The sequence below is a fragment of the Liolophura sinensis genome, chromosome 8 (assembly GCF_032854445.1).
Source record: "Liolophura sinensis isolate JHLJ2023 chromosome 8, CUHK_Ljap_v2, whole genome shotgun sequence".
Lineage (NCBI taxonomy): Eukaryota > Metazoa > Mollusca > Polyplacophora > Chitonida > Chitonidae > Liolophura > Liolophura sinensis.
The window spans coordinates 11966793-12077955 of NC_088302.1; the positions used below are offsets into that span (position 1 = coordinate 11966793).

Below are 111163 nucleotides of genomic sequence, written 5' to 3' on the forward strand. Positions count from 1 at the left end.
TGCGCGAACCCCTTACTCACTGAGGGTTGCAGTTCGTAAAAAAAAACCTGCCATCATCTGCAAAGTCCCAAATATCCTTTCATAGCATATAAAAATATTTGCTAGATTTAGAGAAAAACTCTGCAAGGTTAAGTTTAACAGGAAAAAAGACATCAGGAGAATTCAGAGCCAGCTTCTTCATTCCCTTTCACACCAACATGAGCTGGAGCCCAGGCTAGGCATACCTTCGTACCAATTGAAAATAAATTTGTGATTAAGATTAAGATTCTAATACCAGCGCAGAAGACTTTTGCCACACGAAACATTTAATAGCTTGCAGAGCATTTAACGAGTCGGAGAAAATAACTGCCCTTATCGGTCGAAGGTCATACATTCTGCGCGATAACCTGCAGAAACGGATGTTAAACTTTATGAATAAACAACAAGAAGTCCGGACCTTCGGATTCAGCCAATCATCAGCGTCTCCGGATTCCTTCGATAGCCCTGTTGTATTGGAGTCATTGTCCCACAGTCCGGTAGGAAGTGACGTGAATAGCCATGATTTACATGGTGAGTAGATTCACCTGTTTTTAATATACGACCAGAGTTTAGTATAAAAGATAGACAGCTGCCCATTTCAACACAGAAACTGGCAAATGACCACACTGTAAAGGACACCCAGGACGAAGATCACGTTACAGGATTGCAGCTTGTAGGATTTCAAATCCCGATCTTGGAAAGAAGGCAATCTCTCTGTGTATATAGTGCGTGATTGACAGCTACGAGAGTTAACACTGCATATTATATTTGACCACTCAACCGTAATACGTTGCCTATTTGTTTTGACTGGGGCCCTTCTCAAAAATACAAAATGGTAAGTATTGCCGAATATGCCTATGCCAATTTCTATTTTTTTAAATTTTTAAAAAATATTCCACAACTGGGACTTTTGTTTAAAAGAGTCTTGTCGTTAGTCTTAAAGCAGCCTTTGTCATGCATTTGTACAAGTTCTGGTTCATGTATGTCAGTTTGTGCTTAATGATCCACTCCACAAATTTTACCTGAAACGCGCTTAATACAACAGCTGTTTCATGGAAAATCAATGCAAAATTCATATATTTATATATATAATTTATATTTGATGTAATAGAGTTCCAGTCACCAGCCAATTAAAAAAATAAATGTTCAAAGGAAGTACAGGCAGTATGTATAGACAGTTTTCTTGTAAAGTTTCAAAGTTTTTAACATACTTACATAACATACGAGAAAATAAGAAAGTCACGCATTTATTTTATCAAGCCAAACTTAGAATATTATGATCACCTCTTTAATATATTGCTATTATTTTTTCTTTTTTATAGAGCACAGCATCAGTATCTGTTGGTAAAGGAAACCTCCGCAAGGTGGCGCTGTCATATTTCCAGGACGTGCTCTTAAACCTGTACAATGTGAAGACAAAAATGGAGTGCCGCACCAAACCGTTCAGATCTGACCGGGAACTGCCCTCCACGACATCCTTAGAACTTTCTAAAACAAAGTCTCAAGCCATCGAACGGCTAAGGCTCATCTTTCCTGCGGATAGCACACATTTTCAAAATTTCGTGAACGTCTGTGAAAGTATTACGAACGAGGGTAATGTATCTTCCCTATTCACCGCGCTGGTGAAAGTGAGTTCCGAATCAGGTGAGATAATCCGCGAGTTGGGAGCAGATTCAGAACTGTTTGTGGGCACTCTACCTACGCCTTCAGAGGAAAGCTATGTAAACGTGGAGACTAAAGATGTTGCCAACAAAATAGTCCTTTCGTGGGATGAAAATATCCTTGCTAAAGACACGATGACCGCTATTTCTAGGCTAGCCAGTCGACTGAGAGATGACAAAAGACAACCTACACCTGCCGAGTATCTCCTATTACAGATTGGTTATTTTAACATTGGTCGGGGTAAATTCATGAACCACGAGGGGTTCCGCAGCCTGGGCACCCCGGGATTCCGACCTCACACCCAGACCTACATGTCCCTCACAGATCCCGGAGACGGCCATGTTCTGGGCACCACCAGGTTCGAGGATTGGATGAAAGGCGCCATCGTCCACGTGGAGCATCTAGAGAGACCCAACCACCTGCCCAGAGAGAACATCGAGTCTTACAGAATTCCCTCCCTTTACGACTTCACCAAGGTCAGGTTACACGTCGGTTCCACCGCCCCAACCACCTATTTCGTCGGACGCAGGGTCAAAGATTCCGGATCCTTCGACGAAGACTTCCTGAAACTCGTCAACATCACGGCTGCATCAGCGTCTGCTGCTTTTAACCAAGGAGCTGCGGAGTGTAAAGTCGCCATGGAAGGTTTGTCCACGTCACAGGCCGTAAGATACATGCAGGCCCTTCGGGGACAGGTCCAGAGATCCCGGAAACAGTTCTTGTCTGCAGCATGGAACCTCAATCAAACAGTCCTTGACGATTACAAACAGGAAGCGCCCATCAACTTGGAGGAGAGAATGGATATAGCAACGAGAGCCATCGAGATCACGTCGATCGGAGGTTTTGACAAAGTGACCTGGGACGGCGCCAGCGACACCTATCCCTCCAAGTGTATCATGTACCAGTTGAGCTTTGAGGAAGCCTTGACTCTGGTTCACGAGGCTCACCTCCGAGGGCTGGTCACCTATTTCTCAGCAGGTTTCAAGTTTGGCGAGATCAAACACGCCGTGTACGCCGGTGTCGACGGCATTGGAATTGGTGGCGCTCAGGTTCTGCGCTTCATGGACAGCGAGACGGGCATGCACGGGCCGTACACGGAAGAGAACATCCCGCGGATCTTGGCCAACCGAGACGAAGCGGCCAGTTCTGTTCGTGGACGTGGTGTTCACTTGTTGGCTCGTCTAGATACCATGTTCTTTGAAGGTTCCATCACCTCAGATCAGAACATCCTCAGGTATGAACTTTTCACTGCTCTTCTCACCAGAAACGAGCGGAGGATAGAAGAGCTGATTCAGCAACTTGTAGACATCGTCAACCTTCCTGAAGAAGGAAACCTTCCTTGGTTGAACTGTGCCAAGAGAATCCTAAACTCCCCGTCACCTTTGTTAAAGGAACGAGCTGAGAAAGTCGAGGCATGGGAATTGTTTGCGGAGTCCCTGAAGGCAATTGTGGAATCTGGAGACGAAGAGAGTGTTGGGGAAGAGTACGAGAACGAGCCATGGATGTCTTTCCGTAAAAACTACCGTGACTGGCAACTGAACAACCACAAGCTAGTTACAAGGCAAACGTCCTTCACCGTCCCGTTCAAATGTTACAGCGGGTAACTTCTACTCACCAACATTAGACAATGATCTGTAAAGATACTCTTCAGAGATTTTCCTCATTTACTCATTTTATTTGTGAAAGCAGAGAGAGACATTTTGAGTTGGTGGAAGTCCGTTTTAATATTTGTACCTTTACATCATTTTTACTTATTTAATTCAATTCAGATTTTTAAATATTTAATTTTTTTATTACCATTATGCCATTAGTCTTTCATTTGAATCTGGTCATGTGGCTATAATATTTTCAGATCTTAAGGTCTCAGGGTTGTACAGTGAAATAACTTCACTCGAGTCGAAATTCCATTTGCTTTATAGTTAAGTTACACTGTTCATAAATTTGTAAATATCCTTTATGTGTAATGTAACTAATTTATGACACGTGGTTAGTATATACATACCACACATTCCAAATATCATTTCTAGAATAATCTTTTATTGCAGGGTTAGCAAAGTGTATATATTTCTTGCAGTTTTTGTATTGTATTTTCCCTCTTATGTAAATGTTTACGTTGAGTGAAACCTGTTATTTTTAGTGAATGAAAGCCAAAGACATTTCGAATGCAGTTTGGAAGGCACATTATAAGCATATTAATACTATTTATATTTACTCTCAACACGGCAACAATATTTATGGATGCTACATCATTTATTTTCATTTTGCAATGAATTCCAAAGACTGAAACGTGGCTAAAGTTAATGTACTACATGTAATAATACTGCAATGTATCCATTGTGCGCACTCTAGTTTTGACTGTACATGTGTGTATACGTACAGTATATACGCGAAAGCCATTTTTGTTTTGTGTTTTACACACGAAACCCTTCACCCTCGGGCTCCTCATATGAAACCAGAGTCGAGTCAAACTAAACAATAAAACTAAACTGCATATCACAATCAATTTGAGTTACTTGATCTTTTTTTTTTCATTCTTTTTTTCTGCTCGTTGCTCTCGGAACAATGTACCAGCTTCATAGAGGTTGGACACTTTTAGAGCGCTATCGGCGCCGACAAACGCCATTGTCAGGAGATGTGTTATCTGTAAGAGTTCTGTAAAATTATTCTGTGTCGTTTGTCGTTAATTATTTTCTTCATTCTGCTACAAATTTATTCATTTGCCTATTGAATAGTTTTTTTTGTACTTGATTTATGTTTGATACAAAAGTATTGCAGAATATTTCAAAATACGCGACGGCAGTAAGGTCAACGTTTGAAGGACATGGTGAACAGTTCGTGACCTTGACATCACTGCATTGTATCATGTGAGCTGCATGTAAGGTAGATGTTCATCAAAAGCATCTCATTGGTTGGTTGATCGCCTGGTTTACGGTACTGAAACTTCTGGTCCGTGCGTCGATGAGCTTCTTCACCGTACATTACTTCCAGTATTCAGGGCAAAGCATCAGCAATTCTCGTCGGTTAAAGTGAACATAAAGGATGAGAGACAAAGACACTGTCATTCGAAGGAGCAGGCAAAACTGCTCTCCACAAAACTATTTTGATTTCTTTTAATTCAAATACTACTGTGAGACAAAAAATCATTTGAAACAGGATAAAATACGAAGGCCTTTTACGGCGATATCTAAATGACGTGACGTCAGATCATTTTTTAAGGGTGTCAAATGTATTTTCAGGCGTTGAAAATAGTACAATAGTAAATCTTTTGAAAATATAGTCTAAAAAAATGCCTTAGAAAAATATTTTGATTGATAATATAAAGATTAAAATGTTAGTCTAAGTATTTTAAGTGTGTATGTATTTTTATTTGTGCGTGTGTTACCATGAATTTCTTTCGGTTACAAGTTTAACATCTATATAGGCTGTGGCGTTTAAATCCTGTTTTAAAGGATTAGCGACGCGGACCACAGGAATGCGCCTGCACGCAAGTGGCCTAGATACACTAAACATATATCTGCATCAGATAATAAACGTGCTTAACAAATTAATGCCTTTAAGTAAATATCAGACTTATATCTATACTATTTAGAGACTTAAAATGATTTTAAAAACCTATGCTTGTTCCGTTTTATGTATTTTAAGTAATTCATAAAGTATTTTGAACGGTAACACGTGCACACACTATAATGAATGCTTACTTTTGACATGTTCAAGGTGTGTTTATTTTTCAAATACACGCGTATGTTTTACAAATATATTGATTTATTTTATACATACATGCAGTATTTTATAAATACACACATTTATAGTACAAATGCAATAATTTATAATAAAAATGCAATAATTTATAGTATAAATGCAATAATTTATGTTTTAAATTGAATGGGTTTATTACTTAAACGGAGTAATTTAAAGTTTTCAATTTATATGGTCAACATTATAAAACGGTCTATCAGTTGTTGGATAAACATGGTTTAGTGTTTAAGTATTAAACATGTTTCAATTAAACATTAAGCACGTTTATTATCTGTTGCAAAGAGATGTTTAAATGTTAAGCATTTATATTTCCAGCGTGGTTGAATAAATGCTTGGGGTATAAACTTGGCACTTAACAATTTTTCAATCAAATGACGACCAACCAGTTTAATTGCTCTAACCTCTCAGTGCTGAGCGACAAGCGAGGCAGTAGGATGTACCATTTTTAGTATGACTCTCCACCCTCCACACACACACACACCACACAGGCCTGGGAAGTTGAAGCAAATACAAACAGTGTTCAGCTGTTTACGGATATGGAGTTACACATAATTTTCCTTTAATCATATCCTCCAAACCATTTAGTATCTTGCGACATACTGGAAAATGATTAGTATCGTAAGTAATGAGCTCATTAATTAGTTTTTATACAGTATTGATCGGGGTCTGACAGCAACCACGCCCATATACTAGCCCAAATAACCTACTCTTAGGATAACACTGCTATTGTAGTTACTGCAGGTAATATAATGCCAACACTACGCCACTGTTGCAGTTGCTTAACCGTATACTGCAAACATTACGCCTCTCTTGTAGCTACTAGACCGGATACTGCCCGGATTACGTCGCTGTTGTGGTTATTAACCCATATAGTGTACGGATTACACCGGTATTTGTAACCATCAACACATGAACTATTATAGAGGAATACATTGATATTGCCCGTTACTACAGCCTTTTTCTTTTAGCCGCTAAAACTCAGCTGTCTGTAAAATTAGTGACAAGTAACAACACAAGCTGTACACATTGGTATGTTATACGTCTATATTATTGCACGGAACTGAATGAAGCAAGAATAATTTTTTTTAATTCATCATGTTAAACTCCATAAGCTTGGTTTCAACACCAAGAACTCATTGCCTCGGCTGAGGTCATAATTATCCAGTATCAAGTGGCCTGCTGGGGAATGGGCGTTGTATTTTGTTTTACAATACCTGCACCTACATGCGGTAAGAACAAATTCGACGCAGTAACACAGCTACACTAGTGTTTTTGGTCACACAATTTCCTGACATCCAACTCTAAAACCATACTGCTTTGAGATTATATACTGCAAGAGGTAAACAAAAAATCATTTATGTAGGTTATGTTATACTGAAATGTGAGAACAATGTAAAATATGGCAGTTTACGTAACTGCTATCGCCCTTCGTCAAAACATATTCAACTCCGTAAAATATCCAGCATGCCACTTGTTTCTAAATAATTATGAAGTCACCCAAGGCAATGATTTCTTGGTGTTGAATCAAAGCTTATGTCACTGCTCTAGTTTTACTCGCTTTGTTGTTATACTTTGAATTAAACCCACATGAATAAATATACGTGTTACTTGTTGGAGTTATTTCCCTTTTATCTGTACACTAGAAAATTTGAATGGTTGTTTTAGTGGACGATCTTCATAAGATTTGAGCACGACGTTAAACCCCAAGCACTCACTCACACTTAAAATTTGCGAGATAATGTCAGTAATTTTTTTGAATGTGTGTCTGTTATTTAATGTAATATGATGGAGAAATTTTGTTGTTTATTTACGCAAACAGTTGTCTAGATCTAATTGACTATTCTTTTGATTTAACTACTTATTATATAGTACAGGTGCGTGTGATGTGCATTTGATTTAATTCCGTGTCACTGTTTTGATATACTGTATTTCTGCATTTCACAGAACTGATACCCAGCTGCCGAACTGATTAACAAACACTCTGTCACGTCGTGCACGCTGCATAAACTGTTCCTGAAATATTCTCTCCTATTGGGCATTCTATATCAGTCAGGATTACCCGTCTCAACCAATACTATTTGGTGGGGGGGGGGAGGAGGAGGGGGTGCATGGGATGGGGATGTAGAGTAATTCAAAACATCTTTATCTTCGAACAACTAGCCTTCAGTAACAGTAACAGTTAAATTAACATAAAGTCTGTTGTTTGAGTGATGCTAGAACGTATTCTGCAGCAGACTGTTCTGTTAAATATAAGATGCATATTCTATTAATTCAACATAACGATTCCATTAAGCTAACGGAACATTTTATTGAATACAACACAGAATTACGTTATAATAATATAATAAATTCTAGCGTCACTCGGACAACAGACTTTCTGTTAGAATTTAAAGATTAAATTTTTGGGTGTAATGTAAACTATTAAAGCGATCTTGCTAAAAATATTGTCCAACAAATACACAATACTTTGATAACTTTGTTTGTATGCCTGTCACACTATAAATATGCCCTTAGTTTGTGCATTATTGTTATATATGTTCATTTAACTGTACTTTTAGATGGGAAACATCTATAGAACTCAGAACTAGTGTCAATATTTTAATATTACCTTTTTCTTTAAATCGGCCAGATATCTCAACGAAAAACAAAACGTGTATTTTGTACACAGTCTCAATTCCAAGGCCTTGTTTCATGACTTCACAAACTGGTTCTTATATATACAATTATCTAGGTAACTGACATTTGTCTGATAATTCGAAAACTACTTAAATGTCAAAAATACAGGCAGCAGAAAACTGTAAGTATACGCTAACCTCCAAACGTACAAATTCTTACTACTTATTTCAAACATATTTTTTTTAACTCATGCCTTTTTCTCATACTCCACTCCCCGTTTTTTTTTTTACTAATATTCATGTCCAGAAAGCCGGTACCAATAACAGCAGTCTTTAAGCCTAAAGTAAGAAACAGGATGCTTTCACAAGACAGGATAAACTCAATAAGAATCTTACACAGTTTACGTCACCATCACGTGACCTCGGTATTCGGGGAAAACGGATTCCTTAATTCAGGCGCTTAATTGTTTCAATTACCGGTGTCTGACGACACATATACCATTAATACGCGCCTATAGGTGAAATACCATGATCCGGTATACTGCCCGGAATCTCATCACTTTACATGGGTTAAGTTTCGTCCATACATCCTTCCCTGATTCATCACGCCTTCTGTTGTCAGCTCGGAAGTATATACATATATATAGGTCTGTACATAGTGTGTATATATATACATGTATATATACAGCAAACAAATCTGTATAAATCGAGAATCGGATAAGACTGTTTAATTTGTAAATGCAGTGGACACAGACCGAACGGAGTTACAGCGTTAAATATCTGCGATTGGATTCAAGAAATATTTGGCTAAGTCTATAGAGATGGTGAGTATTTGTATTAATCTATCTGTTTATATCTCACATGCTTTACCCCATGCCGACGCCCCGGTTTCCTCCACACATAAATTCGCCGTCATCAAAAGACTGAAAATTTTTTGAGTCATCTTAACTGAAGACGTTAACAAATAAATAAATGAATACAAATTTCCTGAAACTTAATGTGTAAAGTGTTTTCTGTAGTTGACAGTTTCATGCTAATTGCGGTACTATTTCAGTTACAACCCTAGGGCAACTATACCGGCAGCGTCTAATCAGCTTATAGAATGATTTTTTCAACAGGCCTGGGGTCAATATCGTACGCAAGTAATATAAGTTGTTTTTATCAATTTTGTCAAAGAAATAACTTAAAACGAATGACTGGGGTGTAACGGGAGGGTGTTGGTGGATGTGAATATGTATTTTAATAAAAAGATAGTGTGTACGATTGGTACAAAGTATTGTGGAAAAATATAGATCCACACAGTTTTGTGTACCAGCACAATTTGTGTATTTTGTGTAACACATCCACAACTACATGTGTACATCAGTAGAACACAAGTTGTGTACCACTGATTTTCAATAGTCGAGAGAGTAAGGTGCTTGGGGCCCTGAACACCCAGCTTATAGATATATTTGGATCCCGGATGCTGAAATAAAAGTCACATTATTTGTTTCTTCAAGTTTCAAGTTTCAGGATGTACTGTCTCCGTGTGCTCTTCAAGCGCCAGTGGATACATTATATAGCAATAGGTATATGTGATTTGTCGGCCTGAGCCCGGTTCCCTCCCACCGTGATACTTCCACTGCCGTATAAGTGAAATATTCTTGAGCACGGCGTGAAAGACTAATCAAATAAATACATATACAATTTATTATAGAAGTCTATATAACGTTAAAAAATCGTTGTTTTTACATTCTACGGTTGCATCCAAACTATATATACGCTTTAACCGCTACTGTATATCAATACGTACTACTCTAATTGCTATGACAACTAATTGCTATGGAGTTGGCCAAAAAAAAAAAACCCCAAAAATGTAATTAATCAAAATGTACCACACGTGTAAGACTTTGGCTTGTCACACATATTATGGATTTTAAACAACTTTCAAGAAAATTTCACTTCAGTTGTGTGGGGTAGTATTAGAATAGCAATAACTTTAACCTGGAACTCATATATCTGTTATATTTGTCCTATCCTTAATAGACATGTACTGTCCTGAATATGTATGCATTGTAAAATGCCATTCAAAATACGATTTGCCAAGCGTATATATATATATATATATATATATATATATATATATATATATATATATATATATATATAGTACACAAATTGTGTAATTCATGTCACACGACCACAACGAGTTGTGTATGTATGTGTGTACCACTGATACACCTGTCTGTGTGGATATGCCAATTTGTACAGAATCCTATTTACAGAGTAGCCGCGTTGTCTGGTCATAAATGTACATATAGGTGTCAGCAGAGAGAGGTGGGATCAGGTATCCGGGAAGTCAGTATCCTGGAGGGACCAGTCACGCTGAGTCAAAGGCTGTGTTTCGTGGTGTATGGGGCCTAAGTAGAGTCCGTCATGGTAGCTCTACAAAACACGGCTTCATGTCATCGCCGATTAACAGGCCTATAGGAAAATCCCGAAACAGACCATATTTAACTCGAACTATCCACAAAGATTTATAACGTATATGTATTCGAGCCTTTGGTTAGATTCGTCACCTTTCGTGTGCTTTTTTACTACGACATGTATTTATGTGATGCACATACACCCCTGTACATCCTCGTAAGCCTACACCTAATACACCTCTCTATAGGCTTCAAGATACACCTGTCTATATTCAAGTCCCTCTGTAACACTGAGGTCTCACCTGACTGAGCCTTACACTAACTTCACACTGCTTACTTACTTACATGTACTTTACATGTATACGCTCCCAAATACAGCTGTGTACGCTGAGTAGAACAAGAAGCCTGCATGACTATAATGCAGCGAACGAGCGCTTTTATTTACTTACCGTTACTTTACTTTGTTTTGTTGCCAGAGACATGTTATTCTGTTGCTGCTCTAGCAACAACCTGAAAATTTCTCTGTGCGTGGAAAACATATACAGACAAAATTTACTGACTCCCCCAAACAAAATTGAAATATTTTACATAGCTTTTCCCCTGATTCCTGTAAAGCAAAATGAACAATTCTTAGACGTTTGTGACTTGTCACTCTTAACAACCATCGGTTGAAAATTCAATTGGAGGGACAAATGGTTTTCGGTTATTGCTCTATGCTAGCAAGAAATAGATTATGTTTTTATCCACACATAAAAAAAACTTTAGTGACATTTCGACATTAGGCATTACGGAAAGTCTGTCTGCCCACTATTAAATTCCAAACCGATTTAAAACATCAAGATCACAAAGTGTGATATATCAAAAATTACAATGAAAATCAAAAGCAGTATTGACAACCTCTTACTTTAAAACGTACATTAAGCAATCTGATCACGGAAATATTTTTAAAAAGTCTGAAGTAAAAAATAACAAAAAAGCGAAAGCGGATACTGATTGTCTTGAAGTCGGAAGCTTCGAGTGTTTTTTTGGCGACGTGTATAATTCCATTTTGTGCCATACGTACTGTTGTTGATTGATTGATTGATTGTTGAACCATATTCAGGAATGTCTGACTTATACAATGACGGGTAGTCTTAGGGTGGATGGAAATGTACAGCATATAAACCACAGACCTTTGGCAAGTTACTGACGAACTTTCACATGGATTAAGTCAGTCACTGACATTGTTTATCAATATACACTAACATCATTTTCATATTTTTATCTACAGGACACACGCAAACATTCTCTGGGACTGGGAAATTTGCGCAAGATATGCGTATCTTACTTTCAAGACGTCCTTATTGGCCTGTACAATGTTAGAGTGAAAGTGGATTGCAAAACGAAGCCGTTCAAATCCGATCGAGAGCTGCCGGCTGTCAGCAGCGTGAAGGTATCTGAAACAACGACTCAGGTCATCGAAAGACTCAAGCTCACCTTTCCAGTGGTGAGTCCGCACTTCAAGAACTTGTTGAGCATTTGCAATGAGCTCACCAAAGCTGACAAACCGTCTGAGCTGTTGTACGCCTTGAGACAAACAACTAAAGAAGCTCGCAGTGTCCTCAATGAGCTGGAAGTGGAAGATGAGCTCTTCATTGGAACTGTCCCACTGGACATTCAGAAACCATATATCAGACTGAAAGCACAGGACAACAACAATAGAGTGATATTTGAATGGGACCCGGAAGCATTAGTTGAGGATTTCATGTCCTCGGTTTCCGCATTGGCGCAAAAGCTCCGAGAAGACAAGCGCAGCCCAAGCACCGAGGAGTATCTGGCATTCCAGCTTGCATACTTTAATCTCGGTCGGGGTAAATTCATGAACCACGAGGGGTTCCACGGCCTGGGCACCCCGGGATTCCGACCTCACACCCAGACCTACATGTCCCTCACAGATCCCGGAGACGGCCATGTTCTGGGCACCACCAGGTTCGAGGAATGGATGAAAGGCGCCATCGTCCACGTGGAACATCTGGAGAGACCCAACCACCTGCCCAGAGAGAACATCGAGTCTTACAGAATTCCCTCCCTTTACGACTTCACCAAGGTCAGGCTACACGTCGGTTCCACCGCCCCAACCACCTATTTCGTCGGCCGCAGGGTCAAAGATTCCGGATCCTTCGATGAAGACTTCCTGAAACTAGTCAACATTACGGCTGCATCAGCGTCTGCTGCTTTTTTCCAAGGAGCTGCGGAGTGTAAAGTCGCCATGGAAGGATTGTCCACGTCACAGGCCGTAAGATACATGCAGGCCCTTCGGGGACAGGTCCAGAGATCCCGGAAACAGTTCTTGTCTGCAGCATGGAACCTCAACCAAACAGTCCTTGACGATTACAAACAGGAAGCGCCCATCAACTTGGAGGAGAGAATGAATATAGCAACGAGAGCTATCGAGATCACGTCGATTGGAGGTTTTGACAAAGTGACCTGGGACGGCGCCAGCGACACCTATCCCTCCAAGTGTATCATGTACCAGCTGAGCTTTGAGGAAGCCTTGACTCTGGTTCACGAGGCTCACCTCCGAGGGCTGGTCACCTATTTCTCAGCAGGTTTCAAGTTTGACGAAATCAAACACGCCGTGTACGCCGGTGTTGACGGCATTGGAATTGGTGGCGCTCAGGTTCTGCGCTTCATGGACAGCGAGACGGGCATGCACGGACCGTACACGGAAGAGAACATCCCACGGATCTTGGCCAACCGAGACGAAGCGGCCAAGTCTATTCGTGGACGTGGTGTTCACTTGTTGGCTCGTTTGGATACCATGTTCTTTGAAGGTTCCATCACCTCAGATCAGAACATCCTCAGGTATGAACTTTTCACTGCTCTTCTCACCAGAAACGAGCGGAGGATAGAAGAGCTGATTCAGCAACTTGTAGACATCGTCAACCTCCCTGAAGAAGGAAACCTTCCTTGGTTGAACTGTGCCAAGAGAATTCTGAACTCCCCGGCACCTTTGCTGCGCGAGCGCTGCGAAAGCCCTGAGATTTGGAAAAGTTTCTTGGAGAATTTAGAATTTCTGGTCTTTGACGAAGACGACGAAGACGGCGTTGCGGAGGAATATGAGAATGAGCCTTGGCTCGGTTTTCGGAAGGTTTACAGGGAATGGCAGACAAATAACCATAAGGTTGTGACACGGCAGGCCTCGTTTACTGTTCCCTACAAGGCCTATAGCTGAAAGAATAAGTATTACCCGTGAATGTAACGACAGAAAACTTACAGAAAATTAAACTGTGTACGCGCATTAAGTTTCAAATGATATAAAGGTTCATTGTTTGTGTCTTACACAGGCATGGGGCTGTCGGAATGATACAACTAAACCTGCATAATGTGCGGTTTCGATTATAACTTAAATATAAAAATATCGCATCCAAAAACCATCAGGTGGGCAAAAGTCCAACATTCGTATACCAGTTGTAAGCGTATTTTTGAGTTTTACCATGACAACAGAATACTTTTTTCTTGGTGTACAAGAAAAATATCGGGCGTTAAGACAAAATCAATCATGCGTTCATTTCTGGTGTTTCGGCAAACACGTCGTTTTGTTTTACGAGGATCTTTGTCATAAAATGCGGATTTCCATCGTCTACGCCAAAATATTTAACACTCTTCAGAGAATTCTGTAAAATGAAGTATTCATGCAGAAATAAAATCTATATCAAAAACTGGCAATGGCCTTATATGCCTTTTGAAGCATGTTTTATATTTCCGAATCAAACCCTGAAAGGAGTGTCGTTTTCAATTGTTGGTAGAACGCGTGCATTTGTAACCACATGGAATCCAAAAAAAATCATTCACCTCTTTCGCACTTAAGGTGCAGAACAGTCTAATAATCTTTTTGTACACTTAAATGCGACCATCACCCCTCATTTCGTCCCATAATTCTACGCACGCACAACATCGTTGGACGTTAGTGTTTGGAATAGAAATAAAAATGGGAAGGGATGACCGTTGTGCTGAAGGTCCATTATTCCCTGTAGATACGAAAGTCAAGAGAAGGTCTAACAAATACAGGAAGAAGTAGCGTAACATTTCTTACGCATGCTTTTTCATTGGATTCTATGTAATCACATGACAGTAAGATTTTCCGGAAAAAAAAACAATAAAAAAAAAACAGGTTGATTCGAAGCAGTAACTTATATGATATAAATAAGGCCAGCAAGAAGGTAAGAAATACTGAAATATGTCAAACTCGATAAACCTTTTTCTAACAATACAGCCGTTGAAAATTTCGAATTGGGAAGTTGGGAAAGACAATTGGGAAGACAAAATGCGCCAAATGCCTTGCCCAAGGTATGAATATAGGAACCATGGCGGACGTTAGACTTTTCGATTTCAAAAGTTTCAGCAAGTGTATTATTGTTAAAAGGTTTGCCGGTGCGGACATCTGTAAACCCCGATGACTGTACAACGAGCATGAGTTATATAAGTACCATAAGTGAAATTTTCTCGCTGTAATACATGGGAACATGTGTCTTGCTGAATGTAGTAAGCATCAGTACAGTCCGACTCGATCGGCTAACGGCGAAAAGCAGACAGAGGCCGCACGTCGTCAGACACATCTGACAGCGAGAATTGGTAGTTATATGACAATTCGGACAACAAGGAGCTTCCCTTAGCCAATTCCTTCTCCTGTTACTCGTACTCCGATTTCTAAAATGCCCTGATTGGCTCATTTATTATAGGCTAAGTGTTGTTCCTTCCAAAGGTCAATGAGGCTACGGGTTCAAATCCAACTCCTGCTGGCAAAACTGCAGGATTAAGTCAGCAGGTTTGTCAAGTATGTGACAATGGGTCATAGCTCACTCCGAAGACTCCGCTTTCCTCTGCTCAGAAACATGATCGTCGCTGTATGTTCATTGAAAAATGGAATAAACACTAATCAAAGATATAAATAAATGCAACTTTTAAATTCAACTCAAGACCAAAACACCATTTTAACAATTTTGACCAATAAGTATTAAAAGCAAGCATTTATTGTTGGTACAAAAATATCGTCATCAGATTGTCATGATCATCACCTCAGTGAGCTCTAGAGACAAGACTTGACATATAATCATCACAATTTTGTAACATCAAAGCATGCTGATTTCTCGCAACAAACTATAGAAGTCAGGAGTGAATCGCATGCTTTCTTCACTAGGAGCAAACATAACTGATAAGGTCAGTCATGGAGAATATGAGTAATGGCCTGTAATTTATCAGAAAGGCAAATCGCCACAAGAGCAAAATAAAAGAGCAAATTTTAGATTTTGTTAACAAGTCAGACAGGCAACATTTCTTACAATACCAGCACCCATTGCAGTGTTTATTTATTTTATATGATTAATGGCAAAATACATGAGGCATGTGCAGAACCTTCAAAATCTCCAGAGGCGTGCTAATTTTGAGGTGGAGGAAAGTCTTTTGGGTCCATACTTTGACAAGTGGTCAGAAGACTTTTATTTGTTTATTGAAAACATCCTAAATATTAACCTGAATAAATGCACAGAAAATAAAAATTTAATAATAGCAGAATTTTGGATCAACACTGTTTTATACATCAACTCAACTAGGTTCCCCAGGGTAGCAGGTTTCATAAACGTCAACCTATGTTAACATAAGTTTCCAGTGGTGGTTTGGCACATGCTGTGCATCAATATTCCTCTATCATAATTTGAAGTATCTATACTTTTGGCAATTTATGCACATTCTTGATTTGTGTTTTTAGACAAAACAACACTGGTTGGATTGGTCATTGTCAGGGCTTCACAAACTGTATAATTTCGTTAGTCGACACACAATAATGCCTCCAGCATATGCTTGAATAAACACCCTGCAAACAGGCGAAAAGATTGAAGAATACTACTGTATATATGTATATCTGAATCTGGCCTCTTATGATACAGAATGCAGATGTTATGTTCCCATTGTCTTCCAGATTTAAATTACAAAATAACAAAAAGTTCAAAGCAGTGTCTGTGTAGACAATTGTGAGAGATTGGAACACTAACACAACTCAAACAATGAAACTAAAATTCAAACTAAGCATTCAATTTGCAGAACCTGTTAATTACTGATTTGGCAAAATGCAACAAAGATTAAATACACTATGGTGGTGTGAAAAAGATGTTAAATAACATCCTTACATACATAAGTGCATTTGTACCTAAGGTGTAGTGTTTATGCATAGATTACGGACACTTACTGGCAACCTACAGTTTGTTTTCGGCCAAGTTGTGACACATACACACATACAAAAGCATAAACTTGGATTTCAATCTCTTAGGCGAATCACAAGATTTCTTTTTTCCTGTCACCCACCCACATGTCATTTTATCATGTGCATAAGAACTCATTATTTCAATATTTGACATTACCAGAAAATAATGATAACGAAAAATGTAAATTATTCTGCCGTCTGCACCAATGTTCCATAATGATTTGATGGGAAACAAGGAATCAAGTGTTATCGGCCTCATAACTAACAACCATACACACATGGACAATACATTATATAAAATTTGGAAGACATATTGCATTTTAGAGAGCAAGAGAGAGTGGCAAAATATAACTATTAACACTGAGCATAACACAACATTTTGAGACAGAACAAATTGTTGAACAAATTTATTTATTTAAGTTTTACGCTGCACTCAAGAATATTTCACTTATATGACGGCGGCTAGCATTATGGTGGGAGAAAGAAATAATTTGTACACATATTTTTTTAACATGAAAACATACACAAATAAAGCTATTCAGATTGCATTTTTTAGGAGTTCTTAAGTACTCTTGGAGACCATGTATAACATTGCTGAATGCTGAAAGACCAGACAAAATCACATATAAAAAAATAAATAAAAAAATAGAGAAATATTTGGTGATTACAGAAGCATCCCTGTTTCCTGCTTTCCTGGAGTGTTGATAATAACTCTGACAACCTTTCTCAGCAGACATTACATTTTGATATACTATTCATAATTTAACTGAAACTTAATAAAAAAAATCATGGAAAGAAAATTCATGAACAGAAATATCAAACATCTTTCAGAAACTAAAAATCATGACAGGATTACTTTTACAGACATGCAAACTTTTTACAGACAACTTGAAAAATATTTACACAACTTTGAAAAAAAAGGCAAACTTGTGAAACAATTTTTAAACATAATTATTCCCGTAAGCACAGAACTATTATGGGGCGGAAGGGTGAGGGTGTGGTGCACACAGAGGGAGGAGAGGGTGGTCATTGATTGGTGTAAGTACAAAACAATAAATCTGGATCCAAAATCGTATAATGGACTTAAACATTCTCTGTACATAGAAATGCAGAGTCCCGACCAAAGTATGTAAGTGGTGATGCTTCCGAGTGAGGAGAATATCCATATAACCCACCACAAGAACTCCTTATATGGAATACAAGTTGCTCAAGTAAAACATCATAGGGTCTATAAACCCACGTCAGGATGGCATTATATGTGGTAAGAATACTGCACAGTTTTGTAACATGGGGCCAGGTTTATTGTGGCATACATTTGTCACAATGCAATTGCAATTCATTGCGATGCACGGAATGCTCAGCAATATTAGCTGCCAGAATGGTTGCAGGTAAGTCGATCAATTCCAATACCATTGTAGATGTGACCATGAGTAAGAGTACTTTCAGCCACCACCATTTGACAAATGCCATTGTAAGATCGTGTGACAATCAATGCTGATTAAGCTGACATGGTGGATGAAAATCCCAGATTACCAGCATACATAATTTATGAGCAGCCCCTATGTACGAGACACAAAGATGTGGAATGTTCTATTTAACCCACCCTCAGAATGCTCAACAGCAGCCACTCAATGATGCTTAATTTACCTTACAACTGCTTACACATTCAAACTCATGACCTCACCAATTTTTAATTGTTGTTTTATGGGCAGAATAAAACCTTTTTCAATGTTGTGAGAAGGTATAAAAATAAAAACTTGAAATCATCCAATTTGTGGAAAATCTGGACTATCGATTTTCCCTGTCAAAGAAATATTTACATGATAGGAAAGCCTAAAATAACAGGAAATTCATCAATACTTGGAGATCGGACAAAATAAATAGGTGGATTTTCAGTTTCAATTCTTTCCATTATTTATATTTTCTAGAGTCGGCTCGCCCTTAAAACACAAAATAAAACTTGTGTCACCTTACCTATTTTCTGTTTTTCTCACCATACATCTTGAAGTTTGGTACTACTTCAGATATATCAGTTTTGGACTGAAAGAAATTAAAACTGAATCTTAAATAAGTATGTATCCAATGATGAACTGTAAAGGAATATGACAATGGCTCCCTTACCATACCATTCAGTTTTAAGGACATACAAGCCTTCTGCTGTAGTCGACTTAAACTTTTATAATTGTAACATTTCTGCTTAAAATAAAAGAATTTCACTGGATCTAAAGTTGGAAAAAAATATTCTGCCGGAGCTAAATAGACGCCTCCAGGATCTAATGGTTCTTTCACAGATTTTATGTAGGAACGATAGAGAAGTGTGATGAAGTGAGGACCAGTGCTGTCTAATACATTCCACATATGGGCAAAATTTGGGAGATTTTCCATCACAAATTTCATGAATGGATGTTTCTTGTTGCAACCCATGATGGCGTTTATGGCCAAACCTTCAAAGTTTGAGTCCAGTATGGGATGTTCCCATGGCTCCTGACCAATAAAACAGGAATATTTCCGTGTCATAGGCTCCAAAGACTGAAGGTTTTCTAAGTCCAAATCAGAATACACACCACCATATTCGTACAGAACAAAATACCGCAAGGCATCAGCTCTCCTGATTCCCTCGGTGTATGAATCAAACATGGACAGGTACTCCGGGAACTTGTCAGCGATGAGCTCTCTAGCAGAATCATCTGTCCAAAACCAGTATTCCCAGTCAGGATGATGTGATGTCCAAGAATTGATGAACGGCACCAGGGAGTTGGGGATTTTGGTATTTGCCCAAGTCTGGTGAATGATCTTAGGAATTTGGCTTTTCCCACTCTTTGGAAATTCTTCTAATGGTGTTAGAGAGCGTGGTAAAGCTAAGTTCTCCCCAGGAAAATCTAAATTGCTGAGATCTTCTTGAGAATCTTGCTCAAACTGAATCACAACATGGAGGAGGGCAATGATGATGACCACAACTGCCAATGTGATGAGGTTACTCTTGGTTAGTCGGGGCAGTTTACACCGTACAGTCTTCATCTAGATGGGTTTCTGAAAAATTATAAAACTTGAAAAGTGAAAAAACCAATCAAAGCAATTTATGACTATTAGTGGGATTTCTTCTGTTTATGGTGACTTCTTCTTGCTTTTGTTGAGGGGGAGGGAGCGCTCCTTCTATATACAGGGTGAAGGACCTAAAATTTCCTTCATGACAAAGGCGTTCATTTTGCCTAATTCTGGGAGTTTGTTAGATCTTAGAAAGGTGTTTGGGGGATAGTTTGGAAAGTACAGATAGGATGATATCCAACTGGTAAAAGAACTGGTGGATAGCAAAAATAAGGTTGGGTTCGAGCCAGTTTTTTTTTTTTAGCGAAATTGTCCGCGTGGAAATTGTCTATATGACCGAAGCTGGGCGTTTCGGTAGGAACGCTGGCTTTGGGCTAACATCCATGGCATTCCTTATGTCACATGAACAGCACAGATGTACAGTACATGTAACATATATCCGATTTCCAGCTAGAACTAATTGTCTGGGTAGTCTGAAGATCTCTCGTTTCCCTTTATCTCGCCTGCAAACAATTAAGAATCAAGAAATTCGAATGCTTATCGGCTATAACCAGCTGAATAGGTGTCGGCACGAAAAAATTGTTATGTTACGATGTTGTTGTTGTTGTTACGCATCCGACTGAGAGATGCGAGATAATCACTAGCCTCCTTTCTCTGACACGGGGTACATCTCCACACACAGGATATAGTCAGTTTATAATGCTAGATTGCAATCCTTACCATCAAGACCTACAATTTCTTTTTACAAGTTTTCATGAGATTCGTCCGCTTCGTTTGATGTCCGTGTTTTTTTTTTTATTCAGACTGGTTAAGTTGCTTATCCTATGCCAAGGGAGGCAACCGTTTTCATCTACCGAAGACATGCGAAGGACGAGCGTTGTTTTGATAAGGTTATTTTGGTATTGAAAATTTTCACAGGTTTTCTTGTGGCTTACTGCTTGTCTACTGTAGACATTTACCACAAGTGTGGCTTATTCCTCCAAAATACATTTCCTCGTAGTTTCATTGAAATTTGAAGGGAGGTAACTATCTCATTGATCGTGAGGGAAACACCATGGGTCTATAATTGAATGAGCTGATTCATCTCACTCCTTATTTAACCTTCTGACATGTTGAGATAGGTCCGACCGAATGACTGTCAGAAATATAAAATATGGGAGTAGCATATTTAACGTTGTCGAATTAGTGGTCTGTACATCCTGTAGATTAGTACTTACAGTAGGTCTGTGCTGTGATGTCTATAGTCCAGTGGCTATACCATATTATTAAGATCGTCGTCATATGACTGAAAAATTGTTGAGTACGACGTTAAACCCCAAGCACTCACTCACTCATATTATTAAGACAGCACCATAGTAATGAATATTCTTGTGTTTGGGTATTAAAACTAAAGCTGCATGGAATTAGATTTTTCATTATCCAAAGCAAGTATGGGGAACATATAAATTTCAATGTTTCACACACCAGTGTTAGACTGCCCACGAAGTATAAAAGTGACACCTGTTGGGAGACATTGCTTCAAAATATCCCATCTACTCAGCACTTAAAAGGTATAAAGCCTGTAGGCCTACTGTAATATAAACTCCATACAAGTAGGCCTGAAACTGTTCTTCCAAACCAAGCATATACGCCTAGCTGAGTGATACTGTGCTGGTACAAAAAGAAGAGACTTTTTTTTTCTTTCTTGGACAATCATTCCTTAATTGGTCATCTAACGCTGGCAATACTCATAATCGCTTACAGCCATGCAGACATAATTGCCCAGTATGCATGTAAGTATAGCTGCAAGTGCCCATGTATAGCAGTAAGTATTCATGAATGGTCCCCAAGATAATTATAAATGCCCAAGAATAATTGCAAGTGCCCAAGGATAAGTACAACTGCATAAATGTTATACCAAGTGACCAGAAATAATTACAAGTCCCCAAGAAAGCCAAAGTCCCACACCAAAACAACTGGATATTAGCATGGATTAGAAAAGCAGCACTAATCCAGTAACTTATGTAGATGTTGTCCGAAGCAAATGCCCCAACTCCATCAATACAATATGATCTCAATACATTATTTCAAACACAGACAACCAGGTAACACAGGTGATAGATTTGGAAAGTGACTTTAATGATATTTACGAAAGTATAAATGTTGAATAATGACACTCCTCCAGCCTAACCCATATCACTTCAGCGATGAAAGTAAATTGTTTGTAGTCCCGTATTTCTCTCACATAAGAACACGTAAAACCCTTCACTGAAGGCATATTGTAAGCATATGTAATCATATATAATTTTGAACTCCGTTGTCATAAAGTCGTATATTAACACATAATAAATCCTCAAGTCAAACTGTTGAAACACTGATGCAACCAACTTTTACCATGGAAGCACACGATGATATATATATTCATATATACCTGTATACGTATAAGATATTATGTACGTATACATATATATATATTTACTAGTATGTGTATTGAAAGTTTGCATAATTTCATTAATAGATAAAAGCACTATACATAAACGTTTACAGGTATGGCCTATACAACATCTTGAGTACCATACATCCAAACCTACAGGTGGTCTATACAGGCAATGGTGACGTATGCAAGACTGAAAAACTTATGACATTAAAACAATTCAACCAAATTTTGACAATGGTTTTCAATGACAATTGAGCAACATCCTGTCTAACTGAACTTTGTTTTAATAACTGCAGAAAACAAAATAGAAAAAAGAATTGTAACTGTTTACATTACTTCTGTCAAACCAATAATCTGGGATTGTCAAGTCATCTCCGTACAATTAAGTTTATATTCTGCTTTCTTGAAAAGATTATACGGCACAAACATATCACCGTAGGTGCACAATACAACTTACTACATAAGTACAGTCCTTATAGTGTGAACAGCGTTGACAATGTCAGTGTGAGATACCAGTATTTAACTCTTGTTGGCCTTTTTATACCCAGAGCAGCCCTTTCACTGCTTCTTTTCTTTTCTTTGTAAATCATTTCTATGTAATCTGATTTCCTTTGTATCCCTGCATACACTGCTATGCATTCTCTTTTTTTTTTTTTTTTTTTTTTTTTCCCCTCAAATTGTCTGTACAGAAAATTTGTTGCTGGAATTCTTGTCATTTCACTTTTCAGCTCTTCTGAAAAATAAGACTGGTTGGAGGGTGGACAAAGCAATTTTTTAAGCTGTTGGAATAGATTCAAAATATGAACCACCTGCAAGTACTCTGAGCACAATTTGAGCTTTCCAGTTACAGTACATCCTGGGACTCTTTTGCACCAGTGAATGAGGGCTATCAAGATATGAATCTGACTTTCGTATGTCAGCAGTAAGGAAAACGTTGCAGGGCATACACATGGTTGTGGTTACAGGGCATACAAATGTAGAGTGAAAGCCAAGGCTTTAAAACCTGCCTTGGCAAAATAACTATCTGCTTAATTTGACCTTAATTTAAAAATCTTACCACAGGTGAACAGTTGTGGTCCAATGGGTGAAAATACAGCCTAATATGATAAACACTGATATGGACAAATATGACAACAATGTTGTAATTCTGCTTTTGTCCAATTAAGAAGACCACAATAATGAGCTCATGTTCTTTGAATTTGTTAAATGAGAGGCAGATTTGAAGATGAATATACAGGTACTGAAAGAAGGCATTTCCTTCTAATTCAAAATGCACTCCATCTTTGTTTCAACATACCAATACTTAACACTGAATATGGTAAAAGATATGGACTGGGTTTTTCTTTTTTCCATATATCATAAAAAACATTAACACCTTGCATCAAGAATATAGAGATACTGACATACCATTTCGCACAGGGGGTACAGAAAGATGTACTTACAAACCTGGTTCGCATACAAATTTAATAAATACAAATGACAGAAATGGTTTTTATATGAATACACTGTACACAAATATCACATAATATGCTCACAGCAAAGCATGTCCATGGTTATTTCTAGACATCAAAGTGTACCCATGAACACAAAGGCTGGCCTTACTTAAACCACAACTCTCTTATTTCCATCAACTCTGGGCCTTGGGTTCATTTCCATGATACCTGATTTTGTTTTTTATTTATTTTATTTTTTGTTAATTTTACAATATTCATATACACATACCTTTGTGTACAGCTAAAACGTCTTAAAATGCCAATCAAAACACTGGTCCATCATAATGACTATTTCGCTTCTACAATGAGCAAGGCCATAATTTATTTACTAATTCGCAAAAGTGTTTCTTCACCCACTTTAATGTTATTTCACTTTGAAATTTTTCCTCTCCTCTGTTAGGAAACTTGTTTTAAGGATTTTGCTCTCCTTGTTGCTGACCTCAAGGATGCATACTTTTAATACTTAGAATTCACTTAAACCTTCATGACAAAAATTACAATAAGCATTTGAATGCAAATCTAAGTTCATCAGTAATACTACAAGTTACAACCCAGTCTGGTTTAAGTCTCAGACAGCTACATGTAGGTGATCTTGGGGCCTGGCTGGGTTGGTTTCAGTTGGGAACAATTTTTGGCTGCTATTGATATGTTAACTCTGTAATTCCATTACTAGTAAAGGCTTTAAACGAACAGAGTTATGGTGGGAAGATCTACACCTATCACCGTAAACGCACTTTAGCAATTTACATCATGATCTGGAAACTTTCACATGGTTTGGGTCTCCAGGAACATTTTGATCTGAGCGATATACATGGCAGTTGGTGGCAAGTGCAATGGTAACTATTGAAATTTAGATATTATGTTTTTTTGGGGTTTTTTTTCACCACATTTTAACATAGAAACACTTTTTAACACTCAACAGAAATACGTGTTAAACATCTAAGTTGGGGGTTTTTTTGTGCGTATTATGTTTATCAGAATTACATATTTTAAAATGGATATCTTTTTAGTTTGTAAATGTACATGTGCTTTGGTGATAGAAAGAAGTTCTCCTTAACGATAGGCTGTAATGACTTGTCAATGTTTTGATTGGCAGATTACCTACAGTAGCTGGACATATTCACTCAGTTACTCTTGCCAGACTACATTAAGATTGCAAGCCCCAAAAAAGTGTTACAGTTTGCAGGACACCTGTTTGATACATTTTCAGTAAACATTCTGTAACATTTTGTGATCCAACTCCAATAAAGCAATGCACCATGTAAGTTTAATAGTCTGAAAATCTAGTTTACATTCCACATTTGCTGTTCACAGTAAAAAAAAATTAGTACATCAAGCTAATGTAAGCGAAGTGGCTGTTATCAGTGATCAAAAATTTAAAAGATGTAGCAATGTAGCAATAATTAACTTCAGAGAGAATGTGAGCTGTATCCATGCAAGGGCCATTATGACTAAGCAAGTTCAAATATGATTTAAAACCATTGGCACTAAAAGTGGGATTAGTGGGATTATCCAACATTATTACGTCTTAATCATCTGTAATAATTTCAGCTTCTGTGGTTTGAACTAAGAATATGTTGGGATTTAAAATTAGAATGAACAAGTGAAAATCACTTTACAAAATCGATCTGATTTTGCAAAATGCACAAAAGGGTTTATGTAGAATTTAACATTCCTACCAAGTCATTCATACAAGTGTTACAAAAATATAGAATCTTCAGTACATTACAAGCAAATCTACCTAGACTTTAGAGGACCACTGAATTACACAAGTAGTTCAAAATACACCCACCCACACACACTTAAGTTCCAGGTTGATCTATAAAATACGTCTTCTGATGAAAAAAAAATGCAAACATACTTGTTCATGTCTTAACAAACGAATCATAACAAAACGTAAAATGTACTACGGACTGGTCAAGCAAAACCTATTGATCTACCACTTGCATATAGATTTAATTATAGATAGAACCTATATAAAAGCTATCAGAAACAAAAGCAAGTTAAATCAATATTTATCAATACCAATTCTTAAAATAAAATCTAGTAACAGTTTTAGCACTTGCAAGATTGCCAGAAACTCATTCCCTGCCTCCCAACTCCCAACCTTGCCCCTTGTTTCATGTACAGAAAACAGTGTATAAGAAAGAGACATTTAACCAATCACAGCACAGTAGCAGACTTCCCATAAGGGAAGCATATATGAAGCACAAAAGTGGGAAAACAAACCAAGGGATTAAAGCTCCTCTTAGACATCTCAAAATGGTAAGGTCAGCTGTCAAAAACTTTAGTCAATTTATCAAAAAATCTAAATGTTATACGCTTATTTCTCAAGTGATACAATTAGTTCTCATCAGATCTCAAAGGATACCTCAATTCCTCATGTTTTCGCATGTGAAAGAGGAACTTTCAGTGCAATTCATGCACATTTATAATTAGATTTTGGAAACAAAACTACACTGGTGGTATTGGCCAGATTCAGGGCTTCACAGAAAGTATAATTTTATCAGTCTGCTTGAATAAACACCTTGCAACCATGCAGAATTACAGTATGCCATGTATTATTTTCACAGAATAACACTGACTGAACCAAGACAAGATTTCTTCTCAAAGGATATAATAGTCTTTACCAGGATAAGGTCAGTTGTAACAGGATAAAGTCAGCCGTAACATAATAAGTTGCTTTGACAAAATAATATCAGCGTTAACTGGTTAATCAAGGTTTTACAAAAAATGCTATTCTCACAAGACAAAGTTCAAAGGTAGTAAAAAACACTGGTTGGATTAGACCATGAGTCCCAGAATAAGCCTTCTAAGCTTAAACTGAAACCATCAGCCATACATGTACACAACTCAAAGTTGAATTGCCACGAACCATGTTGTCAACAGATTGAAAAGCAGCCTCTAAACACTGCAAAATATTACAAATGGTATAAAGGAAGCATGTTTCACTGAAGCCAGGTGTAGGTCAGCTTGCTATCCCAACTGGATCTAACTCGACCAAGATGTCAAAAAGTTTGATAAAACCTTGCAATCCTGACCAATTGGGCGCAAGCATGCGTAGATCAATGGAATTGCGTACAAATGGATGCTCTGAGTTGCAGAAAAGTACAACATGTTCAACTCCAAGCAACTGAGTCAGCAGTTGTTGGTGATCGCAAGGCTGCGTTCACTGACGAGTGCATGATCAAATGCTCCTTGTGTCTTCCAGTGGCCAAAAACTCAGTTGTTCCCAGTCACAGGGTCAGTCTATGCCCGGCTTAACACTTAATCATCACGTTTCCATCACACTTGTTAAACTGCCTGTCAGAATTTCGAGTTAACAATTTACATGTACATCAACAGCCTGGGGAGAACAGTTGCACATAAGTTTTTATCTATATCATGAAGGAGGTTGTCTAATCTCTAACAGCAAGACTAGTAGACACTTATACACATATACAAAATTCATGTATGATGACACGAACATGAATAACAAGATAAAGGTGTCTCATAACTATTTTCTATACATGTATACCTAGTACAAAAGGAAATTTAAACATATTATAAAAGACTTGCTTGCAACTTAATTGAGACAACATCAAAAATATTATCAGTTTGCATACTACTTGAGTGTACAATTAATAACCGGTGATTAAAGTTGCATATCTTAAAAAAAAAGGGTCTAAGTTTATAAGCTGGTTAGTTCAGTTGGACACTGCTTTTCCCATAACACAAGTTATGTGCCAAATTCACAAAAATGTACACTAATCAAATATCAAAGACATTACAAGCATTGATCAGCACAAGATGTGTGCTAATGAAGCAAGTATCTGCCACTGCCAGGGGTTACATAAGACTTGGAAAAAGCAAAGTGCATTTTGATTATCTGAACAAATGAAAATACATGCACATTTTATTGTGACCTCATAAAGCTTGAATGTTGGTCTTTTTGGAGAGAGAATCATGTATATCAATAGTACTGCTTTACAGATGCTTAGATGGCCATGCCTGAATACAGTCCGTGTTTTCTGAACAGATAGAAAAGCTTAAGTTCCGTCTATGTGATGACAACAGAGTGATGTCCTTTAAGGAATATTTTGGTTACTTGTGTACATGTATTCTTTAAAGTAAAAAAAAAAAAAAAACCCTCAAAATTAACATAAAGACCAATGAATACTACATGTTCTGGTGTATCTGAAACTACTTTTCCCACTGAATAAAATGTAGCCGAATGTTTGAATTCTAAGGTGGGTTTTATTTATACCTTGAACATTGTGATATCCAGTTAATGAGCATGAGAAAATGTACCAGGAGAAAACTTGGCCAAAGTGTCTTCAAAGAAAAGTACATGTGAAAAAGCTTGGTGTTTTGAGGAAGGATAGTAATGGTGTCCTGGCTGTCATCCTGATTTTTGAATTTCAACTCATTTTGCCTGCGGACTGTAAGTTAAGGACTAATACATGTAACAATGGGAATTTATTGTTTACAAAAATTTCACTGTGTTTAATAATGCGTTACGACTGAAAAGCAATGATTTTGAGTGTCAAAGTTCGAAGTGAACACCGCAAGACTTCAAGAATGTCGTTGAAACTTCTTATGGACCTTTCATTTTTTTTTTATGTGGAAAAACAAGGTGTCAATAACACTAAGCCTGGCAACTCTGAAGCAAGTGGTGCATGTATATGGCAACATGACAAAAAGTCCACCATGCCATCTTGGTCCCACTTCTATACTGCCATCTCTATCAAGAAGTCCAGAGCTCTTTTTCGTTCCCAGATCAACAGGACATGAAAATCCAATAAACAAAAAGTGCTACTCAAAATGTACACACGATAAAAGTACATGTACACCAGCCACTGATTTTTTTTTTCAATCTTTTTTTCCAAGATGCAAACCAGTTGCCAAACCTAAAAGTTTAAAGGGTTTTAATTTTATCTCATCAAAGTCCAGAGCTCTTTTTTGGTCCCAGACCATCAGGCCATGAAAATCCAAAAACAAAAAAGTGCTGATCACTATAAAAATACATGTATATGTGTACACCAGTTCTTGTTTTTTCTCTCTTAATTCCTTCAAAATGCAAACAATTTACCGAACCTTAAAGTTTAAGGGGTTTCAATTGTATCAACTGCTTCATGATTTTAACTGATAGTCCTACCTTGTTCATTTTTTCGACACGTTTCTAATATAATAGATTGTTAACCAACTACAATGACTACTGACTTTCTCATTTCCCAGATACACATAGCTTTGATGTAGCCATCAAAATAGTTATGATACTAATGAAATAATTAGTATAATATAAAGGTGGAACGGCTGTTGCTCACAAATCTGACAAGAGAGCCTGTAAACTACTTCACATATTCCCACAAAAGACAAAGGACTGTGAAGCCTTGCTATGTTTAGTTATTCCCAGAGAAACAGAAACTATTGTTGTTTCCACTTCATCACAAGGTAGAAGTCTAAGCACTTTGGAGACATAAAGATGACACAGAAAGTTTGTTTTTGTATATGTGATCACAGCATAAACTCCTTTTTATCTTCAATGAGAGGAGAAATAAGTATTACCATTAATGTACATTTGACATGGGTGGAGTATGGACTTCGCATGAAGTGACCAGGGTACTGGTCAAAACTAGAAACTGACCGTCCAAATCTGCTGAAAGCAGAGGATTCTGGGCCATCTCTTTCTTACTAATCCACACACTACTAGCACTGTGACATGGTAGTCACCTTGAGAGCTGGAATTTCACACAGTCTGGTGCAATGCGTTCATTTCACACAGGTGCAACAGAAACACCTGAGAAACTGACGCCTGCACCTATTCACAAGTGTTGACAGAGATCTTTTGCTTCATACACCTCAGTGGTAATTACAACTTAATATCTGCACAGCAAACACTTGACATTAAACAACCCCTCATTCATAGGCCATAAGAAAACGTACCACATTGCAACTGTCTGCCATGCACGTATTCCTGTGCTTTTCTGAAGGAGACATCTAGCTTTTACAAGCTGCAGATAGCGTCAGAATGTTGTTCTGTAGAATCTAAATGCACATTCCACATTGCCATTCATGATGACTTTCTTTCACTGACACGTCTAGTGATATCAGAAATGAATATCGGCTTTCAGAATGATTTCTCACATCATTAACATGTCTCCATTTCCTAAAACACTCTTGCATATCTACAACTTATTACTGGGATTGTGGATTCCTCAACATCATACCGACGCAACTTTTCCAAAACTCATAAGCCGTACTTCTTGTAACTTTTGCCTTGATTATAGTGCCATAATTAAGGCGACATTATTTTTTGAACAAGTTACAAAAAAATCAATTTACGAAGTTTTGTGATAAGGGCCAGATTATTCCATATTTGAGTCTCCATTGACATGACTGGGGAGAGAAGACAGTGGCACAATTCCCACGTTTTGTGTTGTTGTTGCATGGCAGATATCATCAATGTACAGGAACTATACCCCACATGCAAATCTTCTTGTCCTGCAGATCCTCAAGACTTTTTACATCAATCCTAACACACGGTAGCTCCCCATGATTATCACAGGATCTTATTAAGCACTCTTTTTATAAAATTTTAGGCCACCATTTTCTTCTGTGCTGGGTGTAATAAGACTTTCCTTCTCTTCAAACTATCACTGAAGTGGCAGCCATCATTTTGGGTGAAAATGATCGCTATCTCTCTTTCTCTCTCCTTAATCAGCAGTATTTCCCAATACGTTTATCTTTCTCCAGTTCATGACCCCATTGTGTGTTCGATCATCAACATGATACATCTCTGTCAGCATTCTGAGAAATCCCATAACATGTTTGCACTGTTTGCACCTTTTCATGCTCAGCCACCATTTTGTTGCCATGGCAACTGATCATATGCACCATCACATGAGATGTGAAGTTGATCACATGACTATGACCTGACCTGTGAAGTGCCAGGAATCCTCCATATATGTATTACATGGTTCACACTACTGTCTGTGATTGCTCGCATTCAACTTCCCTTGGTCCCAACAATGGTCAGTGGACTCCTTGGGCACATTGGACTCCCTCTGCTGTCACTGGTCCCAATCAGTGCACTAAGTCCACATATTGGTCACTGTTCCTGTTGAAAAATCCAAGTCTCAACACATGGTCACACAAGGCAAGGTTAGCCCCAAACAGTCACTGGTCCCATCAGGTACACTCATGTCCGCATGCTGGTCACTGTTCTTGTTGGACACCTGAGTCTGAATACAGGGTCAAACTAAGCATGCTTAGCCCCTAGCACTCACTAGTCCCAACAGGTGCACTCAAGCCCTCATGCTGGATACTGTTCGCGTTGGACACATCCAAATCTCAATACAGGTTCATACCAGTCAAGCTTAGTCCCAATCCCTATAGGTACACTCAAGCTCATATACTGGTTGCTGTTCTTGTTGTACACAACCTGGTCTCAACACAGGTTCATACCAGGCAAGCTTAGTCCCAATCCCTATAGGTACACTCAAGCTCATATACTGGTGGCTGTTCTTGTTGTACACAACCTGGTCTCAATACAGGCTCATACCAGGCAAGCTTAGTCCCAATCCCTATAGGTACACTCAAGCTCATATACTGGTCGCTGTTCTTGTTGTACACAACCTGGTCTCAACACAGGTTCATACTAGGCAAGCTTAGCCCCAAGCACTCACTGGTCCCAATAAGTACACTCAAATCCACATACTGGTCGCTATTCTTGTTGGACACATCCGCATCTCCATACGGGTTTATATCAGGCAAGCTTAGTCCCAAACAGTCACTGGTCCCATTCGGTGCACTCGTACCACAGTGGTAAAACACTGGTTCAAATCTGGGCGCTCCTTGGTCCCGACAGCATTCACTGGTTTATTCTATGTAAGGCATCTGGGGATATCCACGAATTTTAAGTCAGTATGAGAAGGGTCCTACCTGATGAGCAGAGACTAATTAGACTTGTGAGAACTAACTCATCTTGTACACCTTACTGCTCATTAAATATGTAAATTATCAGATGAGTCCCTTGTGATAAATATATGACTTATGTATTCATATGTTCTCCCGCACGAACACATCTTGTTCATCTTTCTCGCTCCTTCACGTTCCCTACATCCATTACACAGTGACAGGAAAATAAAACGACTTTTAGAGATGCTGTCCTCTGTAGCTGCCCTTTCTTCAATTCTCATTCATGCAACATACATCCAATTGGTCAAAATCACGTAGTGTCACCCATGTATTGTCTTTTGTGATTGGTCAACATATCAGTTATTGCCACCAGCTTCTTCAGTGCAGAAGAATTCTGAAACAGAAAAGGACTGATCTAAAAGTGATGTCATTCACCTAAAAAAGGAGTGAAAGTTCTTTCTGCTGATGTACTAGTGAAAAAAGTACCGTTAGTGGATATTCTAGTAGATAAATAGGCCATAGCTATTAATACAGGTACAGGTACCTTTAATTAGATAAACTGTTCATCTACAACACTGGGATATTTGATGAAAGAAACAATATACGGACAAGTTTTTCAGTCACAATTTAATCACTCAACTTGATGAAACTGAAACTTTGAAATGAACCTTACAAGTTTCAGGTGCATGTCATGCAAAACATTTGCACAAAAATGGTGCTTTTATGATTATCACAACAATGTCACGAAAAACCTAAGTGTATTCCTTATTCACAAATAATCCTTGTCTTGTATTACGCCTCTTGTGTGCGGCCATATTTGTAGCCCTGTCTCGCAACAGATTTGTACTACAGAAACAAGACTTTACCTATCAATCTGAAAGCTGTGTTCCACCTAACATTTGATATGTAAAAATGCACTTTCAGAAGAATATAAAGGCATTAAAATGACACTTTATATCAACACTCAAGTTTTTCTCATAGTTCATCAAACCTCACATAAAACTCTTAATTGGCTATACAAGATGGATGAATCAATCAGAATTCAGCAAAAATTTGCCATTTGAAAAATACAACATTAGGTGAGATGCCATAATTCAGCATATCCTAAGGAAATGTAAGGAAACTGGGCTACAAAATTCCACTGCTGGGGGCTGATCTGTTGCATGCAATTTCCTAAAATTGACTTCACTACCCTAATTCCTCAATCAATAATTCCTCAAGACTACGAAGAATAATATTTTCAGAATATGCTTGAATAAAATACCTTGCAAACATGCGAAAAGGCTGAAGAATTACAGTATACACCGACAACTATGGGGAGTTTGAGACCAATTTCTGCATGTATTACCGGTGTATCGCTGAGTTTCCTGAGTTCGTCTACGTGTGAGGCACATATCTGATGGATGCTGGCAAGGTCACGACCTTGTTCCCCCGACACTCTTTCTCGTCTGTTAGGACAATCTGGCACATTCTACAGTTAAGAAAAAACAACGGCTACCAACAACAATACATTTTCTGTTTAATAAGAACATCGCTAAAATAAAGAAATCTGTGATCACACTGCAAACATAGGCATTTACATGGATGGAACTTTTTGGCTATTCTTCTGATACAGATCAAATCTACAAGTGCACGAGATACATGTATATGTAAACTGTTAACAACTATGACACAACTTAAACCGGAAGTATCTACTATTAACAACAAAAATCTACATGGAAACAAACAAACATTTGGTAACTGCTGCAACAACCTGCAAATAACCCATGCCATCTTGTACTCCGGGATCTTAGTTCATATTAAATGAATGGTCCATGTTAAAAAGCAGGATATCACAAAATTGTCAGACCTACCAAGTGACACATTGACTGAGTTGTGCAGCTACTGGTAAGAAGTTAAAGGTTATTTCCCATAATATAAAATCTGTCATATCAGTTTGTACAGAACCGAATATTCGAGGTCACGGACATCTGAGCATTTGGCATTTCACTTGTGCCAAAACGCTTTATTTGCGCAGACACAGTGGTGAAAATATTGCCTAAATAACATGGGAGGTAAAAGAAAACTCTCAGCTCAATAAGTCCAAAATCACATCTTGTTGACAACCAGAATGTATATATGCTGTGTAGATTCTTCTGTTGTCAAATATATCATCCGTAGTTATGAGAATATCGTCTAATGTTTTTCATTTCTCTTTACCTTTCCCATGTTACAATTTACCTCATCGTCTAACCCCTACCTCATTCGATGTGCGAGGCTTCGAATGCATGCATGCCATTAGCTGATGAAATCAAAACTTACTGAAAGTTCATCTAGAAACATTACCATCCTTTGTTTGTTTCTTTTTATAAAAAGATTGTTGACCGTCATGAAAGACTCCTGGAGAAAAGAAATATAAAATAACAAACAATCAAAACACTGACTGACATAAAACAAACTGTGTTTAGTCTGAACAGAAAACACATGTGGTCACATTCATGTAAGTCAAGGTTGTAACACATGCATTTCACTTCTTTTTGGTTTTATAATAGCTGGTAGATGTTTTATTGGCTGCACAAATGAGACTTGCTACACATTTTGAATTTATACACACATACATCTTTGTCTTAAAGTTCATTTTTCATAGCAAAATTGACAAAATTAACATTCCACAGATGACAACATTTTCTGACTCTCTTTAACTTTCTACAATGACATTGCTGAAGAAAACCAGTAACAAGGGAAACTGACCTTGGCACCAAACTCAACAAGATTGGCCAAGTTTTGTAGTGATTTGGCTACCAGCTTTAAGGCCCTGTATGCCATTTCTGAGGGAGTTTCTACAACAAAAAAACAAAACAAAAGTGGTACCAAATTCGATTCTAAGTAACTTATCTTATATTTTCCAAATCAACATGAAATTAACTTTTCAAAATTAAATCCCGACAAAATTAAATTTCAAAACTAAATTATCGATTTGATTGGTGTTATTATTGTTATTTGGGCTTAAATTTTTGAGTACAGGCAGCTCATTAATCTGTATGAGGATCCCTAAGCAATTTCTTATCCTCTGTACAAAAAAGCTAGTTTTAAATCGATCAAAATTAATCATCTCTTATCCTCTGTACAAAAAAGCTAGTTTTAAATCGATCAAAATTAATCATCTCTTATCCTCTGTACAAAGTAGCTGTCTTTAAATCAGTCAAAATTAATGATCTCTTATCCTCTGTACAAAAAAGCTGTCTTTAAATCGATCAAAATTAATGATCTCTTATCCTCTGTACAAAGTATCTGGCTTTAAATCGATCAAAATTAATGATCTCTTATCCTCTGCACAAAGTAGCTGATTTTAAATCAATCAAAATTAATGACCTCTGATCTGTACAAAGTAGCTGGTTTTAAATCAGTCAAAATTAATGATCTCTCATCCTCTGTACAAAGTAGCTGGTTTTAAATCAATCAAAATTAATGATCTCTCATCCTCTGTACAAGGAAGCTGGTTTTAAACCAATCAGAATCACCTGTGATTAATAGCAATATCACACTTACCTCCTACTAAATTAAAGCCCTTAGGATTAAGAATTGCTGGCACCAAAAGCCGGAGGAAAATGAAACAGCTGCAAATCAAAATTATGAATTTAATTTAAAAATTTGACACTCAAAACAGAATACCAGTTACTTTTACCGTGCCAAGTAAATTTCAGCCAAAACAACTGAAATTCTCTAAGTATTAAAATGCCAAACTTATCTATTCAGAGGGTATGTAAATCCTTAAAACATTCACTGACTGCAAGAAGTAAGCCTAGTATTTATTTATTTATCTGATTGGTGTTTTACGCCATACTCAAGAATATTTCACTTACACGACGCTGGCCAGCATTATGGTGGGAGGAAACCGGGCAGAGCCCAGGGGAAACCCATGACCAGCCGCAGGTTGCTGTCAGACCTTCCCACGTACGGCCTGAGAGCAAGCCAGCATGAGCTGGACTTGAACTCACAGCATTGGTGAGAGACTCCTGGGTCATTAGCGACAGAGGCCCCCAAGTAAGTAAGCCTGGTAAAACCAGTACATATCTTATTGGCTTGTAACAGGAAAGACCAGCTACAGATGATATCATAGAATAGTACCCAAACAATCACCAACATTTTTAATGCTTAGCATGTTTAAAAAGACACTTAAATAAAAATACTTGGTGTTGCTTGCATTTGTGCTGCTTTAATACATGTAAGTCAAACTGCTCTGTTACCATAGTAACCAGGAAAAAAAGACAGGAATAACACCTACCTAACAACCCTGGTTTTGACAGTGGGGTCATTTGGCCATTTTGCCTGGACATTCTTCTGTAGACATCCACATATATATCGTAGCACTCTGAAAGTGTGTAAAGCGGTCACGTGAGCGAGACATGGCATTCAACGTATGTACCTTCACAAATCCTTGTTAATCAATTCGTCATAACCCAAACAATAACATGTATAAAAAAACAAATTACAAGAATTTTTAATTTACCCTAAATGACCATAAATTTCATCCATGACTAACTGGTCGATTTTTTTTGATTCTTAGAGTACTATTGATATTAGAAAGGTGTTTTAAGGTTTGCTTGGAACGTGGAATGATATTGTACTGGAATATCCCTCTTCAATAGTAAATGTAATTATTTTGTTAACACTTACAGAGGACAGTGATCTGTTGACTTAAAGATGTGTTCAACAAGATCATTCATAAGGTTAAGGAAGTGTTCTTTGTTGGCTTCTAGCTCTTGAGCGTTGTCCATCATCTCTGGATTTAACTGTAAACAGAGCGGAAAAAAAATAGGTAAATAAATGTGCAAACATGTTTCCATATCATATACATGCAGAAAAAGGAGAACCATATTCCTGTGAGTCGAGGGAACACTTTGCTTGTGAATGAATGACTCGACTGATCAAAGGTATTTGACACCATACTCAAGAATATTTCACTTATACGATGGCGGCCTGCACTATGGTGGGAGGAAACATGGCAGAGCCCGGGGGAAACCCATGACCATCCACAGGTTTCTAAGAGCCCTTCACATTTACGGCTCGAGAGAAAATCAGCCTGAGCTGGACCTGAACTCACTGTGACCGCATTTGGTGAGAGGCTCCTTGGTCATAATGCTGCGCTAGTGCGCTAACCAAATGAGCCACGGAGGTTCCCTTTAAGATTTAAGCTAGATCACATAATTAAACCATTCACTAATATTTTGTCTCAGGATCTTCCTGGCCTTCAAAGCTTTTCAACGTTTCCACTGGCACCCTGATAACTGGGTCACTGTTAACAGAGAATGTGACTGTATTTATCAGCGGGCAAAATCAGTAAAATGTAATAAGAAATCCCCGCTGATATAAGGGTCTTACACCCAATTTTCTTTCTTGTGGTCACATGACAACCTGGTCTCACCTCACATGAGTGTTTGTGTCACATGACAACCTGGCCTCACCTCACACGAGTGTTTGCTCTCCACTATTTTGACCACAGCATCCTTGAGAGCTTCATGTATAAATGGTATGGCAGTCATTTTCATATGTTGGTCCATCAAAGTCGTTGCTAAGGAAGTCCCTCTGAACAATGTTGATACTAATTCTGAAACCAAACATAACAAAACTGTAACATATCTTATTGAAGACATTAAATGCACACAATACAATATAGGTAACTTTTCAAAAAGTTTCACAAAGCTGGATATTCTTATAAATATACTGGATTGATACATCTTGGTCTTACCTTCTTTTTCTATTTCCTTCTCATTAACAGTCCTCAATAACATTGCCTCCTGCTGCTCCCGACGGAATATCCGCAACAACGCTTTAGCAAAGGCGGCATCGTTGCCCCCGACAACACTGGAGATGGCCATCACATTCTTTAGATCAGGACTAAGGATGAGCTGAAAACAACAAGGGGAGATTACTCAGAGAACTTTAAAGCAACCAGTAATATTTCATTATTTACTTGATTGATGTTTTGCAGAGTACTCAAGAATATTTCACTTTTTCGATGGTGGCCCTCATTATGGTGAGACGAAAAACTGTTTTACGCTGTACTCAAGAATATTTCACTTATATGACGGCAGACAGCATTATGGTGGGAGGAAACCGGCCAGTGCCCGGGGGAAACCCACGACCATCCGCAGGTTGCTGACAGACCTTCCCACTTACTGAGGCTCCTTGGTCATTAGGCTGCGCTAGCGCGCTAACCGACTGAGTCATGGAGGCCCCCTGGTGTCATTATGCTATGTTACCAAACTAACCACTGGGCCATGAAGACCCCCCATAACTGAAACGTAATGTATAATGTGACAGCAGCAATTTACAATGGAACAACTTTCACAAAACTTTACTGGCCAACAAACAATATCATGTCTCTAATACAAACTGCTTAAAAGGCATTTATGGAAAAAAATCTCCATAAAAATGTTTATGAAAGTGGCCAGAGACCACAAAGTCAATGTGCCGGTCTCAGCTGAACAGGACTTTTGATCGCTTACCTCTTTTAGACTAGTGTACTCCTTGACAGGCATAATGACTTCGTGCAGGTAACGTAAGCGCACCCGGATTGCCCCGCCTTCTCGACACGTCAGCTGGATAGGGTGTAGGTCAAACCATTCATCATACATCTCCCCACTTGTTAAACTACACAGCTGTTTTGTCATTTGAACTGTAAAACAGCAGCAAAATAAATATCACAAATTTTATTTATTTATTTGATTGGAGTTTTACGCCATACTCAAGAATATTTTACTTATACAACATCAACCATCATTAAGGTGGGATGAAACTGGGCAGAACCCCAGGGGGAGCACAAGAAAATCCGCAGGTTACTGGCAGACCTTCCCGCGTACAAACTAAGAGGAGGCCAGTACGAGCGAGACCTGAACTGACAGCACTCGAACTGGTGAGAGGCTCTTCGGTAATTACGCTGCTCACATCCTGTCTTGACAGCTTTTACCGTATTTTGTATGGAAACACCAAATTTTAGTGAAAAGTCCAACATAAACCATGAAATCTCCCGAAAAAAGTTAATTTTTTATACACAAAGTTTCAGGGAAATTGGTGCAATAGTTTAGTTGCATGGACAAAATCTGTGTACATGAAAATCCATTCTTGCATTAAGTGCCTGAACAAGAACAATTATGAAATTAATTACTTGACTGTATTTGAAGTAGAGCATGCAAAAGTATAGATGATAGGGAAGATGTATACTAAGTTTCATGGAAATAGGTTCAGTACTTCAGCAGGAGTGGCATGGACAAAATCGGAATACATGGAAAAGCACTATTACACAAAGACCTAAATGAGGGTAGTTATGAAAATAATTATCTGATTGCCATTAAACTTTTGTGCACATTTTCGTATGATATGCAAGATGTATGGTAAGGTTCTTCAAAATTCAGAGGAGATGCATGGACAAAATTGTGTCTACCGACAGACAGGCAGGGTCATCCCTAACCCTAACTCCCCCCCACTGAATAATTTGTATACAAGTCTTGGTAAGGTGCCTAAATACACAACTGCATTAGCTCACACTCAAGAATATATGGAAGCAGCAACCTAGTATTTCACAACATTCCTGACAGTAAGACAAAGAATTGAACACCCAACCTTGTTGGTCAACAGATCCTTTTGTTCATCGAGATGTCTTATCCATCAGAGGTAGCTTGTTTGCTAGTATCATGATAATATGCTTGGATTTTATCAAATACTCACATAATTCTGTGTCTTTTGATCTTTTTGAATAGTTGTAAATTGCCACTGAAACACTGTCAATATCAGCAGGAATGTCACTACAAGAAAGTAATATAAACAATACACATCAGAACTGATAAAAGCACATTTCAGTGCTAAGTTAGTACTTAAATATAATCATCACCCAGAATATTTGTCCATAAAACAGTAAAAAACAGTAACTGAAAGAATTACTTATCATACAGATCTTGATTTTGTTTATTTTTTTGCGCAAGACACCACTTTCTTCTCCAAATTCATCCATGAACATATCAATCGAAGAAGAAGAAAAAAACTTATATCAAGTGAAATTCTTGTTCCACAATTCTTATGTTCCCTGACATTTGTTCAATTATTTGGTTTTGTTCCCTGACATTTAGTTCCGCGATTATTGTACTCACTCTAAAATAAACTCCTCTGACCAGATGGGATCCGTGCCCTCCCCAACCTGTGTGCGCCCCACCTTGACGTTATTTAAGGATAGCACACAGTAGGGGTGGGGCACTTGTCGGAGGGGTAGGCGGTGGGCGTCACAGATGTAAATCAACAAACTCCGTTGTTCTTTCAATGCTGATGAGATGCTGGGGTGCTTCTTTGCCTGTGTATTCTGACAATATGGCTTCAGAGAATGCACCCAGTCCTGGAGAGGAAAAAAAACAGCAGTGACTTCAGCCCAAAATTAAAAAAAAAAAAAAAAAAAAAAGATGGCTGGCAGCAGTGTCTACAGCATACTCCTTACATCACATGTGCCTCTCTACGCTCTCTTTACACCACTAGCAAATTTTATACAGAAATCTTGAACAGTGCCAAGGTCACTGGGATCACTGTGATGAGGCAGGAAGTGATGTCAGAAAACACAACTTCTGTCTCAAGCTTTATTTCTAATAACACTTACATGCACATGCATTATAGAGTATGCAAAACATGATTCTAAACAACATGTGAGACAGTTTTCATGCTGAATGCTGATTGGATAGTTCCACGTGAGGACACAAGCCTATGTGGGACACACAGGTCAAACCTTGAATGCATCCTCTTTTCACTTCATATGAAGTTCTACAGGCGTGGACTAATCACTGAAGATGTAACGTGCCCTAGGCTACAACTGACAACAACAACAACACACATACCTGGGCAATGTCAGCATTCTCTGCGCAGAGGTAGTACACAGAATAGGTGTTCAGCCCATTCATCACCAGCTGGAAACAGTTTGGTCTGAAATACACATTAAAGACACTTGTGACAAGTGAGCCAGTTTATACAGTAAATTTACTAAATTCTTAAAAAGCTTTGTAAGTTAATTTTATCTCTTTACTGTCGCTCATGAGCAATTGTAAAGCCCTAAAATGTACCAAACCAATGTGGGTGCATGATCTCTGCCTGAACCTCATTTTTTACGTACAAAACAGTTGAAGTATGTCTTTTCACCATATAAAATTGTGACTACTGTAAATCTTCAACCTTTTCAACCACTGACAATTATTACGAAAATGATGCTGAAAATAATTTGTTTGTATCATTAAAAATGCAAGCTTCAAAAAAACCATACAAATTATTTCTCTACACCCCATGCTTCTTTCAGAATGTTTCAGAATATTGGCTGCGAACACAGAGGAAAAAGTTGAAAAATTATGTTCTGTCAAACTGACTTTGATTTATATATGCTATGCTGACTATCCTTTTATACACGCTACGCTATCCTTTTATATACACTACGCTGACTATCCTTTTATATACGCTACGCTGACTATCCTTTTATATACACTACGCTGACAATCCTTTTATACACGCTACGCTATCCTTTTATATACGCTATGCTGACTATCCTTTTATACACGCTATGCTATCCCTTTATACACGCTATGCTGACTATCCTTTTATATACGCTATGTTGACTATCCTTTTATACACGCTATGCTGACTATCCTTTTATACACACTATGCTGACTATCCTTTTATACACGCTATGCTATCCTTTTATATACGATACGCTGACTATCCTTTGATATACGCTATGCTGACAATCCTTTTATACACGCTATGTTGACTATCCTTTTATATATGCTATGCTGACTATCCTTTTATACACGCTATGCTGACCATCCTTTTATACACGCTATGCTGACTATCCTTTTATACACGCTATGCTATCCTTTTATATACCCTATGCTGACTATCCTTTTATATACACTATGCTGACTATCCTTTTATACACGCTATGCTGACTATCCTTTTATACACGCTATGCTGACTATCCTTTTATACACACTATGCTGACTATCCTTTTATACACGCTATGCTGACTATCCTTTTATATACGCTATGCTGACTATCCTTTTATACATGCTATGCTGACAATCCTTTTACATACGCTATGCTGACTATCCTTTATACACGCTATGCTGACTATCCTTTTATACACGCTATGCTGACTATCCTTTTATACACGCTATGCTATCCTTTTATATACGCTATGCTATCCTTTTATATACGCTATGCTGACTATCCTTTTATACACGCTATGCTGACTATCCTTTTATACACGCTATGCTGACTATCCTTTTATACATGCTATGCTGACTATCCTTTTATACACACTATGCTGACTATCCTTTTATACACGCTATGCTATCCTTTTATATACGATACGCTATGCTATCCTTTTATATACGCTATGCTGACTATCCTTTTATACACGCTATGCTGACTATCCTTTTATACACGCTATGCTGACTATCCTTTTATATAAACTATGCTGACTATCCTTTTATACACGCTACGCTGACTATCCTTTCTCTCTTCAAATACATGTGTGAGGATACAACTTCAGATGTGATTCATGTCTGCATTCATATTATAGCCATGCACAGCTTGTAAAGTTCAGTTCTGGACAATGTCTGGTTTTACAAGTTTGCACAATACAACAAAAGGCATAAATTTTCAACAGGACAAAATTTCACCAGTACAGAAGTTGAAGAATCATCTCAAAGATTTTATATTCAGAGAAGACAAACTCACCTTCCAAACAGGCTATCATGAACGGGGTACAAGGAACTGTAGCTTAAATCTATAAGGCCTTTTGGTTTGGACCTCTGTTAAAAAAAAACAAAAGAAATAAAATAATCTTTATTGCCATGTCATTTATTCGTTAAAGTTTTAAATATTTTAAGACGTTCTAGCTTCATAAATAGGAAGGCTGTACTGGGGCAGGTGCAAAAGTTTTACTGTAGTTAATATGTATGTCACGGAAAATATTTGTTGTCTTTTCAATAACACGAATTTTCAACCTAAATGGCTGGTGAGCCATGAGCCTGGAATTCACATAGTGTACAGCTAATCACATAACGCCTTATTTTTCTGAGTGGTGTAACTATTGAAGATATAGAGATGGAAGACAGTAAAGATTAAAACCTCAGGAAAAATGTCCACAGTACCAACACTATTGCAATATTATCCTACCTTCTCATTCTCAAAAAAATACAACTGAAGTTCAGTGCCGTTGAGAACAAAGAAGAAATGTTTCCATTTCTTTGTTTTCTGACCTGCAAGAAGAAATGATTTTTAATTCATTTATTCATTTTTTTTTTCAGCGTTCATTGGGGGAGAAAACCAAATTGATTGTAATAAAACTACAAGGCTTCTGGCAAGTAACTGACACATACACATACATGTGACACCCACACGTTTACCTCCAGATTGAGCCCAAAGAGCATGCCATTTAGGTGGATGGCAAGTGACTAAACAAATGTCATTTAAGACCATACAAACAGATGCTATCAACCACTCCTCACCACTATAAGGTCTCTTGTACAGATAAAAGAGGGGAATTCCCTGTATAAGTCTGTGACTGAACTAAGTAACAGCTTGCGTTTGGAGAAATGACAAAAATATATGTGTATGTATGCTTGGGGTTTAATGTCATACTTAATTTGTCATATGACAATGAGGAGTCATTAGGTGTGTGTACATATATTGTGTCTTGTGGCAGGGCAAGTTCATCCCCTGTAAGTGCTGGCTCCACTGAAAAAAAAGATACCAAACATGACACCCCACCCAGTCATGTTTCTTTGCTTTAAAGGAGAAGAAAACTTTAAAAAATGATACTACAGGCTGAAAAGAGCACGTTTTTTTTCCTATTGGATGGTGCCTACTGCATAATTTTGTAATTTTTCTTCGCCATACAAGTAAAGCCTGAAAACGCCAAAGCTGGCATAAATCACAGAGTCCATCGCGTCCCCCATCTTTAACACCCTGTAATTTATGGGTGTGTTGCCTTTCAGCCAATGAGAGTCATCAAAACTGCCGGCTTTTTCATGTAAACTCGGAACCTACGTCCAACATTCCGGTTTGCCGATCGTCAAGAAAACGAACTGTACTATTCTCTTCCTTCTGGGAAGAGGAGTTCTACTGGAAATGTACGAACTGCACTTCAGTGGTTTCCGACGGCAATTCTCCTCCCAACACAGAAGACTTCAGGACTAGTTCTTAGGCAAAATGGAGTTGCCCACAGAGGATTTTGGCACTTCCCTTTTAATAATTTATCAACTTGAGGTACATATTAGAATTTTATTTTATGGCATGCACCTGCCGTGGTATTCGATTGATATTTAAATTATTTAAATTTTCTTCTCCTTTAAACTCTCATTTCTAAGCACCAAGCGAGGCAACAGCAAGTACCATTTTAAAAGTCTTTGGTATGACCTGACCCATGTTTGATCCCACCGAAGTCGTGACAATGAAAGGTATGTAAACATGTCAATGCAAACATATGCCTAAGCTGCATACACCTACATGTATGTTCATCAAATGATTCATCTTAGATTCAGCTTTTGTTCTGTTTCATGTAAGTAATAAACCCTTTATATTGTCTTTACACTATATGTTATGATGGCCAGTAACTCACTCATCGCTAAGAACTACACTAAAAAAAAAAAAAAAAAAAAAAAGGGGGGGGGGGGAATTACTTTCTAAATACATGTACATTTGAATTTGACAAAATGCACTAAAGCTGAGACCACAGAAAACAAAAAAACCAGTCCCTATCCATAAACTGACCGAGTCATTTCAACCTGTAATACCAAAATAAAATAAGCTGGACTTAGCCATATATTGGCACTACCTACATCTGTTCAATGGAACAATGTCATTTTTCTCTACAGAAACAGACATATAAATTGCCAATTTTGTGTTAATCCAACTTACTTTTCTTGCTGAGCCATCCCCTCATGATGATCTTGTCATTCCTATTAGTGACTAGACTAGGACCAGACATGTGTCGAATTGTTTCATAGATGGATTTACTACGTTTGTAATCCTGGGCAACACTCTTCTCTGATTCACTGTCAAATATCTCCTGTGACATAACGAAGAAAAAAAATACGGTTACATTACTGTGCTTTCTTAATCAACGCCACATATCAGAACTCTTTAATATTTTTTTTTCCTACAAAGTAACAGCTTTTAAACATGTCATAATGACATATTACAGCCGCTGTACTTTTTACAGAATGTCATAATTTTTATATCAAAAACCATACTATGTCCTGATTTCAACATGTCGCCGACATGATATGGCTAAAATAGTGCCGATGATGAATAAAGCCATAATCAATCATTCACTTATTCTAAAATGGTGATACAAACAGTGAGTAAGATTTGACTCTGAATGTTCGCGAAAATTATAACCAGCAGAATGCCCTACCCTAATTACAGGCGTTGCTAGAGTGTAGCCCTCCATGATTTGCTCCTTAGTGTAGCGCTGAATGATAGCATCCAGGGTGTCAAAGTAGCGACCCCCCATGTAGTACTGCCGACCCTGTTTCTCTATTCGGAACCGCTGTACTGTCTTGTTACAGAGGAAGAACAAGGAATAGTCGCCTGGAGAGTGGTCACTGGGCCGCACAAGGAAACTTCCCTGACCCGCTGAAAACAGACGCAGATTTTATACCCATAATACATCACCCAACCAGAAAGCTCTCCTCAACTGCAGAAATTGGAGCAGAAGGTAGTTTGTAATTCAGCAGCAATGATGGGAAGAAAACCATTCCGACAACTAGTAAAAACAGAAACTGGACTACAACAACAACAAACCTTGAACTCCCAGACTGATGGCATAGCAGAATAGAGGAATGTCTGTTCAACTTTTATATTCTTTCATCATGACACCAATAAGGAAAAAAATTCTGCCTTAGACGTCTTACCTTGCCCAAGCCTTTGCACTGCATCCTCTTTTGTTATGTTTGGATGAAAATACGACAAACTTTCCACAGGGTCAATGTTTCCATTCTGAGGGAAGAAGAAACATAACTTCCACTCACAAAACAAACTTCATTATTCCTTCCAGCATTCATGCAGATGTGTGTCATTTGGATGTTGATTTTTTACATTTTCAACTGTCTCCCCTTTTACTAGAACGAATAACAATCACATCCATCACAAAATGCAACATTCGTTTCATACTGAAATTTAGATTCGTGTGTGATTAATTCAGGCCTTTTCATTAAATGGGCAGAATTTATTTACTGATTTTTGGACTGATGTTTTACACTGTACTTGAGAATCTTTCATGTACACAACATGGGCAGCAATATGGTGGGAGGAAATTGGACAGAGCCCAGGGAAACTTGACATCCGTAGGTTGCTGGTGGAGCTTTCCAGATATGACCTAAGAGGAAGCCAGCAAGAGCTCTTGAACTCAACAAGAGCAGTTTGGCAGAAAACTATATTTACGTACTAATGCACATGAACACACAGTTGATCTGCCATCATTTCTCAAAAAGGCAAAAAAAAAAAAAAAAAAAAAAAAACACTGATGAAATACGTAAATGTACTCACTAAATCTTCGACTAGTTCTTCAAAGACGAGGCCGTCCTCGCGTGTCCTTTGGGATGTGACCCACAACCAGCCATCCCCCCAGTTCGTTGTGAACTGTGAACACATCCCCCTTATCAAAGCTGAGAGAAAGACAGAGAAATGAAATCATAGTGTGATGCTGGATGTTAATTGTAAGCCTGACCATCTGGCCATAGTTTTTACTAAATAATCACATGATAATCAAGCTTCTCAGTGCAACGAGTGAACAAAATTTGGAGGTCATCTCCAATGAAAGTTTTGGAAGTATGTACAAATGTGTACAGCCCACAGAAATTTGAAAAAAAACTAGGGGCCACACGTGTAACAATGTTATACCAAACTGTGTGCTGTACTGAAGAGTGTTATAACAAGGGAGAGGTGTATTTTATATCAACTGATAAACGTTTGTAGGTCTGACAGACATTCCCATATTAAATCACAATCAACTGATGCAAATAAGCCAGCGTTGTAAGTGTACAATGAAACTACGAACTAATGACACTTTTAAATGCAATCAAAAAAATTCCATGTACTAGCATTTAACGTAATTTGAATATCCTGTACAGAAGTATAAATATATATTACTTTTGCATTATAATATAACCCACCAAGTCTTCATTTACAAGATACACCCAAAATCAAGGTAAAAACCAATATTTGAAATAAATTATTCTGTTAAAAAGTTCAACAAAATAACGAAAAATAGTTCACATGCTATTGCAGGTGATGCGTATATAGACATTCCACTACATATGTATCTGTCCCTGTCTGATGAGGCCAGTAAACATGGTAACTTACTTAGTTGTCAAAGAGGGCAGTACTAAACTGGTAACTTACTTGAGTTCATCTGTCTCTGGCATCCCGCGATAAGGCAGAATTGCTTTGACTTTCCCGTCTGTCATCAACAGGCTAAAAACAGCATGATGTCACCAAAAATAATCATATTTCACCATAAAGCAATATTTAAAGACATTTACACAAAGAGAATTCAAGCCATGAAACTTTCAATAAACTGGTCAAACTAAAACAACTCTTAAATTTTTTTTTTTTAGAATTAGACACTTCTATCATTCCTCAAATTGACCAATAGGTTGGTTACACACCCTGTTTGATTTACCTATGTTCTCAGTTATCTCACCACCTCAAGTCCAAATACATTTTGTTCTTTTCATGTGGTACACAAATAACCAAGTTTTAGGCTGAAGGAAAGATGACATCACATATCCGCTAGGCTGAAGCATGCAATCTTTGCACAAATTCAGCGATGATGTCATCTTTGAACTATAACACAGCTGGACTAAAACTGGCTACATTGGCCAGAGCTGGCATGGTAACAGATGACGGATTGTGAGTCACCTAACTCAGCCACCTAACTACAGTACATACTTACTCGCACATTTTGTTCTATCTTTAAGATGCTGTTAGTGATTAAAAAACTGATGACACCAATTTGTGAAGCTTAATTTATCCATCTTTTCACCTTTATAGTGCCAGGAAGCATGCTTTGGGAATCTTAAAAATCAAATCATTTTCACACATAAAATGTATGCTTCAGTGTCAAAAAAACAGACAACTTTCTGTCAGCTGTGACCTGAATTTTCTGATTGTTCTTTTTTATTTTTTGTATATTTCATCAGAAAAGTCCTGTTTTTATTCATAAAAATGTAGATTTTTATCAAAACTACTCCGTTGAAGACCGTTTTATTCCTAAAGAACAACTTAATGCTTACCTCTGGTGGCGGCACTGGATACTGAAGTCGTTCATCTTTGAGTAAATATGACACCCCTGTGTAGTAGCCGATCAAATCAGAGAGCGAGTCAAACTGACGACCACCAATGTAGTAATCTCCACACATGGCTGTTATCCTGGAAACGTAAGTACAGGCGAAGTGGTTAACAATGGTACACAATCCAGTCTCTGTTCAAACTTGTCTGTAGTCTTCTAAATGTTAATGTGGAAGAGAATCATTTAAAGAATATCCATGAAGGTCCTAGTGAAATATGTCACACATCTTGTCACCCGAATAAACCTATCATCAGCTCTGTTTCATGTCTATAACACCATGTTACCAAAACAAGGTAAATGCAACCTATGTCTTAAGGCTGGGACACATAAGGCAATTTTTTTTGCTCGTATAGGTGTATTTGTTAAATGTCTACAAATTTGCCCGGTATGTCCATGCCAGCCATGGCATGTTTTGTGGGCGACCTTATCAAACATGTCAGACACCAGCAAAATACGCTGGCGATATCATTCTGTCACCGTTGTGTGTTCACTCCACCAAATTTTGCGATCAAGACAACAAAGCTGACCAATCAAACAGCAATGAATTATTATACCCATGATTTTTTGTTTGTTTCGATTTATTTATTATGTCACATGATATACCTTCCTGACCACGACTGATGGAAAAATCCGCCCAGTGTGTCTGCAACTATGATGATTTCACCACCGGAAAAGTTTGACGCTACAAGCAAATATATCTGTTTAATGTGCCCCTCGCTTTATGTCATTTACGTCATACTAGCAAGACCTAATCAAAAGCTCTGTCTCACATCAACCACTCTCTCATATCACTACCAAATTCAACAAAGACAAACTTATCGATAAATCCATCTGATGCTATGAGCGTTATTTCGTCAAAATAATTAAACTAATCAAGAGCTATAAACCGTTAAGATGTCATAATGCTGTGATGCTGGAAGAAAATATGTCCTATAAAGAAACGTTTACAAAGTGACTCAACTGAACAAACCCAAATTTGCAACAGTTGAGACATCTAGCCAGAATTCCTTACCATCTTGTACTCAAGCCCCTTGTTAAGTGAATGGTCCTGAATCCATGTTAAAAGAGCAATTTATGGCACTGCTGGCTGCAGCTAAAACTTTAGTGCTTGTGGCACATTACGTTTTTACTACATGATGCTTATCTTGTTTAATACACATTGATGTATTTTTTGATTGGACTGTAAAGTATTTGTTTCCTATATATTGTTTTTTCTGTGAAGGCCTTGAGGGAAGAACAGTTTCATTGCAAATTGATCAAGCTAACTTTGATAAATAAAGATATTTATAATATTATTATAAAATAAATAGGGACAGTAAATTCTTATCTCATCTATTCCTACTTATTTCCAAAAATAGATGTATAACTGAAATTCTCAGAAAATGAAAAGAGATAATGGAAAAATAGCACATCTGTTTCATCTTTCAGATCAAATGAACCGATTCACCACACAGATGTATCATCAATATAGGTATGTACATTCTGATTCAAATGCATATTGATTTTCACTTGGGTTCAGACAGTGCATTTTTTGCGAGATATTCTGTGAATACAAGACATGATGAAACTTCAGTGAAACAGGTACCAAAATTCTGCAATTCCTGCTCTGTTTACTGTAGGAAAAGTAATGTTTCATTGGTGTTTCATGCCATACTAACAAAGGAAATACAATCTTTATGAGGGCAGGTAAGGTTGTGGTTGAAGGAAACTATGCAAGGGCCCGGTGATACCACAACAATGTACCATGTATTAAACGAACCAGCAGCCTTAGATACAGCACTCCAAGTAGCGACAGTTTGATCCAAACAGTCATACACGCAAACGGCTTGTAAGGCCATTCTCAGACAAATCACACTTGATTTCTTGCTTCCCGTCACTGCCCACATCAAGACACTTTATTTCATTTTTTGTCAGAAATTGTCACAAAAGGTGAGATCATCACATTTATTTATTTATTTGGTTGGTGTTTTGCACTGTACTCAAGAAATACTACGGCAACCAGCATTATGGTGGGACGAAACCGGACAGAACCTGGGGAACCCACAACCATCCACAGGTTGCTGACCTTCCCATGTTTGGCTGGAGAGGAAGCCAGCTTGAACTGGACTTGAACTGACAGCGACCAAATTGGTGGGAGGCACCTGGGTCATTGCGCCTCGCTTGTAAACCCCTTGGCCACTGAAACCCCCCAGATTATCATAACATCTACCCAAATAATGATAATGATAATGATAATGAAAATTGTTCCGCAGCCTGAAATAATTTCCCAAAATAGGGTTTAATAGGAAACTAGGAATTAGATGCCACTGTACTTAGATCTCCTTATAATAGCCATAAACCACTGACATGACAGAGCCAGGGAGTGTCCCTTCCACGATTAGTGAGTCACATTTGGGTAATGGACAGGTAAAAGCCAACGCAAGCCTAATACAATGTATATTCAAACCATATTTTGGTCAATCATGTTGAAATAAGATTTGAACAACAGATTTTTTTTTTTTTTTTTTTTTTGATGTTTGGCGAATTGACAGTATGTGGACACAGACCCCCATTACAACTTCTGTTTTTCAGGAGGGACGAATGTAATACGGAGTATTTTAGGGTGTAAAGTCTTTTTTTGTTGCCAGCCTTTTTTGGTGTACAGGTGCATGCTTGGTATCAAAATGATGGAAAATGTCCAAGCTTTGGGCAGGTATGAGTCTTAATGATGAAAGTTTGAAATTCTGGGCGAGGGGACACAGGGAGACAGGTGGTGATGAGGCTGCGAGTGACGTCCCCTTGGCGTTGCTAGGCACCCCTCCCAGCTGCCGGCATAGAAAGGTCCAGATTTTGAAGGTCAACCTATGTCAAGATTTTAATGGCTTCTTTCTCATGTATACCCCAAAGCTTATTGGCCGCAGAATGTTTGGGCCTGAGTTACAACGCTAAACGTTTACATTGTTGCTTATGGAAAGTTAATGGGGGCTTGTCAACCAGGCCCTGGCCAGTTATGTCAGTCTAAAGTAACCTACCCAATTCAGAAGGCCATACATGTAAATATATTCATGCACCGAAAACACCAGAACAAATGGGTGAGTAAGTACACATACATTTATACATACTGGTATACATGTACAAATATACATGATACCAAGTACTGCCTATCAATTTGTATGCTGCGCTCTGCAAATATAACAAGCTTAGACTGTTAATACCCGTCCAGGATCATACAGCTTTTGTATCCTGAATGGCTGAAAGTTTTCACCTTTGTAACACTTTCTCTTCCACATTGCTGAATTATTTTGACACTTCTAGCGTAACAGTGAAATCTGCCCAAGGGCTCAAAATAGATCTGACTAATACTATTGATCTGAGGTGTTGTTGGATCCCACAATAAAACTAAGCTATTTGGGTTAATGGGTCAGATGGTACTGATTTCCCAACCGACCGTACGAACCTCACACAGTACGTATAATTACATGTTACTGTTTAATTATACATACCAGCTTCACAAATACCACACGTTTATTGTGCTGATTGTATAGATCCTTCTTATGTGACTATCTTCACATATACTGCACACTTCTATAGACAAATACATGCACAGTACATGTATAGTCACATTTCCTGTGCGTAGTGTTTATCATCACACTTTTACACATTTCCTGTGCGTAGTGTTTATCATCACACTTTTACACATTTCCTGTGTGTAGTGTTTATCATCACACTTTTACACATTTCCTGCATCTCTATATATTTTACTACATTTTCACATTTCCTACTTCTTGCTATTTTGCCTCATTTGTGACTTGTTCTTGCTCTTAAAAACACTTCCTTCATGCTGAATGGGCTAAACATTTCATTACATGTCAAAATCATCTCATTTCTTACATAGTGCTATACAAATAAAATTTTTTAAGAATTATTTTATTCATTTCATTGGTGTTGTACTCCATACTCAAGAATATTTCACTTAAATGATGGCAACCCGCATTACATTTCTTGCATGTTACTATAAACTGTACGTGCATTTTCATAATTCTTTTTATCTATTTATTTATTTATTTCATTGCTGCTTAATGCCATTCTTAATAATTTTTCACTTATACCATGGCAGTCAATTTTATGGGTGGAGGAAACTGGACTGCATGAAGAACCATCCACATTTGGCAGGTAACTGACAAACTTTTCCCCACATGTGACGTACAGATATGACCACCATATTGGTAGAAGACAGGTGGTCTTCAGCGAAGCTGTGAGAGTGGGGCAAATCCCAGTCTAAAGCCAGGTTCACATGTTTTTTTGTATTTACAGTATCTGAGTACATCTAGTTGTTCTTGCTACATAAGTACACTTGTGGCCGTGATGAGCAACATACAGGATTATGTGGTAAGTTTCATTCCTTAACATCCAATTAATTAATTCTTTGTTGAAGGAATTAAAAGATATGGCCGCAACACTAAGTGTTTTTCTGCAAATCTTTTTTTGAGGGTGGGGAGAGGAGATACAGATTTAAGACATCTTAGTTTAAAAACGAAATGTGTAAGAGTTCAGATGTACTTTTAAAAATGAAGAGATTCAACATTTACATGAGCAGAGAGAAGAAAAGTGAACTACAGGCGCACATTCCCAAGACATGTCTACTTATAACTGAAAAGGGTTTCTCTTTTTTCTTTCTTCAAGTAAAAAGTGCACTAAAGAACTGCTATCGCTGACTACCAGTTTTGGAACAATGTTTCTAGTTGTGACTTACACAGTTCACCTTGGATGAGCTAAATTAACTTTTGATTCTGCCAACAATACCACCTTTCATATACTATTGTGGCTACTGGGTCAAACATCCTGTTTGTCTGCTTTGATTAAGTACAGCTTTCAACCTCAACTCTCTCTCTTTCATACAGGTCTAAATGACAATCATAAAAGAACAAAACATCATTTTAAATTAAATTCAACATATACATGTACCCAAAATTCGAGGTAGACCAGAAGTATTTTCCATTCAAATCAACTCAAAGCTAACAGTTACTTTTACATTGTCTTGCAACTATTATTAAAAGCAAATGAAGTAAGCATAAGTACATGCTAAAACACCACTGAAAACTGTATACATGTTATTTAAAAAAAAATACCTTTTTTCACACAGAATTAAATACAGTCCACTGTTTTTATCGAGAGGCGGACTTTACAGATCACATTCATAATGCATGTCACTGATGACGCCACACACACTTTGATGTCAAACATTTAACTTTATTTAAAACAATGAAAAAAAAAAAAAATAAACAAGTAATTCAGATAAAGATTTCACTGATCTTTCTCCTGCTCCCTTCATTTGCATATGGCCTATATGTATTAAAATAAACCATAATCTGAATTGAAGAAAAACAAAATGTATTGCCAAAAATAAGCTCTAAAAACATAAAATGCATAACATTTACCATCAAATGAAACACTATGTCCGCATGTACGTTTTATTCTACTTTCATGGATTGAAAAATTATACTGCAATGTGTATATACGTATAATTATTATTATACCACAATTTTCTGAAAATTATCTGTATGGGATAAGTGCCATATCATATGAGTCATATTGTGAGATTAAAGATTTCTGTGCACTTGCGTATAGATATGATCAGAACACATTGTTTTGATAAACAAATTGAAATTTCTGGGAAAGTCTCCTCATCAACAGCAAAGATGTCTTGAACTACCTGTATGCACTACTCTGTTCTTTCCTTTAGTACTTTGCAATGTCTGTGTGTTCCTGCTTGCAGATAAAGCAAGCCGGAAGTCATTTATCAACAATATTATCAGTACTTTGGTACAAATCTTAATCGCTAGCTTGCTTAGTTGTAGGTGCCTAGGTAATTTCTTGATTCAATGCAACAGCTTTATGCTAGCATGAGCCACTGGATTGATGCGAGACATCAGTTCTTATTCCTGGGTTTCCCCCACAAATAGTCACACCTTCTATATTTCATTTTCATTTTGTTAAATGAGCAGTGGCAAGAGTGCTTTTTTCTGCAGAAATGTCTCATTCCATCTTCCCAAGATTAGGTCTGAAAAGTACTGGAATACAATACTATCGTCACACCAGCTCTCCCAGATTACAACTGTAATTACTAGAGCACTTGTACTTCCCCAGAAATAAATCATTCCGTCTATCTCAGCTTAAATCTGCCATTGTCACAGCACTTGCCCGAAAATGAAGTACTTCAAAAATCCAAGATTGAATAAGCAACTGCCGCAGTATGTGTACTTCCCTGTAAATAACTGTAAGCAACTCCAAAACCCAACAGTATTATCGTTAATAGGGAATACACTTTCTGAATATAACGATAACAATAACAATATTAACGATAATACTGTTACTTAATCCACTTTCTAAATGACATCTATACCTATCCAAAACCCAAGTTCAGATCAACCAACTGCCAGGGTAAATGTACTTCTCCAGAAATAAATCTCACCAAATATCCAAGGTCACATCAGCAATTAAGAGTACATGGACTTGTCCAGAAATAAGACACTCCAAAAAGGCAAGGTCAGATCAGCAATTGTCAGAGTACATGCACTTCCCCAGAAAAAAGTCACTCCAAAAACCCAAGGTCAGATCAGCAATTGTCAGAGTACATGCACTTCTCCAGAAATCAGTCACTCCACAAAGCCAAGGTCAGCTCAGCAATTGTCAGAGTGCATGTTCTTCTCCAGAAACCAGTCACTCCACAAAGCCAAGGTCAGATCAGCAATTGTCAGAGTACATGCACTTCTCCAAAAATAGGTCACCCCAAAAACCCAAGGTCAGATCAGCAATTGTCAGAGTACATCCACTGCTCCAGAAAAAAGTCACTCCAAAAACCCAAGGTCAGATCAGCAATTGTCAGAGTACATGCACTTCTCCAGAAATCAGTCACTCCACAAAGCCAAGGTCAGCTCAGCAATTGTCAGAGTGCATGTTCTTCTCCAGAAACCAGTCACTCCACAAAGCCAAGGTCAGATCAGCAATTGTCAGAGTACATGCACTTCTCCAGAAATCAGTCACTCCAAAAACTCAAGGTCAGATCAGCAATTGCAAGAGAAGCATCTGTCAGTGTCCACAAAGGTTTAACGATGCTATTACAAGACAAAAACAATGTCTCATAATTTCTCATGTCTCTCCGATCATGTTTATATCTGTATGTACTTGGGCTATATACCTAAGATTATGCACACAAATTCACATCACAGTCAAATTATTATTGCAGTTTCATTAGTGTTTACATACACACATATAATCAAAACCATAAAACGTGTCAATGTTTACATAGATCCCTGTACTGGTTGTTCCAAAGTTTAGTAAAACCTCAATCAGACTTTAATCTTATTGTTTCACGTCACAAAGTATCAAAGCCGATCGCAACTTTAGTCCACCACAGACTTAACAGCTCACTCTAAGCATTGAAAACATATTTGAACAATAGTTTCAGCAAAACACATATGAAAAACATGACAAAAGGACAAAAACTTAAATCCATTTCTTGGTCAATGTTGTACACCATCAACTCACCTGAAATGGTTAAATCCTGTTTTGCCCAGGTAAGAGAGTACATACGAACCCGGCTTTCTGTCACTTTCTCGTATGAGGTAACTGCCAGGCTGTCCCGCCACACGTAACCTGTCCTCCGTTGTTGTTCTGTCCAGTCGGCCATGGTACCACCTGTACATCACAAATAACACTTAACTGGTAAACTTCATGTTAGAATACACGGCATCGAATCACAATACTGCAATTATGCAATTCAACCAAACAAATGGCACACTAAGACTAATCCTAGAGTATAGTATCATTCAGATGCCTTGGAATCTTTACGGAGGTACAGAAAAATGTGAGAAGAGATTCAACTACTGTAAACAGTATTCATTTACTAATACAAACAGTTACACCATTCCCTCCAGGTCAGGCAAAATTAAATTTATTTATTTATTTATTTATTTATCTGATTGGTGTTTTACGCCATCTCAAGAATATTTCACTTATACGACAGTGGCCAGCATTATGGTGGGAGGAAACCGGGCATAGCCCGCAAAATTAAATACAAAGCAAAATCAGTTCATCAAAGTGAGGGGAAAACAGAAAATTTTATGTTACTCCATTAGGCAACACCAATTTTATTTTGTGTATTACGAGCAGGAAAACACTAAAAAAATCAAAAAATGAAATATCTACATGCTTTTATGATTTTCCTGTATTTATCTGATAACTATCCGACCATGTAAATATGTTTTCAACAGGAAAATTTGTCGAGACAATCCATATATTCCAAAAATTGGATGTAAAGTTTTATTTTTACACCCTCCTGTGACATCGAAAAAGATTTATTCTGCCAATATCACAAGAATTTAACTTGGTGTGGCCTTATAGCACAACAAAACAAAGATTAATTTTAGTCCTCACATGAAGACCACAGGTCTGCACTTTGTCTTGAGCTGAACTAATTCACTTGTGACTTATATGTATAAGAACCAAAGTTCAATTTCGCTGTTTTTCTTCTTCAACGTCTTTCCTTTGTAATTTACAAAGCTGTCATCTGTACCTCTGCCTCTCCACATAATACCATAATACCTGGCCTGATACTAGGCAACTAAATCTTAGCCCAGATGACATTTGTAGATGCGCTGCAAGTCAGAAAGGTGACTTTGTTATGCAACTGCCGTGTTGCATGTCACCACAAAGCCATCCTGTCACATCCTTGAGGCCAACTTAAGTCATCAACTTCTTACACACATGCATGAGTAAGTCTACAACAGGATATCAGACCACAGCTTAATACTATTTCCAACAGCTGTCTACCTTTGTTTAGTAAGAGTAATGTATGAAAAAGGAAGCTGAAGTTTAGAGAATGTTTAGTGAATAACATTATCATGTTCCAGTCACTTCACATATAAACAAGTGAACACATGTGACGTGCGTATGGTGATTTCACTGGAACCTTCTCACTGAAAGTTGATGGAGCATTGCTTTACAGGGGCACAGTTTGATGAGCATTACACCGTAACATGTATAATCATGCTAACACATGTGACGTGCGTATGGTGATTTCATTGGAACCTTCTCACTGAAAGTTGATGGAGCATTGCTTTACAGCGGCACAGTTTGATGAGCATTACACCGTAACATGTATAATCATGCTAGCAAATATTGCTTCCTTCCATTAACTTCGACTTACATTGTAAATTGACACCCTGACTTGGCTTATAACATATGATGGTATAATAAAAATAAGGGTATTTGAAGTTTCAGGCCATATTATTATTATGTTAATGTAACTCTTTGCCAAAGGGTGTCCAGTACACTAGCAGTACATGTAACCCCCAAATTCCCTGCACTTTTAACTATTCTGATATTTCCATCCACAATCATAGCAAAACAGAGTAATTAATCCTGTAATTAACTGATCCAGCCATGCACTGCTCATGTTTATTGCTCAGGCGGAAACTGTAACCTTTCACATTTAACCTCTGACCCAACTCCTAACAAGCCATAGGTGACCTTTAACAGGAAATGTACATGTACACTGACGTACGTGTTCACATATATGTATAAGTTTGAACACATGTCTGTAAAAACTGTAAATGTATTTCCCGTGCTTTGTCAGAAATTAGATATACATGTATGCTATGATTAACTCTTCAGTCACCTCACTGGTCTGTTCACATTTATACATAGCCCTATTACATTTGAATAAAATGAGGACTCACACTGCCAAATGTGTGTCTTCAAGGTAAAAGGTTGAAAACAAAATCAAACTGATGACAGCTCTTGAAAGCTTCAATGATTTCACAAACACAAAAACTTTCAGTGGATAGTTTATAGCACGTGGTATGGTTAATTCAGGGAATTTCTTCTATCATCTCCCCTGAAAATGTTGCAGTCATTTTGCATAATAATGCACATTTCTTACCTGAAGACTGCCCCTGAAACTGGCAAATGAATGCCATAGTATATAAAAGACTTGCTCCAAGATAAAATTACTTTCATCCAAAACTGTATGACAATTCTGTATAATTGGCCTAAGGAAAAATGTTTATCCATTGATGCTTTTATCCACATACCCGGCTGAAGTAAATGTACACTTATTATTTTACATTGGAGATAGACATCAGTGTGAGTAAATTGTTTCAAGATGTAATTTTTTCATTCATTTTCATCCTAACTCTCAAAACTGTCCATACTGAGATGTCATATTTACATTTATGCTAATGACTGCCCTTACTGTGATGTTATGCTTGCTTTAACTCTCATGGCTGCCCTTACTGTTATGTCATGGTTATACTGACTGTCATAAATGTCCTTACTCCGATGTCATGCTTACATTTACTCTTGTGACTGTCATAACTGTGATGTCATGGTTGCATTCTCTCCACAACATCCTTACTGTGATGTCATGCTTACACGGCCTCTCATGACTACCCTTACTGTGAGGAGGTGAAAGAAAACATGGGAAGGTGTATGGAAATGAACAACTTTGGATGAGAATTACTGCTGATAATAACCGGAAATTACAGAGCGTTAAACAGAGCAATGTGTAAATTGTGAATGTGAACAAAATCTGATGGTTGTGGGTTTCCCCCAGGTTCTGCCCTGTTCCCTCCCACCATAATACTGGCTGTCGTATAAGTGAAATATTCTTGAGTACGGCGTAAAACACCAATCAAATAAATAAATAAATACATCAAAATCTGGTTATATACTTATGAGGCCGTCCGCAGTTTGTGTTAGCTTCCATGTCACTGAGACAATGTTTTCACCACTGTGTCGTCAAACATGTGGCTACAGTCCAAATTAATGCCTCCAAGTCAGGAAGGATGAATGTAATGCTGTTTTTCTCTGATATGTTTTCATTTGCTCCTTTGGGCTATCTTTTTTTTTTGGCTTGTAAAGTGGTATCATTTTGCAGCAGAGGTTTCAAAGTTTCGATATAGGTATACATTTGTGTGTTTTTTACGACGTGGTGTCAGATACACACTAGACAAAAGTAGTCAAAAATCCTGTTTCACCAGCCTCTGACTCAGTGAGTTTGACTCCTATCAGCTGCAAGCCAATTTCATGAAAAATTTCATCACTCAACCCCATTCAGGAATTTAAAATGAGTTATCTCAGGCTATGAGGATTATCAGGCTCAGAGATTAAAGGACAGTGCTATGAGTAAGTAAATAGAAAATTAATTGTTCAGTGTGGCCATGTTGACACAAATAAAACGGTAAATGCCCGAATGTCTGGGGTTTCAACTGTGAATATCCTTCTTCAGCCTAATCAGAATAATTTCTAATCAGAGAGAGATCTTTATGGAGAATAACCATCGTAAGACCAGCACTTAACTCATAAGCGATCTCATCAGCTAGCCACATCTACAAAGTACGTTCATCAGCCAAGCATCTAGCATCACTGAGTAAAACAAACAGCACTGTAGTCATTCAGGAACATAAATGAATGTATTTTTATTTATGTTATTAAAAATATGTTACAAGAACAGGATAATACAGCCAAATCAGGTTCTGTCAAATCAGCTGTCAGTACCTTTACAACCAGATTATTTTACAAGGAAAGCCTTTTTTTCTCCTGTGGGAGCATGATGTAGCTCAGTGAGTAGGGTGCATGACTCTTGATTATGAGACACATGAGGTATGGGTTCAATCCCGGCCTTAGAAAGAGAATTTGTAGATTTCACGATCTCATTGTTTATATGAGCCTTAATTTGGGGGTTAAAAAGCAGTTGACCTGTTTCTGTGGTTTTATCTTCCTTGAAGACAAACGTAGCTTGTTTTCAACTACTGAAGTCAGTGGTTTACCCAGCCATAAAACTAACCACCAACAAGTAAGTAAATAATTCTGAAGCATGCCATTAAGTAATAATCAATCAATCTGCCATGCTTAAACCTGACCTTGTATAAATGTTTCAACTGACGGCACCTACAAGGTCACACATGAATTGGGAGGTAGTCACAAGATGTTAAGTGAATCAGTCAGTGAATTAACCAAGATTGTTCCAAGCCATGCATGATGAATATGCATGGTTCTCGAGATTCAAATGTAATTGATTTATTTGTCTAACATATCACTTACGTGCTGAAATGCAATATTCAAATGGTATCACTAAAGGTAATTAAGAATTGCACGGCGACGTGGTACATAAATGGTGTGATTCAGTGAATGACATTTCAGACCAATGTCATTGCAATGAACAGTCACAAATTCGCATAACAACTTTTCACATATGCCTTCAACGTGGAGAAGATTTACACAAAATATACCTGGGATGACTTTTGAATTAATTAATTTAATCAAACTGAAATTAGGGAGAAGCAAATGTTTATGCCATCGATATATAGACCAGTGTGCAGGATGCAATCAGCTAAGATCAGTGGCCAGCTGGTCGCAATCCCATACCTACTTCTGCATACCATCGTTTTTTCAACAAGCTCATTTACAAATTGTAACGAATACTCACTGGTTTTCTGGGGGTGCATTCAGATCAATACCTTCGTGCTCTTCAATACATAATTCATAAAACCCAGGGAAAGGATCAAATTCATCCCCTCCCTCCATCGCTCCTTCTTCGGCCGAGCTCCCCGACTTGTTGTGGTCGGCCATTTTCTTCTAGTGGTAGCAGACCGCAGTTCTCGAAAATTCTGCAAGCCCATTGGTCAATTTCTTGAAAGCGCCACCTACAGACAAAAATTAGCAGGTGTACGCATCGTGCGAAGAAGAAAACAACATTAGTTGTTTAGTTAAGTACAATAAGAAAACCAGCGTTAACGTTATCTGATGTATATATCTGATATCACCCACATATCTAAGGTTTATATCGCTTGCCCAGTCTTTTACAACCCGCTTAAAGATGGAGTAAATTCGAATACAGAAGTTATCCATTTGTAGGCCTAACCTAGAAAAACGACATAAGGCCCTATTACGTTATTCATGTACCTTTCCGACTGCGTGTCAGACTCCGTTAAAATGTAAAATATGTTCAAATCCATTTTTACTGTAAAAAAAAAAAAAAAAAAAAACCTACACGTAAATTGCCTCGAGTCCGGCATATGTGCCTATATCGTCCCGCGGGAGAAATTCACTTGTGAGGTTTTTCAAGGCACCCGACTAAGTTCTTTGGCATGCTACACAGGTGGAGCCAAAGTTAGAACAAAACAAAGAAACAAATGTAAATATTTTTTTTAAGCTGCACCGAGTTCTTCGACTTGCAGCCACGCGCAAACACGGTCTATAGACCACTATACGACGAATCGTCACTGGCCTGCACTGTGTTTTAGGCACTGTTGATTCTTCGCGGCCCACACCCCCAAAGGGCCGTTAAGGTTGAACAAGAGCCACCTAACGACCGCGAGAGTACCTATAGCCAACACTAATGGTTAGATTTCACACCTTTTCCAGAGACATTTATTGCTTACCCATGCAGTAACAATCAAATATTTTGGATTATATTATATGTACACCAACAGATTCCATAGAGGACCAACTATGAGAGCAAAGAACCACGGGGTTCTCTGAAAAGAACGTGAAGAAACAAGATTTCAGAGAGTATATGTTGGCCCTGCCGGTAGGCCTACATACCCACACATCTTATTCTTGTGAGTGATCAGATAAAACGGAATTATGGATAGATACTGTTGGTTTGACATTGCAATCTTCATAGATCTATGAACACTACCCGATGAAATTCCATGACAGCCATGGCTAAATGTTTTTTGTTTTTTTTTGTGTGTGTGCGACGAAAAAGGACTTTCATGTATAAACCCCAGAACTCCAGTCACTTGGTCAGAGAGTCCGGGGTCAAGTACCGACATTTGGCAAAACTCGAACTTTCCAATGTGTGACGCATGGTACATGGACACCACATTGGTGCAAGACAAGTGGTCTTAAACTAACTTAAATCTAGCCTCAAATATTCCCAAGAAATTTTCACTTGTATATGATGGCGGTCATATTTAAGGGTGGAGGAAGCCGTAGTGCCCGGTATAAATGACCGAGAGTCGGAAAGTTACGGACGAATTTTCCCACATGGGAAGTAAACACCAAATCGCTGGAAGACAGGTGCATGGCCTTCAACGAATGTTGTAAGTAATATTCTGACGCTGATTTTATGTGTAAAAGTTCCATTGTAGTGGTCTTTCCGTATTATTTTAGTTGAACAGTTCTGAAATTATCGAGTTTTGCTGTCTTTTCTATGGATTTGTCTGGGTTTACAAGTTTCGAATTGTCGAGTGATTAGGATTTGGAATTGTTTACTTTTACCGTCTTGGAATTTTGCACTTTTTGGATTTGTCAGGTCATACTGCTTTGAAATTGTAGGGTGTTGAAGTTTTGGATTTATCGAGTCACGTGTGATTTTGGAATTTTCCGGATTTACAGATTTGGAAGGGTTTAACTCTTTCACAGTTTTGTAATTACCGGGTTTTGGATTTGTCGGGTTTTACTGTTTTGTTATTGTCGGGATTCGCAGTTCTCGAGGTCTTTTGGATTTACCCGATATACTGCAGTTATGGAATTGTGGGGTTTTGTTGTTTTGGTATTGTGGGGTTTTGCTGTTTTGATATTGTTGGGTTTTGCTTTTTGATATTGTCTAGTTTGGTGTTTTGGTATTGTCGGGTATAACAGTTTTGTGATTGTCGGGTTCTGCTGTTTTGGTATTGTCGAGCTTTGCTGTTTTGGTATTGTCGGGTTTTGCTGTTTATAGTATAGTTGGGTTTTTCTGTTTTGGTGTCGTCGGGTTTTGCTGTTTTGGAATTGTTGGGTTGTCTGTTTTAGAACTGTCGTTTTTTGCAGGTTTGGAAATACCATATGTTAACTTCACGCACATTTGGAATTTTCAGATTTTGGAGTTGGGAATTGGCCGTTTTTGCAGTTTGGAATTTGCTGTTTTTGCAGTTTGAAATTGTTCGATTTTGCAGTTTGGAACTGTCGGGTATGGCTGAATGATTTGGAGTTATCTGCTTTTGCAATTGTTGGTTTTAATACGAATGCGTCCCAGTTTCTTACTGTATATATTCTCAGTTCTTTTGGTGACATGTTTGGACATTGTTTTGAAAATTGACCCTGTGATTTGCCGATCCGAAACGTTCATTACAGATGGCGACTAGTATACCTATATCTGTTTCGACGCCTAGATTTGCAGTCTTGAAATCGTTGAAGTTTGCAGTTTTCGAATTATCGACTTTCGCACTCTTCACTTGAGAGTGACCCGATTCTTTTTGCGGCATGGAGATGATAATGACAAAATGGTGGTATAAAGGTATACTATGCACAGTCTCCTACCAGAGACTCTGGCGGTGGTTCCGGGTATGTACGCTGAGATAGTCTCTGAAGTGAGTGTCTTTGGGACGTTTGCACAGTTTAATTAAGGATTGAGTGTAATATTTTGGTTTACTGGGATATAAATGAAAACAAAAACAAAAACACTATATGCAGCTGTCGGATTACCTGATTAAAACTTGGGATTCAAAACCAGAACCATTTTCATATAACATGCGCCGAAAGTTAAGGTGCATATGTTCTCCTTCCCCCCCCACCCCCCCACCCCCCTGCCCAACACTCACACACACACAACCCCTCAACTCCCAACCCCTACTTTTCAACCAGCGATTTAAAAAAAAAATATTATTGAAAATTGGTATCTGAAATTTTGTAAAATCGAGCAATATAACTCAACTTTCAAACGGACCGAAAACATGTACGTCTGTTCCTCTGAATAACCTGTATCAGCCAGCCGCCAGCGAAACTGCAGTATTTGCCACTTTTTATGGAATATTTTCAGCATGACGATAATACTTGCTAAGCCTATGTTTTCTGAAGTCATGCGTACATGTTTTCTATCGCGAAGAATGTTACACTGTAAATATTAACTTCGCATGATCTGTATTTATTAAAACACACGCATTAGTGCGCAAACGCCTTACTGTTTTATTTGAACGCAGACGTCTTATCCATAAACGCGTTTCATGGTGGGACGATACCACGCATACGTTTTGTTAAAACATATGCTCTATCCTTTTTATAACGTTGATGTTTTCAGTAAATTATTTTCATCGTTTTCCCCAGGACATTGCTGTTTAAAAGAAAAAATGTGACATGTCTACTAGAGTGGTCAACTGGTCGTTTTTATTTTAACATGTATATGCCTATCAGTTTTTGCTGTGTAGAATATCGAGATTACCTAGATTTTTATCATGATGAACTCCATCTTTGCACAAGAATGTTCAATATTTTTAAAATTAAAGGCTCCGTACATTATAATTTGCATTTACTTGGATCGGTTGAAAAGTCGTTTAGAACGTGCCCTTGAACGTCTGGAATCCCAGGGCTTCCGCGGCCTGGGCGGGCTCTGGACCCTCGCATATTTAGGTGGGATGGTCGTTGCACTAGCCACCACCTCTCCACCCCGCTGGATACGGGCTTGCATGGTTTCTCTGAACATTGTTCAGTTTGTCCGCATGTTCTATTTGAATAAATATTTTACGACTCACATAGCGCGTGTTTCAACGGAAAGTAGACACATGTTTTTGCAGGATACTTAAAAACAATCTTGAGGAAGGATATAGTTAGATATGCGGCTGTATACGATCATAGTTTCCGGGGCCTTGGCGGCCCATGCATGGACCCTCACCTGATTGCTTGGGATAATGAACCCCACACAACCCCACTTTTCATTTGCTTCTTACGCCTCTGGATAAGTTTTCTGGCGTTTAAATATGGGCATGATTAGTCGAATTAAATGAATGAATGAATGAATGATTATGACTTAACGCCACTTAGGCAGTGTTGCAGCCATATCGTGCCAGGAAACACAAAAATGTGGTTTTCCATGCGAATTTCGATCTAATAAAACAGACGTACATTTTTAAAACCAGCTAAAACAACTTAAACATTAATTCTAGACATTATAATCCTTTAATTGCAGAGAGGTCTACTGACCAGGCACGTTTGCCTTTTCCTCACCAGAACACACGCGTTATAGGCGCAGGTTCAATCCCGGTCTTGGCCAGAGTCGCGAGTCGTGGGTTGTAGATGCGCCTTCGGAACAATGTGGGGTGATTTTGTTTTGTATTATGTTTGTATATGTATGTATATATGCTTGCTTTTGGTTTTACGTCGTACTTCAATATTTTTTTCAGTGATATGACGACGAGGAGTCATTAGGTGTGTGTACATATAGTGTATGCCGCCAAAGTGCTGCACCCCTGAAGTACCATGCCAAAGACACCCGACATGACATCCCATTCAGTCACATTATACTGATACCAGGTCTCTTCTTTCTTTGTTATATCCTCCTCAATGCTGAAGGCCAAACGAGGCAGCAACCAATACCATTTTTTAAGTCTTTGCTATGATCCGTCGAAGGTCTCTCGACTTCGGCGCCCTAAGTCATTCGGCCAACGAAGCGGTCAATTTTATTTTGTATAAGGTATATACATATACAGTTAACATTAGCAAGGATCTTGTCTTTTAGAGCTTCTTACAGGCATTATAAAAGATTTGACTGATGCTTGCTTGACAGCCTTAATTTCGCATTTCAGCTATATGTTGGCGGTCATCATTATGCATGAATGGGTGATGGCAACTGCTGTGCCCGTATATAGCCTTCGGCAAACATAACCCACATGTGACATATATGTAACATATGTGTGCATTTTATATTCATTATATCCAATTTGCTTAAATTTACGGAAGGCTGCTATAATTGTAACGGTAAAAAAATAATTGGGAGGAAAACCGTAAATGTGGATTTAAATCTGAATTTCCATTATCAATGTTGTTTAAAATGCGTGATTTTTGGTGTACTTTATAGTATAGTAATGCCGATTGCACTATATTAACCGTGTTCATATAAGATCTTGGTGTAGGCATATGCCTGTTAAATTTGCCTGGTTTCCTGGCAGCAGTGCACTCAGAATGTCATTCATCAATCACAGAAAACGGCCCAAGTATACGACTCAAATTAATTAACAAATAATCGATTAATTCTGGTGGTGATCCGAATCGATTCTTTTTAGTGAATATGCAAAAAAATGAAGGTATTTATTTACAAAACATACATTTTTTTTTTAATTTGTTTCAATTTCTATGCTCTTTAAGCAGAACTTGCGTTTTTCACCCTTTTCGTACAATGATCCAGAAACTGGCTCCATATTTTAGCACTACCTTATTTTAGGCCAGGACGTTGTCGGTAGCCCAGTTATACAGGGGTAGTTTAGCACTGTTCGATTGATGGGCTAGTTGTTCAGCGCAATTTGCAAAACTGGTTAACGCCATAAATAGCGTTTTGTATTTTGTTGACATACTCCTGACCTTGTGTGTTGACATAGGTTATTAAGCATACTTCTGAAGGGCAAAAAAGGATGTCTATTTGAAAATGATATTCGGTAGAACCTGGGACTATTATATACAATAGTCCCAGATAGAACAAATCAAATCCAAAATTTGTGACGAAGGCATGAATGAAACAAGGGGACATAACCTTCGAATGAAAAAAAAAAGTTACTTGCCTCCCTTTCTCGTATGTGTTTTGAGTGTGCTCTCACAACTGATATCTTCGTACAGTGAACGGTAACGGTATTTTTCCACAAAATATTATCCCCATTAAAATATTTTTTTCATGAATGTCAGATTTTAGACAATTTATTATTGCTTAAATTCATTTACTTTAGTGAAAGTAACTGAGGGCAAAATTAAATGACAATTAATTAATATGCATTTTATGCCAAATACATAAACTTAATAACAATAATGCATTTGAGCCCAGTGCTGTCTGCATATATTTTCTTATTTTCAAATGCATATTTATGTGATGTGATTATCATCACAATCAGTTAATTTTCATTTTGGTAACTATTTTACATGACACTTAATATAATTAATTATAGGTACGTAAATATATGAATAAAATATTTCAGTTCATTTACCGGGAAATCCTATATGTATATACACAAATATATCTATATAGTTTGCTATTAAATACAAGCTTCCTTTATTACTGTACTTCAGTTGCGTTGCATAGGTAAAATCTAATTATACATATGTAGATACCGGCAATAGTAATTTGACGTCAAGTAAGCTACCATATTAATCATCACGCGAGATCCGCTTGGCGTGTATATGACTCCATTGGGTGTGAATGGTGTGAACAGTATAGTATTGCCGGATTCAGAGTGGATGTGTCAGGAGTACAAAATTAGAAGTTCATAACATCCGTAAATAAGAGAAAGGTACGTTTTGCTGCGTACTGTTATGTGAAAGTTGCTAACAATAAATATAGTCACCCATAGTCAAACACATGTATTTCAATTTGTCCAGATATGTTTTAAGCCAATTAAAGCATGGTACTGATCGATCATCGGCACTTATCAGTTGCTCACTATGTGAATGACACCTAAATCTCATGCTCGTTGTGAAGGACACGTTACCGTTTCGGTTTGGAAAGAATTCAACATTTAGAATATTATCCCAGGACTACTTTTACTCCTTACATGAGCTGTGTCACAACTACTGTATATGGCGCGAGAATGTATGTATATGAGTGATGCTACCGGATCTATAGAGACTAGAGTAGAAGATTTTACTGTAAACAAATGTTAAACGTGTTCTCTGGCAACATCTAACTATACCTCATGATTCACTTGCACGTGGTTGTATGGGTTTACCAGCCCACCTTTAACCTTGGCATTTCAGCCAATACCGTTAAGCCATTGTATTTTGACCGGGATAGTCATGTGACGTCAACTAGCTCAAAAATATGGCTTCATAGCATTCGCGTAGGACGCTGTGTACGCTCTGCTCAACAACCGTAACTGCCTTCCAGTCTAGATGTTTCTTGAAAAGACATGCCCGAAGTTCACTACCCCAAACGTAAGTTTTACTTATATTTTAGCTTCTAAGTGTATTTTTACACAGATTGGAGAGGGTGGGTCTAACACGTTTCACGGTTCGCGTCGATTTTTAATACATATAGGCAGGTATGTTTGGTGGATGAAGTCTGTTCAGACCTTACAGCAGAAGTATGTGAAAATTGTCTTTGACCTACAGCGGACCACGTTGAAATTTGTATGAACGAACGGCTGAAATTTACTTGCCTTGGCGTAATGATCGTTACCAGCTGAATTAAACTGAACACAGTGGTTAAAAAAAAAATCCTCTTTACCCCCAATCATCCTGTGAGCCGGGACGACTTTAAACCTTAGCAACCTAATCTTCTTGTTTCACTTATATCCATGCACCTAGTCATTCTCTCCTTGTCCACATTTAGTTTTTGCCAGGTAAGTCCATTTTGAGCTGTATTTTGATGGACGAAATCTTCGATACCTCCTTTGTTTGAAGTTTCGTGTTTGACTTACACCTGCCATTGTGTGTGTACAGTCTGCTTACATCACATGCATCATACACACTGAAACTGTTAATAATTTGAAATGCAGCAACTTCTGACTAGAACTGCAGCAACTTCTGACTAGAACTGCAGCAAGCAGTCAGACTTATCACAATGGCTGCTGCAAGTTCTAGCCAGAAAATTCTGACAATCTGCGGATGGTCATGGGTTTCCCTTGGCATGCTTGGGCTCTGCCCATTTTCCTCACACCATAATGTCGCAGAAGTGAAATATTCTTGAGTACGGCGTAAAACACCAATCAAGTAAAGAAATAAATCAATAAAAACCTAGATGAAATTATACATTACAGAGACATGCAGACGACATGCAGTCTGTACTGTTAATCTGAGTCACATGATCATGTGTGTATCTTGTTACAGGTTTGAGTACAGTCTTTTGATAATGAAATTGGAACCCTGCTATTAATTCTCACATTCCTACATTACGAATGCCCTTACAAATGTGATGTGTAATTCTAAATTTATAGCTGTACAGGTTTGTGTGTACATCTTCCTGCAGTAGAGAAATGCATTCAATCATGTCAGTTATATGTACATGGGCGTGTACTGTACTACTGCATGTGTAGTCACATTTAGTGTCCAGACATGTCTGATGTAAGGCGTTTTTGTTTTTTTTTCAATTTTTCAGGAATATTGATCAGCAGCAGAATTGCTATCAATTTTGTAAAAAGTTAATTTTATGTTGTAAATAAAGGTAGGTTGCGAATGGGGCAGCGGTACAGTGTTTCAGTTTATTTGTGGACCAGTCCACTGTCACATATTGCAAATGTATGTTTATATTGATTCATTGTATCACTAGATAGTTTGAACATATTGCTTGAATTTGTGCTACAAAGAATAATTTGGGTATTTTAAAGTGCCATCAACAGTTTACTTGCTACAGGTGTTTTAAGAGCATCATCCTGTTTTAGAAAAAGAAATTCAAGACCATTCATTTAATGTAGACTTAGCGGGTAAGAAGACAAATTTGTTTGTTTATTTATTTGCTTGGTATTTACCTCGTATTCAAGAATATTTCACTTACAAAGACGGCCAGCATGAAGGTGGGAGGAAACGCCGCAGAGCCCGTTGGGGGGGGGGGGAACCCATGACCATCCCCAGGTTTGGGACGATTTTATGGTCTTTACCTGCTAATTAACTACTGTCCATAATTTCTCAGAATGTGCTATAACTGTATCTTAATATGTTAGCATCCGGGTGTTTCTGATACACCGTGATGATCACATTTTTTGACTTCATAACTGCTCTGTGCTGAAACAGAAGTTGAAAACCATTTCAAGACTGCTTGAAAGCAGCTAAACTACATGCAGTTCTAGTTCAATTTCTGTTCACTAATAAGAGACCTGTGTGCAAAAACAGACTAACTTGTTAGAATAAGAGTGCCAATTAATCAGTTAGGACCTGGTTATCAAATTACATGTACATACAGCTGATCTTATGCATGTTTCAATGATGTATTTAAAATAAGAAAGTGTTATGCACTGTTTTTTAATTGGAATATTATAATTCATCCACCTTTTAGCATATTCTTCAAGCATATTCTGAGGGTGTTATTCTGGTTAAACTGATAAAGTAATACTTCTTATGAAGCCAGGAAATTGCCCAACCTAACAATTTGAGTTTTGTCATCAAAACTAGTTCCAGAAATTGCATAAGCAGCACTGTCATACATGAAATGGATGAGATACCAGAGAGTGTTGCATTAAAATGAAAAAGATGTGAAGCCTGATAAACTGTACTTACCTGTATTGGCTGAAATATTTTACAAAGCGTAGATTATCATAGTCTTAAACTTGAGGAACATGGGCTGATTCCACATAACCATTTCTGACTTCAGTCAAACTTTAAAACCTTCCACAATTAGATTTTGGTACTGTTAGTTGAAATTTGGATACATTTGTCTTTTGGATATTATTGATGAGATGGACAAAATTTTGATTTCTAAAATCGAAAAGTAAGCTTTAACTTCGAATTTCAAAGTTTGACTAAAGCCCGAATAAATGGCTTTGTGCAATCGGCCACAGATCAGTTAAGATGGGTGATGTTCAGTGTTTAAAAAAATTAATGTTTTTCTGCTTGCAGTAACTGCACACTTCACATGCTTCTGCAGTGTCTTAGCATATGTACATGTATGTGGGGCTGACGGGCTGTAAACGACATGGGTTGCTAAGGAACCATAACAGTCAGCTGATCAATATTGATTGCTGTAATTGTCTGACCAGGTTGAATGGCAGGCGGGGTATTGATCTGACCTGCAGCACATGGCTGTAGAGAGCTCTGAATGATCGGTGTGATCTATGAATCCAAATCAGATGTGCAGCCAGCGCTGTATGAGAAGCGGGAAGCAGATACCTGAACAGCTGTTGCAGATATATAGTACTATCACATAAAACAGGAAACTTCAAAATGCTATACAACCCTGGAAATAAGCTATAGGACAAAGACAATGTCCAGCAGTGTTATGAAAAGGGCCAGGTGTTTTGGTATAGCACAAAACAGCCATGTAAATAAAATTGTAACACGGTTAATAATGTGGGTAGCTGAAAAAATTGCCAATCGTGTCCTCCTCCAATTTATATAGCAAGCCTATATATGTATAGGCTTGCTGTACATATGTGCATTTGCACTTCACTGTCTTTACTCATCAACACCTTGAATTATAAGTTACATGTAATTGTACATGCATAGCTTCCCTTAGTCTTCCAGCTCCTGCATTTTGTACAACTTAGTTTGCCTTTTTTCTTATCTGTGACAAGCAGTTCCGTGAAAAGTCGTTGTGAGTGTTAGTTGGCTTCTATGTGAGTCTTTCAAACCACGTACATGTACATTATGGGCCCTTCACTTTACGAGTGTTGTATTGCATTTTCATGTGTGATGTTGCAGCTATTGTAAATTTGCCCATGTTTAACATTGTAACAGCGTGTAAAGTCATGATGTTGAAGACTGAAATATATTTGACATTTTTCAACGTGACAATGTCATGTCCTCTCTTTCCCCATCTTGTGATTGTAACTAATGAACTCTGTGTATTGCATTTTAATGTAAGTGAAAAATGTCACATTCACACGGTCAGACATCTGGATTTGTGACGTTTGGATACTACTGTTCAATGCATCCTGATATGTAACAGCAACCATTTGGGTTACTGTATTAATATGTAGACAAAATTCTACACATATTTTTAGAAGTTTATGATTGCATGAAAGGACATTTATAATATCTTTAGACATCTTGATACTAATTAGTTCTTCTATTTTACATGTTCAGATCTGTTTTAAAGGAAATAACTTGACATTATTGTGTCAGATGTGACTCGTTGAGGCCAATTGAGGTTAGTTGCCTACTTTTTAACATTGGTTGCTGCTTATGGATTATCTGAATTTTTTTAGAACATCTACACTTTCTTTCATCAAAATCGATTGAATTAAATGATTCTATAGACACTGAGAGGCTTCCAAATTTGGGTAATTAACTTTATTGTTATGGTTGTATAATCTGTCAAAACCGGATTGATTTGCCCTACTGTGTTGTATAAAGGCACATGTAAGACAACTGGCGATGGTGATGGTGTTATTTTACAGAGCTGTCTTGGGTATTTACACTTGGGCATAGCAATGCATATTGTAACCTGCACCTTTAGATTAAACATAAAAACATTGTCTTTTGACTGAAATGACTGCTTGGTGATTGACCCAGGCACAGTTGTCATCTGGCAGATAGTTTCTAGTTGTGTTACTGTGTAGACAGAGAGATAATTGATATCTTCACAGATTTCAGGTTGCATGAACAGATGCTTGTGTGTCTATCATGATTTATGTTGTTCCTATTGGCCTGTTTATGAATCATAATCTGTGTGATGAGACCCAGCTGACAATACACCCCCAGAGAACATTACAGTGGCCACCATTATGTCTACTGCAGTCGGTGCACAAATAATTAATGAAATCAGCTATACATGAATTTCCAGCTACATTGTTCAATTTGTTAGGAAGCATCACAGACCGTCATAAACTCACTTTCCAGTTACTGTACTCATCCAGTTGTAAATGCTCTTGTGGGACTGTCATTAAGTCATATTTCTCTTTAAGAGTACCTGTTGTATCCATCATCAGTCTCATTAGACTGCACTTCAAAGGTGGTAGGATACCAAATATATGTATAGACTGTCATACTAACTTGAACTCCTGGAATTGTGACCTGTGGATGTCAACGTCAATTGGAATCCAACTTTGATGTTATAACACTGGGAACATTTGCTGCTGGTCGATGAGAAGAAAGAACTAGTAGTTGGCTTGCTAATATACCTAGGGACATTAAAGATTTCCTGCTACATCTATGTGACCTTTCCTAATCATATATACAATCAATACTTTCTACACGTACATGTACACTTGAATGCTGTACAGCGCACACTGTTTGGTATTGATTTTAACACTAAAATACATGTATGGACAACTGCTGTAATTCTTCAACCATTTCGCATGTTTCCCTGGTGTTTATTCAAGCATATTCTGAAATCATTATCCTTTGTTGACTGATAAAGTTATACTTTTTGTGAAGCCCTGAAACTGGACAATCCAACCAATGCAGTTTTGTCTCCGAAATCAAAAGTTACTCTTTCATATGTGAAAAGGTTGAGGAATTAGGGTAAAGTAAATGTTGTCTTCATTAAGTTGCACATCAGATACGTGTAATGACGTATATGCCATTACCTCTTACTCATTGCTCCATCCCATGTTTCTACACTAATACATGCACCCTATTTACCAGCTGTGAAGATTTAAAGAGCTGTCATACCCTTAAAGAACCAGGTCATGTGTTCGAGCCTCCCTTGTGCTATTGGGGTGTGTCTTGGATGTCAGGAGGTTTGTCTGATTCCTGGCACAGAGCCAGCAGTGGTTTACTCCAGTCAGCCTGTTTTCACACCTCGTAAACCTGTCTGCTGTCATATACAAGTAAGTTTTTTGAGTATGGTTTTCAAACATGTCACAATCATATAATTAAGTGTTTCCTGTTTCTTACATGAGTGTGTAAATATGGAAATATATATATGTAAATGCAGCGTTTTGTTGTGAAATTATTAGTCACAGAACCTAATCTGGCCTCAGAAGGGCAGGGGGTGGAACCACCGGTGAAGGTCACCTCAATGTTGAATATTTTGATTCTCATCCATTTTTAAGGGCCTCGGTTCCTACGGTTGACCTCCACACACCGTGCACACCACAAGTACCTAGCCCGAAAATTCAGTCTAAGGATGGCTTGTATTGACTGATATGTGGAGAACTCTGCCATCCCGGATGAGATGTGCTTCTGATCATATTGTATCATAGCTACCCCAGGTCATCATCAAAATGTTGTTTGTTGGAACGTAAACTGAAAGTACGTGTAATTCCCTGCCTACATAATCTGAATCCTAATTGAATTATCTCTGGTCCAATTTCGTCACCTGCTGCAGGGCATACATTTCCGATTTTAAATGATCTTTGCATGTTTTTATAACCAAGTTTGTTGTTTTCACACTGAAGTGAAATATTCCTTCTTGATTCTGGATCCAACATTAAATTTGAGTAAATTTACGAACTTTAAACCTAACAACTGAAGTTGAAAGGCATCCATTGCCTTCGCCACTGTGGTGAAGGGACGCCAATTTGCTTTCGCCTCACAGAAATTATATTAATGTGGCGAATGGCTGGCCGAAGCCTAGCGACTAAGGAGATAATCTGAGTCTTGTATTGAATTCGGGCTGTTCCTTTTTTTTTTTTAATATTTGGTTTTGTTTTCTTCTTTTTCTTTTCCTAACTCTGTGAGGTCTTAAAGACATGTTCTTCCCTGAGGCTCTAACAGCAACCAAAATTAATTAATTATCAGTAAATACATATACATGTAACATGATGATATGCATATAAAAATACTGTGCTTAAGGGCAACTTCACCATCTCCACCTCACATGAGAGCTGTATGTACATGGACTTCTGTTTACAAGTAGCTGGACATAATTGTCATGACACTGGAAAGTAAACATTAAGAGGTTTGCAAAGGATTTCTTTCACTGATAATTACATGTATATACAGGTTTCCTGTGTACATGTATGCATACAATGTTTTACATGTTTCTGATAGAGCATGTGTTGATTACAGGATTGTAGTGATTTTGAACTCTTGGTCTAAAAAAATTCAGCTGTGAAATGCATGTGCACTCAAATGCATGAATTTGTTTTTGTTAGGGATCCTGTTCCTCCCGAACGGGATCCCTATTGTAATCGTTCTGTTTATTAGGGATCCCGTTCTTCCCGAATGGGATCCCTATTGTAATCGTTCTGTTTTTTCTTATTATTATTATTTTTTTTTCACAGAGTTTGTTATCAAGGAAACTTTTTCACCGTTCAACATACAGGTTCCAAATTTTGCACACATTTTTTGGCGGTGAATATCTCCGGACAAATTCTCCATTTTCTTGCTATGTCACGTGGTTCGGCCGCCATATTGGATTTTGTGTAAAACCTTTAAAAATCTTCTTCTCAAGAACCACTGAACCGATCGTTTTCAAATTTGAGTTCTTAAAAGTTTGCGAAAATGGTTCACTTCCGGTCAAAACTCTGGAAGCTCGCCATTGGTCGAATTTGTGACGTCACAAAAAGTTCTCAAAGTTCAAATGTTCTCAACGTATTCTGATGTATCTCGAGCTGCTGATTCCGAATGTGCTTGTATTTTTTGCATATCTGTGTAACTTTTTGAGATACTAGCAAAAAACTAAAAAAATTACGTAATTTCAATGGCGTTTTAATCGAGAACCATGGCAGCTAGAAATGTGCAACCTGCATGAAAATGTTGTTGAAGACACGCTCTTTCGATCATTCGTCAACGGATTTGAGCTCACCGTTTTTGTTTAGAAAAAGATGGGAATCCTATTGCTTTAACACGGAGTTAGATGGGGAATGGACTGGATTTGTAGTATTTGACCTGATGCTTTCGCCTACACTGTCCGTGATCTCCCGAAACAGTTGTAGGATGACATTGATTCCAGTTTCCATCTAACTCCAGTACTCTATTAGATGGCATAGAGATCTAACTACAACAGCAAACGACGTGGGCCTGTAAAAGTTGACTTTGTTTTGCGCAGACCATGTCTTGTTTACTGTACGCTAACCAGGTCAGGGTGATTGACAGATATGGACATGTGCCCTGGTCCAGGTGTGGACTTTCGGACAACGGCCTAGACATCAGTAGAGCAGTGAGTCTGTGCATGGCAGGTCGTGGATTGAGACATAAAAGTACACACTATGAATTTCCTTCTTTCTTTCTTTTCTCTTACCGCTGTCGCGTGTTAGTCATGTCAGAGTTCGATCCCAGGTTTGGCAATTTGTCAGGCGATGAAAATGTTGTCACTTTCAAGATTTTAAGCATCCTGCTACGCGTGTTGGATGTTCTGAGGACGAATTTGGTGCTTTTTCCTTTCTCCGACGCACAGTTTTGTCGCCAGTTGCCATGAAAGTGCGAAAAAGTGCAATTTTCGCCCATGTTTGGAGGTTACGTGACACAAAACTGCTGCAGAGGTGGAGCTGAAAATGACTGAGTACAAAGGGCTTTTTGGGTACTCTAGGCATGCGGAAAATCATTAAAGTGTGTCAATAAATGTGGGAGTTGCAGTACTTCAAATATTGTCCAAAGGCCGATTTGCTGTATTTGGCTCTTCGACGTCCCCATGTTATATGATGCATTTTCAATGCATATGTGACCACGATGAAGGCACGGGCATTGTAAGCATGGTACCCAACGTACTTTGACGTCCTGATCATGAATCTGGACTTATTTCTTGATGGCGACGTATAGTTTTGCCGCCAATTGCAATCAAAACGCGAAAAAGCGCAATTTTTCAACATATGTGGAGGTGTAGTAAGAGAAAACCGTTACAGCCGTAAACCTAAACATCACTCAGTGGAAAGCGCTACACACGTACTCTATGTGTGCTGAAAATCTTCGATCTGTGTCACCATTCAAAGGACAAATAAGGGAAAAGGTCATCGATCCGATCCGGGATCCCGGCCTAGGATCTGCTATTCGCAGATCCATTCTAGTTCTTATTATTATTATATTTTTTTTTTTTTTCATCGACTTTGTTAGCAAGGAAACTTCTACACCGTTCAACATAGAAGTCCCAAATTTTGCTCATATATTCTGGCGGTAAATATCTCGGGACAAATTCTCCATTTTTTTGCTATGTCACGTGGTTCAGCCACCATATTGAATTTTGTGTAAAACCTTTAAAAATCTTCTTCTCAAGAACCACTGAACCGATTCTTTTCAAATTTGACATGCAGCTAGAAGGTCACGAGTTCTTAAAAGTTTGCAAAAATGATTGACTTGCGATCAAAACTCTGGAAGCTTGCCATTGGTCGAAGTTGTGAAGTCACAAAAAGTTCTGAAATGTCAGTTGTTCTCAGCGACATTCAGCTATACAGTACTCTATTAGATGGCATAGAGATCTAACTACAACAGCAAACGACGTGGACCTGTAAAAGTTAGCTTTGTTTTGTGCAGGCCTTGTCTTCTTTACTACACGCTAACCAGGCCAGGATGATTGACAGACATTGCCATGTGCCATGGTCCAGGTGTTGACTTTCTAACAACGACCTAGATATCAGTAGAACAGTGAGTCTATTCATGGCAGGTCGTGGATTGAGACATGAAAGTTGTGGGAGTTGCAGGGCTTGAAAAATTGTCCAAAGGCCGATTGGCTGTGTTTGGCACTTTGACGTCCCCATGTTATATGATAAACACAAGAACATTGTAAGCATGGTACCAGATGTAGTTTGACGTCCTGATCATGAATCTGAACTTATTTCTTGATGGCGACGTACAGTTGTGCCGCAAATGGTGATGAAAACGCGAAAAAGCACAATTTTTCACCATATTTGGAGGTCTGGTGAGAGAAAACCGTTACAGCTGTAAAGCTGAAAATCACTGAGTGCAAAGCGTTACACATGTAGTCTGTGTGTGCTAAAACTTTTTGATCTGTGTCAACAAACACAGGACATGCAGGTTTTCAAAGAATGTCCTAAAGCAGATTTACCACATTCGGCACATTTACATAAACTTGCTGTTACAAGGGCCGTGTATTATTGGTTGGGGAAAACGTCATCGATCCGATCCGGGATCCCGGCCTAGGATCTGCTATTCGGAGATCCATTTTTAGTTCTTTATGTTATTGATAAATAATGTACTACAACGATGATGTTTTGAAAACTTCTGTGTCATCTTTGTATGACTTCTGTGTCAACTTTGTGAATGTTTCTGGATGGATAAAAAACACACAAAAGTTTAAAGTGAAAGACAGCACCTTATTAATATTTATGTCCACTGAAAGACTACCATTCAAAGTATCTTAAACATGTATTAAATATGCTTTTACATTTGTTACACATAGTAATAGCTCGGTGAAACTTCCTCATGCCACAGCTTCTGTGCATTTCCTTTATCGACGCTAAGGTGAAGTCATGTTTACTCTAGCTCTTTAACATCGAAAGTATTCCCCATATACTTGTAATAGTCAAAGCTATAGCCTATTGCAAACCAAAGTTGCGGACTTCGGCAACGAGGGACCAAGGGATAAATTGGTTTCTCGGAAATTGGACATACTGGAAGGATATTTCTTTCACTGCTTGAACTGTTCATGCAGTAGGCCTACTGTATCGTTTATACAGTTCACAAGCAGTCTACAGATGCACGGCGGCAGTGCTGACCCAGTTATCGGGGATGTGAGAGATAGCACCTCGGCTTATATAGAATGTTTCGATAATTTTACTGTATTTTATAAGAGAAAGCAGAAGAAAACATCCTTATGTGTGAGATAGACAAAGGGCAAAATTTAAATTCTTGAGTTCTAATAAATTCAGAGAAAAAATATATCCTAAGGTTTAATTTCAAGCGTTGTCCGATGAGATGCCGCCTTCTCATTCCCATAAATGTTCAGCATCCCTATTGAATATTTCACTGACTCTGATATTTATTATTTAGCAATTGCATGCTGACTAAACTCTCACATAAACAACAAAAAATGTATTTGTATAATTTGAACAGAGTGTCTAAGTAGGCCTGAGGTCTCCTGGTTAGATGCTTTGGTCAGAGATGGTATGCTGCTGTCTGACATAATTGGTGATACTGTCTTTGAATATTACACAGTTTGTATATCAATGAGTTTGCCCACAATACTGCGTGAAATGTCTGTTCGGCTACACATAAATAGATTGTAAACGATCTCAAAGTGATGTTTAGTTCAGTAGGTCTGAGTTATATGTCACTTCATAGAGTGAATGCATAAAGGCTACGTCACAGCATAGGCCGTGCAATCTGATAGCAACATGTTTGATTGGATAAAAGTCTCAAGATGGCTGCCTTGATTCACCCAACCATTTAGGCAGTATTGTCATTTTGTTGAAATCCAATTACAATAATAAAGTATGATACTTTCTGCTTTCGATTGAAATATATTGTAGCCAGGTGCTGTCTTGTCCTTTAAAGGGCTTTTTGGCCCAGTTTTTATAGACTTTAGAAATAGAAGACATTAAATTAGTTTGAAATTATACAATTTCACTGTCTATACTGTGTATAATTCGTACATTATCAACAAGATGGCATACATGCATTAAGTTATTGAAGACACACAGACATCCCCATTTGTATTTAGCGGCTTTGTCCTGCGTAAATCATTTATGATTGTGTCACCTTTTGCCAATTAACACAGGTCAAGAACTTAATTGTATCCTATATTAACTTAATACAAATTCATAATGTTATCTCATAATGGTAACAAAGACAGTGATCCATGATCATACATGTACATGTACATGTGCACGATCCATGCAAATATCAGGCAGGTGCTTGAAACTCTGACGGTTAGTTTACATAACCAGGGATTCATGGAAGTCTAAATTTTACAAAGCAAAAGTTAAAAGTTTAGCGTGTTTTTTTTCTTTTTTTAGTGACCACTTTGGAGTCCATATAAAGTTAAAATATATTTTACAAACCAAGCTAAATTTTACGTTGCCATCATATATTTCTGATATAACATCCATTTTACAGCTTGAAATGTAGTACATGGAAATACAATTAATAAAGACATCCATTTTACAGCTTGAAATGTAGTACATGGTGAATGCAGTTAATAAAGCAAATTAACTGATGTTGAAAAAAATAAGATGTCTTTATTTTCGCTGATTCAAGCCTAATACTAGCATATAAAGAACATTTTTGTTTAACAGGTTTTCTTTTCATCTTTAAATACTGTGTATTCAGTACTGTATTCAGTACTGCAGTTCTCTATTAAGCATACTTTTTCTGCTTTATTTTCCCTGAGAAAATTCCATTTTATTCAGCTTAACCATCTCAGTTCTGTATTTATTTTTTACCCAATTTTAGGGGCAGCCGCATTTCATTAGGCTTCCTATAAAGTGAGTTTGTTTATTCAATAAAGTGGTGGAAATGTATCTTTGATCTTTGTTTTGATAGATTTCTTGCCTTACTTTTTCTCCCTAAGCGATTGCTGATTTGACTCTTATATGTTTACCTGACACAGAGCTAAATGTTACCGCTGACAGACAAAAGCATGCATGTACATAATGTGGGAACTACTACAGACAGTGCCATCTGTGATGTCACTTCCGCATACTTTTAGATTATCTGTGTTTTAACCCTGCTTTGTTTTTAACTGAATAAGTAAAACCGTCCATGTTACTTTGACAACAAATGGAAGCCAAGACACTGTCTCTGTTTGATATATAGTGACTTAGTTTATCGTTAAGAACCTCAGTAACGGATGTGCCGCGGCTAGGTAATGGAAATTAGACCATGTACATTGCTGTGATGGCCAATTGCCTTGGAAACGTTTCTAATTTACTTTAGAAAGATAACCTTCGAATTCAGTTTTCTCACTTCTTTTTGCAATATTCAGTGACCAGCAACTAAATTGAGTATAGTTATTTCTGTTGTTAAATTTTGTTTTTTACTGAAAACATTCAGTTTAACAAACAGAATATTATTCTCCATTGACCTGTAAAATTATACTTTTTGTGTGCAAGGCTGAAATTACTCAGTCCAATCAAATTAAAAAGGCGCATAAATGTGCATTGAAAGCTGGTCTGTCATATGCGAAAAGGTTGCGGAATTCGGCTGTGAATAGTAGAGATTTGCTCAGGGATTGAAACCTAGGACCTGAGGCCCTCACTTCTTGCCTACAGATCTTTTTGTGACAGTCATTGGCATCTGCTAGGAGAGCTGTAGTAGAAGTGTTACATTGGGTGATTATGTCATTGTGTCCAGAAATTTGTCACTGTCAATGTGTACTTCTCTCTCTGTTCCATTTTGATGACTGTAACAGGAAGCATCATGTTTCTAAGACACCTTTATAGGAGGTGGAAATCTCGTGTGTCCTCATGTGGGGCCAATTTGCTGACATCAGACAGGCAAATCACCCCAGATGAAACCCCATCACCGGTAACTCTGTAGGGAAATCAGAGGTCTGCTTAGGATATGACTGTAGAGACATTAATGAGAAACTGGCGAGGAGGCCATACATGTGCATGTGAACATCATCATACCTAAGCCTTGTTTAATAGGTGTGTTCAGGATTTCATGTAATTCGCTGGACCTGATTAGTAACTCTCATTTCAAACAGGAAAAAAAATGTAATCTTTTCATTTCAGCCAAACATGCAATCTACATATATCTTCGAGCAGAAAAAAATTGATGGAAATGAGTTTTCAGGTGAGTTTATGTAGATATCAACAACATGCAGGAAAAAATTGTCTTTACTAAAGTGTACACGCAAGGACTTTACACATGCATGTCTACATGTATGCTCAGTGTACATCTATTACTTCAAAATAGATTCTGCATCAGCACTGGTTATGGATAGCTTTCTGTATCTATACTTGTCTGGCTAACTGGTATTTGTGGGTTTTGCTCATTGTGGGTGGTTATATGTATGTGCAATGCATCTGTGTACAGTGCACGTCCCCGTCTTCCAGACTTCCAGAATCTCCATAAATTGTTGTGAAAAAAGCATATTTTATCCTGATGACATGGATGTGGAGTGTGAAGTATATGTACATTCAAGCCAGATGAGGTGAAAAATGAACATCCCACTGAAAATTTTACTTACTGAAAATTTTACTGACTCGAAGACTTGGATGTCTTCTGGTTGAACTTGCATGTTTATCACATGCATAACAAGTTATTACAAATGTACAGCAAATCTTGTGTATTTTCTGCTGACAATGGCTTTAATTACATGTATATGCACCGTCTTTTCCTTAGACCCTGTCATCATAAATAACTTATTTATTAAGTTACTTTCAGTTATCTGTCTAAAAAATAACATTGCAATATCACTCTTTGGTCCATTTTTTTTTACTAGCATATAAAGCATTGTGCGGCTATTCGTTTCAGATGAACAGGGGCAATATGTTACACGCATTTACACAAGAACTGATGTAGTGCATATAATCTTATCCATTGTGCTATCTGTAAATTTGACCATGCAAAACTTACATGTATTTACAATATGCTAACTGTTAGCTTGTAGAAAGACATTTTTGCACATTTATGTACAACATTAAACACATATGAGTTATTGGATAAGATACTGTATACTCCTGAGCGTTAATTATATAAACCGAACTACACGTAGGCTATTGTGCATGTGATTAATGTATTGATTCCATTGGTGTTTTACTCGAGAACTACTTACATGTACATGTATATGATGGTGGCCAGCATTATGGTGAGAGTCTACCATTTATCTGTGTATTGAGGCACATGTACATGCGCCGGTAAACTATTTTTAAAATAAATACACACCTGGGAATAACACGAAGAAAGGCAAACATCTGGGAATAACATGAAAGTAATAGTACATGTAATTTACATGCGTGTATTATTATATTCATGTGTATGGGTGTTTCCTTAACAGTTCAGTGTGCATGTACATGCATGACATGCAGGTCACATTGACACTCAAGTTGTGCATTTCCATTTGTCCTTTTTACCCCCCTTTATTCAGGCTTCCCAGCTGGAAGCATTGAATTGCAATTTTCATTCACAATTGTCTAATTCTACAATGTGCAGTGGAACTTCCTGTATCTTAAATTTTTGTTTATATTTGTCCATTTGATGATGTTCAAATATATGAAGGTCAGAGTATAGATTTGATTAAGATTTTTCTCAGCGAGGACTAGAAACAGCCTTTGTGGTTATTCTGATAACCCGGCTGTAGTCCAGTGACAACTTTACATGCTTAGGCGCTTCGCATGCTCTGATTCCTTGAGCTGATTGTGGGAAAATGATGTTGTTAAAGAGAAGACAACTTAAATTACAAACAAATACCATGAAATGAGTATGCATTTCCTCGCAGGTGATGCCATAAAAAAATTCTAACATGTACATCAAGATGATAAATTATAAATAAAGTCAGCGCCAAACTCCGCTGTGGGTGACTCCATTTTGCCTAAGAACTAATCCTGAAGTCTTCTGTGTAACAAGGAGAACTGCTGCTGGAAACCTCTGAAGTGCAGTTCCTACATTGCCAGTACGAACTTCCCAGAAGGTAGAGAATAGTACAGTTCGTTTTTGCTTGACGATTGGGAAACCAGAATATTGGACATACATGTAGGTTCTGAGTTTACGCAAAGAAGCCGGCAGTTTTGATGACACACTCACAGCATAAATTACAGGGTGTTAAAGATGCAGGGCGAGATGGACTCAGCGTTTATGCCAGCTTTGGTGTTTTCAGACTTTATGTGTATGGCGAGGAAAAATCGCAAAATTATGCAGCAGGCACCACCAGATACAAGAAAAATGTGCTCTTTTCAGCCCATATTGTCATGTGTTTAAGTTTTCTTCTCCTTTGAATTACCCTTTGGACTGGAGTATAACTTGGCGATGCCATTTCTCAGGTATTGATTTCACTCTTTTTTTTTCCTCCCTTGAAGCTAGCTAGTCATCTCTGTGAAACACTCCAATTTAGGCCTTGTGATCAGAATTTATTGATATTGATTGTGTTAGGTTGTGCTGTTGTTTAACCTAGTGTGGGCCCATAGCCACAGGCACCCATGTTTACAAACAAAAATACTTGTTACTTAATAGCTGTCAGCTGTAAGATGATAGTCAAGCATGAAAACTGCATGGCCAAGCTCTCTGTTGTGGTACAGTGCATCCCACATTCCTCTAGATCTGTTAATTGTTAATACTGAGCAGGATAGATACAGTACCTGCTGCATACTTTCTGACCACGAGTGATGATTCAGATATGCATGCATTCCTTAATATCACAGGTACTCACTGACTTTATACTGTGACCTTTTTATGACCCTTATGGCCTTATTTTCCCCACATTTACATAATAATAATAGTTCTGTTTTTCCATGATAATAATTCCTCATGGACTAGTTAACTTGTGGCAGTGGAAACAAATATTTGAAATGCATGTACAATATATTTGTCAGTCAATAATGTCGTACATATAATTCACCAGGCTGAAATTATTTGTTGAGATCAAAATACAAAGTTGATTCACTTAAGCCCAGAACTTTGGATAATGGATATAGTGTGGAATGATTCTCTAATACTGTTATACAGTGCCCCCAACCATACATTTACCTTATAGCATACTGTATGTGTATGACTCCCTAATCGTAAATCCCCAAATAAAAGCTTTTCACCCAAATCCAGGGCTGCAATCAGCAGGTGCAACTGGACGTGCAACTAATGTACTATCAGGTCATGTCCTTGAACTACTGTTGCTGTTGCTTTTTTATTTATTTATTTGTTTGGACGTGAAATTTATGCTTACAGAAGTTATCAAGGGTCAGGAGCTCAAAACAGATGGTATTATGACCAGCCAATTAATGTTTTAATATCAATCAAAGGTAGTGGTCAGTAGGTAGCACTTTTCCTATAGTCGTACTAAGTGGTTCTACAAGTCCTAGTATTCATCCTGATAACTCATACATTTATGTCAGCGTATAATTATGTTTATAGCTACATGTATAGCCTTCCCTCAGATCACATGAGTACCATTGTCTGTCAAGCAAGTCATCCATGACGCTTAAAAGTTGGGGTAATGGATACAAATGTTGGAGACTTCAGAGTTACAGTTGACTGGAGCATGAGAGAGGTGTCCTTTCAGGTAGTAAGGCTCATAGAGCATTACCAATCAGGTTGTAGATTTTCATCAACAGTTTGCATGGTGAAAACAGGCCCGAAATCTAAGGAAAGTAGTGGCTTTTATAATTCATACATTGTGCATTTGTAAATGTGCCACTAGAAGAACAGACATATAATATTTAATTTATACATGTATGTGTACATACTGAACTGATCATAAATTACAAGCATTTTGGTATACAAGGTGCAAGTTAAAGATTAGAAATCGCTGTAGTTCAGTTGAAATTACAATTATGGCAAAATTTTGATCTGTACTGGTTATGGGAATTGCTAATTAATGCTTTGAATCATATTCTGATGATAATGTATGCATTACAAGTAATTACATGTACATGTAGTTAATGAGGTTAATAAAACTAAAAAGAAGAGAAAAGAATACCTGCATTTACCTTTATCAGAATTGTCCTGCATATAAAAGTAATGGTGTAAAAATTCCCAAGCAAATGCAAATTTCAAGCACTTGATAAGCTTGTTCATATTTCAGGCTTTGCGAATTAAATGGAAGCAGCCTTGTGGGTCATTAGTGAAGGGCAGGGAACTCTTATGCTCCCAGTAAATCAGATGGATTAATTGAGTCCTTATATATATATATATATATATATATATATATATATACTCAAATCAGGAACTTTAGCTAACCACTGGGAGATTAAATTAGAGTATATGATCATCTGCATGTGGCAAGTCTCCTGTACATACAGGATTGTTTAATACTTCAGAAAATGTTACAACATTAGGCAGCTAACAAATTTTTGTTGTTGTTGTACATTGGTGAAATCCAAAGCAACTGCGTGTATTAGTATTAGGTTCAGAAGATGTGCATACCTGTACACCATGTTATGTTGCCAACATGAAAATATAGATGTTGAACACTCTCAGAAACATGGTCTTGCTGTGACATTTAGTTGACGCTTTTTGTTAGGGGCATTCAAAGCCTTGAAAATTCAAAGCCTTGAAAATTCAAAGCGCACGTAACTTTTTCGGGCCTAGAAGTACTTGAAAACAGAGGGCAGTTTGTAGAAAAGTGATAAAATAAATAATTGACTCCATCTTTCATGAGAATGATATTTATGATATTCATTATACCAGAACAGTATGTACAATACGTTATCAATATTTTGACATTATCATGATTTTGTGTATCTGAACAAGTTAAGTTTATATATATATATATATATATATATATATATATATATATATATGCCTATGAAGACTTTTTGTATGTGTACATGTATATGAAGGGACGTCTGGTATGTTGCATAGGAATACATGTCAAAATTTACTACCTGTGTACATGTATTTGGAAGTCATCCTCTTGAGCTCAGATTGGAAAGTCATGAAACAAAATGTATCCTTTTTGATGACATGGCATTTGGTCATGTAGTACCAAGGTGTAATAATAAAATGATGTCTAAATGTGTGAAATGTTACTTTTGTGAGTGGAGAAAATCCTGATATTTTAGCTTTATAACGTTTCGTTCATGCCATGTTTGCAACTTGCTTCTCTCTCTGTAGTATGGACTGTTGTTTTTAAGGCCATTTATAATGAATGTACCATGTGATGCAAAGACCCACAACTGTATAGATCTATATTACCTGCCTTAGGATACAGTTATTTCTGAACCGGGCATATATATTATTTATGCGGTTAAGGCTAAAGGTATTCTGTTACATGTGACAGATTAAGGGATGGCTCAGATAGTCAAGTGGTTGAGTTCTGACAGGTCATTCTAGAATCATGTCTATGCACAACACTGACTTAATGTACATGCACTTCATTGACGGCAATTGTGTACAGGTGCAATATGAACACTCATACAAATATCCGCCAGCACCCCAAGAGGCTACATGTACATATATGTGTTGTGCAGATTACAACAAGTGTCACATCTTTTTCTTAATACATATTTGTGTATGTACATTAAATGGCAGTGCTTCGAACTAGTTTAATAATATATTGATTTTGATGTCAGCATAGAGAATTACAGAATAAAGTCTGCGTACCAGGACTGTGTAGGCTTCAATCTGCATCATACAGTGCGGCAGTCACCCTAATACATGTAGGTGAACAGGTATTCTCCACCTGTGGTTTGAAACACAGCTAACACAGGCAGCATCTATTTACTTGTTCTGAATACATCCTATTATCATGGACTTGTGCATAGTACAATACCTGTACTTTGTTTTAACTGTGAAGAGATGAATTTGTAGAGCTTATTAGGCCATTATATGAAGGCCAGAGGTAGGGCTGGATGACTGATCATCACAGGTTCAAGCATGATTAACACCCTGCACCAGGGAAGAGGGAGTCTTTGCTGTGAAGTCTCACTAGAGGTACACTACATGTATTCATGCGTGATGACCCAGATGTGTGGGGAGTGGAGGACAAGGCGTGTCAGTTAGCTTTCAATACCTATTGAGTTACTTCCCCTGTAGACAAGTCTCCTCAAAAGAGAACATGAGTACATGTATGCTGTTTGTGTCATGCTTTTCCTTTCAACAGGACTGGACAGATGGGTTACCCTTTGCCTGAATTTATACATGTGTATACACCCTGAATTCCCATTTCCCTACAGCATTTTCTCTTGTGTTTTTTCAATCGAGCTACATGACTACCCAGTACACGTCGTTGCTTTGTGTCTTTGGATTTCCTTGATTCCTTCAATTTCTGATAATACTCCTTAAGTGTGGTCATTGTGCATTCCAAAAACTCAATTCTTCGCTTCTTATTGGGCGGCAAAATTACACCAGACTCGTGCAGGAGTTTTCTTTTTCTTGGTGTACGGCATGCACTTTTAATCAGCCCATGGAGCACAGAGCTGAATTTCGGTGCACTGGTGGGAAAAGCACTTTTCACCCTGCTAACTGCCTTTCTTTGTGCACTAGGTGTGCTGTATGTAGTGTCCGGTTGGCCCATCAAGTAATTAACTGACGACTTCTTGGCCAGTTCCCTGCAAGCCGCCTTTCTCTCCCTGTCTTTCTCTCTCACACACCTCTTTTTTTGGCCACTCATGTTCATTCTGTTGACAAAAAATACAGGATAGCTTTACACATTTCAGTAAATATGGTTGATCTTTTGAGCAATAAAGGTGTGCTAAAAGTGTACACGTACATATATGTGGAATTGTATTTTACTTCAACTCTGGATCCAAGTTCAGTTAGGAGAAAGGAATTTTCAGGAATTATGAATGAAACAACAGTCAGTCAGTCAGTATTTCACTTGAATTAGAAGGTCCATGAATTTAGAAAAGAATCTCTTAAAAATTTTCATAAACAGTAAAAGAAAAAAAGGAAAAATCACCTGTACTTTTGTTGAGCTTCTCTCCACTTTTGATGTTGTTCTAATTTCTTTTTCCTAGTGCTTGGCGCTGCTACAGATTTTTTTGCTTGTGCGTGTGTTTCAGTGTGTTTGTCTAACGCTCGTTTTTTGGAAATCCGAAGTCGAGCCAGTTCCCGATCGTGTGCTTTTTGTTCCTCAGTCCTGTTTCTTCGGAACAGTTTTTTTCGTAGTTGCTCTGATGTCCTATAGCTATCACTCTGCTTTGCCTTTTCTCTGTAAGCTTTGCATCTTTCGGCGTTTGTTGTCTTTTTAGGAGCTTGACCAGAATATCCTGGTGTCTGGAAAAAACACCAGGAATAAGTTAAAAAAATATTTTGTGAGGTCTGAGTTCTATGTTATGTTTATATTTATTAATTTGATTGTTGTCTTACACTGTACTCAGGTATATCTCACTTACACAACTGCGGCCAGAATTAGGGTGAAAGGAAATCTGGCGGCACCCAGGGAAACCCACGACCAGGTTGCTGACAGACCTTCCCACATACTGTTATGTTTTTAATTCACTGCCCATCAATCACATATTAACCCATGAACTGGTCTCCAAATGTGTAGAAAAAGAGGACAAGATGTGGAAAAAGGGGAACAATAATCAAGTTAGTTTAAGGAAGTGTTTGAAAAAACAGAATACCATAAATTCCATCAGTCTTAATTTTTCTTATATCTTATATAAAACAGAAAAGAATTAAAATAAACATCTGTAAACTGAACTTGCAGATGCCATAATCCATGTCGTCATGAAATATTGCAAGTATTGTTGTCTCTATGGATTATGAAACCTGAAGGTACTATACCACAGATTTTAAAAAAAAAAAATGGTAATCATTCTGGTCGAATAACAGACTTCCCCAACTTTAATATCAGTTTAACAAAATATAATACTATACATGCCAGTTTAATGTTTTTTGTTTTATTTTTTTTATTTGATTTGAGTTGGGCTATTCCCCACAAATACAGAAAAGTTAGCTTGATTAGCATTGATAGACTTTTGGCCAATAATCTATGGTATAGTATCTTTTAAACTAAAAGAGAGGTTTATATTTATTGCAGTTTGTTTATCACACCTGTCCTCACTCAAAGCCAGTTGATTTCCATCCGTTTTTGGTCGGTTAATCCCACATAACGAAAAATCCATCAAATGTTTGTCCAACACAGTGTAATTCCGTCAGGATGTTACGTCCGACGCAAGCGCCCTCCGTCAAGTTGTCATGTCCGACAAATCTATTGTCCGTCTAATCGTTACGCCTGACTCAAAATTTAGCCAAACGAACCATTTTGCACAACACCTACGCTTGAAACTCATCAGCAAACAGCAAGAAATTGGCAAATTTTGAAGTTGGGGACCGCTACAAATCTTACATGGGGTACTAAGACCGTTATTATGGTATCATTATTACGTGTGTCGCCCGTAATGTCAGTCGAAAGCGGAACTTACCTTGACAGACTCCCTTAACTTCCATCGAGCCATCTTGTCATCTGCTTGTCGACAGAGACGCTGGTGGAAATGACGTTTAGGTGCCAAACTGATGACGTAGACGGCACGTTTTCTGTAAATAGCCCGGTTTATTGGGGTTTACACACACCTGTGTGTCGGGCGTAACTTCGGACAGAAAGCGAAGTACATTCTTTTTAATTGTCTTTTCTCGAAAACAACGGAAAGCAAGACCATTCTTAACTGATCACATTAAAAACATCAACAAACAATACAGTGACTTCAAAAATTTCAACTTTAATTAACTTTTAAGTAACTTTAATTTTTTTTCTCAAAATAGAACATTCAAAGATTTATGTAGCGGAAGACGGACAATGTTCGTCCGACTAACAAATAACTGGAAGCGATATTTTCCAAGGAAACACAAGATAAACGTGTTTCATTTGCTAATCACCCCCAAAAAACGCGATTTCATTTGCTATGGAATGTATAAAAGACCAAGGTAAGGCATTCGTGGCAATGAAAAAACGGAGGTCGAAAACACATTGTCAATGAATGTCACATTTCGTTGCGAAGAATAACTTGAGAATCCAACGCATTTCTTGCTCAAAGTATTTATCTGGAGAACCCACAGAGTTATAATTGTGAATTTTATTCAAATACAATATGCTAATTACAGTGATACTTTGGAATAAAACATACAACATTGGTGGATAAAAAAAAACATGTACTGAAGTTGACCATGCAAAAAAGTACACCTGTGTGTATAACCACCCATATGCTTGTACTTGTGAGAGCATTTACAATGTGTGGATATGCTACATGTAATTTGTTACATGTAGATGGGCTGTATAACATGTACACATGCATGTAGTTTTTTGGTAGTTAGATGTGAAAATGTGGATGTATACATGTGTACTGATACACTATTAGTTTATGGTTCTGATTATGTCTACCTAGATCTGTACATTTATGCCTGTATTTATTGTTGTGACTAGCTACATACATGTAGAAAGACTCTGATGAAAGACTACATAAATGTAAGTGCTTACCCTGTACATGGCAGCTTTCAATAGGACTTCAAGCGCATTACTCATCTTGCTGTGTAATGTTTTATCAACTCAAACAGTTTGCTATCCATCTGTGTCATTTTATTGCAGGGCAGCCATGTGTAATGTTATGTACATGTAAGGTTATACTTGTCCAGCATTGTAAAATGAACTTTGTATTTTTGTTGTAGGCTTCATCATGAGCATTGCATGATATAGGAGACACTTGGCAGACCAGGCAAAGTCATCGCCTCAGAGGATCATCTGGATTGATCTGGGAACATATATATTTTGGAGATTGACCCCTAGTTTCATCAGGGACCACATTCCGCTAGTTTCATATCACATTCTTTTAACCTAGAGCAGGAGCTGTGATGTTAGTGCTGTGAACATTTTCCATCCTCACCCCTTGCCTCTGAACTCTATAGACAGGGGCCAAACCCATCTGCAAATTATAGGCCATTTCACACAGATCACCTATTACATGTTTAGGTAAGTTATATTTTACATTTCCAGTGCTAGGAATGTGATGTTTAGTTGTCTTATACAGGTTGTTGTACATTTAGATTGTCTTAACTACCTTGAATAAAGCAATCTTGAGTGTATTTCAATAAAACATATATTTTGACATTACATGTCATTCCATCAGGCAGTGCAGTTTCATGAGTTTAATTACAAGAAGGAAAATTGAAGATATGTTAAAAAGAACAGACCATCCTGAAATAATGTATGCATCTTCTAAAAGCCATTTCACGCAAATTCCAAATATGGTTTTCATGTAAACTGAGCTGTTGACTTGTAACAAAAGCTTATTCCCTTTGTGATTTGTATTTTTGCCATATATTGTATATATTGCCACCAATGTCTGATAAACAGTCGCATGTAAGCGTAAATTGGACAGCTGAATTAAAGTAGAAAAGTTTGCAGAGATAGAGTATCGTAAATCCGCAACTGTTTCAACCTCTAAAGCACTGTTTTTGTGGTATTTATGCATACAACTATCATGAAAATGACACTAAAATGATTTGTTTGTGTCACTGAAGATGCAAGCTTCATAAAACTCTTCAAGTTATTTGTTTACACCACACCCCCTCTCCCCCTGGCTCTCGGCAAATGTTTCAAAGTATTGGTTGCCGAGGTAGCATCCATTAGGTGGCACTAGATTGAGAAATAATGGCTTTTGAACAGGTACCCTGTAAATATACCAGGTATTACATTCTGGTTACCTCTGACCTAGTTGAGGCGTAATCAGAGCATGATAGTGCATTGAACTTAATATATGTAGGTGGGCAAAAAGTGGCACAGGCAGAGATAACTCAATGAAAACAAACCATTATTGCACTTTTGTACAGCCAGTTAATTTTGACAAGAATTCTCTAAAAATCCTTACAAAATGTTAAAGGATAGAGCCCTTTTATGGAGAGTTGATCTTGTTATGCCCAACCAGTATGTTTCTTATTCATGGCCTATGCACACTGCATTGTTATGGGGATTTTTTAATGCTGTGTGTTGTGCAGTTTTACAAGATTAGTGATGATGTTTTGAGCATAGGTACATGTATGTGTGTTATCCAGTTATATGATATAGCACAAGGACATGTAATAGTTTGGTAACCTGTAGTTGGCATTTTTGTCTTTACAACTATAATAGTGGTCCAAATCTGAACAAGCTGAAATGTATTGAGCACTAGCTGTCAGGTGGTGAGCATATTGGTTTTCTATGTATGTAATCCATTTTGTTACTGTTCCACTCAGGACTCTATTGTTCATGTATGACCATTGTGGTCAGCAGACCAGGGAACTTTAAGAATGGGCATTGAGTTGTTATAGGCAGGCAGTGGGGTGTTCCATTGGTAGACATGCCTGGATTTGCCTGGGTTACATTTTACATCCCCCCCCCTCTTTCCCACATTTAATCATTGTAGTAGTGTTAGCAGCAGTGCAGGGGGTGTAGCTACTGGGCACTTCTACCTGTTTTGCTAACTGACCGTGTTTTTTGCACATGTAAGGACATGCCTTACCATGCACATGTACATGCTTTCCATTCATGTTGTAGTTGATGTGGTTTGCTGTATTACATAGTTAGTGAACCTTTAAGACTAGGAATAGGTGTACACTGCAAGCTTTGTTCAAGTTTGTAACTACCTATACTGTTCAGTCACAGACGGATGCGCCAGCCAGCAGTTGATACGCCTTATTTATTCAGTCATACCAATAACTTTTGCAGATCTGTGGGAAACGTTCAGAAACTTTGGATTCACCCACATTAGGATTGATGTGCATCTGGATTTATACTCACATTGTTACAGTTCCTGTTGGACTATATCAAATCCATGAAAAACAAAATCCTGTAAGTTTTAATGATTTCATATTAGTGAGTGACTTATTTATTCTAGTGTACTTGGTCTGCTGATGTGCAGCATTGTCATTTTATTGATTAGTCTTCAGAATTTCAGTGAACTTTATGCCAACACGCATGTAGTCATATGTTAAAACTTGAATTTCTTTTCCTTGCAGTTAATAAAAATGTACTCAATAATGAATTTTTATTTATGCCCATAAAAAGCACTGATTTTATTCCCTCCCCTCTCCTTTAAGGAGATAAATGTACAGCATGTTCAGTGTTAGATGTAAAACCATGGGCATATCTATGTGAAAATACTTGTAGAAATCATGGGGAATGCTTTTGTAGTGGTATTTATTGAGATTGTTTTACTTGTATAACATGTCTGTACAGCATGTATTTTGTGGAATATTTTGATTTCTGCATTTCTTTCTGCAGCGTACAGTTATGTGTAAAACAAAACATAAATTAAACATCTTAAATGTGAATTCATTAGTCGCTTAATTGTATCAGCTATTATATACTGAAACATGTATGCATGTGAACATGGTCACGGTGAATGTGATACTGATGCCTTTGTACATAGAATATCATTTGCTGGGCCTGAACTACTGTCTTTGCTTAGCGTTTAGCGTTTGTGTCCTTTTCTAAATGTGTGACATTCACATGCATCTGCCGGGTCTAATACTGCTTTTTAATTAGGGCAACCTTTTATGTGTGGTAGACTAATATGAACTAAAATATTTTCAGAGATTAAGAAACCTGAAGTCATATGTACCAAATGATAACAGGCAAAATTACTGATGTGTCTTTGCATTATGAGTGCATATGATTGCTGTGACTTTTTCACAAACTGAAGTTAAATTTTTCTGGTAATATTCTCGTAACTTTTTATTCGCGATTTTTGTAGTGTTTTGCTGTAATTTGGGCACCTTAAAAGGTATCAAAATGCATGTGACCGTGTATGCTGTCCTATCAAGTTTCAGTGTCAACCCTGACAATGTACATGCAGGTGTACTGATTACAAGTACAAAGTCCAGACAACTCATTTGACTGGATACATACATGTACTGTAGAAACTCTGGGGATTTATTCTCAGTTTAACTGATCTGTCAAACTCTATGGTCTTTCTAGGGGTGTGGATAGCTGCTAAGACTGACAGGCCTCAAGCTGTGTTATATACCTTTTGCAGGATTTGTCTCCAGTGAGACAGGTAACATGTAAGATTTTTTGTAGCATTAGTATGTGTGTAAATGCAGATCTTGGCTGTAATTACTACTTGTACTGTGCACATGGTATGGCTAAATACACGTACTGTAGTTGATATTACTCATATCATAGTAATAAGCAGATGATAATGCTGCGAAAATAATAATTGGCACATACATATTTTGTTGAGTTATGAGTATACTGACATGCATGTGTACATGTAGATAGCAGGGTTCGAAATTTACCTGTGTAGCCACTTTGTAAGTCATGGTGCAATAGCTAATTCGACCCCTGGATTGGAAATAAAGTCCTATGCCATGTCTAAGGTACATGTAATGAATCCTCATCACAGATTATTGAACTAAACCACTGTTTGTGAGATGTATTGTTGTTACTGTGCGTCTACAGTAAAGACATATTATGTTATGTGCATGTCATGGCATGTCATTACATGTGGAGTAAACAAGTTAAAAGCTTAAGTAAATGTAAAAGTGACCCCATCAGTAAATATACCTTTAATGCCTTGTTGGTGAGGATGTGTTGTGTAATTCTGGTTACCATGTAGACATAATATTGTGAGCAGAGAAATAAAACTATGGTCCAGTAGTAAAAGGGTCTAGTTTCACTAGAACTTGTTACGACAGGTAAGTAGAAGTTGGGTCAAATTACTTTCACAAAACTTTGTAACTCAGATTTTGTGAAAGTTTTGATAATGATAGTGTTTATATGCAGGGTAAAACGCCAGAAGCCCATATTATTTACGCAAAAGGTTACGAAAAATTAAGTTTTCATTATTTCATTAAGAATGGGTGATGGGAACGTTTGTAAGATTTCCAAGATAACACAAAAATGTTATTTTATATTTTTGTCATTACTTGATGAGAAGATGAGCATAAGGAGCAAGGAGTTATTCTCAGGAATAACATACACTACAGTGTAAATACAGGCTGGTGACTAACATACATTTATATCATACTAGTATTTGTTTTGATGAAGGGCAAAGTTATTAAATATAATGACATGTATATTTACAAATGTAAAGGGTATTTGTACAGTGTAAAATTCTTATTTGTTGTCCGACTTGAAGATCAGCGGCCTTTTGAGACTTCTTTCTCTAAGAATGAATTTGTTATTTTTATTTTTTTTTTCGGAAGCCAAGAACAGTGTATGTATTTTCCATGTTGATGTGCACTTGAAATACCACTTTGAAACCCCTTCCTGGTCTGTCCTGGGATCAAATTAGAAAAAAATGAATGCGCGGGGCATTGGATAAAAGGTTTATCACATTTAATTTAATCCAGTGTTCACAGATATAGCATGGGATATAGGTGGGACAAGAGCAAACCATGTGCCTATAATGCTATGCATGACATACTGTTATTGCGCTTATTCTTGTATTTTTGCAAAGAGATTACAGGTGGAAGCAAACTGTTCAATTTGGCAGTGCTACTTTGTATTTCCATAGTTCAGGGATATAGTCCACTTATAGATATGTCCCCGCTAATTCATAATTTGAATTTGGATGTTGTTTTTATTTTTATTATATTTATTTTATTTCCATGACATGGGATGCAAGTTGAATAAGTGTTTGAAGATGGTTTTACAAATCCTGCTGCCTGGTTACCTCTCAGCATAATGACAGCCGCCATCTTATAAGGGAAATATTCTTGAGCATACATTGTAAAACACCAATCAGATAAAAAAAAATAATTGCAACTCGTGCTGTGACTGCATGAATGAACTTGTACTAAGACTATTTGTATGCGGTGCTTGAGTTTTTCTGCCAGTCTGGCTGTGTAATCTTATCTTTATGATGATTTCATGAACATGGTTACAAGCATGCATCGCTGTGATCTGTACTCAAGTAAACTGTGGAGTTATATAAAATGTAGGTTGGCTTTTTAGACTCTTTTTACATGCATGTGTACAGTTTGAGTTTAGACAGAGAGTTTATAAACAGTGATAATTTAAACCAGAATACTTATGAACGTGGACAATATGCTGAGAGAGTATGAAATGTCTGCCCTGGCCGCTAGTTGTATGGGTCTACATGTTAGCCATGTTTAGAGTAGGGATGTCAACATTCACCCTGTTTTGATCACTTTGTGCTAATAGTATGGTGACCCTGAAGGTCAGTAATGGCTGTTGACTTCTTAGGAGTAGTACAGACAAGACTGAAGTAAGGTAAATAATTAAAAATTTCACCTTCGAAAAGTCCAGTTTTAGAGGCAAATAAATGTCATGAAACATAACTTTTGGTGCTGAAACTGACATGTTTCCTGTAAGAATTTATCCTACCTTTGAAGCAAACCTTATACTGGGACCTCATACAAAACTTCACACTGAGAATCGGCCAACATCAACAACTTTGTCATTGTGGATGGAATTTTTTTGTCATTTACGTGTAGTAAAGGTACCTTGACCTTGTGTGGGTATTTGCTTGCACTTTGTTGTGCTTTTGACAGATGTATTATATTATCATTGTTGTGCTTATGGACAGAGGTACATGTTTTATATTACCAAGCGATAGTTTTAAATGGCAACACAAAATTTGCACTTCATTGTTTATGTCAACCAGTAAATTGGCTTGCTCAACTTCTTTCTTTAGCAGATGTTATTCTCTTACAGCTTTAATCAACAGACTACCTAAGGTTTCTAGTAATTTTTGTTATGAGTTGCAGGCTCCGGGATCATGAAACGATTTGAAAATTTCAAATCACTGTAGAATTGTTATTTTTTATGTAACAATGTCGACAACATAAATACTGGCTATTGTAAAACAAATTTGGGCCAAAAAAATGGAAAGGAAAATACTAAGCTTAATGATTGAAATTTTGACTTTAATCGAAGATTGCTTCATGATCCTGTGGCCTGGTGTCTACATTTCAGAAGTTGTACCAATGTTTTGGTGTGACTCCTCAAGTGCTTCTGAAACGAATTTAGATGTGTTAAGATAATTTGTTAGGAGTCTCTTGCATTTGTCAATGATGCATTATTAAATGTTTTTGTTTTTCAGAAAATGTATATAATGGATGAACAAACATACAACTATGTGATATTCTTCTTGGGAGTATGTGGCATGGTATTCTACCTATTTATGGCTTTCTTAAGCCTCCTTTCCCTCATTGGCAGGTGAGGATCTCAAGTTTATTCTGTTTTATTAAAGACCATATTCTTTAAGTCTCTTGAATCATTGAATCATTTTGTTAAGAAATTTAGCTACATGTACGTGTATATTCAGATAAATTCATCGACTTCTTATTCCAAAATACAAAAACAGCTGTTTGATATTGGCTTAAGTTCTTATGTGTGTGCATACTCCTTGCCGCCCGTATGCCACTCTCTAAGCTCACATTACATCACTGCCATCACCAGAGAAGCTTGACTTTCGGATCCTGTGCGACGCATATATAATTGTTTAGACATGAATAACCTCGCCAATGGTGTCCTTGTGCGGAACTGCCTAATCAACATTCATCAATAAAATCATTTCAGCTTGTGGTCAGAATATTATTGTGCTTACTTTAGATAAAGAGAATTCGTGTGTTTGAGGTATTATTAGAAACAAAGGTTGTGACAGAGTTTATGTGTTTTCGGACATCACTTCCTTCCTCATCACCTTGACTCCAGTGACCTTTGCGTTGTTCAAGATTTCTTTACAAAATGTTTCAGTGGAGGCAGTGATGTGAAGTGAACATAACGAGCGGTGCATGCTCCGTAAGGAGTATGACATGTATGTTGAAATGATGGACTTTTTCTTGTTTTACGAAAGACCCTTGAAATGTCCGATACATAAATTCATCTACAGTTCCATTGAACTTTTCATGGAGTAATCATTCTGCTGTAGTAACTTTTTACAGTACAGGAGGGCTATTTAGTTTGTTATATTGGTGATTTGCTGCAAGGTGCATTACATTTTGCCAATTTAGCACAGCAGGGTGATTAGTTAGCAAAAATTTCCATGAAATTATAGTTGACCTGTGGTGGTAATGCCATGAGCATGATTTTTTGGAATGTTTTTCCTCGATATGAGGTCACTGTTTACATTGATCAATCATAACCTGCATATTATTGTTTATAATTGTAGCCATTTCTACCTGTACCGACGAGTTGACCCCAAACTTATGGTGGAGGAAGTGCCCGGGGTGTCTATTGTCAAACCACTGATGGGCGTTGATTCGCTTTTGGAGGTTAATTTGGAGAGCCATTTTACCTTGGAATATCCTAAGGTTTGTACGTTTGATTCACCATATTACCTTGGAATATCCTATGGTTTGTACATTTGATTCACCATTTTACCTTGGAATATCCTAAGGTTTGTACATTTGATTCACCATTTTACCTTGGAATATCCTAAGGTTTGTACGTTTGATACACCATTTTACCTAAGAATATCTTAAGGTTTGTACATTTGATTCACCATTTTATCTTGGAATATCCTAAGGTTTGTACAGTTGATTCGCCATTTTATCTTGGAATATCCTAAGGTTTGTACAGTTGATTCGCCATTTTATCTTGGAATATCCTAAGGTTTGTACATTTGATTCAGCATCATATTAAAATGATTGTTTATTTTTTATCCACTTCCATGTTGTTTTACCTTGATGTAAATAAAATCTAATGCATTTGACACCTTTACATTACCCTGGATGTTTGCACTTTTTGTTGAGGTTATTACTTTGAAGAGCTCAAAATACAGAACATTTTGACCCCTGCATGTAGGAAACATGGCTGGCAGCACCTTACTCATGGAATACTAGCATTGTAGTACTTGTTTAACCTACAGTAATTTTTTCACCTCTTTGGGAAATTCAGAATTAAGATGTCGTGTTTTCTGATGGCTCTGTATGTTTTGCGTTTTCAGTTTGAATTGTTGATCTGTGTACAAGATGACCAGGACCCAGCCATTAATTTATATAACAAAATGAAGGAAAAGTATCCAAAAGTTGATACTCGGCTTTTCATAGGTAAGTGTGCAGTAGTGATGAGAACATCAAGAGATGAGTCATTTTCTGTTGTTTTTACTGATTTTCGTTAAGACCTTATTATTTATAATTATAACTTCAATACTTGCTGACCAAACAATAAGCTTTTATATGTCTCGTGGTTAATATGAAAATAGTGTGCTAAAAATTGTAACTAAAAAGAAAAAACATGGCCATAAGGATCAAGTTTGATAAACTTTTTTTTTTTTTTTTTTCACATGTGTAGTAATTTTGTCATTCAAACCTGAAAGAAGCTGTTATACTTGTTCCTGTCAATATGTCTCAAATTTTTGTCAAATTACAGGAGGAAAAGATGGAATTATCAACCCTATGGTGCACAACATGGCACCTGGCTATGACAATGCCAAATATGATTTTATATGGATCAGCACTAGTCGAATAAAAGGTAGGTACTGTAATTCTTAAATGTTTTTGAATGTTTGCAAGGTGTTTATTCAAACATATTCTGAAGGTATTCTTCTTTGTAGCCTGTGAAAAGTATACTTTTTGTGAAGCCCTGAATCTGACCAATCTAACCAATGTAGTTTTGTCTGCAAAATCAAATTACAAATGTGCAAAAATTGCACTGAAAGTTGCTCTTACATGCAAAAAGGTTTAGGAATTAGGGTAGTTCAAGACTGGCTAATTATTAGAAGATTAAATACTTTTCATCTGTACATGTGTATCACTGGGTGGTAACAATCTGACAGTGTGCAGTGGCTCATAATCAGTAAACCTTTGGTTGTAGTTATGGATGCTGTTGTTATATGTATTTGTATTTACTGTGATTAGTAAAAATACACCTTTGGAAGTGTAACATGTCAAGTCTTTAAAATGATACTTCAATCACACGAATTCTCTTTGTCTAAGGTAAGCACAGTAATATTCTGACCACAGAACACTTAGGTTTTTCTGATAAGAAATTAATGAAACTTCACAATAGAGCTCTTAAATTGCTGATTTAGGTGGATGAATTAATTGAAATCAAGCAAAAAAGAAAAAAACCCCTAAATTTGAGGTGTAACACAATGCGGTACGTGTGAATGGAGACTATTGATCTTACATGTGTGGTTGATGGTGCGGCATCTTGGAATCTAGCATCAAGCTTGTTCACAGCCTTTCTGGCAATATAAACTAGATTGCAGATTGCAGGTTCAAATCCTGGTCTTGCTTATTCTGTTGTGGCCTTCTATAGTCAGGAGACCTGTCATGTACCTGGTGAGGCATGATGGTTTACTTAAACACTTAGTCCTGCTTCCTCAACCCATTAACCTGACTGCTGGTACGTAAGTCATATTGTCTCCAGTGTGGCGTAAAACACTCATAAAAAAAAAAGACACAAATGTACAGTTTTGGTGTAGTAAAAAAAGAAGTGTTGGCTGTTAGTAAAAACTGCAGATAACTACACATACCCAAATTTTGTGTTTCAGCTAGTACAGAAAGTCTTTATGATATGGCCACGAAATTGATGAAGCCCAATGTAGGTCTGGTACATCAGTTACCTTTTACAACCGACCAGAAGGGTCTAGCAGCAAGCGTAGAAAAGGTGAGAAATAGTAAAGCTTTGTGATAATATAAACATGCACATACATGTAGTTATATATGTATGTCCACCAAAAAAAAAAAACACTTTATAGCCACATAAACAGCATCAGTCCTTTCTGTCACCCATGCATAAAAAATCTTTATCTTTATAATGCTAGATTGTTTTATATTATGACTGAAGATAAACAAGCCAATGTGAGATGAGACCCGAGGTTAGCCAATCTAGTTTCAAGAAGTTCAGCATTGACTATTTCTGCTGTGTCTAAAGTGAAAGACAGCACCCGACTAATGTGTATGGCCACTGAAAAGTTTAATGAAATTTCGTCTTGACACAGCTTCACCTTCATTATCGAGATCAGGGTGAAGTCACAGAGTATTCCTTGTTCAGTTTGTAGTCTCCAAAGGGGTTGTACTGGTGATTTTGACCTCCATTAAATTACAAAATTACAATAGGATTGCTGTACAAATAGATTCATTCTCAGTTCTGAAACAAATGGAAATAAATCTGAGCACCACTGAGGCTGATCTAGGCATTTGACTCTCGCTGGATTTTATGATTCAGTTTTGTACTGTGGCTTCTAAGATGAGAGCAGTGCTGACCTGGTAAGGGTGGTTGTCAGGGAAAACGCCTACAGTAATGTAACTGTATAAATTTTATAAAAGAAAACAGAGTAAAAAACATCCCTTGTACGTGAGAAATATGAAGTAGCAAACTTTAAGTTATTCAGCTGTATTAAATTCAGAGAAAAAAATATTAAATCATGAGATTTAATTGATTTTAAGCATTATGGGGTGAGATGTCGTCTTCTCATTGCCATAAACCTTCAGCATTCCTATAGAATTTGACATTGACTCTGATATCTAACATTTGTAAACTGCTGACTAAACGCTAAAATGAATGACAAAAGTGCATTTGGGGAGATGAATGCGGTTTTAGCCGAGACGGTATGCTGCTGTCTGACCTAATTTGTGATACCATTGTTGAATATTACAAGGCTTGTAAATCAGCTGATTTTACTTCAGGTTTTCCCACAACACTTTGCGAAAAGGCTCTCCGGCTACACATAACTAAATCGTTGTAAGCGATCTCAATATGATGTCTTATGCAGTAATTGTGTGTTATCATATGTCACTTCATGGAGTGAATGTGCAAAGGCTATGTCACAGCTTAATCCATGCAATCGTATAGCAGTGTGTTTGATTGGATAAAATTCTCAAGATAGCTGCCTCGACTCACACCAGCCATTTGTGCAGCATTGCCATTTTGTTCTACATGTCATTTGTTGAAATCTCATTAAAAAAATGAAGTATGATACTTTTTAGAAAGCTTGAGTATCCTGATTTTGATTGAAATATGTCCTTGCCAGGTGCTGTATTGTCCTTTAAATAACTTATTAGAATAATAATAAGCAATTCGCTCCTCCTGTAAAGGTAATGCTGACAGATATGCATCAATGCCTTGGACATGTTATAGCACTTCACTTGCACTTAAGATGGGACTCTAGTGAGTAAACATAAAATTTCAACTCAAGATATATATGTGGACACTGTTTCAGTCCCCAAACAAAGGTGCTGAACCTGATTGCCCTGCATGCTAGAATTATATGCTTTGTGTAGTTTTTCATGAATGTTGTCCGTGTGTTCTTAAACAGATGAACATATGAAGTAGCCTATTTATAATACTCACATTTATAATATTTTTTGGTTTCAGATATATTTTGGGAGCAATGTTGGAAAGTTTTATACCAGTTTTAATTTTTTGGGTGTGCCGTTACTCACTGGAATGTCCTATATATTCAAGAAGTCCGTTCTAGAGGAAGTAAATGGTCTAAGCTGGTTTGGGCGGTACTTAGCAGAGGACTACTTTCTGTCCCAAGCTATCCACGCTAAGTAAGAACCACTTTTGCTTCCGTATGTATTTGTCTTAGACATGATAACCATTTCCTAATTTCAGATCCATCCAGTTGCATACTTGTTGCTCTATAATATGCTGATTGCACATTGTCCCTGTGATGGGTGTGTTTTAGGTTTACTGTTTTGTTCAGAAAGGCACTCTCAATATCTAATGGCGTATTGGTTGAAAGTTGAAGATAAGACGGATATGGATCAGAGGCAGATTCCACAAAGATTCCACTTAAGTCAAAACTTTACAGCATATTTTTGGGTCCTGGGAATGAAAAGTTTGACCACTTCATCATTAATATCTTAAGACAAATATGTCAACATTTGAAGTTCCATTTCCAAAAAAAAAAAAAGCCTTGTGGCAAGGTTTTACATTTTGACTTAAGTGAGAATTGTTTGTGGAATTGACCCCAGATGTAGGTGTAGATCTCTGTAGTATGAGGCTGATGATAAGCCACTAGGCAGTGATGCTGTCAGTTGCAAGTACACATTAATGCAGGTTCAATCCTGGTCTGGGATAAAGAGTTTGTGGATTTCACTGCTGTCACAGTTCGTGGATTTCCCTGCTGTCATAGTTTGTGGATTTCCCCGCTGTCACAGTTTGTGGATTTTCCTGCTGTCACAGTTTGTGGATTTCCTCCCTGTCACATTTTGCGGTTTCATCACTGTCACAGTTTGTGGATTTCCTTGCTATCACAGTTTGGGGTTTCACCACTGTCACAATTTGCGGATGTGGATTTCCTCACTGTCACAGTTTGTGAGCCTTCGTGACAACCGGGGTTAATGACACTTATCTGATCATTTGTGTAGTTCGAACTTTAACAAGTGATTTTTCATGGGTCGAGATTTTCACCAGGCCCTCAGGCTTCCTCCCCGAATAAAACTGAGCATCATCATGTATGCATGTGCAAAATTCTTAAGTATAGCATAAGACAAAGGGGAAGTAAATAAATCAGTTGATTGTCTGAGCAACATGCCCTCCTGCTCTGTGTGGTGTTATACAGAGGAGAGGTCTGGACTACTTCTCAGGCATCGACCTTTGTATTGCCCAATTCAAGAGTAGTAAAGAAATAAGTGTAAGTAAATTAAGCTTTAACTACGTTTTTCTACCTTATTTTGATAAACCTGCTATTTGATTTTGATCTGGTTTCAGGGGTTATCGCATTGTGCTCTCCGCCTTTCCCGCCCAGCAGAATGTTTCTGGTCTCACACTGACCGGCTTCAAAGATAGGATGGTCAGGTAAGGGATACAGTCAGGGTACACTTCAGTGTGGGGCTCAGCTTTTTATCTTTATGTTATATGCAAGGCCTGTTCACATGGTTGTTTTCTATTAAACTTATAGTGTGGCTACTTTATAGCTATGGCCTATCCTAATTCCTCAAACTTTTTGCATATGAAAGAGCAGCTTGGGGCAAAATTAATGGACAAAATTTGATTTTTGAGATAAAACTACAGTGGTTGAATTGGCCAGTTTCAGGGCTTCACGGAAAGTGTAAGTTTATCAGTCAACACAGAATAATGCCTTCAGAATATGCTTAAATAAACACCTTGCAAACATGCTAAAAGTTTGAAGAATTACAGTGTGTCTAATAGGGAAGATTAACAGCCTAAAGCAATTCTGGTCAAAGCAATGTAAACTGTTGTTCATTCCTGTCTGATGATATTTTGGGGGCAGAGTGATAAGTTAGTACAGGTACTCATTGTAAGAAAACTGTGGTCATGTCACCTTGTAAACCGGTCACTGTTTACAAAGGTACCGTGATATGAATGGGCAGTTCTCCAGTCGTCCATCTATTTGTCACAGACTATGGAAGACCGTTTTATCTTGTAACAAAGTTTGTTGAATTCTTGCCAGTGAACAGTAGATTTCCCAAGGTACATTGATAAGGTACGTCTGGCAGAGCTGACAAAATGGGTGTTAACCAGTTATATTAGTATACCACATTTTACTGGCAGCTGACCAGGGAGGACCAAGCTAGTAACTTGTTCTTAATACCCTTCTTGTTTGGGGATTAATAGGCTTACATTGCATTTTTTAAAACAAAACATAAACATAAAAAAAAAAAAAAAACTTTTGTTTCTCTCTTACCTGAAAGAATACCAAGCCTGCAACTAACTATTTGATTGGCCCCTGGCAGCGTGTCCAGTACCATTGACTTTGTTCCTGGCATTTGGGGTTTTGTGAAGGACAATTTTTTTCTGGGTTTCTGGACATACATAAATAAAAATGCGGACTGCAGAGAGATAAAATAGTAGAAAAGTGTAATAAGAATAATGCTTCAATAGATTCCTTGCCTTACTTTTATCTACAACTGAATAAACATGTATATTTTCGTCAGAATGGTAATTCCTTATGATTCTTATTGATTTTACAATATAACGCCTTCTTGTATGAGACACAGCTAGATCTTACGACTGACCGACCAATCATGCATAATGTGGGGACAACTACAAACAGTGTCATCTATGATGTCAAATCCATGTATTTGGATTAATTATGTTTTGACCCTGTTTTGTTTTTACATGAAGAAATAAAATGCTGCATGCCACAAGGATAATGAATGGAAGCTAAGACACCATCTCTGATTGATACATAATGACCTAGTTAATTGTTAAGAGCCAAAATGATGTGTGGATGTACAATGGTTAGGTAATGCAAACAGCCGATCACCTGAGAAACATTTTTAGTGGTTAGAAAGATTAGCAGGTACAATATTTCATACTCAAGAATGATTTTAATTATACTACTGACAGTTGATTGCTCTTTTCTTGAAACAAGCTCACAAAAGTATGATCACAAGTGGATAGACAGTTACACATGTGAATATCACATCATTTTCTACCAAACAGAATGACTGATGTCAACAAATTTGAGGCGAACATCAGCCTTTTTTTGTACCATACAGTGCCCATGTCTGGACGCTTATTTAATTGCAGGTTTAGAATACATTTCACCCCAAAATTGGAAAATCTCATCAATGACGTAGGAAATCTGTATTAATATATGCATGATAAAATTTTTATAGGGAAACCTCAATCATGTTCTTGTGAGATCATTTTCATATGACCTGTGACATGTTATCACTAATCTATAGTTCTGCTGCTAAATTTGCTTAAAGTTAGAGCACCATTGTTATCTATGTTATTCATTCATGATATCATTGTAGCAAACCCCTCCCCTCAAAATAAACAAAAAGTATGTTTGTTTACATAAGTTTTTGGCCATTTTGAGAACTCTGACTGAAGGTTGCTCTTGTTGATTCCATGCAGGTGGCTGAGACTACGGTTGAACATGATAACATTCGTCAGTGGAGTGATGGAACCCTTGGCAGAGTGCTTCCCAAGCGCTGTCATAGGCGCCCTCTGTGCTTATCATTTCTTCGGCATTAATCCATACTACTTCTTCGCTGGGCATGTTTGTGGTTGGATTGTCTTAGATTACCTTCATTTGTGTAATGCCCAGGTAAGTGCATTGCCAATAAAACAGACCACTAAATTCATGAGCCTGAGTGGCAATAAGCAGTCAGTGGTGTGGTTTTGTGTAGATGTAAAGTTTGTATGAGACCCCTAGCCTCCCATCAGTATAACATATGTCAAACATGGGAAAACCTGCCAGTATAACTTGTGAAAGGCCGTTGATTTACACCAGACTCCATCCATAAAGGAAAAGATCTCTTAGAATTGAAGTAGGCACCACTAAATAGACCATTCAAAACTATACTTCAATATACTTTCATTTATTTTTTTTGTTTAGATTTTTGTGAAAAGAGTTAATTGCCCTCAAACATTTGAATTCTGTGGTGTGCTTTACAGACCATACATTCAGAGGTTAGGAGCTCTGACGTCACGGGAAGTTTATGCAACTCTAATAACAACACTGAATGTTGGATTTTTTTTTTACGTATTAGTAAATGATGACTAAAATAATGTTCCCCAAAATTCTTTATTCTGGTGAAAATCAGGAAAAAAAGGTGATATGACGTCAGAGTTCCTAGACACCATCAGTATTGTCCATAAAGCCCACCATAGTATTCGAATATTTGAATGCCTTTCATCACTCTTAAAAAAAACTGAAAAAACAAATGAAATTATTTTTGCGCATAGTTTTCAGTTGTCTGTATGATGATTCATTAATGATATGTAATGTTATTAGTTCCTCTTCTGGTACTCCACTTCTGTTATTGTGTCAGTCAGTAAGTCCATTGTGAAACAGTTTTCCAGACTATTTTGTCAGATCGGTTGATTGTATTGAATTAAATTTTGATATATGGCTTCACTGTGACAAGTTAGAGATCAAGGTCCGGTCTGATGCCATCCCCTTTAATTCTTACAGAATATAGTTGTTTCTGTTCTGTTTATTAATTACACATAGCTATTTGTTCTGATGCACAAGCAGGTGGGGACATAAAAAGTACTACTTGTAGAATGCATGTTTATAATGCATGTTGTTCCATGGAGTGTTGAACTAATGATTTTGTTGGCTTTAAAGCATGTTTGGTGGTACAACAAAAGTTTGTACATTATGTATGTGAAATCACGGGTGGCTTAAGTGATGGAATTATCTGCCAGCTAAACTGTATTACCCTAATTCCTCAACCTTTTCACATATGAAAGAGCAATTTTTAGTGCAATTAATACACACATTTAGTGTGATTTTGGAGACAAAACTACATTGGTTGGATCGGTCAATTCCAGGGCTCCGCAAAAAGTATAATTTTATTTGTCTACACAGAAAAATGCCTCAGAATTTGTTTGAATACTTTGCAAATGTGCGAAAAGGTTAAAACATTACGGTAATGTAGTTTACTCCCAGTATACAGACTTAGGAGTCAAAGTAAACACCATTTACACTTGCTATTCTTTTGACACACAGACTGATTACTGCAGTTAGATAAATAAATATGATATTTTCTCATTTGTAGGGCGGATCTGTACCATTCTCAAAGCTACAGTTTTTATTGGCCTGGATTACACGAGAGCTCATCAATTACTACGTGTACTTTGAGGCCTTGATGAACCCTCGTAGGATAAAATGGGGCAAGAGAACGTACAAGGTCACTTTGGGGGGCCACACGGAAATCGCGAGAGAGAAAGGCAGTATACCTTTGTAACAGTGATTTGAGAATTAGGGTGGGACATGCTTCCTGCCAAACTCACAAGGCAAAATTGCAGACCACCTATGGATGGCAGAGAGTACACGTGGATAAAGTCTGTTTTGAAAGGTTACTTTAAACAAACACATGGAAGATTTTATGTTTTAAGGAAAGAGGGCTGACAATAGCTTTGTGGTGAAGAGGTTGTGAAAGAGAGGCTGCCCTGCCTGGAATCCACGATGCCTTGTACAGACATTGGTTCTCATCATCTCTTGGTCCAGGCCAGAGACTTGCCGAAATGTTGGATACACACACATTCACCAAGTTGCCTGATGATTACATTTTCGTCATGGATTTCTTGCAAGAGGAAGACATGTTTCTCTTCTCAGGGAGACTTTATACCATCTCTGCCATGCATTCAATCAAATGTGGCTGTTTAATGTGAACAGGGACAACAAAGGCTGAATACATGGGTTGCTGCTAAGAGGGAAAGGCTGGACTGGAGTGGAAAGATATGACTTGCCAGAGTACATCAAGCCTTACTTAAATTTTACCTTCATCATGATGTTCTCAGAGAGTGGTTTTATTGGTGGATGATCTCAGCGTGTTTAAGAATAGTTTCAGAGATTTGAAACAGGTGTGGGATTCAAACGATAGGTTGTTTGGAGCAATAGTATAACAACGTCTACCCTTTTCAGTAAATATGTGTACCCAAAGAGGCAGCATTCATAGTTACAACCTTCCCCTGTTGTAAAGGTTTTTGAATTGTCCCTTTTGTACAAATGTCAGTTTGCAAGATTTTTTTTCTTCTAAATAATGAGAGATTTCTTGCTGAGCTTGTAAACAGGTACAACTGGTTGCGTGATTTTAAAAATTAAGTGTCAGTTAAAACAAATTTCAAAAATCTCACAAAGATAGTTCTTGAATTGTTATTATTTGACAGATCAGACCACACCGCTGTGAGATTGACAACACTATGATGTCTATAGTGAACAGTATACATACATGCATATGGTGTCATTTGTAGACGGAGTATAATCGTTTAATATTCAAGCAGGTGTTAGTTGCAAGCCGTCTATTGGTTAAATGTGTTTCACTAGCCGAGATGCCGGTTCAAAACCGACCTGTAGACTTGGAATTTGTAAGTTCACCTGCTTTCACTGCCTGCAGGGGCATTGGTTGGTCGTTTTACCCCTGGTAGTCCATTTTCCTCCAGTCATAATACTATGGCCATGGTAGAAGTGAAAAATAAAATAATAAAGAAATAAAAAAATCATTTTGTCTGTATAGCATTAAACACCAATTAAATCAAATCAAAATCGTGCAGGTGTTATAATTATGATTTGAAGGCCAATACAGGTGTCAATTTTGAGTTTCAGTGTACTGTTATATGAATGCAAGTGACATTTAAAACAGCAAATTCATTCTCCAGATCTCTTCACCATTTTTTGATAGAGTATATGTGCATGTACTGTATAATAACTTATTATTACCAAATGGTAGCACAACTGCACATTGTGAATTGTGTAGTACATCACCATGTCATTGTCAAAGGGGTTCCTACTTGTTCTCTATACCACCAAAACAATCGCTTGTTCAAATAAGCTGCTATGTAGTTTTCTGGAGATCAAGATGAATGTGTTTATTGTTGATCAATTACTGTGAGTGCGTGTATGCTTTCATGTTAGCGCTGACAATTGCAAACTGAAAAACCCATTTTATTTTCTCTAGCACAGTTAAGTCTTTCTTGATAGAACTTTTAAAAAATTGTTTTTTTGCAGTTTATTATTTAAAGTTGAACTCACTTGTTGTGCTTTTTGACTTCCTGGTAAAACGTAGTGTTGTTGTTGTTGTGCAAGTGTTTAACAAGGTTGGCCGATATTGTTTGGTAGAGCAACTCTACAGGAAATCCATTTTTTGTTTGCGAGCTTTACTAAACAATGCTGCTAAAGCTTGAAGCAATATTACAGTTTGTGATTATTAAATATCAAGTTTGTGAGAATTTTGTAAGCCCACATAAGCAGCTTTTCTGAGTTATAATCCAGTGTACTCTTATTCACAAACCTTTTCGCATGTGAAAGAGCAAATTTCAGTGCAGTTTATGTACATTTTTGATTTAATTTTGGAGGCAAAACTACATTGGTCGGTTTGACCAGCTTCAGGACTTCACAAAAAGTATAAAGTTATCAGTCATGGAATAGCGCCTTCAGAATATACTGGAGTATATTGCAACTGGAGTATACCTTGCAATGATGCGAAAAGGTTGGAGAATTACAGTAGTTTATTTCTACAGCACATGCATATTTGTTGATGTGGGGACTTGACGGTTTAGCCGTGCATTCTACTGGTCTGTGGCAGGTAATATCTGTGGTGGGATAATTGTTCAGTTACCATTTAGGATTTACATGTACATTGACTTCAGACCTTTCAAACCATTCAGATCATTCACAGTCACTTAGAGGCCTTAGTTTAAATCTGTAGATACACGTGTATGTGCACAGACTTCAGAAGTGTCTTCAGCTGGTTATACTCTACCTCAGGCATCACAAGTACACAGAGCTTATTGACACCAATTTTAATACCTGCCAGTAAACTTGGGAAAACAAGGAAATATTGTGATTTCCTCTGAATAGATTAGATGGACTCTCATATTGTAACAACACCTAAAGATGTATTGTCGACTTTATGTTTGTACATGGAGATATGAATACATATAAATATGTATGCATCCACATATATCCTGTACACATATATCTATCATGTGACATTTATAGTATTATTGTATTCATGACCCTCCATGATATGGCAACCGTGTTATGACATCAACTGCTTGTTCGATCATGATAAAATGCTACCGTTGATTGTTATGCTACCTCCAGTCCCAAGAGATTTTCACTGAGGGGAAGTAACTTATTAGCTGCTCAGCCAAACTATGACAGTGCCGTCCTGGTGATTGAACAGTGATTTGCTGTCGTATTAAGTGTGCTTTCCTCACATTATAATTGTAATGATAACACTGTGTTTTGTGTGATAATCATGAGTTTTCACAGGGAAATACTGCTTGGATGTAATAAATTAAATGTGTACGTGTTGATGTTGGCTTTCAAAAATGTTTACTGTACTCATCAGTGGTACTTCAAGGCTTTGTTATGTTCTGCTGATGTTTTGTTGAGGACCTGATTGAATTAGTAGACCACTGAAATAATTATTATATTTAGTCCTTTTTACATATACTTTTATGTTTGAAAGTTTTATATTATACATCATTGTGTTTTGCCTACATTTCCTCCTCCACCCACCCCCACCCACCCCCCCATTGTATTATCAGTTCCACTATCTCCATTTCTGGCTGTCTGATAGAGGTATTTTTAAGACTTGAACACTTCTATGATGTATGCATTTTCTTGATCTTTTTAATAATATATGCTTTACACTTAGTACACAAAAAGTGGATGATGTTTGAAAGGAAGATCAGTTTGCTTATGTACGGTACATGTACTTGTGAATTAACCAAAAATTTAGATGTGGCTGGGTTCAAACATTAGCACATGTGCCTAAGGCAATATTTTTTCAGCTGTCCATTTCTCAGAATGATGTGATATGTGACCTGTTTTACTCTTTAATACTGTATTGAGTTCAGTTTTACCTGCATTTCTTTTTGTAACATTTATTTCTGTGAAGCTTTTATTGCCTAAATATCAAGTGAAATGTCATAGTAAAATATTCCCTC

The 111163-nt window shown here is 37.5% G+C and overlaps 5 protein-coding genes across 6 annotated transcripts; 3 read left to right on the top strand and 2 right to left on the bottom strand.

The window, feature by feature from the left end:
• The first annotated feature begins 269 nt into the window (after positions 1-269).
• On the top strand, positions 270-4395 carry LOC135472886 (uncharacterized). The gene is made up of 2 exons (XM_064752596.1): positions 270-853; positions 1341-4395. The coding sequence occupies exons 1-2, from the start codon at positions 851-853 to the stop codon at positions 3282-3284; spliced, it is 1947 nt and encodes a 648-aa protein (XP_064608666.1). The 5' UTR covers positions 270-850; the 3' UTR covers positions 3285-4395.
• A 4102-nt stretch (positions 4396-8497) lies between these two features.
• LOC135472967 (uncharacterized) lies at positions 8498-14160 on the top strand. Its single transcript, XM_064752715.1, has 2 exons — positions 8498-8875; positions 11727-14160. Exons 1-2 carry the CDS (start codon positions 8873-8875, stop codon positions 13668-13670), a joined length of 1947 nt encoding a protein of 648 aa, XP_064608785.1. The 5' UTR covers positions 8498-8872; the 3' UTR covers positions 13671-14160.
• A 1316-nt stretch (positions 14161-15476) lies between these two features.
• LOC135472798 (uncharacterized) lies at positions 15477-20534 on the bottom strand. Its single transcript, XM_064752471.1, has 2 exons — positions 20460-20534; positions 15477-19724 (listed from the first exon to the last, which is right to left on the bottom strand). The coding sequence occupies exon 2, from the start codon at positions 19710-19712 to the stop codon at positions 18669-18671; it is 1044 nt and encodes a 347-aa protein (XP_064608541.1). The 5' UTR covers positions 19713-19724; positions 20460-20534; the 3' UTR covers positions 15477-18668.
• Positions 20535-29547: 9013 nt separating this feature from the next.
• Positions 29548-60487, bottom strand: LOC135472690 (ras GTPase-activating protein 1-like). The gene is given in 25 exon segments (XM_064752315.1): positions 29548-31941; positions 32896-33018; positions 33849-33926; positions 34278-34366; positions 35076-35143; positions 35812-35898; positions 36204-36319; positions 36992-37134; positions 37276-37435; positions 38036-38205; positions 39255-39331; positions 39674-39912; positions 40403-40487; positions 42291-42364; positions 42732-42814; positions 44475-44625; positions 44974-45194; positions 45473-45557; positions 46107-46184; positions 46186-46225; positions 46962-47014; positions 47016-47033; positions 47855-47990; positions 55438-55587; positions 60380-60487. Coding segments are annotated over 25 exon segments (2706 nt in total). The 5' UTR covers positions 60478-60487; the 3' UTR covers positions 29548-31857.
• Positions 60488-67668: 7181 nt separating this feature from the next.
• Positions 67669-107821, top strand: LOC135472817 (ceramide glucosyltransferase-B-like). Of its 2 annotated transcripts, XM_064752500.1 has the most exons (12): positions 67669-67785; positions 90547-90847; positions 92582-92704; positions 96924-97039; positions 97995-98136; positions 98772-98874; positions 99197-99298; positions 100323-100438; positions 102149-102327; positions 103493-103579; positions 105611-105803; positions 107263-107821. In XM_064752500.1, the coding sequence occupies exons 3-12, from the start codon at positions 92630-92632 to the stop codon at positions 107449-107451; spliced, it is 1302 nt and encodes a 433-aa protein (XP_064608570.1). In that variant the 5' UTR covers positions 67669-67785; positions 90547-90847; positions 92582-92629; the 3' UTR covers positions 107452-107821. The 2 variants fall into 2 exon arrangements, with proteins under 2 accessions (XP_064608570.1, XP_064608571.1); XM_064752501.1 differs by lacking the exon at positions 92582-92704.
• The last annotated feature ends 3342 nt before the right edge of the window (positions 107822-111163 follow it).

Coding starts and splice junctions, on each gene's coding strand:
- LOC135472798 (XM_064752471.1), bottom strand. CDS start 19,712: ATGAAGACTGTACGGTGTAAACTGCCCCGACTAACCAAGAGTAACCTC.
- LOC135472817 (XM_064752500.1), top strand. CDS start 92,630: ATGTGCATCTGGATTTATACTCACATTGTTACAGTTCCTGTTGGACTA. Junction 97,040..97,994: donor CTCCTTTCCCTCATTGGCAG/GTGAGGATCTCA, acceptor TTATAATTGTAG/CCATTTCTACCTGTACCGAC. Junction 105,804..107,262: donor TTCATTTGTGTAATGCCCAG/GTAAGTGCATTG, acceptor TCTCATTTGTAG/GGCGGATCTGTACCATTCTC.